We start from the raw sequence: 133,050 nt of genomic DNA on the forward strand, positions 1-133,050 counted from the left end.
ACTAGGGGAGCACACGGTGCCAGAAGAGAAAAAGCCAAGGAGTCTGGAATACAGCAGTCTGGGGAGCTTGTGCACTGCAGACACAGAGAAGGAAAGCAGAGCCAGCCACTGCAAAGCCCAAAGGAAGCAGAGAGACCACTGGGGAAGCAGCATTCTGCAGAAAAGCAGATCCAGCAGGCTCAAAAAGGAAGTGACAGAAAAGTCTAATGAGTGGCTATGGGTGAAGTTTGTACGGGCACCTCGACATTTTCAGTCTAACTCTCGATTAACATCATTCTCTTTCTTTAGAGGAAGGAAAATGAGTATCAGAAATATGGAGTGACTGCTAGAGACATCAACAGAAAAAGCATTGTGTAGCTCTTGGTCCCAACTCCTAAGTACTAGCTATAGATCTGGCAAACGGAGACAGCAGTGAATCATTGTATCTTCAAGGTAAAGCAATTTTAAGGCTCAATCTCATCACCTGGAAGCAAGGCAGAAACCCTGGGAAATAAATCTCATGAAACTTCTTATGATGCTGTGAAACTGAATTGATCTCAGCATCTTTAGTTTTTCAGTTACCAAAATGAACCAGACCACATTCCAGGAGAGGCATGAAAGAAGCAATGGAGCAGTAGAACATGTGTATGGTTGGTTATATGCAGCTCTGTGTAAGCTTTTGGAATGAATTGCCAGTCACTCTTCAGTCTATGGGAGCTTGGCCAGGATTTTTATAAGGCCAAAACATGTAATGGGTCTGAAGTCTTTCTGCTCACACAACAGTCTCTCAGCAAGGCTTCAGAGAGCTCCCAGGACTAGCCTCAAACAAAACACCAAGCAAGTGGCAAATAGCAGGAGTCTGACAAGGAGACCTGAAGCTTTTCCCTCCACAACTAAGTCTCCTTTGGCACTGGAATAAAAGTAGAGGAAACAAGCATTTTTCTGCTTGTGAACCCTTCCATTCTTCTGTAAGGACCTGAAGAAGGTGTAACTCTAAGGACTGAAAGCCACATCGTTTGAGAAAAGTACAGCAAGGGAAGTTGGGCTGCATCACGAAGTTACGGCAAGATAGTTGTGAGCAGGAAACCATAGGGTGAGCCTGTGTATTCACTACCCTTATGTCACAGAAATGTGCATTTGCGTTTTCTCTGTTACCTTTTCTCTCATTTGAATACAGTTCCTTCCTCTTTCAGCGTAATTCGGAGTTTCTGGCTAGTTTTATTCAAATAGCTGTGTCATGAGTTCTGGCGTCGTCATAGATTTTCCTTGCTACCTGACCTTGTATCACAGGGTCACACAGAAAGGACAGAGTTTGTCACCACTGTGTGAGATAACAGCATGTTTCTGGCTTTCCTGCTGCCACTTGCAGGCATGACATTAGCACTGAGCTGGCATCAGGAGAGCCAAACAGATGATCATTTATTTTCTGCTCCCCACAAAAGGCCTGATGCAAAACTCAACGGAATTGGTGGAAATATAAGGGGCTTTGGCTCAGGCCCAGAAAGACCAGCCAGGAATAATGCTGAAAATGTATCTGGAGCTGAGACGGTACAAAGGGACTAATCTTAGTCACCTTCCTCCAGCAGCAGGCTCGGTTTGATTTGAATTGGCTAGCTTCTGCTGTGAATTAAGCTCAAAGCCCCAAAGGCAACTTGATTCTAGTCATCTAGCCTTGCAGCCTCCTCCAAACTCAATCCAGAGGGAAAAGTGACTAATCCTATTCAGTTTCTACAGTGAGCTAACGCCATAGATTAAAAAAGCTTGGGGCACAGGGAAAGCGAATAATCTGGGTCAGTTTTTCTCTGCAAGTCCTTCACACAACTTGGTTAAAAAAAAAAAAAAAAAAAAAAAAAAAAAAAAAAGTAAGGAGACAGTGGGAGGAAGCACTGATAAGAAGGAACGCTTGCCTGATAAAGTGTGTACACTTCACAGGAAAGAAACAGAAACAGACGAGTGAGGCTGTTTCAAAATTCCCAAGGTGGAAAGAGATGTGATTAGAGGAGCTGGTTCACCTATTTGCTGGAAAAGGGATCATATTCTGCCCTCTTTCCCAGGTCTTCAGTGTCTATGCAGGAGACTGAGAGAATAATCATGTGTGGGAGCAAGACAAGCTGCAAAAATATCTCTGGGCACAAAAGTTGGCTCCTTGACTCCCTTTCTCTCCATGGCTCTGGGTATGGCATGGCTAGCACAGGAGAGGTGAGTCATAACATGGGAGTTGCCACTGTAACAGCCGCACAAGTGAGGACATTAGTAAGTGCTTTCAGAGAATGTGTTTTTGGTTAGACTTCAAAGTAAATAACCACTAGTGCTGGTTATCATGCTACTTTGAACAGGGTTACCAAGGATCATCTGGTGCAGAAAAGGTTGGTCTGCTGTGTGTGAGATTTTGTAACAACCTTTCCATTTTCCTTACACCCTATTCGAGAAGTGGAGGGCTTTCATTATTAATATCAGTTGTCTCACTTGACTTTGGTGCAGGTTTCCTGTGATGACAGGAAAGGGCTGGAGGTTTTAGTGAAAGTGAAAAGTTTTTGTTTTTAAAAAGCTGTTCCATAAGCAGTGATATTTGTGAAGCCTGGTCAACTGATTTGTGTCCTCTCGTCTCCCACACTTGTCACCCAGTGTGTACCACCATACCACCAGCAGCATCCTCCAAAGACCCCAGACTAGTTAGGAGGATGCTGACACCTTGAAGTGTTGTTAAGTATATAGGAGCTGAATTTGGCCCCCCTTCGTCAACAAGGGGCACTAAGTGATCCAGATCATCCTCATTTATCACAGTGCCAGTTTTCTTTTTTTTTTTTTTAATTCTTTTGAGGCCTTGGTTGAGGGCAGACATGTCAAAGCTCTACATTTAGTGGAGGAAAGGATGACCATGGCTTCACAAGTGTCATTCCCATACGTGAAACTAGATAGGTTGGCTCTGCTAGCAAGCTGCTTTTGGAGGACAATTCACCATGTCCTAATATGTGATACCAGAGGTAAGAAAGACTGAAGACAGTTAGGAAACAGACAAACAAACAAACAAAATAACCACAACAGTAAGTGTGAAACTGCAGTGGAATTACTTCTTTTATCAGCATGACTCTTACAATGTCATTGGGGTGTGTGCCCTGCACTGTTCAACCACATGAGAGACTGGGCAGCAAGTTTGTGGGGAGTATCAATAGTTTTGGGATTAACTACTAGAAATGTAGGGAAGGGTGGCCAAAGGAAAGGCTGTGCCCACTTGGGCAGTCCCTCCAGCATCTCTGGCTCGAGGATTACTGGGTGGAAATGGTAAAAGCCCAGTGCCACAACCAGACCCCTGTGGTTAGTCACAAAAACGTGAAGCTACAGCCTCTTGGAGGAAAGGTTCAGCATCCCCTTGAGCTGGCCCAAACACCCCTTTCCTTTAGGTCCCAAGTGTCCCCCAAAGAAGTAACAGGCATTCATCACCCAACCCAGACTTTAGGCTTTTCTCCCCACTCAAAGCCTTTGCCTCAGGCCTTGCTGGGCCTTCATGGCACCCCATGGACATCGTGGTGTGTGGGGCCACCAGCAGCTCCAGGTGACGGGCCCCATGGTGTCACCCGTGGGCTGACAGCCTGGGCTTCACACCTCAGCACCACCACCAGCACCACCAGCACCACCAGCACCACCACCATCCCTGTCCCACCCGCCACGATGCCATGAGGCCAGGCACCCCTTTGCCCCCCCATTTTGTCATGTAGTCCTTTGGCCCTGCTCGGCTCCTGCAGCCCGCTCCGGGGTCCTCCAGCAGGAGGAACGACGGAAACACACAGTCCTTTTAATTATTATGATGCTTGGCAGTGACAGCCATTGTATTTTTGGCTGCTGAACCTTGCCGGGCAATTCGATACGGGATCCCTCGACAGGCGGTGGAAAGCGGCGGCACCAAGCCAAGCTCACCCCGGGGGCAGCCGGTGGGCGGCCAGCTCCCCTGGCCCGCTCAGCAGCAGCTCGGGCAACCCCGGGACGAGCTGTGGTAGCCCACTGGGCCGGCACCGCCATCCCAGGGGCAGAGAGCGGGGGATGGACGGCCAACATTTTGGGGGAGAAGAGTAAAAAGCCTCGGAAATACAATACAACAGCACCCCAGCCGGCTGAACGCCGCTGCGCCTTCCGCACAGACAGGCTCCCCACTAGGGGACTCGGGGAAAAATATATATATAAATATATATATATATATATATATCCCTAATACTTTTACCTTTTGGCAAAGTGAGGGGGCTTTTTCTCGCTGTCGCTGCCAAGCCCCGAGCCCAGGATTTTGCTTCCTCTCCCAGCATGCGTTGATGACATCACGAAGTGCCCCTTCTTTGTGTGTCAGTGATGTCAGCGGGCGCAGCGTGGGGGACAATGGAATCCTGAACTCCGGGCGAGGGCGAGAGGGAACTGCTGCTGCTGCTGCTGCTGCTGCTGCTGCTGCTGCTGCTACCGGGGGGGCCGAGCCGGGGAGGGAAGGGGAGACACAGCTGCTGCTTTGGGGCTGGAACAGGTGAGAGACGGGAGAGCCGCCGGGGGATCCTTTTGGCTGGCTGGTGGCGGTGGTGGTGGTGGGGTTTGGGCTGGGCTGTCTTTTTTTTTTTTGGTTGGTTGGTTGGGGTTTGGTGGTTTTTGTTGTTTTTTTTCTTTTCTTATTGCTTTCCAACTGAGACAGGTGAGAAGTTACTGGTGCTGCTGGAGGGACAAAGCAGGTGAGGCAGGGGAGAAGCCTCGGGGCTGAAACAGTTCTGAGGACAGGGGGGAAAGCCCAAAGCCCCCCCACGAGCCTAACAGCCCCCTCTCCGCCTTAAAAAAAAAAAAGCAGCCCTGGGAGGCTTCCCCACTCCCAGCCACCTGCCTCGACCTCGTCCCTTTGGGGCACTCAGCATGGAAGCGCAAACCGGAGCGGGGGAGGGCGATTATCCCCCACCCCCCCCCAGGACTTGACACCTTCGCAGATGACTTTCCAGAGGGGGTCCCCATTAACAGCTCAGCCCCCTCCGATCGCCTCCCTTCCTCCCCCAGCCCCCCCGGAGGCAGGGGGGTGCCGTGTCCGCCGGGCTCCCCCCGCAGCCCCGCAGCCGGGGCTCCCCCCGACCTCCCCCCGGGACCCCCTTGGGCTGGAGGCCCCGCAGGCTGTCGCCCCGTGCCCGCCGCCCCCCCGGCCCGGCTCGGCGGTGGGGGAGGCAGGCAGGGAAGCCATTGCCTGTTTAATAGTTGCTGTTGCAGCACTTCCGCTTCTCTCCCAGCGAGAGAGACACGAGTGGCCAGGCCCAGCCGCACCGAGGAGGAGCAGCCAGACACAAAGGCAGAGGTACGGGGACGGGGCGCCCCCCGCCGCCCTCCCCGCCGGCCCCGGGGGCAGGGGCGAGGGGCAGGGCCGGCCGCGGACCGCCGATGGGGCGGCAGGCGGCGGGGCAGGGGGGGCGCGCCGGGGGCTGGCAGGTACCGCTGCCCCCCCGGCCCCCCGCTGCAGGGGGAGCACGGACGAGCCCCCCCCGCTACCCATACCCCGGGGGGGCTCCCCGGGGGCTCCCCGGGGCGCCGGGGGCAGCGGGAGGGGGGCGGCCCTGCGCCGGCCCCCGATCCTCCCCGCGCCCCCTCCGCAGCCCCCCAGCCCCGCCGGGCTGTGCCCCCCCGTGTCCCGTGCCCCCCCCGTGTCCCCCCCGTGTCCCCCGTGTCCGCTTCTCGCCCCCCGGGGCCGGGCGCTGCCTCCAGCCCCGCGCCCCCCCGGTGCCCGCACGGAGCCGGGGTGCCCCCCCCCCCGGCACCCCGCTGCTCCCCGAGCCCTTGTTTCGCACCCTGCTAGGCCATGGCCCTTTTTCTCCCCTCCTGCCCATTGCCCCACAGCGTGGTGGGCCTCATGGGGCCCCCCGGGGTCCCCAAACCCTCCCGTGTGCTGCCCCCTTTGCCCCCCTCCCCATACCTTTCCACCCAGTGGGTGCGGGTTTCCCCCCGCCGCAGCTCAGGGACCCCCCGTCGGGGTCTCCCCCTGTTGCCAGTGATGCCCCACTTCCATTAGGGCGCTGGCAATGGTCACCCCCCGGCCCGTCCCTCCCCACCGGCCTCCAGGGAGCCCAAGCGGTGCCATTTTTATCCCCTGCACCCCTAGGCTGGGTGGCGATGGCTCCTCTCGCTCGTGCGGTTTGGGGGAGATTACAAGAAACTGCTGCGAGAGCTTCCCTGATCCTTGCAGTCGTCCTTGTTCCAGTCCCTTCTCTCATTTCGCACTTGCTTTCCGAGAGGAAGCTTTAAAAGTCCCTTTCTCCCTTCCCCATGGCATTAGTAGCGCAGGGGGGGCTGCTGCTCCTCCCGCCTGGCTGTAGGGCCTAAGAGGAGGAGAGGGAGACACGGGGACCCTTTAAAGGGAGCATGACCCAAACACAGAGCGAGATTGTCAGCTGCCTTTCTCTGTGTGTGTTTGTGTTCACTGTTTGTTCCCCGTGCCCCGTGGTGTCTCCTCTCCAGGTTGGGGTGTGTGGTGGGGGGGTCGCTATGTCGGATGACGATTCGAGGGCCAGCACCAGCTCCTCCTCATCTTCATCCTCCAACCAACAGACAGAGAAAGAGACAAGCACACCTAAGAAGAAGGAAAGCAAAGTCAGCATGAGTAAAAACTCTAAGCTGCTATCTACCAGTGCCAAGAGGTGAGGCTGCAGTCGGTTTTCTGACCAATTCACTGCATCCTCTCTCCTTCCTCGTTTCATTTTGCTCTATTCCCTTGCTGATCTCTTGTTGCTCCCATTCCTCCTCTCTCGCTTACTCACAGCCTTCCCGTGCGAAGCTGCCATTGTCTCACTTTTCCAGTGCCTCTGTGCAGTGGTGTGTGCCCAACTTCACTGCTCTCTGGTCTCTCTTCCTGCTTCTCCCTCCATTCTATCCCACATATTTTCCTGTCTCTTCTTCCTCCGGGCTGTTTTTCTGCCCCTCAATTATTTCTGCTGTCTCTTCCCTTCTCCTTATTAGCATCAGCTATAGGGATGTGGGATTGGTATGTAGGGCCTTCATTCCTTCTCTGCCACTGGAAACTATGTGGTCCTGGGTAAAGCATTAAATTTCAACGTCAATTTCCCTCTCTGTGTATTGGGATGGATGTATAATGGCTTTTTTCTTTCCAGCGCTGCTTTGAGGATTAATTAATGTTTGTGAGGAGTTTTGAGTTTGCCTGATGAAAGGAAGATTTGGGGCCGTATTACACCACTCACACCGAGGTGTGAGTGGTGTAATATAACTCAAACCTTTCCCACCATACATATTACTGCTTTTCTGTTTCTTCATCACTTATATTGAATTTTCTGTGTATGGCTCGACATTGACTAAAAGAAATAATCCACCGTGGATCCACTTGTGGATGTTCTACTCTAAAATAGTTTTTGCTTACAGGACAGAGTGGGTTTTTTCTTTGGTCGGTTGTTGTTTTTTTCTTTGAGAATGAAATCGTTTTTATTCCAGAATAATATCTATATGGGAGAGAGATGCCTGCATAGAGTAGTAATTCCAGAACAGCTACGTCAGTCAATTTTCTTCATCTGGACAGACTCTTGGAGCCATTTGGTTTAAAAAAAGAAAAAAAAAAAAAAAAAAAAAAAGCTGTTGCCCTTTCTTATTTATTCTCTCTTTCACCTGAATTCAGCACTGTCCTGCACCAGAGAGCTCAGCCAACAAATGGAAGTTTGCGAGCTAACTTAGAGCACTTCAGTAAGAATAATAAACCAGCTCTCTGAAATGCCTTGCCAAGCAGCACAGAGAGGTTATGTCTCTAGGTGTCAAAAGTGGCTGGGGTTTTATGCAAATGCCCTGTCGTCACAGCTAAGTTCTCTGTGGCTTTGTGGAGTTAAGGCAGTGCGGTTATTCCAGATCCCCGCTCAGCATGTTTCCATGGCAAGCTCAGAGATAGTAGCAAGCGGTGTTTACGTGTCGTGCCCTTAACTATTTTAAAAAAATAAGAGAGTTTTACAAGCCTGCTGACTGTAAACTGCCTGGTATGAAAAGGTTGTGGTTCGCGTGTATGACAAGTGGAAGAGAGGCCGAAGATGCTGGCTGAGTTTAAAGGAGGGGAGAGGGTGGGGAGATCTGGAGGGGAAGCTTGAGTGACAGTAATGGGACCCCAGGGAAAGGGATGATAGCTGGTTGGGCATCTTGTGGCAAAAGCAGCGTGCTGCTGTGTGAGCCCGGAATAGTCTGGGCAGGGAGGGCAGGGTGTTGTCTGAGCCTGGCGATGAGAGGGAGCGCCTGGAGTCCTGAGGGGAGGGACTCGGGGATGTGGTGTGGAAGAGGGAGAACTGAAGGTGGCAGGAATGTGCAGGAGCCTTGGAAGTGGATGTTCCCTTTCCTTTAGGCGTCCTTGGGAATGGCGCAGCTACTCACTCCCGTGGGGCTGCTGTTTGTTCTCGGGGGTGGCGGGGAGCCGGGGGAAGCCAACTTGGCGATGACTGCTGCTTGCAATCCAGCAAGACAAATTTCCTTCTCAGACTACGGTTTCCTCATAGCACTTGGTGCGCCACATTTGCAGAGGGTCCCCTTCACTTTCAAGCTGGCCAGCAGAGTAAAGGGGAGAGTCTTTGTGGAAAAGCCCTGTGTGGCTGGCATCTCCGTGCGAGTGTGCAGCAGTGCTCCTGTCTGGGCTCAGCACACGATGCCTGCCTGCTTTCCTGTCCCTGCACCAGGCTGTCTGTCCTGCTTGGTGTGAGTGGGCCAGTGGGAGGCTATAACCGAGCACCTCTCTCGTACGTGGTGTTGCAAACGTACTGCGGCGGTATGTCTGTAAGGCGTATGTGTTAACTGCTGCCCCGCACAGCGACTTACCTTTGTTCCTTCTCGCTTTTATTGCCACAGGATTCAGAAGGAATTGGCTGACATCACCTTAGATCCACCTCCCAACTGCAGGTTGGTGCCGATGCCGTCCCCGGGGAGGGCGGGGGAAGGAGAGGGGCTGAAGTGTGCTTGTGCTTGTTGTAGTTGTCCTTGGAGGTTCTGGATCGAGCAGAGGAACGGCTGCATAGCTGACGGTGCTTTTGTGAATGCTTGGATGATATTAAATAGTTTCCAGGTGGGGGGGTGACACCTCCAGAGATTGTTATGCGTGTGTTGATACGTGTTTTCTGTCTGCTTGGGGGTTGTTTGGGTTTTGTTTTCTAACAATTGCATTTTTATCTGTCAGACTGCTTTGTGTGTATGTTTCTGAAACTGGCTTATAAAGAAGAGTGTAAAAACTCTCTTCTTGATTTTTTTTTTTTCCTGGTTTCTAAGTCTAATGCCTGACTGCACTGATCTGATATAAATTAAAGTCCTGCTAAGGAAGCAGAAAATAGTAAAATGCTACGAGCTTTTTAGCTCAGAGTTGTGATTTAACCAGTAACTTACGGTGAAAGAGAAGCGTGAATTTGTCACTCGGTGGGTGCCCTACAGAAGCATACATGTTAGCTGATGAAATAACAAGTGGGGTTGTTCGGCTGCCCTTTATAGAGCAGCTCTTTTTTAAGGATGTTTTAGAAACGTGTACCTTTTGTTTAAAGCTTCTAGCAGGTTGATTCAGTGGCCCGAGCCTCATAGCGTTCGGGGAGGAGACAGTAGTAGTGTAACATCCTTGGTTGTGCTTGTTCATTCAAGAGGAAAGTTGCTTTCAGACTGGTTTGTGTTCGCTGCTGTTGCCAAAGCACAACTCTGTTCCTATCTCCGTGCTGTGCCTGAACTGGGTTTGAGGCCTTTTGATGTTGGTAATAGCAGCAATCAAAGGAAATTCAGTGTATAAATAACTATTTAAGTTGGCCTCTTTAGTACTGAGTTGTCACCCACAAACACACGTGAAGCTTTTTATTGAAGCTTTCTGCTGCTGTTAGTCTGCGGGGCAGCACTGGCACAAGAGTTAGCCTCTGTCAGTACCAGGCCCGAGGATCATAATTAGTTCAAGCTGGGATGGGATGGAGCATGTGGGTACAGGAGAAGTCTAGGCTGATATTAATTTTTTTATGCTGTTTGGAAGATAACTGATGGGTTCTGAAATCTCTTGCCATGACAATATTGTTTCAGTGACATTAATGACTGCCTGAGTATTAAAAGAGCTTCCAGCTGGTGGGTTGGAAGCGTCTGTCCTGTCTGCATCCTGACTCTGTGTCAGGATGAAGTCCGCATGCTTCCCCCTCCTCCTCCCACCATATCCTGATGTTCGTGGGAAAGAAACCCAGAAGCATGGCTCAGAAAGGCACGGAGCCTGCCTCGCTGTGTCGATAAGTGAGCCTGGATGATCAAGGGGCCAGGACTGCAGTCTGAATTTAGTGAATCTGCCCAAAAGCTGTGATTATGTACAAGTATGTCAGACTGCAGGCTTCATCTGAAGGTTTGTGTAAATAATATTAGCACCCTGATTTGTCCCTGTTTCAGCTGGCACCATTCATAGGTAAAGAGGAGCTAGCAAACTACCTGTCAAAATAGAATATGGTTGTGAATTTTGTTATTAATCACATTGACAACTGAGGATAATGCACTTCAAGGCCTGCATAGTAAGTTTGTCTTGTTTCAGTCTTTATAAATATTTGTAATCGTAATGATTAGTTCGTAGTGCAGGTAGTGATGATTAATTCTCACCCCTAATGTAGTTGTAAGTATCCTGCATTCCTTCCAGTGAGTGACAGTGAAGGTGGCAACTGTTACAGATAACGCATGAAACTGGCGTAACTGGTGTAATTGTTACTGTATCTTAATATGTTGATAGGTAGGAAAACATGAATGGAGAGGTTTTTGTCTGCGTGTGACCAAAGGAGTTTTGGTATTGCTCATCTTGGGGTGGAAGCCATCCTACTTCAATAAAGACAGTGCTGAGAGCAAAGAACAGCTCTGCTCATGGTTAACGAGGTTCGAGTTGCGCACTCAGGCACAGGGAGTTTGCTTCTGCAGCAGCTGTTTTGTGAAAGGGTAAGCAGGTGCCAATTGCCACAACAGTGAGATGAGTTTCGGCTGTCGCAGTTACAGGGAAAGTTCACCTCTTGTGGAAAAAGAAATAGAAATAGTCAGTTTGTGAGTGTGAGAACGTCGAGCAAGTGAGAGAATCTAGTCGCTGCACGATGTCTGAGGTTGCCAGAATTTGCTCTGGGGATGCCTGCTAACAGCATCGCTGCTCCCCCTCACACTTCATATCAACTACTAGCATGCTGTGAGTGAGGAATTAAATACATAGTTTTGTACCTTACTTTCAATTTCCCTCCTTCCTAACCTCACCTTTACTTTGACCTCAAGCCCCTCATCCCTCTGCTGCATTTGTGCTTCTACACATTTTTTCAGGTGTCGCTGGAGAGAGGGTGATGGTCTTTTCCTTTTGGTTATCTTACTCTCTTCTGCAAGATTAACCTCAAAACTTAAATATTGAGGGCGCTGCATATGCTACAAGGTACTACCTGTATGCTATCCGTTATAGGGGTGCCAAAGTCTCAGATGTCACCTTCGAAAATGTGTGTCTGAAACTGTATCCTGTGTTATTTTTTTTTTTTTATTTTTTTTTAACCGGCCATTTGGTCTTACAGCCCTGGCCATCTTTCTATTCTCCCCGTGTTCTGTGCAGTGCCTTGTGTTTGATAGCAGTTTGTGGTTGGCCATGCTTTAATTTTTGGCCTCGCTGCAAAATGCTGTTCTTCTTGCAGTCTTATTGCAGTAATGGGAGTTCAAGATATTTAACGCATCCCAGAGCAACTCTGCATATTGAGAGAAAAAGCTTTAGGTTGTAAATGATTTTTAGTAAGAACTGTTTTCTTTTTCTTCTTATAAAACACCACATATAAGATGCAATTACGAATAATGAAAGCCATTTGATATTTCAAGCAAAATAGCTTAAAAACAAATGAGTTTCATTTTTATTTTTGTAGCTTGCAGTGACCGTATTTTCATGTGTGTAACCCACAGATCAACTGTTTAAAAAAAAAAAAAAAAGAACACACTCAACACCCTGTGATTGAGCAGCTGTGTGGGTTTTACACACATGTGGGTAATATGAGGGGAAGTTTATCCCAGAACTTCCTCTCCCCTCAATAGTTTCCTCGCTTCTGGTTTTCCATAGCTTGCCCCTGTCCCCCAAATGCTTACCTGGTGCTGTTTCAAAATAAGTTTCAGACTTGGAGATATTTTCTAAAAAAAGATTTATTTAATATACTTTGCAATGTTGTTGTCAGTGTTCCTGATGGGGTTAATGCTGTTCCCATCAGTGAGCTGGCGTAGTGTGTGTACAGCATTTGGCTGATTCTGAATGGCTCTTAATTCTTTTTTTATTTTTTTCCCCAGTAGATTAGCATTCTAGAGATCCTTAATTTTCTGTTGTCTGCAAGGTGACTTGACTTCTGATATTAATACTAAGTTATGAAAGTTAAATGTGGCTTTCAAATCCAACAGTGGTTAGTGGTTTAGATGAAGTGGAGAATAACTGGTTGGACTTAAGACATCTTAAATCCTTCAAGAGGGTACCTGGTGATTTCTTCTCCTACTTTGTGCTATATCAGAAAGTTACAACTCTTGTTTTAGAGCTCAAGGTACCCAGAGACACTGAACCTCTGGTCTTATGTGTGTGTTGGTGATAGCAGTGCGGCGTGTCTTTGCGTTGGGTCGTGGAAGTCTGTGCCAGCACCTGTCTGCAGGCATCAGGATGCATTTCCACCTCGCTGTGTAGGCAGACCTTATCTCTGTGTGTAGGTAGCACTTGTGAGTATTGTGCCAAAGCCTTGGTTCTGTCCTTGTGATGAGGTTTCCAAAGCTTTAACAGAAATTAATTAAAGTTTAAACACTGCTTATACTCTTTATGTCATTTATTTGACCTCCGTATCAAAGCATTTCCTGAAAGTAAATCTGCTAATTGCTGTGAGGTTATGAAATAAATGTTTTTCCCCATTTTACAGAAGGGCTCACAAAACCGAGCGACTTGTCCAAGGTCACACAGGAAGTCTGTGGCAAAGTGGAGAAATGAATGTAAATCTCCTTTGTTTCGAGCTAACTTGCAGCAGAGCTGTTCTGCTCGAACTGTGAGCATCGGTTGTGTTATGAGCAGGGCTTTGAATTTGTGCTTTATTGGGTGTCTGGTATTGACTGTATGTAAGCATGGTAATTTAATGTTATTTTTTCCATCTGTGTAGAGGGACCAAAATGGATATTAACTAGAATTAATGTTTTTAATCTTTCTTACCCAAACTGAAACAAGTTTGTCTCCACATGGCTCATTTAAGTCCACATAGGCAAGACCAGCTGTTACTTAAACAAAAATAATTTTCAAATCTTTACTGAAGGAGACATTTGCCTGCAAGGCTTACCCTCGCTTTGGAGTGAAATGCTATCACGGATTCATTATTTAAATAATAATAAAATGCAGTTGTGTTTCCTGGCTCCTTCAGCCCAGTTTCTGTAAATTCACAGAATAAGGTCCAGATCTCCCTGAGAGTCTTGTGAAAGTTAACTGTCAGCACTTAATAAATATATGTCTCGGTATAGATGGTGGGGAGAAGTGCTCTCCGCTATAATATTCATAGTTTTCAGGACTTCGCAATGTGGAATTAGGATCTCTTGGCTAGAGAGAGGTCTGCAGAAAACGTGTGGCTCAAAGGCTGTTTTGAACTCAGTTATATCTTATTCTAATTAATATATTTCGTCTACATACTGTGAAAGCCTAGCATTTGTTTTGATCACATTTGTTTTTACAGTGCTTGTAATTTTTTACAAATGTACTTTGTCAATGCATCCAGTGACAATAATGCTTTAAGAGCTTTTGCTTTCAACTTCAGCATATTATCGAAGGATGGATCGTCACTGTTAAATTACAATATTGGGCTTTTAAAATTGTTTTCATGCTTGGAATAGTCCGTCCTGTGCATAGCCACGTTCTAGCTTAAACTTTAGGGTCTCACATTTTGTAATTAAAAATTGCAAAATAATTTCATTAAAATAGGTTTGTTTTGTTTTTAATACACAAATTCTTAGAGTAAGAATGACAAAAATGCTGCTTTTTCTTCCTTGAAGAAAAAAAAAAAGACAAAATAAATGAATAAAAAAAAACAAAATGCAGATCATTTTTAATGACAATTCTCAGCTTGAAAAAGCGATTTGATCACTCTTTATTTTTAATTCTTGCCCCCTCCTCATTGTTTCTGTGAAATGCAAGTATTTTCAGTGAGAACTTTCCAGCCACAGGGTAGGAAGGACCTTCGTAATTAGAGCTCGGTGTAGCTGAAAAATACCTTTTGTCACACAAACTACCAGTGGTTCACCATTCCCTCCCCCCTTTGTTTGGCGCACGATCCCTGGAGAAATAACTCTTCCTTTTGAAGCGGTGCATTAACTAATTTAGAGATCCTCCGCAGCTGCGTATGGGCTGCCTTGCAAAGCAGAAAAATAACAGCATTTAGATACGTGGTGAATTCCGAGCCTACGGGGGTAGCAGCTCCTGCAGGCGAAGTCCTCTGCTTGGTGTGCTCAGACAATAGCAGCGCGGGGGCAGCTCCTTTGCTGCGGATTGATTAGTTAATATTGCAGGAATTCACGTTTCCGAAGATGTTCCTGGTTTCATTGGCTCCCTTTAAAAAAAAAAAAAAAAAAAAGAAAGAAACAGGCACGTTTTAACAGCAAGGCTGCTGGGTCCCGTGGCAGGAGGTGGCTGATTGTGTGGTAGGTTTTGTTTGGCACATCCCGGCTCAGCAATTCCCCGGCGAGCTGCGCGCTGTGCTCCTGCATGCCAAGTATCGGGCCGGTGAATCTTGAGAGCGGCTGTGAAATCGTAGCACTGCTAAGAACAAAGAGGGTTGAAATCCCTCCTGTGCACACTCTCTTGTATCCCACTTAATTTTATTATTTGACTTTCAGCTTTGCTGCCCTTGGAGGGCACTGTGCAACTGTACTTATTACGCTGCAGATACATTTTATCTGACAAATTCTGCGTTTTGTCTTGGCTACGCAGTCTTTAATTTGGTTTTGTTTCAGTTGTATTCCAGATCTGCACGTCTGGGTCCTGTGTTGGATACGTGTGTGTAGCAGCGGGTGATATGTCTGGTTTTGTTTTAAGAAATATTCCTGATATGTGTATGGCACTTCATAGACATAAATGGGAAACGTGGTGCGGGGGGTATTTACGCTCAAAGGGCTCCAATCTCTCCTGTCTTTTACATAAAGACAAAATTATCCACAGAGGGAGAACTGACGGGTCTGGGGCGTTGATGAAGTGCTAGGGGATGTTTCTGCATTTGAGGGTTTCACCAGGGGCAGACTGCTGGTGGCCGAGAGCGCTGTGGTTTCTGCCAAGGTGCAGGCTGCCAGGACACCAACTTTGGCCCCGCTGTGGAAGGGGGCTGTTCTGGGAATGAGATGGAGAGAGCCTGCACTCAAACCAGTCACAGGAATAAGGTTACTGGGGAGCTCGTGCATAGTGCAGCCTCTGCCTGTGCTCTTCTATAACTCTGCATGAAAGCCCAGTCCTCCATACAGCACCCCTCTGCAAGTATTTAACGTACCAAACAAAAAGGATCCCTCTTTTCATGTGAACAGGTTAAGAGATTATTGCACATCTGTGGAGACTTGCACACCACGTATGAAGTTAAGGGCTGTGCTTTCTCCACCAAAGAAAGTACTTTGAGCTAAATTAATGATGTAATTTAGTCATTACAGTAGAATCTTGCCAATCTGTACATTTATTTGAATGAAATAAGTTTATGCTCATTTTCCCCTCTGAGGCTTAACAGTGGAGGTCTAAACGCTAGCTTCATTATTTTACAAGATGAACTGGAGAACATGTATTGTCAAGTACTATAAATAAACTGAAACTGTCAAAATAAACACTGTACACTTTGGAATTCAGAGGGGTTTTCTTGTTTCTCTTGCCAATTTGCAAATTTCAGCAACACGCAGTTGGTCTTTCCAAGGCATTTGTGGAAAGCGTAATGGTTACTACAGTGCATTTAATACATATTTTCCGTGCGTGAGGGGCTAATTGACATCACCAGGAGAATATATCACCAACCTGTATGCTTAACTGCACCATCCAGCATGCAGCATTGTTTTCTTTATCAACCTGCACTCCCTGCGATGGGAGGTGGGAGAAAAAAGGAGAACGGGGCATGCAGATTGTAGCTCGTAGCAGATGCAGTGCTTGATTTTTTTTTTTTTTTTTTTTTTTACATCTCTTCCCCATTTCCTCCCCGACTTCACAGCTGAAAATATAGATCAGGTAAGATTAAGTTGAGCTGTTTTGAGAGCTGGGCCCTGGCCAAGTTTTGGCAGTTCATTTGTTTAAGAGAAAATACGAAGTAATTGGATTAAAGAGGCTGTACGATTAATGGCGTAGAGACCTGTTAAATTTCTTTGCCTCTGTATTTCTGTGAATCAGCACGGAATTGAGGGCTCGATTCTTCCAAGGGCTTCAACTTTTAGAGCCAAGAGCGTAAACCAAATCAGCGCATTAATATTTTTCCCTTCCTTTGTATTAGTGCAAGTAACTATTTGAGATGAGAGGACCATGCTTACCTTGCCTCTGGAGCTGCTGGCCTTGCTGGAAACTAGAGAATCTCGACCTGGTGCTGAGAATTGTAAAGGCAGTAGCAAATGCTCTTGGCTAGAGCAGAGGTACTTCCTGTGGCAGGTGGGCTGCTAATATTTCATGCTCTTTCTGCTGTGGATGTCTCAGCAATAGATTCTTGCCAGTGAAGCTAATTCCAGCATCTATTAAGGAGAGATCAGGGGAAGGGTCTTTGTTGTTGTTGTTGTTCTTTCTTTCTTTCAGTGCCTAGTACCCTACAGAGAGCAGCACACAGGAGTGAAAAGACCCACAAGCATTAAAAATTAATTCTGAAGTTAAAGGTGGCTTTTCAAAATAGATGAATTGATGAGAAGAAGGAAAATACTTCTTGTATGGCCTCAGAATCCTGTCAGATTTTTAGGAAACAGCAAAGCTTCAGGATTTTTATACATGGAAGCCTACCAGCATAACTGTACAAAATGTTTCACATGCAGCTCGAGTATCTCCACTGAAATTTGAAGGTGCTAATTCAGGTGATCACTGTTATGGGTATGCCATATGTTTGAAATTTTGAAGTGGACGACTTCTTGAAAGTTTCAGCGTATTACTTGGCATTCTGAACAAGTATAGGCTGCCCTGAGAAGTGCACTGTAAATGGTGGAGAAAGTGCAGTATATTTAATTAAAGCAGGGTTTAACTCTTGCAGATGGTTTTGAAGGATCACTAAAAAGCGCAGTTGTAATAACACAGTTCTAAAGCAATTATATCAATAGGGTAGTATACCACAGAAGGTCATTTCATCAGAAGTTTCTGATCAATCAAACTGATTGTTGTAATACCCAATTTGCACATTATTTCCTGCATGTCTTGGTAACCTTTTTAAAGGAGATACATCAGGCAGTGCGTGCAAGCATTTATAGCTGGTGTCCTCCGTAAGCTCCTAGTACATTGTTTATCAATAAGAATTGTCTAATTTTGTTTTTGTTGAGGTAATCCTTAGTTTGGGAATCTCAACATGTTTTGTAGTGCTCTGGCTTCTAATAAAAGTATTTATGTTTGGGGGACAATGGGAGAGAGGGGGAAGACAGTGCTTTAAATGGCTGTGCCAACGGAAATCTCAAAATGTCATGAATCTGACTCGAGATCTCAATTGATTTAAAGCAGTGTCTTCACTTTCCTTCCTACTTCAAATCATATAGCATGCTCATGAGCTCAGAAATCAGTCAAGAAGATGTGTGCTAGCTACAAGAATGACCTAGGAGATCTCTGACTAGGAAAGTAACTGGTGTCAGGCCTTCGGCTTATTCTTCAGCTGCTTGTCTTTTAGTTACATCCCAGGATTTACGTCCCTAGTGAAATTTTAATGCTTTCTTTAGAATAGCATTTTTCCAATTTGTTCTATCCACTCTTTCTCCTTATGAGGTTAATTAGGTTGGAGGCGTTGGTGAGACCGAGAGGATAAATGAATTGTAGGTGAGGAAAGGAAAAGGACGTAAAACCACTCAAGGCAGAAGGGCATTACATTACATTCCTGTGGACAGCCAGACTGTGCCAGACCTTAAAGGTGCTTGTGAGAGCCCATCAGGACAGCTGAGGCAATTTTGCACTGGATGCTGAAAGAAACAGTTGTGGCAAAGGTGGAAGTCCTCCTCTTGAATGAATGGGGAGAGCCATCCGTGGGTCAGCCTCTTCTAGAGCATCAGTGACTTTCAAAAGCAGGTGAGCATATAAACCACAACAGTTTTAGCTGTGCTGCTTGTCGTAGGCCCCTACCTGGGAGGTAAAACATTCTTAGAGCAATAAAGTCAATGCGTTTATACAGCCTTACAGTGCTTACACTGTTCTGTAAATCAAGGAGGCACAACCTGCCGTACCTTGAAGAATGCAGGGCGTGTAACAGGTGCCCAGCTGCATCTTTGCAGGCCTCCTGAAACTGCTGCATGAGCTGCATGCGGCTCTTGAGCCATGGATTGTCCTCCTGTGCATGTGTAAGAGCACGGGGGAGATGTGAAACAAACAACCGTGAGGAGGGGGAGAAGTAAATTAGGGGAGGGTTAGGAAGAAGGGAGCAGAGATAGAGGGAGATAAAGGCAGAAGTAGAAATGGAGGGAGGGAGGCAGAAGGGGAAGAGCAAAACTAGTAAGCAAGCAAGAGGGGTAAGAAAGTTCAAAAATTACTTGAAACTCAGTAGCAATCAAGTAGACTAATGTTAAAGTTAGTAAGTTACAGGTTTATTTGTTGAAGGCCCTGTGAACCTTCATTTCCCCAAGGAGCACACCCTCCTTTTGTACCTACGGGCAGAGAAGCATGGTCAGAGCTGCTGTTTGCTGAATCCTGTAGTGCTAGAATCAGGGATATTCACTGAAATTGCTAAGAGATCATTTCAAAACAGATGACCAGTCCTTCTGCACCATGGAGCTATGGAATCTGTTGCTGCAGGAGGTTGCAGAGGCAGGTTGTATCAGCACACTCAAAACTGGGCTCAACAAATTCATGGCCAACAGGTTTGTAAGCAGCCATAGAGAAGTCGGGGAGCACCTTCAGCACCCAGTGCAGGGGCTGTGGATGCTGTGGGAGTACAAGGGGAGGGGACTGGAGGCAGCGGCCACAATTGCATACATGTATTTTCAGTATGCTTTTACCACTCTAGGATGCTGAAGTAGGTGACCACCAAATAGTCTTTTTACTTTCTATGTGGAGCAGCCATAAAATCCTCAGTTTCAGTTCTCCTGCCCTCCTTCCCACATCCCAGTATCCCTCATCCCAGTCTGCTAACTTTAGCCACATAAAACGTGTAACTCCTGCCCTTTCTGGAAAGGTCCCTGCCTCTCTTCTTTTTACACTTTGCCTTTTAAAGCGAGCCCTCATTTCCTGTCACTCAGGCACTTCTCCTTGCTTTTGTGAAGGGTTAACCGTCATGCGTTAGTCTTGCTGAATTTAGACTGTAAAATTTTCAGGTCAAAGGACTTCTTTTATTTTTGACAGTGTTTGCAAAGTGGTATGTAAATTTCCGGCTACATTTGGATGTTCTTTAATAATAAAATAGGTCTAGTCCTTGGGCTTGTAGCTGTCTCCCTGGTCCCTCTTCCTCTCCAAATTAAGTTCTGCTTACGTTGTGACGTTGCTTTTTTTTTTTTCTTTCCTTTCTTTTCTTATCTGATTGAGGCAAATAAGCGAGTTGTTTTATTCAGCAGCTATTGTATTATCTTGAATATGTGATTTGGTTATTTTCCGGTTTTATGCACATCCAGGTTAACGCAGCTGTTACGTTGTGATACGGCTACGTTGTGGCGAGATGATGGGTTTTGAGATACATCAGTGCTGTGTTTTGGTTTGGTTTTCCTGTTTTGGTTTGTTGTTGTTTTTCCTGGATAGTAGCAGAAATAATGAAAGTGCCCAACAGCTTCCTTTGCTGTCTTTGTGCTCCTACCTCACCTTCTACCTCAATAACTGGAAAGACTGTAACTATTTGTTAGGGAAATATTAGTTAAATTGCAGAGCTATTAAGTGTGCTGAGACATTCCAATCCCAAGCACTTAGTATTCAGTGTGTGTACTTAACTTCTAATGACTATAAATACTCTGTTACATTTGAGGTTTTGTAATGTATCAGGTATGTCTTGTAGATAATTTTTTTTTCCACAGCAAATGCAGATTTTCTAGCCCATAGACAGTGCAAGCTGGGCTTTGTACATTGCTTTATGAGGAATTTTTGCTCTGCTTTTCACAGCAGAGTCTTCTTTATGAGGCGATGCAAAGTTCAGACAAATAATTTAGCGTTGAGATTGCTCAGGTGCATGTTTCATTGCAGTGGTAATTGTCAGAGACCTGGCAGTCTAGGGCATCTCTAATAACTGGTACTGGGTTTTGTCAGGGAAGTCTGAAAAATGGGGTTTGGGTGGTGGAGCCTTTGGCTGGTAACGCTTTGCAGTGGGGATGCAGTACGCTGGCAGGGTCTAGATAGAAGCTGGAATAAAGGGCTAAGGGCAAGCGAGGACGTGCTGTGTCTCTCATGGCCAGCTGAACAGCTGGATGGGATTTGTTAGTGGTTCACAGCTTGGCTCAAAGAGAGATAAGGAAGCAGCGCTGGTCGGGGTCTGGATCTGGGAAGGAGAATCGTATGTTAGCTAGTGAAGCCTCTTCATTTGCAGCAATCTTTATTGACTTAGAATGAATGGGAAAGGGAAGAACAGAGCTGGAGCTGGTGGCTGAACTACGACACACAAGGGGAGACTGAAAATATGGGATGGGGTTAGATGTGGCCCTTAGGAGCAGAGAGCAAAAGGGAGAAATTGCATTTTGCCAGGTCCCTTTCCAGTAGTAAACCTGCCAGTCTCTTGCACAGATTCTCAGCTCCCTCTGTGCTCATCTCCTGGGCTATGTCTTCCTTGCAATCTAATGTGCACCAAGTCACTGCAATGGCCTGAGTTCTGCAGAAGAAAGCTGGTGTGCCTGTTCTGCACTGTAGAGCTTCCCCTCTTTCTTCACACCACCACAGGTTTGTAAGGAGCTGTGCTGGTGTCTTCCTGCCTCTTTGCTCTGCCGAGCTGAGCAGGCTCTGGACCGTTCTTCCTGTGGTCACACCGATCCTTCTGCAGTAAGCTGTGGTGTCTGACAAACTCTGCAGCCCATGTCTGCAGGGAAACAAAGAGGCAAGGTTCTGCTGTTGGCAGAAATAAAATGTTTATGAGGAATTAAAAAAATAAAATAAAATAAAATAAAATAAAATGACAAAACCTTTCTTGTATTATTAGTTTACTTGCAAATGAAGTTGCACTGATCATCTGAACTACTGGATGTGTACATAGATATTTTTTTTTTTTCAAATGTTTCAGTATTCACATCATACATCAAAGGGAAGGAGGAATGTGTTTTTAAAGTACTTGGGGTCATCCCAATTGACAATTTCAGTGCAAGGTATGCATAAGAATTGGCATTTATCATTTTTCTTTATGTGGTACTCGTTGGTCATTGGAAAAGTGTATTTTATTATCTTAAAGGGTTGTAGTCAAAGGGATGCTTTGAGCTTCTTCACTCTGAGGTTGTGAGGGCATCTGAAAAGCACAGTAGGTGAGCCTGTATGTACACACAGTTGTGTACACCAAGCAAATGCAGTGTTCTTTGGTCACTATTTTTATCAATCATTCACTCATGTACACATTAAGTGTCATATCTAGGAAGTCATCTATTTACAGTTTTAGTAAATGCTTTATTTTCCGAGAGAGAATCTCATTTTCTGAACGTTAAAATAGTAGTGAAACTGTGATGTTTGCTTAGATTGGTTTTCCTGAAAGATAAAGTGTCATATCCTACTGACAGCCTAGGTCAAGGGCTAAATTTCAGCCCTTGCTGAAGCTAGCAAATGAACTGTGTCCAGAAACAAGTGCCTTTGTGTGTCTCTGTGTTCATGTTAATAGAGTTCAAGGTCACCAGAAGAGCTGTGGGTTTTAATTTAAGTCTTATTTACTCATTCTTTCTTAAAGTGTCGAACTCTTCACTGAACTGCTTGAGTACCTGACTGTTTCATGTACATCCAGTGATGTCCTTTTTCTCAGGTGTTTATGTGCAAGTAGGGTAATCATTATTTATTTAATTAATAATTCTTCGTTTCTTAATTATGCTGATGCAGCTGGGTGGAGGAGTGCACCTTGCTTTTGGCTTCTGGAGGACAGATTTCTTTTTTGTTTAATGTGCTGTTATTACCTGGGTTTATTCTCTGTTAGGGATTATATGGTGTGATTATGCAGTGATTCTGACTTCGGAGGGGTCACATATGTGATCTCTGGTCAGTAGAGAAAAGCTCACACTTTTGACCTTTACATCTCTTTGGGCCCATTAGCTCTTGGACATAGTGGTGCTTCTAAAATTGCTTAATTGTTCCAAAGAGATCATTTGTGCTTACTCTGTTATTGCCATTTGATGCTCTCTCTATACACCCTGCCAAAAAACACGGTATATTACATTTTTATTGTTATGTAAAGCAGCCGTAAAACAAACCATGTGCTTGTGCAAGTATATTTGAAATCTTTGCTATTGGCTACTTCATTTTTTCCCCTTTATGTCTCTAACTTTCACATTTATAGTTTTGCCACCACAGGGAGCTAACAAAAAGCAAACATATAGGCTGTTTGTTTAAAAATAATAAAAATAATGCCATGTTCAAATTCATGTGGCTTGCTTACTCGTATTTATTACCCTGTTCCACAGTGTCAGAAAAGCTGGGGCATGCTGTGCTGTTTTGGGGTATGAGGGAAGGGTGAGGGCAGGGATTGTTTTTTGTCTCTGTGCATTAGTTTGACTCTTATGGTCTTCTGATTTTTAGGAAACTTTAGTAATTGTAGGGTGAATGAGCACATAGCAAACAAAGGAAAAAGATAAACGCATGTGTAGTAAAACATTGATCTAGAAGAGGGAAGGTCTGTTTTTTTCCTAATACTTGCATGCCTGTAGGGGATCAGTCCTGTGTGCATCCTTAGCACCCTCGCTGGATTATGAAAGGTAATTTATTTTGTGTGTTCAGGTTTCTCTTTGCAACTTAGTACTGAAGAAAACAAGGGTTTAATTTACCTTATTTGATTTTTTATTTTTATTTATTTATTACTCTTTCTGTACCTCCTCTGGTGGTGGTAGTAGTAGAACCACATGTCTCGGGAGTGAAATTATTAAATGCATATATTTATTAAGGGTCTGACTTTCAACATTAGCTGTTTACAGTAAGAGTACTTGTGGAGATGATGAGTCTCTTGATCATTCTTAGCCCTAATGGGAGAAGTGTTTAAAAACAGCACATCGGCCACTGGGCAGCTTCTCCTACAACTCTTCATCTACATCAGTCACAACTGCTGAGATATTTTTAGTAGATAGGTTTTCTTAGTTTAGGGTATTCTGCTTTAATTGGAGGTTGCATAGCTTAGATGCTGCTTTCCACTCTTCAGAAACATACCTGAACTCGGTTGCCTTCTTCCTATAGTATGTGCACTGGGGACGCATGCAGACTTGTTGGGGGTGGGCTCTGCTTGGATTTAAGGAACAGAAACAGACTGTAAAGATGAAAAGATGCTTAGGAGAGGGAGTGTGTGTTTGGATTTTGCCCACAGTTAAAGAGGAAACCTTAACAGTAACAAAGGCTCTAAATAGTGCCTTGCTCTGCCTCAGTTTGTGTTTTGCAGTAGGTGAATTGTGCAAGAAGAATGAGAATATATTGTAGATGCCAGACTTTAACTTTGAAATAATTGAAGTAGCTTTTAACTTGTTTTTGCTTTGCCCACCATTTAATTTTGTTTTGCAGATTACAAGGTAATGAATAGTAGTTTACACATTTTAAAACTTTTAGATTATTATCTCTTTAGCAGCTCTGAGAGAACAGTGTTGCATCTGATTTGCTAGTGGTGTGTTTATAGTGTGCCTGTGTGTACAAACACCCCTTTCACACTCACTTGCCAGAAGGCAGTTGTATTTCTGAGCAAGTAAGGGGCTGTTTTCTGTTTACGTTTGCCATCTCTCTTTTTCCCACAACTGTACAAATGTAGCTGTATGGAAAATACTTATTCTAAGATCAACTTTCCTTTTCTTCAGCATTTAACTTGACTTGCAAAAGTTGTCAGAATTCATATTTTCCAAACTCTAAATGTTGCATTGCCCAGGAGAAGTGCATGTGGGAAAGTTTCTTACATGCAGGCAAAACAGACCCCAAGGATCATACTGATTTGCGACCACTAATCCCAGGGATACAAATGGCAAGGCCAATCTTCTTGTCATGACTGAGACCAGAAGGTATTAGCTGTGATCAGTGCTGCATTATTTTGTAGCAAAAATAATTTGCCAAAGTGATGACAGAATTCTAGATGTGCTGTTATGAAAGACTGCTTAGGAGCATGTGTGAATCTAAGCAAAGTGGCAGAAGTGGACTAATTCTCTTTTATCAGTCCTAAGTGGCTTGTACTTTCACAGTGCTGTAACTGTAGCAGTCGCTGTTCACTTCGGTTGACATTGAACTGGGTTAGTACACCTATGGAGATGTACAGATTTTGTGTATAAATATGCAAATGTGTACACATGCACACATATACACCCCTATTTTATATATGAAATATGATGTGTGTATGATAGAAACTGTACCTTTGTCACTCAAGATTGTTTGAAGATGTATGACACTTTCAGAAAACTCGATTTTAGCGTCATCACACTTGATTAGAATGCCTCATTTTGTATTTCAGTCACTTGGGTTTGCTTTTTCCATCCAATACTCCTGTCAGCAAGTAGGAACTAATTGAGCTCTTGTGCTCTTGACTAATCAGAGCAGGCCAGTGGCTTTCCCTCAATCTTTGCAGGGTTTTGACTTGGAAAAGTGAACTTCTGAACTGTGTAAGGTCACTTTGTTTCATGAACTGTTTCATTGTCAAAAGTATACCCTTAAAAAAATAAGTAAAATCCCAATGATGTGTACTGTCAACAAGAGTTCCTCTGTTCCAGAAATTTGTTTTCAGGTCCTGAAAACTGGTGACGTATAGCTAATGCCTTCTCACCAGTAACTAATGTGTATTAATGATGCTAGTGTAAAGATCAAGGATCGCTTGATACTGTAAAATGAAGCACTGTGATGTAAACGTCTTTTTTTTTTTTTTTCCCCCAAGTAGCATATTATTTCCCTAAACATAAGATAAAACTAGATTATTCAAAATGAAGAGTTTGTAGTCCTCAGTTAAGTAGCATGACTTAAAAGGACTGGTGGTCTAAGATACGTTGGTTTTGTATTTGTCCTCCTGAATTACTGTTGTGGTTTTCAGTACCTCACGTGAGAGCGTTTCAGCCAAAATAGTGCAAATATGCATAGCACTTGCTTGAATGATCCTTGAGAGGTGGGTAGTATTTCCTACAGAAACTGCCAGACGTCTCAAGTAATTTTTTCCTGCATTCTGTGGATTTACTTGGATGGTTTGGTGCTGGTTTGTTTGCAGCAGTGTCTCAGTCGTTGGAAGGTGAGGGAAGTCGGAATGCTGCCCAGTCAGCCACGCTGCAGGCTGGCACTGGCTCGAAGGGTGGGTAACCTTATATTAAGGGATCTGTCCTCTAGCCTAGGGAATGGAGAGCTCTGGAGCTTCTCTGAGTTGTCCTTTTCCGTCCTGCAATAACTAAATCAAGCAGGATTTCCGCAGAAATTATAATCAACATCATCAGACTGTAAACCTGTGATGTCCCTCTGAAGTCTCCTTCCATTGCTTTTGTAAAGTGAATGTCTGCAGAGATCCCTGCTTTATGAGACATTTTGGCTGAAGCCATGCTTGTGTTTGGTGCAGTTTTCACCCTGATAATAGCAGTTCTATGCAAATATAGAAGTTTCCAGAAATGTCTCCACAGACTTTGGCATTGATCCCTTTTAAACCATTCATCCGTGACGCTGATGATGGCATCTGAGAACTTGCTTGTGCTCACAGAGTAAGCAGGAACTGTTGGCTGCAGCTGTTTCTACAATGAAGTTTAAAATAGCGTGCTGAATATACGTGATATCAGAGGTTCGGGTGACATTACGTGATAGGTGCTCTTTCTTTGTTATTGTCCCTTTCCCTCCTGGCATCTTCAGGACACATGCTGTATTTCGTTTGGTTAAAGTCTGCAAATTTTATTCTTCAAATATAGGTGTACTAGCGTTGACCAGGGAACCATTTTTTTAATGCTTGTAGCTGTTTTCTGATGCTCTCTCATAAACCTCTTGCTCAAAATTCATAAAGTTTGAGCTTCTTTACATCCTTCACTTGTTCATCTTTCTCTGATTCTGCTAGTAGACAGCCAAGCTTACTTCGTCTGGAAGAACGTAGGCAGGATGAAATACTTCAGTCCTTTATTCAACTGGTAACTTCATGCTGCACTGAATACTCGTGTCGAGAAGAAAATAAATTGGAAACATCTGTTTTATTTTTCTCATAACATAAGTACGAAGAGATATATTCTATTGAAATCAAAGGTGGCAAATACAAGAGTAATAAAAGGAAGATATTATATGGATTTTATATTTCTAATTAGACTATGGAAGTTACTGTCACGGGAAATTATTGAGGCAAACCACGTAACTGGATTTGAAAAAAGAATTGGGCAGGCATGTGGCGGTCATGAATAGTCAAAGTAATTCTTATTAGTTAGGATGATTCTGAAGCAATATTAAACCCATGCGAGTTAGTCTTGAGGTGTATAGGAAAGGCATGTTTTTCTTGTGTTCCTTTGGATTAGGCTTGCTTGCCTACGGATTAAAATGTACTTGAATTCTGCACCTTGCACAGAAATCATTTTGTCTAGTCCCAGCTTTTACATAAGCAAGCATTTTTCTCCCTCCCTTCTTCCGCATACACACGTACATACGTGTCTTGCATCTCTTCAGCTATTTTCTTTGTCCCTTTCCGTATCCCTTTTCCACGTCCCTTTCCATATCCACTCACCCGAGAAATGACCACTTTGCACCAGGTCTGATCAGGTTGCAAGGGAATGCCTATGGAAATGACGTATAAAACAATGATCAGAATCCAAACACTTATGAATGATTAATACCTGCACAGAGCAAGAGCCACAAAGTTGATTAAACTTAAATATGCTGTGATGAGTGATATTATACTCATATTATATTACTATATTTTTGTAAAGGAAGCAACGATGGTAGCAGGCTTTTTACCATGTCTTGGCTTTTTTTATAAGTGGCACTTTAAATTATGGTATTAATTCCATAGAGTGGAAAAATATCAGGAATGGAGTAATAAATATGTTAAAAGGTTTGACTATTGTAGTTGACATTTATGCCTGCAAATCTCAGCAGGGCTTTAAACCATACAGTTCCTACACATTGGGGCTAGGAAGGAGAAAGATCTGCTTGATATACAGAAGGCTTTTTTTTTTTCTTTAGCATTGGTAGTATCAGAAGGAAGAGGACAAAAAAAGTAGTTGTACAGAAAAGTAGTAGGAACAACAACTAAAAATTCCTGGGCATTAGCCAAAATATTCAGATTCTCTTTTTGGGAGTTTAAGAAAGGCAATTTGAATAAATCACCTACCTTTAAAGCAGAAAGAACCTTAAAATGTCTCCTGTAGAGGCGTTCAGCTCTTTTCACAGAGCCTGTATGTGTTCCTTTGTAAGATTCTGCTGTTCCATAATTACCTAAAAACCACAGTCAGATTAATGACAGAAGGAAAGCTTGTTGTTTGTATCAAAAATGCTCAGCATCAGTTGGTAACAAACTTTTGGAGTTTTTCCTTCCATGAAAAATACAATACTCTGTCTCTTTACAGAATGCAGGAACAGCAAAGATGCTTCCAAAAGTGTTCTTTGACAGTAAACGTGAGGAAGAGGAATGGCATAATGCATAACTGGGCTAAGTGTGATGAAGCAGGCCTGCGATCAAAGTGCTCTGCAGCAACCTGCCCTTTGCAGTCACTTGTTTTTTCCAGTTTCCCAAAAGTGATTCTTTTGTCCTGCACTGCATATGAATTAGTTCTGCTGAATTTGATGGGAGTTCTGCCATTGACTTCATCTAGCCCAGACTTCTGTAAAAGCTCTGGCTTCTGGAAAGGGGCAATACAAATGTATTTGCAGACAAGGACAGATATTTAACAACACGTGCTCTGCAGCAGGCTTCTTACTTTGGAAGCAGGGAAGAAACTTATTCTTTACTGACGTGGTGCTCATTAAGGGTACACCTACGGTGGAAAGTGTTCCCATTTTGGAAAAAGAAAAGGGCAATAAGTATTTCTGGCATGTGAATGAGAAAAAATCTTAATATAGATGTGTACAAAGTAACGTTGGACAGCGTTAAACAAAATTTGATGGACAAGGAATATCTCAAAAGGAATATTGGAGAAATATGTGCCTTTTAGAGAGGAGGCAGAAGAGTTATGTGAAGGTACAGGGAGTGTTTACTTCAGAAAGTAGAGCAAATATTTATTTTCCTTATTTTTATTCTCTAGAGAAAATAGATAGGAAACTCATTTTCCTCTATCTTCTGATACAAGAACAAAGGCATATGGAATGAGGTTAAAAGATAGATAAATCTAATTTAGAAATCAGAACAGAATTAGACACATGGCTTCCATGCCGTATTGCACTGCTGAAGCCAGGAATTTAGCAAGCTTCAAAAAGACTCGTCGTTTTCTAGGGAGGTTGGAACCAGACACAATTACCCAGCTTGTTCATAGTATTTCAGAAGGGAACCACAGCTGCTTGTGTTTGAGCTTCGACCCGTTACCGATGAGCGTGCTGCTAAGGCAGGGAAAGCAGATGAGCTGGAAGAAGACATCGGATGCTCATCTCTGCCCCGTTTGACACTGGAAACCAGTGAGAGACAGACTGTGGGAACAGGTGGGCTTCAGTCCTCATCCAGCCTGGTGATTCCTATGTTCCTTTTGATGAGCTAGTAGAAGAATAAGATTCTGTGACACAATTAGCATTTGACCTGTGATCAAAGCCTTTTCAGTAATGCAGCTTTTATTATACTAATGGGGGGACCAAGCTTTATTTTAGTATTGTTTAGAAGCTTACCAGGAAAAACTGTTTACGAACAGTTTCTTTGTAAATCATGTTACAAAATGTTTCTGCACTATGAAACATATATATATATATATATATACACGTATATATAATGTGACACATATGTGAGGAGTGCGTGTGTGTGTGACAAAAGCACCTTTAAGAGTAATTTCCTGTGCTGATTTTGTCCAATTAATATCCATATCAAAGAAATGAGTTTTAAAGCTGACAACCAGTGCATACATACTTTGGTGCCTTACTCCAGTATTTAATCTTTAGGTTGACTTTCCCTGATCAGATTGCGTGTTTGTCATATAATCAACTCGTGGGTTGCAACTAGCATGTGTGAAATGTAGTTTTATATATTTATACAGAGTGAATTAAAAAAAACTAATATTAGTATTGGTTAGCTTGCTGTTCTCTTAATGATGCTGCCGTTTGGGTGTTTAACATTTACTAATGATTGTGTGTTTGTGTGATCTGTTCCACATTTCTGAGACAAGCTCAGAAGTGAATTATTGTCAGCTATATAGTCTGCCATAATTGCAAAGAGTTGTCTCATCGTAACTTTTAACTACGTTTCATTAAAAGCCCAATATAAAAATTTATTAAAGATCTCTGTTAATGATGGGAGTGTCGGCTGCCTTTGGAATTTGTCCATTCTTGCTTCTTTATTAAGAAGACTTTATTAAGACTTTCTGAACTGAGATCTTGACGTAGAAACTTAAATGAAGAGATGTTTCTTCCTTGTTTACCTTGAAAGTTTGGATGGGATTACCTAAACTAGGTAAGGAATTTTCCAGTGTAATGTAAATACTATAAATATATGTACATTATAAACGTATTGCAGGTGGAACATCTTTATTTCACTAAAAGGAATAAAATGCCTTTTAGTGAGAAAATCAAAGTGAATGAAGCTGCAGCAACTGAAAACATTGTTTTCCTTTGTTCTTGCACTGCATTTCCCTACCTTCTTACTAAAAGCCAAACAAACAACAAAAGCAAAACAAAAAAAAAAAATGTGATTTGTAGCAAATGATAGATTTATTTCTGTTCTGTTGATATGTATGTAAAATTACATCAAGCATGGGTATTAAGGCTGTCAGTTCTTCCAGGTGCTTTGCCATACTACTGTATATTATTATGCCTGTGTCATACTTTTGCCTAATTGTAAGTAATGCACTCCGTTTTTCTTTACAAAACAAATAGTGCTCAATTAGGTGCAAATGATACTTACACCTCGGTGTCAGTTCTGAGTTCTGTAGGTGTGCCTCTGCATTTCTCTTGCCTTTGGTGTCTGTGGAAATAGTTACAGCCCAATAACACTGACACACAACTCTTAGAAAGTACAGAGAATTCTTTTCTGATCTTTTCACTACTGCTTTAAGGTGTTAGTTGTAACAGCAGTCAGGTTAAAAGGTTGGAAAACATAAACTGCTTTCTCTGAAGAGCTTTATGTGAACGTGAGGGTTGCGTTTCTTCTTGGGCCTGTATGACATGTGACAGTCCCTCATCAGAATTACTTCAAATTGTTAATACTATCCAATGAAGAAATGTGATTTTTCACCAAATGTCACTTAATATCTTTGTCTGAACTTTTTAGGTCGTTTAGGAAGTTCACGAGAACATACCCCTGCAGCACTATTTAACACCAGCGTTTTCAGTGTGAGGTTAGCATGACCTTTTTTCATGGTAGCGAAAGGTTAAAAACTTAAACTACGAATGTGAGCTCTCAGCTGCTGGATCCCGAGCCGTGTGGGCCCAGCAGCAGCGAGGAGGAGAACTCTTGAGCCTCTTGTGCTGCCTGGCACGTCCCGTCCCTATTACCTGCCTGCTGGGCATCTCTGCCAGCACAGCACCCTGCCATCCCGGGGCCGTTCCAGCTTCTGAGGGTGCTGCTAGGGCTCCTCTCCTTTGTAGAAGCTGGGGAGTTGCAGACACCCGTGCTGGCTTTGGTGGGTGTGGACGTGGTGTGCTTTTACAGAAGGTGTAAGTGATGTAATATAAGTGGAAACTCTCATTGCCTGGCACTTCGTTGCCTTCAGTGTTTCCTTACTTTCATGAGATAGTTCCAGTCAAAAATGTGACAAAGTGAAGGCCTTGTGAGGATCAAAAGCCAAATGTGAGAATTCGTCATGGCTGGCATTTTTGCTTTGGGGGCAAGTTACTTAACATAATGCCAAGCAGGGTTCTGGGGAAAGAGGTGGAGGACTTGAGCTGCCTCTGCAAGTTAAGGCCTGAAAGTTGGTCCCAACGCTGTATTCACTATTTAAAAGCACTGCTTAGTCCTCTTGTGGCACCCAGTGTAGATTAAGCTGAATGTTCCTAATACTTTGAAAACAAAAAAATAAATAAAACTTTGGAAGGCCACCACAAATGCCTATTCAGGCTACCTTTATGCATGTGAAAATGCTATCCAAAAAAAAAAAATCAAAAGCCTGGTTTTGTTTTTAAATCCCTTGAAATATACCTTTTATTTCAGGCTTTTGCCCTCAAAGGCAGCTTCAAAATAATATTTACACACGTTACTGCTACAATAAATGCTGATTAGCTGCGGTGACCTGGTGTGTGTTTGGAACTGTTAACAAGACCGACCTGCAGTGGTATATAAACAATTTTTGGTGCCTGCTCTGTAATTGACTGGCAGCTGTGCTATATTAAAGTGTAGGTAAACCTGTTTTACTTAAAAAATAGTAAGCTCACGTCTCGGATCTCTCAATTTCTAGTCTGTGCACGTTAATTTAAACTTGAAGGCAAAGCTGTCATGACTTCTGCTAAGCAACTTTGTTAGTAGTTTACAGCTGTAAAAATCAAATAAACGGTTTGGGTAGTGCAGTGTAATTGATAGTATTTTGTTGTGGCTTTGAGAAAGCGTAAGCAAATATTTTTCTTATACTTTTTCCATTGTATTGGGTGGTTGATTCAATTTCGCTGTTGCCACCTGCAGTGAAGTAGGCTAATCCAAATGCAGTGATCTCAATTTGTTCAGCGAATGAAATGAACTGAAGTGAATGCCAGGAGTTTTGTGTAGATAAAGGAGAAAGGCAAGACATCCAGGTGAGATTTTTCTTCCTGGGTTTCATGTATCACTAAAATGCATCCTTCAAAACATATTTCAATTAGCACCATAACGTTATCAGTATCAGCATTGGCATGCTGACTGGAAGCAATATATTGATGTGAAGCCAAGATCACGCGATGACCTGGTTCTCGACTTAAGTAACATTGACTCTACCTACCCCTCATCTAATGGGGAAGGGATTGTGTTGCTGTTGATAGATTTTTTTTTAATTTGTAGCGTGTTTTTAGGGCAAGTGTCTTATCATAGGGGTAGGACAGATAGATCAGTTGTGGAGTATGTGAGAAATGGGTAGACTTTTTTTTTTTTTTTTCTCCTTAGCTGATGTTCTCTAGATAACCTAAACCTGCATATAAACTAGCAATGTCAAGGCATTGCATTCTCTGTTCTGAGTGAAGATTTCAACAGGATTGCTGTATTTTGGTACAGGAGAGATGGTAGTGTATCTCTAATCTGACAATGCATTGTTTGGCCGCTGTCAAATAACTCATTTCCTCTCCATGGAAATATGAAAGCTAGCTCGAGGAGACAGTTGGGTGAAGCCACAGGAACCGTGTCCTTATTAGCCTGAGGAAGTTAGAGAGTTTTGTCTGCTTTCAATTTTCAGCATAGCAGGGGCTTCTTGCCAAGCGTTACACGTCATCTCTAACTTTCTGGGGCCGGTTTTTCCAAGCTGGTTTGTAGCTGCCGTTACCCTCTCAATCTAAGCTATTTAGCATGTGTTTCTTGATCGACAGAATTACGAGTTATAATGAAATCTATTGTGCAAACTGATGATGATAAACTCCACGGTAACCAGTCTACCATGTTATCTCAATGCTGGCTAGGCAGACTTAGGAAATAGGTGGAATCCTTTTTTTTTTTTTTTCTTTTCTTTTCTTTAAAAGTCAAGTAACTTCTTAAGAGAGCAAAGCCTCCAGACTGTGTTGGTCCAAACAAAGTCATTAACTTCGCAGTTTTTCAACTGGTGTACTACAGGATGCCTAAATATTTATGCTGTGCTGTTTTGTGTGTGTTTGTTTGTTTTTTGTTTTATTTAATCTGTTCCCACACTGATACAGATAGGCCAGGAGATGGGTGTGGAGGACAGAGACACGGGTTTAGGTTCCAACTCAATTCTGGCACAGCAGGTTGATTGTGGTGAGTTTCCACTGCTGTAGCAGATAAAGCATGGCATTTAGGGGAGAGTCCTGTGATCATCTTAACCCGGCACAGTTCAGGCTGCTTCTGGAGGGAGGGAATGGGGATGTGCACACACCCTTGAACTGTTCTGTTTTCAGAAAGAGTGGTTTCTTCTCCATTTCTCTAAGAACCTGCTAAGTCCCAATAAGTACCAGGAAGAAGCAGAGCATTTGTTTCATCGCTTGAGGGGTACACCACATTTGAGTTTAGCGACACAAGAACCTTGGTATTTACTCATAATAATGATTTTCTTTTATTGTCTTTAAATACAGAACTGTCAATCTGATGCTGGGCAACCGCTTTAAGAGTATGTTTGCTTTACCAAATAGGTTTGCTAGTTATATTTCTATATCAACTACTAAAAACGTGTTGGAACGTGAGGAGGCCCCAAGTAAGTGGTGTACTTGTAAAAATGCTGCATTTCTGAAACTGCCTACTTTTGCTTACCAATTGTAAATTACGCATCTGTTCCATAAATACTAAATTTGGAAATGAGGTCTGATGATATGGAGGAATTTCTGTCCCCATCTTGGCAGCTAATAGACTAGTTGACAAATGGCAGGAAGGAAACTGTTGTAAAAATAACACAAGGTTAAGCTGGCAGAGCACAGTTTCTACCATCACATCTTCTTGTCATTTTAAATAAGCTATTGCTAATTGTTAGGCGAGTCAGATTCTCTTCTACTCTTTCCCAATTTGTTTTATGTTTTCTTGTGCAGGGCTTTATCTAATGGGAGATACAAGGTCAAATGCAAGCCAGTACATTTTAATTTTGTTTTTCTTTTTTTTCTTTTTTTTTTTTTTTTGGTCAAGGTGCCAATGTATACCTATGAGGAGAAAAGGAAAACAGCTTTTCATTCAATGAAAATTATAAAATTATCTCATTGACTTTTAGCAGTTTGGTATTTTCCCTATTTGCATACCGTACACAGTAATGCTGCAGACTTACAAAAGCAGTCAGCCTCTCTGTAGTCATGTTGGACACTCTGGAAATATTCCTGTGTGTAGTGGGACAAACTTCCAGTGCTTTGAGACAGAGAAGCTAGCAAGAGGCCAGTGCAAAGGAAAAAGGAAGCCCTTGAGAACTGAGTAGGCTGGATTTATTTTCAATTTTGGAACCAATGCTAAATGGATTAATTTCGCTTGAACATTTTTATGAGGACTTGCTTCTAAATTGAAGTGATTATTGTTAAACTAAATAGAGCTGCAGCACACTCCTGAGAATATCCTAAGTCTCCTTCTGACCTCCCTGTTAACTGCGATTTTATTTTAGATCTTTGAAGCCTGGTTTAAAAATCAAACTTTGCAGAAACATTATTCGATTATTCAATTATTTTCATGAAGAAGTTTAGTGACTTTTTAACAATAATATTTTGCAGAGACTGAAATATTTCAGGTGAAGCTCCTGAGGTTGCAAGTATTCCTGGGCATTTCTCTTCCTGCTGTAACTGAAAAGAGGGAGATCTTGGCAGGGATCAGTCTGCCTTTGTTGTTGTGTGATCTTGTTGCCAAGTTTGTTTTTGTTTTGTATTTAATATAAACAGGAAAACCTACTCTTTTTTTTTTTTTCTCCAAATAAATCCCCTTGAAACAGTTTTCCTTGAAGTCTCATAGATCCCTGCCTAACACCTTATCAGCTCCGTTATCAGAGCTATTTAGTTATTTAGTTCCGTTTTTAACCTCATAAGAGTGTAATTCGCTGCACAGTTTATCCTCCAATTTAAGCTTTGTGCAAATTATGTGCAATTTTTCAACCCCCCTTCCCCAGCTTTACATTAGCCTGATACTTAAGGGAAAAGCTTTCCCAGATGCTAAAACAGCAATGTTGTGCATGCTCTTTTCTGTTGGAAATGTGCTGGGATTTGTAAGGCACTTACTTGTGTGCAATAATATTGTGACTGCCATTTTAAATTCAAGACAGGGAATACAGTAACTTCAATGAATTACAGCAAAAATAATATTATTTACTGCTTTGTAGTTGAAAAACATGCCCTTGAACATGCCTTAGAAGGAGAATTAAGTTTTGTAGGTTGGATCGCTGTTGCCACAGAATGTTCCACCTTTGCTCATTTACCTCTCCTTTCCCTCTTTCGCTGCCTTCTTGTGTTTTAATTGCAACCAGCCACAACTTTTTCCCCCAACTCCTTTTTCTCCATGCCTCTCATTGAGCTCATAGGCATTTCACCTATGGTCAATCCATCATTTTCAGCTGATCTTAATAGAGAGGAGCAGCTTGGCTGTGTGTAGTAACAGTGGGCAAAAATAGAAATATCACTGTGATTCACGCAGTCACGTGGTAATTTGGTATGTTACCATTCACTCTCCATGGTTGCCCAGGAAGAGTTCTGTTGTGCTATTTTTTCCCCTCTTCCTTTTGTTTCATTTCTTTGGCTAAAAATGGAGGCAGAAGAATTGTATCCCAGTTTGAAATATGGCAATTATTGCCATATTGCCAAAAAATGGCAATTAAATGGATGGCCCGGGCTACCATTTTAACTACTTCTGTCTTGTTTAGTCAGTTTTCTTCCTAATAGCTTTGTGATGCTTTAATGTTGATTTTATAATTGAAAAACCTCAGTAAGTTGCGTACAAGTGTCTGGATTTTGCATTGCAGCATGCTTAGCATAGTGGGGTCCTTTCTGTGAATGGAGTGTCTCCATGCTGTAGTAATAAAAACAATAATGATAATACATTTTAGTAGATAAAGAATGCGTAAGAAGTGACAATTTATTATTAAAATTACATCTGCATTAATGCAAAGTTTTTGTAGTACCATTGTGGCCAAAGGATTAGCTCTTTACTTGTTCGTTTGTTTTTAATGTTGTTCTTTGTCATTCCCAATTTCAACACAGATTGGTTAAGGATACATAGAGCAAAATTTATTTGAATAAGAGATTTTGTAAATGTTTGTTTTTCACTGGCCACACTAGACTAGCTGCCCTGCTTCCTTCTGGAACCCTGAGTGTGCCTCCCCTGGTGATCCAAGGCTTCTGCAATCCCTGCACCAGTTTTTGCGTAGCGATGTAGATTAGCAATCCCAGCATGGACCCTTGTGGTGGACTTCCAGGAAGGGCAATTTTTCAGTGAGGGTAGGAATGTGGTGCATTAGGAGGAAAAAGCACCAGAACTTCATGTAAGAATGTCATGCTTCCCTCCCACATGCAACCTAGCCAAAATCTTTAATATGTTTTGGGCTTGCATCTTCAAGGAGAAGGGAAAAAAGAAAAAGACCTTCCAACAGTCAACTAAATATTTCCTAAAGCTGTTCAGTAAGGTGATGAACTTGTGACCATTGAGATGCACTTCCATGTTCAGTTATTTGCTGCTGCTTAGCTACAAAATAAAACAGCCAAAACCAAACAAAATGTTGCTTTTGGTTAGTGCTGGAGCAGCTTTATGTTGGGGATCACTGTGCTCTCTGCCCTATGTGCTGTTAGTATATTTTTTGTTTTCTCATTTGAGCTAAGTCCATTGGAAAAGGTCATGCTGACAGGGTTTTTGGAAATTATATTTATTTTCCACAAGTGTGCAACTTCAAAACGGCTTAGTTACTTGCATCAGACTCTTCCTGTTCAGGGCAAAATAACTTCAAAAATGGAATCTAGGGATACAGAGTAGCTGGAGCATGAGTTCATGGGTCTGTTGCTTGTGGTTTTTACTGAAACGTAGTTTTTCATTAGCTGGTATTTACCTCAGCATACCATGAAATTGCACTTCTCATCATCCTGATGAAAGGCCATCCCTGGCATTTAGAATTACTTGGTTAAATTTGTTTCCTTAGAAAAGGAGCATACCCTTCTTTGGTACATTGGGGTATTAGCCTAGTGTGTCTGTAGCATTGCCTGATTTTGATTCACTGCCTGATGCTATCACTACAGTGATCTGCTATTGTGTGCCTTCTGTGTTTCAAGGAAGAGGAACTGGAGTATTCACTGGAGTACATTTTTGCTAGAGGAAAAGGCTATGTTATCGTTTGGTCAGCTCCTAGAAAGGACTAGGTAGTTTCCAAAAATTGATGTAAACAGTAGGCTCTTTCTGAGTCACTTCTTCCTGGGACTTTCCAGGAGAATGTCAGCAGTGTGTTCCCAGGGATTTTCATACATTAGCAATATGTGGTGAGCACCAGAAAATCCTGCTTTCCCTCCGTGCCATAGGCATGCTTGGGGTGGTTGCCCAGGGACGCCTGAGCAGAGGAGGTAAGAGTTTGTGTGCACAACATATCCTGTAACAAGGGCTAGAGGTGGAATTTTTTGCAAGACCAACTTAACACACACACACACAAAAAAATCAGAGGCTGGCTGTTCTTGCAGACTACCTTATCTGTCACTTCAGCCCTTTCAATACATGAAAAGTAGACATGCATGTCTTCTTGGATGCTGAATCTCTGAGGCGGAGTCCTCTGTTTGCAATTGCTGTTCTCCCTCTCTAGCACAAGGCATCCAAGTATAGAGCCGCCTTACCTATCTTCTGCTTCCTAGCCTCTGCTGCAGGCATTTCTAATTTACCTGCTTGTTTTTTACATGGAGAGAGGGCATGGCACCTGCCAGCAAAGGGAGGCAGAGCACGATGAGGTTTTACCGAAGTGACATGAGGTTTGTTGGGACTTTGCCCAGGCAGGACTTTGGATTTGGTCTCGTGTGTGCCTAGAGTTTCTCTGCCTGTGCTGACAGGCAGTGCTTAGTTAGACTGCTGCTTCTGGACTTGGAAAGTTAGTCCTTGACCAAACGCTACCTTTGCACTGGCTGGTTTCTTATGGGCGTTAATGTTGTAACATCGCCAGAGGACAAGCTAGCAGCAACTTGGGAATGATCAGGAACGGAGAGTGCAGTGCCACTTCACCGTATTTATCACTGTTTTTCTGGGGAAGACAGATGTCCACTTGCACTCTGTAACACATGCCACAAGATAATATAATGATGGGTTGGTGACATTGTCTTTTTTTTTTCCAAGTTTTCTTTTGCATGCCATTATTTGGTCTGCATTACCAGACTTCATTTCTTTCATTTCTTTCCTTGAAAGTGAAGAGGTTGTGGGCTGTTGAGTTCAATACAGAGAGCTGTTGCTTTCATACTCTTGCCTTGCAATGGAAACAATTTCTATGTAATTGGTTAAAATTATCTTCCCGGTGGTCATGCATTGGACAGCTTCAAAATGTTGCATTAGCAGATCTAGACACTTAATTTGAACAGCAGTAACACACATCAGGGAACGTGGCAGCTGTGTCTGCGAGCGCTGTATCTATGCATCAGTGGATTTCTTTTTGAAGCAGATAATTGCAAGGATTTTAAACAAAGAATGTAATCTTTAACCTTTGACAGTTTTTGTATCTCCACAAAAAGTTAATGCTGCTGCACTTAGGCTATAGTCCAGTATCATCGCATTTCTATTAAGACTAGGTCGTCTTGAGCTGCTTGATATTACCTAATCCCAATTTAAACTCAAGCAATAGCACACTCGGAAGCTGACTTGCATCTTCCTCTTTCAGTCTTTCCTTTATAAGAAATCAATGTTAAAGGAAAAATTGGACATCTACAGCTATTTCACTGTGTTAATTGAATTATGAAAAGCTTAAAAGGTAAGTTTAGTACATCACTGTTAAAGCCTACTGATGTCTTACAAAGATGTTGCTCTCTTTTAATAGGGAGGTCTAGCAGTATATTACTTGCATGCAGTGATAGCTCTAATTGGAAACCTAATAGGATAGAAGAGATTTCTAAGACTATTATAAATAATAATATATAATTATTTTTTTTACATCTGTGGGATTTCTTTTATTGACAGTCCTTTGGGTTGAAGCTGGGAATAAAACGCAAAAACTGTTGAAATATTTCTTATTGGTTCAGAGGGCTGTATTCAGTGCTAATCACACATCACATTTCTTGAATGCTGAAGTGCTCCCAGTTGGCAGCTTTTGTGATATAAATTCCAGCAGCAAATTGGTGCTAACAAAGCTCAAGTACCTGCTCGGTTCAGTAGCTCCATCTTTAGGGAGGGAGGGGAGGATGATCGCTGGTGCAACTTGGAGCAATGACAGCATGTCAGCAGGTTGCTAATACATACATAAAGAGGTGATTCCTCGGAGTGGAGGCTAAGGGTGCCCCAGGGAGTCCTTTTCAGTAAGTTTTCACAGTTAAGCTGGTGTCTTTCAAGAGGTAGAGCTTCCTGTTGGAAAATGGTGCTATTCCAGCCTATTGCACAAGTGGTAGCTGGAGAGCACTGAGCGCCCAAATATATAGACCTGCACAGGACGGGGACAAGTCATTAAGGTGGAGCAGGATGTCAGGAGTGTTCAGGATGGAATGGCTTTTACTTTAATTTAGTACGGATCTTGAGCTGTGCGAGGTTTTGCGCTCCAGTGAGAGAAATCTTTCCTCAGTGGATGGCACATCACTTTGCAGAGATCCCGTCTACCTTTACTGCATTCCTTATGTGCTTTCCCTCTACTGGAAGCACACTTTCAGTCACAAATTCATTATTGTTGAAGCAATTAGCATCAAAATGCTGTTAACTTTGTATTTGTTTAATCTGGAAATAAAATTGTAGAGGTTTGATAATAGAACTAACTTCCTTTCTCTCCCCTGATCTGTCAAGAATGTGTTCACCAGTTCTGCAAAAAGCGAGAAAAAAAGCATCTCTCTGATCCCTGTCGTTATGCTGAGAATTTGTTTTTGTAATCATATGTCTATTTGTAACACTGCTACTAGCACCTAGCAATTACTCTGGTTCCTTTCACATTAATCAAATGCATATCATCGTGTATATATTCAATTTATTGGATTGCCTTCCTTCTTAAGCAGTGTTGCTCCATGATTGTTATGATATGAAAGGAGCCTTTTTCTTTTTTTTAATCATTCTGTCTTTTATTAGCCTTGTTAAAAGAACAAGGAGAGAAAAGCAAGGCTGATTTTGTTGTACTAGGGATGTAAAATCCGTGCCCTTACAGAAAAAGGAGAGGAGAGATTTCTGAAGTCATAGTGCATCCACAATGGAAAAAGCTGTGTCAGCACCTCCCTTTATGCAAAGGGAGTTTTCAGCTCTAGCATCTACCATAAAATACTACCACAGCAGCACAGGAAGAAAGAGGTAGCAATGGAGTCCTAAACCATTAATGGCTTTATAGGTTGAGCTGTACTTAGAAATACTCAGTGACATATGGCACGCTACAGAATACAGGTGTCTGAGGACTTCAGTAAAACTAATTTCTCAACACGCAGACGTTCATGTTCTGCAACACCTTTTGTACTGCTCTTTGTGAGCCGCTGATAGGTTAGGGAGAACCTAGAATTAGACAAAACTGATTTGGGAAAGCAGTGTTTAAATTTGACATGGTGATTTTAATGCCCCCTCAGAAAAGGAGGATGTAATGCAATGTTGAAGGGGCGAGTTCAGGTGGTTTCGTTTTAGAAGTCAGTGTAGCAAAACGATACAAGTGTAGAAAATTCTGACATGTAAGAGTATCATCATATATTTGGCTTCAATAATTATACAGTGAGCCATGGTTTCAGAATAATACAGGAAGATATTTTAATCTTGAAGAACACACATGTTTAATAGAATCAACATAAGTCCCTCATTTATTTAGTATGGTCTTTGATGTGGTGCAGTTTTATCAAGGCTGAGCTGGAGCAGTCATTTCTGAAATACAGTGGAATTTGTTCTTTGAAACTTAGGTTTTCTGTTGCATTGAGACTGTGTAGCTTTCTCAGGGGGAGTTCTGGGCAGTGCTGGTTTATAAATGTCAAGTGAGAGAAGATGAAAAACCCCACCTCTAATTTCTGAGCTTTGCTAAGAAGCCTGAAACACTGATGAGTCCAGATAAGATTTCTGAGGTTCTGGAAGCATTCAATCTACTTTTAATCACTGTCTTTACTCCAGGTGGTGTATGAAGTGTGGCATTGAAAACATTTTTCCATATCATACTTTGTGAGTGCAAGAGGTCATATTTATTTGAACAGTGGTAATATTCTTAAAACATCTGTGTTTTGTTTTGTTTTTTGTTTTATTTCTTAGCGCTGGCCCCAAAGGTGATAACATCTATGAATGGAGATCAACCATCCTAGGACCTCCAGGCTCTGTCTACGAGGGAGGGGTTTTCTTCCTTGATATCACCTTTACACCAGAATATCCTTTCAAGCCTCCAAAGGTAAGAGACCTGTAATTGATATCTTACGTTATGAATGCTCAAAAAAGCGTCCAGTAACAGGCAGTGTTAATGGCATGCAGCCCATTTGAAAGCCAGTCTTCTTTAAGACCAAACTTAAGCTCACTTCAGATAGTACACTGGTTTCTGTTAGCTAATGTTAGTGGCTTTTCCAATCCACTTGGTCGCTACTTTAGACCTTGTTTTCTTTTTCCCTGTTTCTGTTTATAAGAGATCCTAAGCAATTAGCATCAGCATCAGGACAGGCCTGAGGAACTGAAAAATAAATAAACTTGGGGAGAGGGAAAAGAATACAAATACTTGTTTCTCAAAGCACTCAGTTACCATTGGCATTATGGGTTTGTGTGTTTTGGCCACTAAACTAGTATTTGACTTTTTCTGTTTTGTTGTGTGCTTGTGTTGCTCACTTACTTGTACAATAACAAACTTTTGCTGTAGGTGTGTTATATTTGTGAAGCTCTTAGGTGCCAGCACTGTTGTGTTCTAATGCTACAAGGCAAATACCAGTGCAAGTGAATGTTATCTTGTGGTTCACATACTTGGCCAGAGGAAGAGTGTTGGATTACAAGAAGAGGTGGTTGTATATACACTTTGTGTTTGCCTAGTATCTGAAAGCATTTATGTGCATGTTTAACTTTCTACTTAAAAGTAGTTGCAGCGAAAAGGTAAACACCAATGACTGCCACATCTTCAAAGACTTCAGTCTGTTGTGCTGTAGGAAGGACTTGCTGCCATACTTCAGGCCATCGGTCCATCTCAGTGGAGACCGTGCTGCTTGGTCATACAGGCAAAATTAACGCAAGCTTCCCAAATGAAGGGAACAAAATGTTTGTCTGTTCTTGGTGGCATAACTACAGGGTTTCTAGTAGTATCAACAGGACCTTAAATCCCACCCCTAAGTTAAGTCTTTGATTCACAAACAGCGTGGTCTACCTTGGGGCATCACTAGTGATTTTTCTTCTGGACACCTGTCCGTCCTTCTTTGGAGACTCTTTGACAGCACAGATACTTCTCTTGTGTCTTGTGTTAAAGTTGAGCTCAGTTCAGAATAATTTTTTTACTATTTTAGTTTTAATTAGTTTGCATTGTATAACTTAGTCCAGCTGACTATGTGCCGTATCTCTTGTCATGAGCCCAGTAAGCGTTCGAAGAGGGAGCTTTTACCTTCCCATGTACACTTTGCAATATCTTTGCTTCCTGCACTACAAGTCAAAAGCCTGATGCTTTAACAGACCTTACAGTAACTACCAATAGTATTGAGAAAGCCCTAAGTGTGAAGTTCTCTGACGCAAAACTGAAGTTACAGTTCTGTCATCCCAGCTCAGCCCTGCTTTCTGCTCTGGGCCTCTGATGGGGATCTCTTTGTCTTTATTAAAGATTAAAAACAAAACAAAATAAATAAATACATTTTTTTTTGTGGGATTAAAACAAAACAAAGCAACAAAAAAAAAAAAAGGTGTTGCTTATTGAGTCCTTAAAAGACTAGTTTAATGGAGATTCATTATATTGTAGCAGAGTTGCATTTAAATGGAGTCTTTCATCTATCAGGGTCCAAACTGGTTTACAAACCACATGTATGTATGCAAATAAAATACACGTCGCTTCAGCCACATTGAGATGTGATGTAGCAGAAAGCATAGCAGTAGTCTAAGAATGTACTTGTGCTACTTGAGTATTTCAAATTTAAAGAAAAAAACTTTTCTTTACTGGATTCTTACAGCGTCTCCTGTGTTATTTAACACTAGCATGGGTGTTAATGATGATGTGGAAAATATAATCATCATATTGCTCCTGCATCCTTCCTACTAATTTGTTGATTTCGCATTGCCCAGCTGATTGCTGTAATTGATAAATACTGCTTGTGGGTCATTTGGAAGTGGTAGGACTAAGGTGATTACCACAGGCTTCCTATATTTTTGTCTTTTAGGATGAGAGGTGAAGAAATAGTTGAAACAAAACACAGTATATCATTTTGATGACAGAACACTAGTAGAGTAGTAAAATTGTCAAAGGCTGCTTCAAAAGACTTAGCTTCATCTTTTTTCAGAGGTCATCTAGAGTGAAAGAACTAGTTCACTTTGAATCTTCTTTCCTCAGTAAGCCTTGAAAGAGAGGTGGAAGAAAACCTCTACTGCCTCATTGAGTGCTCTGTAATTCTCAGAAGGACAGTCCCTTCTGTGGGCAGCCCATAGCAGAATGCATTTTATAACTTGAAAATGAAGTCTCAGCAAAGGATTTACCTTTTCAAAAAAAGTAAGAAGAAACTGGTCATCCTGACAAGCTGCCAATCCCATAGGAATAGGAGTAAGAGAAGGTCCTGAGGCATAGCTGGTATTGACAAACGTCACGTGCTTGACAAGCATCCTAGAGATGTGTGTTGAAGGGTATGTAGGTGCAGCCTTTGCGGGCTGAGTGCAGCTCCAACTGAGGGTTTGATTTAGTATGCTAGAGAATCTGTTGGAGCAAACTTATTTGGAAGGATGCTGCCACAGGAAAGACAGAGAGCCCATGCCAGAAATGATAGAGACACATTCTGGGAAGGATAAAGAGAACTGCACTACTGTACTTGAGGCTGGAGAAATTAAAGGTCTTAAAATTTGACTTGGAAATGCATTATACAGCAGAAGGAACTTCAGTGGGAGAAGTCCCGAGACAAGGACGAATATTCTCTCCCTTGTCCTAACAGTGTATAATGGAGTTCGTTTACATTTATTAAGCATTCCATACAACACTTTGAAGATGTTAGCATTAATCTCTTCTCTGCTTTTATGTTTTTTGCATTTTATGTGGTATTCTGGTTTTGCCTTTATGGTTCAGATAGCAATTGAGTTGGGCACATGTTGAGTGGGCCTGGCTTCAGGAGAATCCAATAAACAAAAATAATTAGAATTTAAGAGTTCAGTATCTAGTCCTCAAGCTGACTGCTATTCTTTTGTACTATTATACTGCATGTTTTCCCAAGAGTTGCATTATAGTTTGGTTAGATTTTATTTATTGAGGTGAAAACAGTAGCTTGTGTTGACCTGGTGTGCACTTTGATCATTTGTATTAATAACCTCTAACCACTTCCTTCCCCCCACCCCCATTTTACCACTTGTGTAAATTAACCTCTGCTATCTCTTCAGGGTAAGGTTGAGATTGGCTTCTTTGTCTTTTCAAATACTGAGCTTAATTCTGTAGTTACTGCATTAATGTAATCTCAGGTGGGACATTTCCAAAAGATTGTTCCGTTACTCTGTGTTTTTGTGCTCTTCCACATGCTGCTCTCTTGACCCTGAATACATTACAGTACCTTCTAAGTAACTCAGTTTCTCCCAGTTTTGATCTGAATCTGCTAGTTACATGAGGTTTTTCTGTTATTGTTTGTGGTAGTGGGTTTTTTCTTTTTTCTTTTTTCCTCTTTAAGGTGTAATTAACATTTACTTTAAGCATTATTTTGTTTCATTTTTAAGCAGGTCTGCAATTCCTCCCCCCTCTTCTGGCTCCACTTGGGTTCCCTGCATGGCTGGCTTTTGTACCATCAGCAAAAATTGCAAATGGCAAACAGCTGGACTACATGTGTCTAACACCATCCCAGTTCTGACTTGCTGCTTAAGTGAAAACAAATTTCGATTTTTCCCACAGTGCTTTGGTTAGGCACAGCTCAGAGGAGAGATCTGGAGAAAACCAATTTTGGTGCCATGAGTATAATCCTTAAGAATTATATCTTATGCTTCCTTTAGGAATCAGGCTGTTCTGCAAATATGTGGGAGTTTTCTTTCTTTCTCTCTTTCTTCTCCTTCCCAACTACTAATAAAATAAATTTTAAAAGCAAGTCTAATTCCTAGAGGCAAATGTGATTTGTAATTTTTTTAATACATATCAGTTTTTAGTTAACTGGACTGAGAGACTGTCTAAAGAGAGAGCCTTCTGCAATATCGAATATTTGGCTTTTGTGCTCAGAATCAGGATTAACAACTTTCTGTCTTTACGAAGTAGAACGCTTGACCTCCCTGTTAATTTGGTCCGTATTGTATCAACTTGGAAATACTCCATGCTTCCCGTCCTGGAAGTGTTTAATCTGTTAAAATTATTACCTCACCTACATTTAGAAGCCTTCTTGGAGGGGGACCAAAGCTGCAGATCAAATAGCGAGCAAGTAGTGGGCTGGGCTGAGAGATGGGAAGTAAAGGCAGAGCCGTTGCCAGCAACTGCAGATGCCACAAACTTCACTTTTGCCTTAAAGTAAAGGGCAGGTGTCACAGAGTCATGGCTGCCCTCTGTTTGAGCTGATGTGTATTGACTTCTACACGAATGTAGGGAGTCATTGCTGCTCTTCCAACAAGGATTAGATGATCTCAGAAACAAACATTGCTTTGGCATCTCACCTGCTGTACCTCGGAGGTTCCCTGTATACACAGCAGCAGGGCTTCTTGGGTTTGGAGCTGCAGCTTGTTGCAGAAGGTGTGGGAGGCAAACATCTCCCTGCTCTCTTACAGACATTTTGCTATTCCCACCCATAATGTGCAAAAGTGTAGGGATTTGGGAGTTTGTGTGTGTGTGTAGTACTTTTTTTTTTTTTTTTTTTTTTGCTTTCTTCCCTGTTTTCCAAGCAACTTGCAAGGAGCAAAGCAGAAAGTCCCGAAGTGTGCAGTGTGGGTGTCTCCTGTGTGACAAGTAACTGCAGTTGCGAGTCTGAGACCAAAAATAGCTGGAGCGCTCCGTGCGTCGGGAGCATGCCTGCAAACGGCGCACAGATGCAGGACAAAAAGAGGGGCACTGGAGTGTTGTAGCTGTGTAACCCCAGCCCACGCCTGCCCCCGGAGCCTGGGAGAAGGAGGGTCATGAGCCAAATTTTTGCATCAGAAAGACTGTAGAAAAAAAAAAAAATAAATGAGGGTTGACTGGCAACTTTTATGTGTGGGCTGGTCTGATCTCCAGGGAAAGTACCAGTGTGGTGTTCTTGTTGTACCACACACTTACCAAATGTGTTTCGCAAATACCCTTGTGACCTATAAACAGACAGTAAAATTTGTGGGTGTGGATAGCTGACAAATTCTGAGGATTTAGGGCATGAACCCGACAACCTTTATTCACGCAGATAATCCTGATTCATGCAAGTGCCACCAAATTTGTTGTCGGTGTTCATCCAGCGAGTCGGAATGAGGCCTTTCTGCAGGTCGCATTGTGTTCCCCTGGAATGTCGTGCGGTGCTTTTGTTTCCCTTTCAGATAACTTCTGTGGCACGCTGCCCGGTTCATTCACGTCTCCCATATTTGAAAATAATAAAACCCAAATGACGGGGCTGAACGGGGCGAGCTCTGAGAAGCAACAAGGAGCCACGGCTCCACAGCACCCTGCCCTAACTGGAGGTTTTTACAAGTGTTTGGGAGCCTACGGGGAAAAATTTGTTGGTGTTAAAGCACCAGGGCCCTCTGCTGCTGTGAGCAGAAAGATAGAAGACAGTAATAATTAAAGGGGAAAATAAAAGCTGGGTTTCACAGTGACCGAAAGCACACAAGGTAGAGATCGTGGTCATTGCTTTGCAGGGGCGTTGTAGATGTGTTATCGTTTCTGAGTCTTTGCTCAGACATGCCGAGACAGCCCCGTGTGTCCTGAGGGCCCCGGTAAGTCACTCAGAGGGAAGGAAACTGAACTCCAGAACTCGTCAGGGAAAGCCGTGAGGGGAGCAGAGGCAGCAGAGGCCACTCGGGAAGGGACGAGGACAGGGAAGGGAAGAGCAGGGCCGGTGCCCTCCTCGGGGTAGGCCCGACCCCGGCTGTGATCTCGCCCATGGCCGCCAGAGGGCGCCGGCGGCACGGGGACCCGGCCCGGCGCGCTGGGGGCAAGGCCCGTGCTCGGCGGCCGGGCACTGTTGTTGGGTTTTTTATTTGATTTTTCCTCTCCATATCAGTTTTTGCTGGCGGTCAAATCAGAATTACGGCCGGTGTCGCTTATTGCCACATGGCACGTGTCAGCAGGTCACACTAGCACCCTGTCTAATCGCCGTTTCTTGCAGGTAACGTTCCGGACAAGGATCTATCACTGTAACATCAACAGCCAAGGCGTCATCTGCCTGGACATTTTAAAAGACAACTGGAGCCCAGCATTAACCATTTCTAAAGTCCTCCTCTCCATCTGCTCCCTCCTCACAGACTGCAACCCGGGTAAGCCCCACGTGCTGCCTTGCAGCCCGCCCTCCATCAAAGTAACTCGTCCCTCATCACATCTTGGTGGCTTCTGCCCGGGTAGTGAGGAGAGGGGCTGCAGGTGGTCACCGGCTCTCCTCCTGGAGGCGACAGCTCCTTCCCCTGCTAAACCACCTCTGGTTTTGGGCGAGGGTTAAAGACGCTTTGCTGCTCTGTAGAAGTGCAGTAATTTGGTAACAGCTATAAAAGTCACAAGCACAGGTCTGAAAACCAGTAGGTTAGCCTTTTACTTGCTAGCATCTATTTAAAACCAGCAACCAGCAATGCCAAAGGTAGTCCTCAGCTTCTCCAACCCCACCCGTTATCTACAGCAGTTAAAAGAAATAGGCCGTGCCTTACAAAGTCAATTCTAGGGGTTATATTTCTATTTACATCTATAAAAGATGAGTAAAGCACCATAGTTCATGCTATATTATGTATAATAAAAATAATCTCTTTGGAAAAAATAAAACCTCTCCCTGTGATCTGATCTTTCCTAGAAGCCAGATTTGTATTGATACAAGAGCAGTTAGCAATGACTATCTCCTGGGCACTTTTAGAAAAGGTAAAATAAACCTGAAATATATAGATCAGTGAAAGATTTCAGTAATGCAAAATAACTATTAGATTGTTGTCTTTTAAACTCTTTAAAACTTTAATTGGCATTTCCTACTTTACTAAGTAATAGATCGATATGTCACCATAAATAAACGTAAATTGATGAAGATACAGACCAACAGTTCAGTATATTTAGATTATTGTAATGTAGTCTACTTGAGTGATTCCCTTGTATTAAATTTATACTTTACCTGTCTGAAATAAGTTCTTTTTTTTTTTTTTTTCTTTTCAGCTGACCCCCTGGTTGGAAGTATTGCCACCCAGTATATGACTAACAGAGCAGAGCATGACAGAATGGCCAGACAATGGACCAAAAGATACGCTACATAAATGGGATTTTTGTCAAACTTACATTATTTGTCTGTGATGGAAAGAGCTGCTTATGATTTTGAAGGGGTGGGGGGAGGGAGGGTGCTGGTAAAGAGTAGGGTATTTCTATAACAGATTTTATTCAGTCTTTTATTTCCTAAGATTTTGTTGTTGTAACTTAAGGTATCTTGCTACAGTAGACAGCTAGAATTGGGAATAGTGTATTTTAAGACTGTAATTAGTTCAGCAATATTAGCTCACATATAGTACCGAGAAGAATGTAAACTTCTTAGGCATCTTTGGTTTTCAGTTTGCTTGCAATATGCAAAAGATTAAAACAGCTTAATTTTGTACAGGTACATATGTTGGCGTTTATGTAAAAGTCCTTTCAAGACTCTACACACTGTTTTTTGCTTTTTGTTTTGTTTTTGGTTTGGGGGGTTTATTTTGTTCTGGGTTGGGTTGGGGTTTTGTTTGTTTTGTTTTGTTTTTGTAAAAAGATGTCAGGATTGTTTTCCCCTATGGAGGGCACATTGGTATTTAACAAATACTTTTTAAAGACTGTCATCTCATGATCTGTGATACGGAGAGGTGGATATATAGCCTCATATATGAAATGAGAAGTAGTTAATGTATTATTTTATAAGCCAATCTATCTTTGTGAAAAGAATAAAGGTTTTAATCAGGACTTACGGCAACCTGTAGTGAAATACCTTAAGCTGTTTAACTGTAAGGCGTGGAATAGGAGTCACTCAGTGGATTGGTTGTATGTTGTGGGCTACTTAAGTCTGCATTTGTTACTGTGCTAATAAAAAGATGTTTAAAAACAAAAAAAAAGGTAAGAAGAAGAGACTTCTGCTTAGTACCTTGGTTTATCACTTTGCCAGAACAGTCTCTCCCAGTACGCTTCAAGGATTACAATCTGGATGAACACAAGGGAGCTGAGCAGGTGAGAGCACTGCCTGCCTCTGTTTTGGGAAGACACTTCTGGACAAGTATATGATGAATGACAACTCTTTCATCTGCTGACTGTGTAGGTGTTATTGAGGCTGGCACGGCCCATGAAGAGGTGACCTGCTGCAGAATCCATGCTAGTTACTTTTTAGCTCCAGTTTTCACAGCATTGGCTTTTCAGGAGTGGTGTATTATTTGGAAGTACGGCTGCAAGAGTGTAAGAGATTTGGAAGGGAAATGAGCGGGAGGTAAGAGGAAGAGAATGTCTTCATGGTTTTCTAATGGAGTGGTCAATTCCCACAAGAAAGAGGAGAAAGAATAGTGTCCGGGGAAGCCAGCAGAAGACACCTTCCTTAAAGGAGTGTAAAGGAAGCATAATGTGTAGATCCTTTAGCTACAAAGATTATCTCCTAGAGACATAGTGTTTACACTGAAGTGTGTGGCAATAGGGTAGTTAGTTGTGAATACAGCATTTTTGACCGCTCCCTTAAGGTAAAGGCCGGAAGTACAGATTCATTTTCACATGGCAAGTACTTCACGTTGCGACATTCTTCCAAGTGCTATGTGTCCGGCTGTTCTCTCAGATATATGTTTGTACTTCAAACTGTGTGTATATTTGCTTTATATACTTCTCTTCCTACCTATAGAAGAGATCAGATCTAGTTTGCTCCCAAGTGATTTAAGTACAGATCCCCTTCCTTGGTCAGGTGGTTGTGGGTACTAGTATGTTAACCTCAGCTGCTGGACAGCCTTCGGTTGTCACAGCCCTGCTTCAGTGTATGAGCTCCCTCAGCTGTCTGGCACAGCCTAGGAAAATCGGTGGTGTGTGGTGATGTACTCCTGGTACATCACACCAGGAGTATCTCTGGGAAGGGACTTACATCCTCACACAGTAGAGGGGAGAAGGAAATGAATTTAAGAGTAAGTGGCCCCATCTCAGTAGGTTTTCGTCTGCTCCTTGCTTTGTGCTACCAGTGCTTGCCAAATTAGATCTTGAAGCTGGCAGGGGAGTTGGAGCTGATTTGGGGTTGACTGGTCAGAGCACTGTGTGTTCAGCAGGACAAAAGTGTAAGAGAAACAGAGAAAGGAGATTCAATTTACTGATTTATTTATTTTTCTTTTTATAATTATTTTTCTCTATCATCTTGTGAAGGGACAGCCTAGCTTTACAGCAGGTAAATGACCCGAGTGACTTAGGACGCATTCAGTCAGTGGAACAACAAAGAGCAAAATACACATGCTGCCCATGCACTACTACTGCATACCCTGTACGGCTGTATTTTACTTATTGACACTAGGTAAAACTGCACTACAATGAGTTTCATTTTGACTCAGTACCAGCCACTGCGTGCAGATGGTTTGCAGAGGAGAAACGACCATTTCCATCACAGGTATGGCGTGGTATTTAGAGCAGGCAATTGATTTGAGTGAGTGCTTAAAAAGCATCGGAGTAAGCCCGTGAAATAAAATGATGGGTGGTGGTTGTTTATGTGGATGTCCAAAATAATCTAGAAACGAGTTTAACCAAATCAAAGATAACATGTCTGACTTTACATAACCCATTTGGAAACACAGTCTTAGTCACTCAGAAGATCCCTTTTCCTTTTGCCTTTCTTGAAATGTTGTCAAGTCCTGAGTTGTCCGGGGGGGGAGAGAGCAAGCTGATCTCACATGGCATGGCCCCAGCAGCCTGCGGTGACATCGGTCTCAGCAGCGGCACTGGCAGCGAGTCTGCGGGGCGCAGAATTGGGCAGGAACCAGTCAGTCGTCTCTGTGCCTTCCATCTCCACACGTCGTAGGTTAATTCTGACTGGCTTTGCTTGTCAACACTCCCTTGGCTCAACAGCCAGCCCCGGTGACAACGTGCAGCTAGCAGAGGTCTCTGGTGTTTCGTTTGCTGTGCAGCTGAATCAGGTCCCCTCTCGAAGAAGGGTTCTGTGGAGCTGAAGGGGAGGAACGTCGCCAATTCCTCGGTGAAAGGTTGCAGCAAACAGCTGAGCTGCTGCTGCTCTGAAGCCAGCCCACTTCCCAAGCACGCAGGCAGGTTGAGGAGTCCTCTGGGTGGGGAGAAGCCTCGAGTACACGTGTGTTTGGTAGGAAATGAGTGAGAAGGGAGTGTTGTTCTGCAGCATCGCTGGGGACAATGACTATTACTAGCCAGGTTGGGGGAGGTCGTGCTACAGTGCTTACTCAGCTGCTGTGTTGCAATGGGAACAATTGTATGTTTCCAGCAGGGCATTACAGCTGCTTGCTCATTTGTAATTGCTCTCTTATCTGGCTTGATGGCCACAGCAATCCAAACTACATTGAGCAAAGCACATAAACAGTTTCGTCTGCCTTCATTATAAATGTAGGAATACTTGCTTAATTTTTAGTGGATTGTACAGTTGCTCTGACATTAGTAATGCCGGCAGTTCATTTGCTAGTATTCAGGAAGAGCAGTGCTGTAAGCACACGGCCTAATTTTGATCATTAAGCACACTTGCTGTTTAGCAGCTATGATATGACAATGCAAATGTTGCTTGTGGTTTTGCTGACTCACAATGAAATTCTCTATATTTGTTCAAAACAACATTAATTTTGTGGAAAATTAGGGAACTGAGTACTTCGGTTCACTCCCTTGCCCCACTCCTGCCCTCTAATACAAAGAAAAGCTGGTCTCAGTGTATTAAAGTGGTTAGAGGCCAAAAGCTGGTCCCTTTCTGGGAACAGTCGCTCTGCCCCTTTACAGTCAATTTTGCGTAGCGTGCAGACAGACTGAGCTAGGATGGCAGATTTCTGCAGCACAAGTTTACCTACGCAGAGCTCCGAATGCAGCACGTAAAGCTTTTGTAGGTAGCCCCTTCTCACAAAGCAGTGCAGTGCTTCGTACCAGCTGTTCTCTCACCTGTAGCTTTGTCCTGGCCGTGGGTTGCTGCGGCTGGGCAGGAATATTGCACAACCCGCCACGCAGAGCCCGGTGAGGTACCTCCTGCTTACAGAGTTGTTCCATATAATTTCTGAGTAAAATTATCACCTGTGTGAATGTGACTGATTTGCACTGGACATGCTAGGACAAAACCACGTTACAGCTATGCTGTCCTTCAGGTCGTAGTTAAATTAATGAGTGCTGTGAGAGCTTTTCTGGTTTGTACAAATAAATTCCTGAAGCTACTTGCCAGACTTCACTGACAAGCTTCACATTAGGGTTGATCTGCTCTACGATCTCCTGCAAGATTTCTTTTTACTTTTTTTTTTTTTTTTCCTTTCTTGTTTATTTTACAGACACTGCCAGAACTTCAGCAGCTAAATTTGCTGGTATTTCTTCCTCTTGCCCTAGCACTCCTGCAACAACACCCTGACCTGAGCCTCCTGCAGCATCAAAAACCTCTGTAGCCAGGGTGCTTCCTGTTTAAGGTCAAGGTAAAAGGCCTGTTGCCGTGTCAAATATACCCTCTCTCCAAATTTAAAGCTTCATTGCAGCTAGTACTACTTGTGACAAGAGGCTACGGATCTGCAGGAGGAGTGTTCCTCACTATGGCCGTATCAAGGGACAGTCAAAGCCCCTGCTGAAGGGATGACCACCTGCCTCTCTTGCCCTCCCTGCTCCCCCCTGCTCGCCCTTGTTGGAAGGTGACTCCTAGCCCTAAGTGCTTTTCAAGGCTTTTGCCATCAGTGACTTTTTCAAGGATACCTCTCAGCCATAAGCTTGCTGATTTTATTGCTGAATGAGATTATTGCTTTAAGTGAAATCATGTGCAGCTAAAGGCAGAGATAGGATTTAGGCTGTCACCTGGCAGCAGCAGACAGCATTAAAGGTAGCTTAGTTATCACAGTTATTCCCTTTGCTCTTCCTTCCAGGCAAGGGGAACGTTGATTTGTTCTGGGACTGGGAGAGCTTGCTGGCTAGGTAGGTGAAGGGCTCAAGCAGCGTTTTCCGGTCTGTCACGGTCACTTCCCACAGTCTCACTTTCTCAGCCCTTGCCCATTGCTGCGCCGCTTCTGTTTCCACTTGTCTTTGCTCCAGCAGGTCGGTTTTGTTTCCCAAGACGATAACTGTTACCTACAAACAGAAGGGTGAGCTTTACACAAACAGTATCCACCATTGGCAGTGCCTTTAAACAGCAGGCAAGTAGCAACACAGCTCAGACCTGTCCCTTAACTTACTGCTGGCTCAAGGTAAGCTGAACATAATGGGGAAGTGTAAGGTCTGGGATTCACACTGGCCTCGTCTACCTGTGGCCTGGGAGCTGCCTTTAATCATAGGACGTGCAGGACTCTCCCAGCCCAGGGGGCTTCCCCTGCCTGCAGGTGAGCTGAGCCACCAGAGGGACCTACGTGGACAGCCTTCAGTCCTGACGGGGTGGGAGCAGCACCCGTGCCAGCCTGCCAGAAGCAGTCTCAGGAGCTGCTGGTTAGCTAACCAGGGCAGCCCTTCAGGTAGTTCTCCGTGGCTTCTCTATCACCAAGACGCTGTAGTGGAGCTGAGCTCGGTGGCTTGCCCTCTGCTTCTCTTCTGAGAAGTGCTGCATGGAGAGCTGGCCACTTCGAGTTACGGTTCCTGCTTATTTTAACTTAACCACTTTCTAAAAACGTTCTAACAGCATCAGCTGATAGGGGAAGCCGTGCCTATATTTATAGTTCAAGGCCCTTAGTCAAGCTGCAGCCTCCTCTCTACACTCTGTTGTGGTTTGGCAATGACCAAGTGATAAAGTCCTCTCCTGCTGAGCATTTTTTTTCTTTGCTGTGACCACACCTGCTTGCTTTTTCCTCTTCATCAGGCTGACTACAGCGTGGCTCCTGTTTCTTTCCATCTAGAGATGTTTCTCCTGTTCTTGTGCGGTCTGAGGCACCCTTTCTTTTCTATAGCAGCCCATGATGTACGGATAGATATTTTTCCCCTTGCAAAGCCTCTGAATGAAGCTACAATCTTCATATACATTTACCACACACTCCAGCTGAATTTTGCCCATGGTTGAGCTCCATCAGTACAAGAGAACACAACCTTTATTTAGTATAAAATTTGGCCAGACTTTAAGGTGTGTGCTGAAGAAGCCCCACAGCCATCAGAGCTTGCTGTCAGCTGCTGCATGGCAGAGGATTCTGCTGCTCCACAAGGCGAAGTCCTGCTGGCTCAGGGGCACTTCTGTATGTGGAGATGCCCCCTGAATTTGGTTAAGGCTGTGTTCCAGCACAGCCCAGAGTTTAAGGCTGCTGGGGCTATCTTAAGGACCCCTGATTTGACCTTCTACTTGCTTCAAAGAGTATTTCGTATGGAATAGAAATCACAGGAATGAAACATTTACCCAGCCTACAGCAGGCACTGCTATTTCAGCTATGTCACCCCCAGTCAGGACCACAGCTTTTCAACTCTCCCGAGGGACAGACAAACTGCCTGCTTTCTGAAACACCTGCGTGCAACGAGAGAGAAGACTTCTGGGCAGATCCCCGGGCAGACATCCTGCCGGGGCTGCGACTCCCTGTCTGCGTTACAACGTGCCATAAAGCAATAAATCAGGGTCCTCGCACAGCACACTGCCTGGCAAAAATTTCCTGCTCATCCGCCTTTCCTCGCCCTGCGGGGTAGTCACGACTGGCTGCCGTACCCCTGACATACGTGACAGCCTGCAGCTCGCACCAGCCCCACCACCTAACATACCTCTCCTCTGACTGCATTTTCGGCTGGCTGCTGTCAGACTTGGAGCCTGCCTCCCTCCACCACCCCGTGTGCTGCGAGTGCTGCACAAGTTACGCTTTGGAAAGCCTCTCCCCACCATTATCCGATTAATTCTTTATGCACCTCTTTTTTTTTTAACAGCATAAAACAGACATTTGGAGAGCCGTAGGCTCAAAACATTTAGCAGGGAAAACTACTAGAGAATGCAAAGATACTGTAAGAAAAGCCGTAATGCTAATGCCACGTGCACGTTATATTTGTTTAGCTAAGCTGGAACACTGTCAGCTGAAAACACTAGCTGCTTTCTAAGGGAAAATAGAGCAGTCATTTCACACAATTGAATTGATTCAATATGGTTGTTAAGATACATTAAAGCCGTTTTGCCAATTGACTAATGTCTGGGAGACCCGCTGTCAATTACACCAGTTTGTAAGCCATCGAGTACGTGAATACAAAACAAACAAAGATAATGCCCTTTGTGATATTATTCTGTGCACTTGACTTCCCGTGTACAATACCTTAAAAAAAAGTAAGAACTGCACTGCTGCAGACCATATGTTTTATTAGTCGTAAGTGTACTGACGGGTGCATTCAGCTAACTGGATTTTAGTTGCAGTAGAAGCAGAAAGGGGAAAAAAAAAAAGAAAAAAAAAAGCTTTTTTTTTTTTTTTTTTTTTTTCATGAGCTGCATGGCATGTGAATTAGGCTTCCCCAGCATGAGAAAGCTCCCTTTTGCTGGATCGCCCAAGGCTGTAGGTACGTTTGTTTTCCTTACTATGCAAGTTTTACAGGAACAAAATCCGTGCTTTGCAACTTTGCTTCCTATCGCTGATATGCCAATAAGCCACGCAGTTACGGCAACCACGCGTTTACCTCCTTTTTATCTCTAGAGACATCGATCTCTTTTTTGAGCAGTTCAACTCTTTGGAAGGCTTCGAGGCTGGTCACGGCATACACGAGAACGAAGCCATCTGCGACGGAGAAGTAGTGCTTTGGCAGCTCGACGCCCTCCTGCAGACCCCTGGTGTCATAAAGCCGTAACTGTTCCTTCACACCCCGGTCTGTCTCCACGGACGCCAGGTACACGTCTTCCATCGTGGCACCCTCTTCTAAACCTGTTGTAAATCAAGCAGGAAAGGTCATGCTGGCATAAGCACAGCAGCGCTGTACTGATTGCTCGCAGTGCGGCGGAACTTTACCCTGCAATAGGTTTCAGTGCCTATTTTTCCAGGGTGATTTGGCCTGGATGCGACCTTGATTGTCGTGCCCATGAAGGGCTGTATCCGCAGATCGCCACGCCAGCTATTTACAGTAGTGCCACTGTGTAAATACAATCATCTAGTATACGAGCACATGATTACGCCTGTAAAATTAATCTATACAACATGTAAATGCAGGATGGGATAAGATAAATGGCTCTTCCCTCAGGTTTCCCAACCTCCCGCCGCCCATCGCACATGCTGCAAAGGGGCCTGCCCAAACATAGCCTTTGGGAAGAATGGCCAAGGAACACCAAACAGGCAAGTACTAACACCTTGAGCCTCATACTGAGCAGGATTATACTGCAGAAGAATAAGCCAAAAGAGTAGTTCTGGCAATTAACGTGCATTGGTGGTACAACTAACCAACGAGTGAAATCAAGCCAGAATGGGAAGAGGATGTTTGCATGCAAGCAAAGTTGCACGATGTATTTACCCAAATACACAGTGAGCTTTTTCCATCCCTTAGGGATTTAACATGACTCAGATTTGCTAATAGGAGCAAGCTCATTTACTTCAGGGCAAGAGCACACACAAGGTAACAAGCTTTCATGTATACCACCTGCTCCATGGTAACTATCTGCATACTGGCTCTCCTTCCTTCCTTTCCCCATGGTAAACGTGAGGTACTATAAGGTACCTTACTCTGAGCTAATTAAAACTATATTTTCCACGCCAAGCCTGGAAACACGTGGATCTCCTTAGCTTCATGGTCACCTTGGATGCAGGCCCATAAGGTTACAACAGGTCCCAACAAACTATGCATAGTATGGTTGGGTTACTGTCAGAGGCAGTGTTAAATATTCATATCAACCCTCTTTTTGTCTGCCCTGCATTCCTGTATACACGGACTGCTTGCTGGTGCAGGGCTACAGCCGTGAGTACTGCATTATTCTCTTTGTCTGCCAAAAAGGGACTACATTAGCGCATTGTTTATGAAAACACAAGGGATTATCTGGCCTGCGAAAATAAGGATTTTGCTATATTCAGTGACACAGTATTCAAAATACTTTGCCTTGACAAACAAGCTAAAGAATTCCACCCACGCGCATCGCTCCCTGTGATGTATGCAGCATTCCTGTGCAGGAAAGTGGCACAAGCTGTTCTTTTTGCCCCTCTTTGTGCAGCCTTCATAGATCAAGCTCTTACTAGGTTTGCCACAAATTAATTTATTTTGCCTCCAAATATAGCCCTGCTAACGTGCAAGAGCAAAACTAAGAGCAGAACAAAACAAGAGAAAGGGTGAACACTCACTGTGGGCTGCAGAATGTGTCAGAAGGGCATTTTTAGAGACTGAAGTAGGTCTTCTGGATATAGCCCTGTGTTTTTTCTTGCTCTGCTTCATTTCATTGTGCAGACAGGTCAAGGAAGTATCCAACATCAGTAAATATTACTTTGGCAAGAAGGAATGAACTACAAGTACCTAAGTTTTCTGTTTAGGACTCCATGAATAATGCTGGGCAGGTTTTTATCATCTAAATGCTGCACTGTAATTCAGTGGTCTTTAACATATCCACATTCTTCCGTGACAGTCTCTTCCTAATGGCAATAAAAGTAGCAGTGAAAATTATGTCTTTTAACATCCCTCTTGAAAATGGAGAGGAAAAATTAAGACCTGCGAGGCAAGTCAGCAGAACAGAGCGACAAATTTTGACATTAAATGGCAGAGGGGAAGACCTGGAAGTCGTGCACCAGTACCAGTTTCCAGAGGTGAAAGTTCACCTATATACACTGAGGGAGGAAGCACAATATTTACGTTCCTGCTTAGCACCATCCCATACCAACACTTTCCTGATCTCCATTCAAAGGTGAGCTGGGCAAGTGGTACGAGCAGCAGAAGTGACCAGGAAAGCCCAGTGTCCGTCACCACCCCGTCCTTCCCATCACTGGCATCTCCAGGCCACCTTGGCTACCAGGATGGGCGAGGGCAGCTTCTGCTGGCAAGTTCTGCCCTGCCAACTTGAGTAGGTTTTTCCTGGTGGAGAGCACTGCCATGGGGCTTTGCTCTCTCTCTCCTGCCACCAGTTTTTCTAGGTTTAGAGAAACATATTTTGAAATATCTCCTCTTGTGGCACAGAGGAACAGCCAGGTGGAACCAGCTTGCAGGTCCAGAAGTTGTGAGGGAAAAGGGGAGCTAACAGGGCAGCAAACAATCTCCTGGTTTCTTTGGTAAGTAGAATAAAGATGTTGAGGAGAGAAGGGAGGAGTAGACAGGAGACAGATGCCATTTTCCAGCACCTTTTTAGCTGGTGCAAGCCCTGGGAAAGGCAAAAAGGTCTTCATCTAGGTTACCAACTGCTGCCACAGAGGAACTGCAAGGGGAAGCCTCAGTCATAAATTGAGTGGTGTTTCAGCCCCTGGTGGTTTCCTGATGAGGACAAGAAAAGGCTCGATATACTAATGAACACTGCAAAGCCAAGCTAGGCAAAGCAAAGGTATTGCAAATACTACATAGAGCAAAAGTTTGAGACATGGAGTTTCAGAAGATCCCAAGGGACTGTTTTCACTACATAAATGTAGTGAAAACCTTGTGTGTTCCTGAGTGCATTTGAAGATCTCAGTCTCCCATAACCTTTCCCTCCCTCTTCCCTGCAAAGAGCTCCTAAAACCTGCCATTCCTTGCATTTTTACAACTCCAGCATGACAGACTTTGCTTACTTAGATCTCAGATGACTGCGTATCAGAGGATCCATGACTCATAGAAGAGTTGGAGAAGCCTTTGGAGCTGGACAACAGGAGCTGATCTATTTAGATTTAGCTGCTACTTCAAGTATTGGTGCCACCAGCCAGCAGCCACGGTTGTGACCCTCAGTTACATACATTCAGCTCCATCTTCACACATTTCTAAACTTCAAAGCTGCCTGCAGCTCTGTCAGGAGATAGTTTGGATTTGAGAAACGAAGGTCTAGGAATGCGTAATGTGGAAGTCTTCCATCCAAAACCCCAAATCCCTCAAGCTGAGACCAAGTGAGGCAAATTCTCTCTCAGTATGGGTTCTGATCACAATAGCATGTAGTGCTTTTACTCCCAGGTAGTTAGACGATCTGAAGTAGCTGCTCATGAACACAGCCATACCAGCTATTTATGCAGTCAGGAGGCAGCGATAAGGGAAATAGCATTTTCTACTGGAAGAGTTCTCATCTCCTCTTTAGCTGATAAGCTCTGCCATGGGTTGAGGCACCAGAGGCATTTCAAAGGCAGAAGGAAGACCCCCTTATGAGCCATCACTGAACAGCAGCACTGTTCAAGGAAAAATACCTACAGCCTAGCACAAAGCCAAACACTGTACATCGTTGCTCGCATGCTACAGGGATGTGGATATTCCCTCTTCAGTGCTATTCCTCCCTCCCTAGTATTTTTTTCCCTTTGAGTTCAAGCAATCTTTGTGCCTTTGCAAGAGTGCTGGCTGCTGGCCATGTAGGGACTTCATCCATGACAAGCCAGGGAGAGCTGAAGGTGTGATTTTTTTTAGGAAAACCGCCGCAGTACCACTGGGTGTACAGCACCACCACCAAGCACACAGCCCAGGGCATGGGCTCAGAGCCAAGGGCTTTATATAGCAGCATGAAACCTCCGAGGACACAAATCCCGACCCTGATGGCAGCTGTACCACCGCTCTCTTTTGAAGGAAAGTCAGCAGGAGGCACATCAGCACCGACGGAGGCTCATGCCTGACCAAGCACCAGGAGGAGACCCCGCCATCGGTGCCTTGGACACCTCGGCGGATGACGCCAGGCCTTGAGCTCCAAGCCTGCAACCAAATTTAAGCACACCCCTTGAATCACAGCGAGGAGGCCATGGATGCTGGCATGTGTGTCAGCCCTGCCCTTGGAGCAGCACCAGAGCTGCAGGAGTCAGGAAGCAGTTTTTTGATACAGGTTTTGGTACAGCTCGTGCCCGTGTCGCCGTGCCACCTGGCTCCAAACGGGCGGGCCTTCAGCGCCCGCGGGGCCTTCTCGCCTCCTGCCCGATGGGCCAGCAGCCAGGAGGTGTTTGTCTGCTTTCGGAAACCTGGGTTGAGACCTAGTAATAGTGTTTTAAACGCAGAGGGGCCATCCCTGCACTAGGATGGCTCCCAGGGGCAGCTCTGCCAGAAGCACGGAGGCGCAGCAAGCCAGCCCCAGAGCACCTGATGGCGCAGGCGGCTGAAAATCCTCCCTGCTGCGGCCGCTGATCAGAGCACGGGGCAGGAAGCAACAAAAGGCAACATGATTTAGGCAGCGTGGCCTTGCTCACACTGCTTGAGAGCCCTAGAGCACCGCCTGGCCCGGGGATGACGAAAATCAGGGCAGCAGCAGAGGGAAAAGCCCGCAGCCCACAGGTTTTGCAGTGTCGGTGCCGAGAGCTCCGCAGGGCTATGCGCACGGGTCTTGGTAAGGTGCTGGAAGCAGATGTTGCTGCAACGTTAGAGGAAATCCTCCTCTTAAACGACAGCATTAGCGCACAGTTCTGTGTCAGGCTGTGCCAGCAAATTCCTCCCGTCCACACATTTTAAAGGCACAGTGCCTGCCAAGCACCCTGCTCCAAACCCCAATATTTATCCAGAGGCTCATCCCAATGTTTAATTTAATTCACTGGCCCAAGGAAAAGCTACTAGTCCCTTGGCTAGGCATCCTCTGTCAAGCCCCTGTGATTCACCCCTGGCAGAACAATTCACCAGCCCAGTGACCGCTGCCCTCCCTCTAACACCCAGGCCAGGCAGGAACAGAGGGAAGCGAGCCAGCTTTGCCCTCAGCCCCCTTCGTTTGTGCACAGCGGGGCTCTGACATCCCGTGCCCCTGTCCCAGGTCTGTTTTCCACAGGAGGATTTATCTGAGAGCTGGGAAGCTCAGCCTTTGAAGTCCAGAGCAAACCACAAGATCTAAAGCAGAGCTGTTTTTCTTTCCAGCTCTCTGATTAAGTATTAGCCAAAACCAAGCCAAATAAAGTTTTGAGAAGGTGGGACAGAAGTTTAAACAATCTGTGTGAATCACATGATATTATTTATTATTCTGGCATTGAGAGCATCCTTCGGGGAACAAGGTATTTCTTATGTAAATGGGCAGCAAGCGCATCGTCTGCTTTTCTCTTTGGTTCTTGTCGCACACTCCTGGTTTTTTGGCATGGGCAACATCAGGGCAAGGGCTCTTCCCACGACCAATTTAAAACTCGGTAAGGGACTACGAGCCTCAGGAACTGCCCAGAGATGAACCCAGACCACGCTCATTTCCTCCATCACCTCCGCGCAGCTCGTGGCCCTGGCTTACCGCTCCGCGGGGCCCGCACAGAGCAAGACTCTGGAAAAGGAAACAACCCAAAAAAAAAAAAAAAGAGGTAAAAATATCTCACCCACGGTGTGCTTTCCGTAGAGGAGCTGCTCCAAAATTGCGGTTTTTCCCACCGACGCCATGCCGCACACCACCACCTTGTAGCCCTTCCCCATCTCTCCCAGGACAGCAGGGCCAGCGGAGGGGTGCTGCTGAGCACGGGGACCCACAGCAGAGCCCCAAAAGGCAGCGGGAGCCACCGAGGCGCAGCTCCCTCCCCAGCGATGGTATTTTTAGGACTTGGGCTTCCTCCCACGCCACTTGTAGGGTTTCAGGCTGCTGCCGTCGGTGCCCGGCTCAGGCGCACAGAGCTGAAGGTTTCACGGCGCAGGGGCTGGAAGGAAAGCGTTAGGGTCACGGGCACGGGAACGGGAAGGCCGGAGAGGGGTTTGGGGTCTGGTGTCAGCCAGCCTTGGTGGGGATGGGGCTGCCCTACAGGAGCAGGGGGATGAGCGGGGCACCCCACAGCTGGGGGGGGCTTGGTGGGACCAGGTACAACTGTGTGAGCCTGGTGCTCTGCAATGGGAGGGAAAGGGGAAGGGGAAAAGGGGAAAAAAGGGGGAAAAAAAAGGGAAAAGGGGTCACCATGCAGCTGGGACAAAGCCCCCCTGGCACCAGGCCCCTTCCCTGCTCCCACACCCCGCTCCCTGCAGTGCCGGGCACGGGGTCAGGAGGGACACGAGCGCCTGGGGGTGGGGGCTGACAGCAGCAGCAGGGCTTCCCCTTAGGATTTACCGTTTCATTCATTTTTATTATTATTATTATTTATTATTTTTCACATGTAGGAACCCCAAAGCGCTCCTTTTTGGGGGATGGCTTCCTCAGGACGTGTTCATGCCAACCCCTTGCCCCAACCCCTTCCCCCAACCCACCCAGGGGCTGCTCCAGAGGCCGCCCCCCCCCCATTCCCGCCCAGCCCCCGGCCCCCGCCGTGCCCGCGCCGCGCGCGCCCCCGGCCCCGCGCGCCCCCGCCCCCAGCGCGCGCGCGCACCTGGGCTCAGCTTCCCCCGCCGCCCCCATTAGCGCCGCGCCGCGCCGGGCCCCGCCCCCTCGCTCCCATTGGCTGGCACCGGGGCAGGGGGGGCGGGGCCGGGTTGGCTGCCGCGGAGCAAGGCCCTCTGAGGACTACATTACCCATCAGGCGCCGCGCCCGCCCGCCGGAAGCGCGGTGCCGCCGCAGGGGGGTGTGGGAGGCGGGCCTCTTCCTTTCCGGCGTGGGGCGCCATCGGGTGCGGGGTACGTCTGCGCTCGGCCCGGGCCGCCATCCGCCGCCATCCGCTGCCATCGGGCCCCATCCGCAACCATCCGGCCGCCCGCGGGGCTCGGCGGGGCTGCCCGGCGGCCGGGATGCGGGCCTCAGGCCGGCGGAGGGCCCCCGGGCTGCGGGAGGGCGGGGGGTGGGGGTAGGCCGCGGGGCGCTCGGTGGGTGCGGGGCGCCGGAGGTGGGGAGGGCCGCAGGGGGCCCGGAATGGAGGCTGGGGGTGGGGAGGGGAGGGCTGGGGCACATCAAAAGGTGCAGCGAGCTCTGGTTTTGGATGGTGAATTGGGTGGTGATCTGATGGACTTGGGTTTGTCTCTGCGTGCTGCTGGGGTCTGGGTGCTCAGCGTTTAGGGATACTTAAACCACGTTATGAATTAACATCAGGGCCCTCACAGTCATGCATCTCGTCAAAGAGCGGCATTCACGGCTTGGTTCAGGTGGTGGCTGTCAGTGTTGGTGACATTTCAAGCACGTGAGGCATCAGCTCCTTAACTGTGCAGTTCGATGCTAAAGAACACGTGAAGTGGAAGAAAATTCCTCAGAACTGCTGTGTGTTCTACTGCAGACTGGGAAATGGGAGCCAGCGTGTTACCAAGTGTGCCAACAATTACAAAACAGCACCCAAGCATACTGTGTGCCAGCAGTGTTACGTGCACAGCCTCATACTGCACCATTTTATGGGAAGACATGCAAATTCAATATGTTAATTACTGCCCTCTTTTAATTGATCTCTCGATCTCAGCAGGTAGCCAGCCATGGGTGCCTACAAGTACATCCAGGAGCTATGGAGGAAAAAGCAGTCGGACGTGATGCGGTTCCTCCTCCGCGTGCGCTGCTGGCAGTACCGCCAGCTCTCTGCCCTGCACCGCGCTCCCCGGCCGACCAGGCCAGACAAGGCTCGCAGGCTGGGATATAAGGCCAAGCAAGGTAATGAGATGGAGCTACCACGTTCCTGTCAGCCTGCTTCCTTCCTTAACTGATAGCAGAATGCCAAACTCAGAAGCTGGAACGCCGCTTGAAGTCTCCTGGATGAAATATTGTTATAAATGTATTAAATCAACAGCAGTGCCTACATCCCAAACCTTATTTCATGTCATTCTAAGTTCATGCCCCCTGTGGTCAATTAGGCAGATGAAGATCAAGTGGATCTTGACTTCAGTTCTTGCTCTTGCGCTGTTATTGCTGCAACGTTGACCAGTGCTTTTAGCACAGTAGATTTGTGGGTGTGGGGGTTCCTTTCTCTGGCCAGATTTTGTCACCAGTCTCAACAAGTTAGCTGCCTTATAGCTGCCTGGGCTTGCCAAGGTTAAATCAGTTTCTATCATCATTAGGAAAGTGAGGGAGCATTAGGGAGTGAAACAAACTCAGGGAAAGTGGGCATCCATCTGTAACTTGAGCAGATCTTCAAAGAAGGATGCTTGTTCACCATGATAATAAAAAAGTAAAGAATCTAAGCCTCTGTTATGTTTGTGAGGTTTCCTTTCCTCCTTTTTCAGTGGTCAGGTTTCTGCAGGGTTTATGGATGGCTTGTGCTTCAGTGCCTTATCAGTGCTGCTGTCGCAGTGTAGCGTTTCTAAGGTGACTGCTTTGTTGCTTTCTTGGGATGAGGAGAGTTTAGGATGTTTTTTTTGTGCGTGTTATCATATAGCTACAGCTGTTCTTAGTTCATATCAAAGCGCACAGTGGAAAGGTGCCTTAAACTCTGGTTTGGAACTAGAAAGTAGTCACAACGATACATCATTTACGTTATTCAGTCACAATGGAAATAACAAAAACACCCTACGCTAGTCACCGAGAGTTGTAGGTTTTAGCAGCTATTGGTACAGTGACCTACTTTTTTGCAGCATTTCCTGTGAAATGTTATGGGTTGGAAACGCAGTATGGGCATTAAGTTGCCTCACCGTAGTTTGCACTGCCTGCACTGACAGTCACCGTTTCTTTCAGGGTATGTTATCTACCGTGTCCGCGTTCGCCGTGGTGGCCGCAAGCGCCCTGTCCCAAAAGGTGCAACCTACGGCAAACCCGTGCATCACGGTGTGAACCAGCTGAAGTTTGCCCGGAGCCTCCAGTCCGTAGCAGAGGTGAGTATTCTGGTTACTGCTCAGAAAACAGGGGTTACGAAGGTCATGCCTAGTCTGTAAAAATGGAAAATACTCCGAGACAAAAATAGTGACTGTTTTCTGTTAGGTAGAAATCTTGAATGCTGATAGCAGGAGAGCACCTGGATGTTTTGAAAAGCGGTACTGAGGCAAATGCTAAAAACTGTTCCAACTTTACAGGTAGCAGGTGGCAGAAGTACTGCTGAGGTGGTTTCTTGAAGTGTGTTCCTCTTCCTGAAGTATGGCACAGTGTGTGCAGGGAAAGACGTGCTACTAGCATAAACTCCTGTAAAACCAGGGGTTAGGCATGAGGATTCAAAATGCAAATACAACAAAGAGCCTGACTTGGGTCATTGGTAAATCCTGCCGTTACGTTCCCTACCATGATGTATGCATCGCCAGCTCTCGGCAAAGGTCCTTCAATGAAGTACGAGCAAGTTCCTCTCTTAAAGCCTGCAGCACCTGTTTACGTAGTAAGAGTGCTGTGCAGTGTACTGAGCTGTGTCGTAGGATCTGAAAACAGCATGCCAGCAACAGTCTAATTTAAAAAATCAAAACAAAATACTGAAAATGGAAGCTTTCATTCAGGGCAATCTTCGTTAAATTTCGCAGTGACACAGCAAGAGTAGTGATGAAGGGCTGTAGCTCTCACCTATGGATAAAACTCCATGGCTTAGAACAGCACGAGTCTGCGCTCTGAAAAAGAGGCATTGAAAAAGAATGAAGACTGCTCCTTGTCTTTCCATCATTAAGCAGAGCATTAACTCTATTTTAAAACAGAGGTGATGAGTTAAAACACAGAACTGTATTTTTAAATAGAGCGTTCACGGTGTGCTCTTCATATATGCCATTCCCAGATGTCTGATGGCTAATCACATGCTCGGTTGTGATGACAGCTCGTGCAAGAGGTTACTGACCCTCTGTTTTAGTCCAAAAGCTGGCTTGCTTTCTCCTGGAAGTCTTCTATTCTTCGGATAAAACTATTCTAGAAATGCCAAACCGTGACTGTAGCTGTCATCCCCAAATAGAAGCTGGTTGAGGGCGGGAGGTATTTTAATGTTCGGTATGTGTCACTGCCGTGTGCTGGAGTAAAACAAGGACTTGAAGAAAATAAACTTCGTATTCAGGAAACAGTCAACTAAGGTTTGGGGGAAGACGGTACTAATAGGTTGGGATCACATTGGGATAGAAGATGAATGGGATCTGTTGGTTCGTACTTTCCCACGATGATGATAAAATCCTGGGATTAAACACACTGATAGTGTTAAGTAAAATAAGGAGTTTTCTTGACAGAAGAGGCAGATTGAGTTTCAGAACTTGCATTTTCTGCTTAGTTTCCTAAACTCTAAGACTGTTTTCTTTCCAACCACAACCGAGGATAGGAATAGTGGAACTTGCTACATCAGCTGTTCATATTTGTTCATATTTGTCAGCATGTGCTTAGGTCCTGCAGAAATGTCTTCCTCTCCTGTAACTTCGGATCAGTCTTTCGTAACTTTCCACAAAAGATTGTTCCATGGCCCCAAGTCTACCTTGTGGTCTTCATCTCCACCCTGAAGTTGTTTTTCACTCTGTGTATTTACTCATTGGGTGCTTCTGTGTACAAAGCAGTTCTTCTCTTTGTCAACCAAACGCCTTCCTCATTACATTCTGTAAAACCTGTATCACTAAGGTATTCAGCATTTTTTTGAATACAAATTTCTTTGGCCAGTACTTTTTTCTGGTGTTTTTGCAGCCAGAGGTTGTACAGTTTGGGGGTAAGAGGAGGGGAAGGTTCACTTGGGGCAAATTGAAAATTCTAACACCTACAAAATTTTAGGTTTGAGTTACTCATCTCCTTCTGCATGTTATGCAAGTCCTTCTCCTAAGTTGTATCCCTGCCTCCTTGTTTTTATAGCCTTTCACGTAGATTTTTTCTTCCAGGAGCGTGCTGGCCGTCACTGCGGGGCTCTGAGAGTGCTGAACTCCTACTGGGTGGGAGAGGATTCCACGTACAAGTTTTTCGAAGTGATCCTGATCGACCCCTTCCACAAGGCCATCAGGCGCAACCCCGACACGCAGTGGATCACCAAGCCCGTCCACAAGCACAGGGAGATGCGTGGCCTGACGTCCGCTGGGCGGAAGAGCCGTGGTCTGGGCAAGGGCCACAAATTCCACCACACCATCGGTGGCTCGCGCCGCGCTGCCTGGAAGCGACGCAACACCCTGCAGCTGCACCGCTACCGCTAGTTCTTGTAAACACAGCGATCTAATAAAGCTGAGCGGGTTCTTGAATTTAACTCAACAGTGCTTCTGCTGCTTCTTGTCTTACGCGGAGAAGTGTAGAGCTCTCCGGGAGTTCAGTTGTTCCCATATTTTGAAAGTTCTTTTGAAAATGTCATTTGGTATTTGTGAAAATTCTAGCCCCCGAGCCTAGGAGCCTTACGATGAGCTTCACTTTGGATAAGGCTGTGCAGTGTGAGTTGAATGCTCTATGGCTTGTCCACGTTCTTTTCTTTTGCTGATGTGAGTATATTTCTTCACTGCCCGTAGGTGGGAGTCACTTTCCTGTGTTTAGACCGAAGGCCTGCTTTGATCTTGTGCAATGAGATGTAAACTGAAATTGCTAGTTTATTTTTTACAGGTGATTAAATACTAATGACAATTTTATTTTATTAGTTCTGTTTTTTTGTATGTCTTCAGTGCGAAAGCAGCTCTTGAGCCTGCGTATCAGCACACATAGGCGAAACCACCTAAGCACAGGATGGAAAGGTGCAGCTTGCTCTGTTCGTTGAGGTGTGCAGTGTTTTAATATTTACTGTAGTGTAGGTGTTACGCAGTTTGTACGGTATTCCAGGCCACTCATTTTGTATTGGAGACAGTATCTTAGATCTGCCTTTTGATACCAGAGAACACTTCTGCGGTGTTGAAGAGCAGCATTTTGATTTACTCAGCACGCTCGGGTGTTGAAACAATCACATTCAGATGACAGACTGCTATACATGAGTGTTACAGGCTGTGTTTTGAGAACTTAGTATGACCTTTCAGCATGAAGTTAACTTGTACATACACACCGAGAGGAAAATAACTGCAATTTCTGGTAAATTCACCTGTGCGGCTGTTTTAGCTTTCACAAATTTCATACCACTTCCATTGGGTAGTGATAGGAGAAGGGATTGTTAGAAGGCCTAAGAAGTAGCTTGTTTTTTCCCAGACATTCAACTTGGGTTGCGTGGAAAGGACTTAAAAAAAAAAAAAAAAAAAAAAAGTTTTGGGACTGAAGTGTCCAAGATTTCAACTGAGAAATTGAAGAACCTAACTCATTTGCTCTGATGGGTCTGTTTTTCAGGAGTATGATCTGAAGAAGAGGCTTCTTGGCAGTGTGTTCTAGTCAGGAAGAGCTCAAGAGACAAATCCTTTCTTTGATGCCACATTTTGTTTGGCTCAAACAAGAAAAAAATCAAAGGATTCTTCTGTAGCTATGTTAAAAAGTGCTATCTGCTCCTTGAAAGAAGGGTGGTTTTTTTTTTTGTTTTTTTTAACCTTTTGTGTGTGGGGAGGACCGAAGAGCAAATTCAGTGAATGAGACCTCCCTTGAACGTGGAGGGGAGCTGGTGCTTCCCTGTATTTTAAGGCTTAAGGGCTTAAAAAAAACCACCGGTGTGCGTGGTGCAGGGAGAATCCTCAGTTAACCTCGCGTGAGCTTTCCCCTCACATTCCTTCAGCATCTTGAACTCTAAAATAAAGGGCGGAAAAACCCATCCCCTTCAAAGGGTTCGTTCAAGTCTTGTGATGAAGATGCATGTGAGGGCATGGTATGTACCGGGCAGGCGAAGTAACCTGAAGCAGGGGGTATTATTTTCAAGGGAAGCTCAGAGTACGTACAGCTCATCTCGGGTCTCCAGGAGATCAGGTTGCCCTAGCATCTCCTCACCCTGGGTGTTGTGCTTGGGGTTGGAAGGAGGGGGAATTACAGCACAATTTTTGTGTGAAGACAAAAGGCAAATGATCCCCTCTTATTAAAATCTGAGAAATTAAAACCCAGAACACCGAGGACATTTTTTTGGGGGGTTGTCAGCTAGGGAAACCAGGCGTAGAGGGGTTATGTGATCCCTGCCTTTCATAACTGATGATTTTTGAGCCTGTTGTGCAAGTTCAACAGAGACTGCCAATCTCTGTTCCTTACGGGTTTGGTGAAAATCAGTGAAGTGAGACTTCACAGTTGTCCTGGGGAGAGGAGTTCAGCCCTACTTGTACTCGAGTTATACTCACTGCTGAAATTTATGAGACACCAAGGAATTTGGTAAATCGTTTCCAAGCCATCTGCCTCACTCTGCTTGCAGGACTGCTTATTTCCCTCTCCGAGCAGACATCTACTCTTTTACCTACTCGCCCTCCGAATGGCAACACCACCTTTTAGCCCTCTTTCCCTTTGTAGCACTGGTTCGGAGGGTACCGAGCCCAAACACCCGGAGTGCTGGAAGCGCTGCTTCAGCCACGCAGAGGCAACCTGGAGCCCAACTGGTCTCCGTCCCGGGGCTCTGAGCAAATAACCAACGTGTTGATCCAATTCTCCTCAGATAATTGCCTGCAACGTGTGGCTGTGCAGAAGGATGGAGAGCCCGTGGGCTGCTCTTATCTTCGTGTGTCAAGCTTCTGAATCAGCCCCGATTTAGCAATTACACGCGGGTTGCGAAGTCTCGCTCCCTGAAGTTAGGAAGTGCCGGGCTGTGCTGCTTATGCAACCTTCAATTCGGTGGCTCTCGTGCTCTGAGCTAACGTGCCAGGAGAGGCCTCAGGCAAAGCCAGGACGGGCACCCAGTCCGGCTGGGCCCCTTCTCACTGCCTGAGATTTGAAAGAGCCTTCTTTTCTTCAGTATCAAGTGATATTCAGCAATAACGTGCATAATTAAAGGCTCTCCTGTAATGAAGATGCCATTTAATGCCATTTAATCTCATTCTGTCAACTCTCCACCACTCAGCGAATGGCCGTGGCCGTGCTGGGGGCACGCAGCGTGCTGAAGCAGCAGCAAATCGTGCCGGACCCAGGCTCCCCCAGCACGGAAGCAGCTCGGTGTGTCTGCGGTGCCCGCCTGCAGCCCTTGTGCGTGTCATGAAAATGAGTCGCCATCGCCGAGAGCTCACGCGCCACGTGTAGGAAGTAGCTTATTACTCCGGCGTTCACTCATTCATCTATTCATGCATTTTTCTTCCAGCATTTCTTTCCGGTGACTAACGAGCAATTATCCGAAGCCTTTCCTCGTGTGAGAACCACGGCCGTTCAACTCATCCGCCGTACCAACCCACCTGGCTCCTCCGCGGGGCTCGTTGTGAGTCAGATGGGTTCGGAGAGGGGGGAGGCAACCTCCACCAACCCATCGGAGAGGAGTCCTGAGCTCGGTGTTCCAGCTCCTTCGGAGCTAGACATAAAAGCGGTGCCGTACAAGTTGCTGTGTCGTTTGCAACAATTTGCATAGCAGCTCTGTCAGTGTGTGGTTAAACAAAGTCACCGGAAAGCTTTTAAGTAGAGTAGAAAATCCCATCTTATTTTCACTTTGTTTACATCTTATTGCTGCAGTTGTCGATGGAGAACATCTGCTTACGATCTCGTGAGAGAAGACACGAGGTTTGCTTGCACTGCAAGAACTAAGGACAGAGATAAACCAACAGATATTCATAAGCTTAGGAAAAGAGCTGGAAATAAATGCAACTTTCTTCATTTTTTTACATATATACATTCATTATTTATTCAATTTATATGATTCAATTGATTCTATTTATCTAGTTCCCAATCTCAATGTAGATGGTTTTATTTCTGGCAGGTGCCTGCCTGTCCATTCTTAATAGAGACAAAATAAATAAATACATAAATAAAGCACAAACTGATAATGAGATAGCAAGTTCATCGTGTTAAGGCCAATGACTTGTACTGGGAAGATGGTATCTGCCCTTTATGAACAACGCATATTTTAGATTACACTTGATGTTTGGGTTTTGTACCCAGTTGTACCCAAACAGCAATGTTAAAGCAGTGGTTACACCTTACCCGTAGGAAACAAAAAGTGAATGAATTACTATGATGGGTTACACTGCAAACCCAGTTCTTAGCTTTATGGTACTTCTGTTGCTGAGAAGAAAAAAGGGATGAAATAAAGCAACCCACTGTGAACAACTGAATCACTGTTCAGACTCCTGAAACTAAATGAAAACTTGGCTATGGCTACTATTTTCATTGGCTGGTTTAATAAAAATGCAAGTATCATAAAACTATGTAAAATATCGGGAATAGAGGACTTCTATTTTCTCTGTTGATGGTCCGTTACACTTAGGGCTGAAAACTGTTAAATACCACTCTGTTAAACAGTCTTGCCTTGTAGCGGGTACAATTCAGGAAACACTCTTCATTTATTTTAAGAAAAATAATTAAAAAAATGAGGAAATAAGAGTTTTGAGTCTGAATTAATATTTTAGCCATTTTATGATCGAACCATTAAAATTAATATTTTAGCCAAATTATGATTATTAATTATGATTATGAATGTGAGAACTGGAATGTTATCCAAACCATAATGAACACTCAAACTTGATGGTTTTGCAATTTTTGTCCTAAAATCGTATAAATTTTATTACAGTTAAGTGTTGCCTGGTATGATCCTTTTGTAGGAGTTTTGTGATGACGGGAAAGATTGAAGAAACTGCATTGTACACTGGGGGAAGAAGAATCAGGAGAGGGGTTACTTTCCACCTTTCCCCCCGTTGCCCCTTGAAGTGATAACACCAGCCTAGCTCTCTCAGCACCTACCAGCCAGCCTAACCCAACCAGTCTTGTTTTTCCCAGTTTTATTACAGCCCTGCTTGCTGCTGACTCAGTTATTTTTTTTTTTTCTTTTTTCTTTTGGTCGTGGTGTTCAGTACGAGTGAGATGGCCATAGTTGAGATCGGTCAGTTTTGTGAAAAATGAGCTCCTCAGCTTTGCTGGTAGCGCAGATAGCTCTATCTGTCTGTCAGGCACCAACCTGGAGGCAGGAGATCTCCTCATCCAAAGGTAGACCCTGTGCACTGCACCCTGCTGGGATCTGCGACCCGTGGCTGGATTATGACTTGGCTTTGCCTTGAGGGAACAAAAGAAGAGTGAGCGAGCTAACCGAGCCCCCATGCTGGTGACGGTAGCAGGGACACGGTGCTTGATGGCATCCGTCCTCCCAGCGGCAGGTCACAGCGGAGGGCTGACAGCAGGGTGAGGATCTCCTGGCCCCGCGGATGCCCTGGGTTGTGCTGCTCGATGCCCGCAGGCGAGTCACCAGCAGCGAGCCGTGAGCCCCAGCGCTTGCTGGCAACTCCCACGGGGCAGCCGGCACGGGCCGTGTCCGTGTGCGGGATGACACAGAGGGCACCTCCTGTAATCTGAAATGGGAAGTGGAAATCCAACCTGTCGGGACGGGTCTGCTCCTGGAAGCTCACGGAGCCGGAGACTTTCCAGATGACTCAGAGCAAGGCGATTGCTCGCTGGGAAGTGCTGCATCAATGGTTTGGAGGGATTATATAATGAGCAGCTGTCCTCCGCCGCCAATCACGTGCCGGCTCTGCAGGATTTATGCTCACAATTGACTGTTTTTGAGGAGTTGCGATAAAACAGGAGGGCAAGGGTCTGGAGGCACTTCGGGATGTGGCTGAGCTCCTGCCTGGACAGACGTATTGGCTTGTGCTGGCTAGGGTGTTGGTGAAAAACTGCCAGTGCTGCTCACTGGAGGTGAACGAGATTCCTTCTCTCCTCAAAATAATAATAATAATAATAATAAAGTGTTTACATTCTCCCAGCTCTGAAAACAAAACAAAGCAGAACAGGAATGCTTCCTTGTGTTAACATCTGATATGTTGTTCAACATTGCCTTTGGAGATGATAACTGATTGTGGCGGGGAATTCCAGGAGTGTTCAGTCCCTGGAGTTGTCTTTTAGACCCCAGCTGGGAATTGCAGGCGTTCGCCGATGTTCATGTAACAATAGATGAAGCGACCCTGATGATTTGATTAAAATTGTACATGCCTCACCAGGAGGTTTTTGCTCATCATCGCTGGAATGAAAGAGAGATTTTGCTTCATTCATTCTTTTTTTTGGTAATTGTTTAGGCCATTTCAAATGGCCTCTGACTTTCAGCAGAGATCCAGTTCTGCCCCACGTGAAGCTGGTGGCTGACTGATGAAACACATCTGACTCTACCCACCAAGCTGATCGTATCCAGCTCTGTTTCCACCCTCGCTACGTCAGAAGCGATCTGGGCAAGCTGCTGAGGCATAGCACGGACAGCCCCAAGATGCAGGGCAGCCGGAGAGCTCAGCATTTCCTCTGTTTGTTCAAGCACCAAAATTACTGGTGTAGGTTAGCCTGGATCCATAGCAACGTTTGTATCCAGACATATCCCACAAGCATATTTCTATGACCATAGGAACACAATTTTGATCTGACTGGTGTTATGGGATTATAACCCTTTTCCTTCCAACAGAGCTTTTCCAGATTTAACCAGAATCTGAGTTATTTTACAAAGGGCTGTGTATTTTCAAAATAGTTTGGATACCTCTGGTTTGTTTCTAGCAAGTTTTCCCTCTAACCACCAATGCCTCGCATAGAATTTTATGAGAAACTACATTTGTTTTAGTGGTTAAATTTTTATAGCTGGAAGCAATTTTCTTTACTGTAACATTTCAGAAGCCCTTTATGGCTAGCGATATCTCATTGTAAGCCTGAAGATTGAGAGCGACTGCATGACTTTATCATGTATAAAGCTTATTATCTGACATAATTTGGTGCATAGCAGGCTTATTTATTTAAAAGGTCACACAATCGTATTTCACCACTGGTAATGGCATTTTTATCCATTTAATAGGTTTATCCTAAAGCATATTTATTCCTAATGCATTTTATTCTGAAGCCAGTTAATAACTTTAACTCTTCGGGCTCTTGGCAGAACAGGGAAGACAGCATTTAGGAACTGAAGTTTCATCAGCTGGGCCTGATCCAGGAGGATACAAGGTCTGATGGGGTATTTCACGCTTCACCTCCTGAGGCAACCCAGCACCACGAAGCATCAGACCTTAACTCATCTAATGACCTCCAAGTTAGCCACACTGAGACAACAACAACAGTCAGGAAAAAACTCTGCTCTACGCAGAGCTGATAAAAGCATGAAGCTGTCCCGGCTCTTAAATTGCCAGCTATCCTGTGGGTAGTTGCGTGTGATCATTCTCTGGGCAGGAATATGCTTTGGTTTGTCCCCCAGAGAAATTTCTCTGATTTCAGTGTAGTAGCTTTTGTTCTGTCAGGATGTAAAAAGGCAACCCTCTTCCTCTGGACCAATGCATCAGAACCAATGGTCCCTGTAACATAGGGTTGGGATGCTGTGGCACCAAGTATTGGTGTTTCGGTGAAAGTAAGGGGCAGTTTTTGTGCATCCTTAACACAATCTGCTCTGCTCATCTCCCCAGAATTGTGATCAGCCCAATCAAGCAATAAATACTCTCATCTTTGTTTCATTAGCTGATGATTTCCTTGCTGGATAAGCAGCTGATGTAGCGGCAGATGAAGTAATTTATAGCACAGAAAGGAAAAGGTGGGCAGCGATATTACTGCCATTAAAAAAAAAAAAAGAACAGGCTTTATTAATGCAAAATAATGTTTTGTCTTTCTGGAATAAAGGTCCAAGTCCTCACTGTCCATGAAAAACTGCAGGGGCAGCTGAGGCTAGGTGTAACATGCCACTTCTACAAGAGGTTATTTCCTGTACTTTTAATTCTATTATCACTTGTATTACCAGTTTCTGTGTATAAAAAGCACATCTGCAGTAACACTTGGTTAAGACAGAAAAGCTTAAGTGTTACATGCTTCAGGCCATAACCCGGCTGCTAAAGAGCTGAATCAGGAAGAAAGTTACCCTATGGGCAAATTAGCATTTAACTGGCTATTATGAGCTTTTATATCTTCCTCCAAGCCTCTGATACTTGGCACGGAGAGACAGGATGTGTGAGCGGGTGAACAATTTGCGAGCCAGTTCCTCTGTTTCGGTTATACTTAGCTCCATGACTACACTGCTCCTGGTACCTAAGCAAGTTGCATTCGTGTCATGTAGGCATGCCCTTAATGGGTAGGCTTTAAACCGGTCTATATTTAGCTTTTGCTTCTTCCTAAAGCGTTCTGCACACATTCGGTCCGCAAAGGGATGCGATGACAAGCTGAAGACCCCTGGGACCTCCTTATCAGGATTTTGCTTCAACATGGAGAAAAACAAAGTGCAGCCAGCTGAACAGTTAGACGTGTATGGGAAACAGAAACAGAGAATAAGTAGGGCAAGGGGTCAGGAAACACTGTGTAGGGCTTGACCCACTACAGTCAATAGAAAAATTTCCACTGGCTTCCAGAGGCTGAGATTAGTTAGGCGAGTTATTGCTATTTATATCATTAATGTAGGTAAGAAGTCGTGGCTATAGCTATCATCATAGCGACTTTTAGAGGGCAGTGTTTAAGCTAGTGACAGAAGATAATAGGTAAATCTTTGCTGTAAAGAAGCTGGAAACGTGGGTATAGGGTTTGGTATCAGCTGCCTCACCTAAGAGAAGCGTGCTTGTATGAACTGGTTCCACCTGCAGCTGTGGAGCACAAAATCGATCAGGACAGATTACTGCGTGTTTCAGAAGGACCTCGGGAAGCAAACTGAGCAGACAGAAAAGCAGTGACAAAGTATTTCATGTGGGGCAGAAATAACCTTCATTATTTGTAAACCATCGTTAGCTGTGAATTAGCAGGGAAGAGACCTTGGAGTCACTGTAGATCTGTGAAAATGCCAGCGTAGTTGTGAGCATCAGTCAACGAGAGAAAGAATAGGTTATAGGATTTTTTTCCTGGAGTAATCGGAACAAAGAAGCAGAAAACACCGGGAGGTGTTGAGGCTTGAAAAGATGCTGCTCCTTGGCAGGCTTTGCGTAAACATATTTTTCCTCTTTGCAAAGTGGGTGTTTGGGGATCAAATGAATCCCGCCGTACGTGTTCCAGGCACTGGAGAAACCCAACCCTTCCAAAAGCAGGCACATCCCTGCTGACAGAAACTGGTGGGTCCCTGGCTGGCGTGGGGTGGGTTAGGAGGGCCTCTCCGCACGGACCGGCCTCCTGTCCTGACCTCAGCAACCACCAGGCCTGAGGAAAGAGGAGTCATCGGATGCCGCATACCTCTGGTGAGGTGGCCAAGGCGCATCCTGTCCCACCGTCCAGCTATCAGCTGCAGCTGGCAGCCCAGCCGGCCCTCGTTGCGGCAATGCTGCTGTGCGGTCTCCCACCCAGGGGCAGGGGAGTGTTTAGCACAGGCGGGGAGTTGCTCGGCTATCTCAGGAATTTAAAGATGCAGCTTGGGCTGCTCCACGGGCATGGGGTGAAGGGGGAAGAGGGGAAATTCTTGTGTTTCTTCCTGGGGGTGAGAAGGGAGGGTAGAAGCTGCAGGTGGAAGCCTCCTGTCTCGCTTTCTCTGCTTTTGCCCATTTTCTGCTCCTTGGCGTGTTGATACCCTGCTTCGGTCTCTTCTCAGCACCGCAAGCCTTCCGCAGGGAACAGCACATAGAGTCACAGAGTCATTAGGGTTGGAAGGGACCTCCAAGGTCATCTTGCCCAACCACCCCCTACCACCAATGTCACCGCTAACCCATGTCCCCAAGCACCACGTCCAACCTCTCCTTGAACACCCCCAGGGACAGTGACTCCACCATTCCCTGGGCAACCCGTCCCAGTGCCTGACTGCTCTCTCTGAGCAGAAATGTCTCCTCATTGCCAGCCTGAACCTCCCCTGGCGCAACTTGAGGCCATTCCCTCTAGTCTTATTGCTGGTTATTTGAGAGAAAGGGCTGACCCCCAGCTCCCCACACCTTCCTTTCAGGTGGTTGTGGAGAGCAACGAGGTCTCCCTCAGCAAATGGAGGCTGAAGCACCAAAGGCATGGACTCTAGGCATCTCTCTAGGTGGTCACCAGCAGCCTCCCTGATTTTTGTGTGGGGAGGAGAGGCCACAGGAGCACAAACGCTGTCAGGAGAGGCGCCACACGAGCACAAACGCTGCCTCTCCGTGACAGGATTTGTTCTGCCCTGCGTGGAGGGGCACACACAGAGGGAACCGTGTCCCTCGGGGGATTGGGGGGTGCTTTTTGAGGGACACACTGGCGCTGTATGAGGGCTGGCCCCGAGGAGCAGCCCAGGCATCGGAGCTGCGGTGCCTCAGGCGGCTCCCCCAGCCCCCGCCGCCATATTGCCAACCCCCCCCCAACCCTCAGCACCGCACGCGCCCGCCGCACGTGAGCGCGCGCGGCGCGGAAAACTGTGTCACTGGGTGAGGGGGCGTGGCCTCGGCGGGGGGCGGGGCGTGGCTCGGGGAGGAGGGGGCGTGGCCTCTCCGCGGGGGCGGGGCGGGGCGGGGCGGGGCGGGCGGCGGTGCCGCACTGTGCGCGGCCGCCGCTGGCTTTTGTTGTGGAGGGGCGGGCGGGCGGCAGAGCGGGCGCCGCGCTGACAGCAGCCGGCACCGCTCCGGGCAGCTGGGCGCGGAGACACGGCCGGGAGGGGAAGCAGGGCAGGACAGAGCGGGGCGCCGCCATGGAAGTCAGCGCGGGTAAGCGGCGCAGCGCGGTGTGGTGCGGCGGGTGCGCGGTGGGTGCACGGTGCACGGTGCAGCGCGCGCCCCCCCCCCCCCCCCCCTTTTCGTTTTCGCCTTTCCCCTTCCCCTGTGCGCGCCCCCGCGGCGCCGGGCGGGCGGCTCACATGTCCGGCGCGGCGGGGCCATGTGCGCGCTGTGTTTACGTTCCGCGCGGCGCGCCCGCTGATTGGCCGCGCCGCGCCGTGACGCGCAGCCTTGCATAATCGGCGGCGGCGGCGCGGGGCGGCGGCGCGGGGCGGCGGGCGGCGGGGACACGTGAGGGCGGCCGCGCGGCTCTGCCCTGACCTACATATAGGGGGGGGGGGGGGGGGAGGGAGGGGAGGGAGGTGACCGTTGGCGCGGAGGGCGGCGGCCGTTGGGGAACGGGAGGGAGGGGAGGGAGGGGGGGGGCGCACGCGCGCGGCCGTGTGCGCGCGCCCCTCACGTGGCCCGGCCCGGTGCCGGTTGGGGAGGGGGGGGCAGGAGGAGGAGGAGGAGGAGGAGGAGGAGGAGGAGGAGGAGGAGGAGGGGGGGGGGGGGGGGGGGGGGGGGGGGGGGGGCGTTGTGTAACGGGGCCGGGCAGGGCCAGCACCGGCCCCGCGCCGCGCCGCTGGTTGGGTCGGTGGAAAGCCAGCGTTTTTGATGGAATAAATAAAAATAATGTGCTCTTTATGATTTTTTTAAAAAACGGGGGGTGATGAGCGAGGAGCGGGGGGGCCCCCTCAGGTGCTGCTGTCAGGCGGCCCCTCAGGGAACGGCCGAGTAACGGCTGGCCGCGCTAAGCCGTTGGGTTTTTTATTTGGGGACACACAAATCAAGGTTCCGAAATCCCCCAAATATTGCAGACCCGCCCGGAGCAGGGTGGCGCCTGCCGGCAGCACGGCACGGCGGACTCTGAGCTTCGCCCCGGCGGCTGGCAGCCGAGCTTTTTCCTTAGGAATGGGGATAAAAAACCCCACGGAGGGGTGAGGGCGGTGGGGCGAGGAGCAGCCGAGCACACGGGCGTGTGCCGGGGCTGACCTCTGCCGTGGGGTTTCCCCGGTGATACAGACCACAAGGCCGGGAGAGCTGGTGCAGAAATGCTGGGAGCACCACTGCGGGTGATTCAAACTCCAAAATTTGTCGCAGAACTCAACATTTCTGCCCGCAGGAGCAGGTTGTGTGGCACCCACAGGGCCCCTCAGCCTTTGGCTGTGAGGGGGCAATGCCGGAGCGGCCACACGAGGTGGATGCTCGGTGAGGGCTCCGCTGGCACAAATGCCGCTGACCCGTGAAGGAAGCCAGCCCGTGGCTGCCCCCACGGCCCGTAATGCCTGCTGGCCTGGGGAATCCCGGTGTGACGAGGCTGCTGTCGGACCCCTGCCTGCGAAATGTCGAGGGCTTTCCTACTGGCTTTGGAAATAGCGAGTCGCAGGGACGGGCTCGAAATGAAGTGAGAGCAATTCCTCTCGCTTATAAAGCAAGGAAAAGGGGGCTGCGAAAAGCCGCGGCTGCTCCCGTGTCTGCCCGAGGACAAAAAGCTGTTTCATCTGAAGGATCCTTGAGTGTGTCAGATTGCAAGCGGTCTCTGCCCTGCCGTGTCTTGCAAATAGCAGCCTGGCCGTCGGAGCTTGGCTGCTGCTAGAAGTGCTACAAAGGCTTGCCACAGGACAAATGGCATTTAATAGGCTAACCATGCTGCAGCGCTACTTCTTTCCCTAGCTTGCTTCCCTTCTGCATCGGGAGCACCTCCCAGCCCTTCCTTTCCGTGCCTGCAGCTTGTAGCCTGCGTGGAGCCTTGTGCTCTGCCCTATTTCTGTCCCTCACCTGTCCTGACCTCGCAGCGCTGAGGTCCTGTCTCTTCCCTGGCCTTTGCCTGTGCTCTGACAAGGTCTGCTCAGGGGGCTGCCGGGGAAGCCCTCCCTGCACTGTGCCTTTCTGCTCTGTTTTCGGGTGCCGTGGCTGCGTGCGGTCGCGGCGCCGACTGAAGGCAGCTGATAAGGGGAGAGAGGCGGCTGGGGCAGGCGGGGAGGTCACCCGCTGCAGGCTGATGGGGAGACACGAGCGCGAGGGAGGGCAGGGAAGGAGAGCATCCAGGAACACGTGAGAGCCGGGTCTGGCGGTGCTGGGTCATGGCGTGGCTCACATGGCCGTGGTGCATGCCTGCTCGTTATGTCACTACATGCCGCCTTTTTTTTCTTGCCTTAGGGGGTGTGATAGCTTACATCAGCTCTTCAAGCTCGGCATCTAGCCCAGCCTCATGTCACAGCGAGAGCTCAGACAGCGGTTTCCAGTCATCCTCCTCGCCTGTACCATCTTCTCCGAACAGCTCCTCCTCAGAAAGCAGCTGCAATGGCCGGAGCAGCGAGGGCTCTGACGGGGCACCAAAGAGCGACCGGCTGGAGGAGACTGTTAAACCAAGCCAGTCGGGTGTTGCTGGCTTGACAAAAGGCCATAACGGAGTCACAAGTATGTTTAGTGCCTCTTGGTGAAACTGCCAGTTTCCCCTTCACATCCCGATAGTCTGGAGCTATGTGTGTGTTACAAGCAGGTTCTCCCTGTGCCTTCCTTTGCTGGCGTGTAGCAAAGCCTAGTTGTTTTTTTATTTTTGTGTTACATTGCTGACAACACATATGGTATGATACTACCATACAGATGCTCGTAGATGGGGGTCTCGTTGCTGCTAGCTTCAAACAGTCCAGAAATACGGTCCTGCTATATCTCAGGTCTTCACTAATGAAAACCGAATAAGAATCAAACCCTCAGTTACAAAGATGTGATGAATTAGTCTTCTATAATCTTGAAGTGCTTTGAATAATGCAGTGATAATAGTGATCAGAAACTGCCTTAAGGAGTATTTATGGAACTGGTTTGCAAATCTAGCTTGTCTGGTTTTTTTTTTTTTTTTTTTTTTTTTTTTAATACTCCCTCCTTTGCCCACTTACCTTCCTTCTCCCCTTCCCCCCAGATTTCTTGAGGAACAAAATAAATTACCGAAATGTTAAGTTATGCCTACGTAGCTGCAGCTTGGACCTATGTGTGTACGTGTGTGTGTATGTGTGTAGATATATATATATACACACATATATATATACATACATATATATATATATATCATATATATATGTGTGTGTGTATGATCCTAGGTCTTAAACTGTGGATGTTAAAGCAAAGTAATCATAAGTTGGGACTAAAGCATAGCCTTTTAAAATGTGTTTAACAATTAGCTCCTGCTATATTTGCTTCATGCTTTTTCTGATACTCACAGAAGACCACAATAAGGAAATACATTTGAAGAGTTTTAGAAGGGCAGGCATCATGCTAAGTTCTGGAATGAGTATTTCAACAATCAGCTGGTTTTTTGAAGGCTGGATTCTTTTAATTGGCAGAATTGTTTTATCACTTTGAATTGTTACGAAACAAGAATTACTATCTAACAGTTCTACCATAAAAATCTGTCAAAATTATCTTTTTTTTTTCTCTTCAAAGTGTTACTACTCTAATTCCTTAGTAAGAAACTTTACTTGCTCTTAAATTTGCTAGCAGCTAGGTTTATGGTATTGACAGAGGAGGTTTCTGAAGACAAAACCTGCTGTAGACTGTAGAGGTGTGTGGATAGATAACATTTTAGCTCAATACAAGTTCTGTAAAATATGGAAATTTTGTGGTTTGGTTCTCTTTCAAAACTTTAAAAAAAAAAAAAAAAACCCTTTACAAATGAAACCCAAATGTCAAAGAAATTTGCTCTTCTGGTAGAACATGGTTCTGCTGGAGTAATTCCAGCTGTGTCTGTTACTCAGTGCTAAGGTAACTTTGTGGTTTCTGAAGTCATTGGTAAAATTCCCATTTGCTTAGTAAAACCAGCGTTAGGCCAGTGCCGAGGATTTGCAGGAGTTCTTTATTGATAAACTGAAATAAAACTGGGCAGGAAGAAACTTCAAAAACCTAAGCTATGAGCGTATTTACAGAGCTGAGGAGGTATTTTCAAGCTGAAGTGTGTAAGAAAAGATGTCTGTTTTCAGTTGAGGAAACTGCAGCCATTATGTGGGCTTCCTTGTCCTGATGCAAAGACAGATTGAGCTGAAACTTTGGTGGCCTAGTTACCTAAATGATCCTTTTAAAAATGCGTAAATGTAAGCAGGCTCGTTTTCTACAAATGAGTACAGTGCTACTGTGATTGAAAGTCCAATGAATACATGTTTTCTCCTTATTCTGTTGAGTGCTTCGTTTTTTTTTTTTTCCTCCCCTCCTATTCACTGGTACCTTCTGAACTGTTCAAGGTTTTTGTACACCCTTGTTTTCTGTCCCCTTGCTGTACTTTTTTGTATGTTGGACTGACCTGACATATTTTGTTTTTAGACTAGGTTTTAAAAAGCTGGAACCGTGTTCCCGCAGTTGTTACTGATTTTCTACATCCTTGACTTTTTTTGTTGTTGTTCTGATTCTAGAATTCAATGGAATGGTTCTTCTCTGCAAAGTCTGCGGCGATGTCGCTTCAGGATTTCATTATGGTGTTCACGCCTGCGAGGGCTGCAAGGTGAGGTATATTTCTGCTCACCTTCCTGCTGGTGAAATGCCCTAGTTCTTTCTTTGAGGGAAAAATGGTGATACTGCTGACAAAAATATGTATATACTCGCATATATATATTGGTATGATTCTCTGTTAAAAATCTGAGAATTTTCAGACAGAGTACAAGCTGTAGGAAAAGGCAAACTAGTTAATGATATGCAGCATTTTCCAAAGTGTAGTACTTTCTGTCCTTTCCCTTTTTCCAATCCTGTCTGACCTGGAGTGCATGGCAGGGAGCAGAAACTGGAGACAGAGGTGGTAAGGACCACGGTGCGCAAGATATGCAAATGTTTTCTGCATTAGGAGGTGGTGGGTGTGAGTTGTAACCTGGGATGGGGCACAGAACAAAACAGCTTTGGAAGAGCAATTCTTCACCATGGCGGGAAAAAAAAAAAAGGATGCATGTATGTTCATGCATCAGTAGATGTGTATTTTCAGATACTGTAGCACTGCAGATACTATGTTCTGTGAAGGAGTTTGTCAATTCACGGGTTGTGTGGAAGATCCACCTTCGAAAGTCATATGGTGCAAGAGGATGGTTTTGTTGCCAAACTATGGAGGTTGAAGTCAAAATATCCGATTTTGGCTTTCACCTTTGCAGCTAATGTTGTTAGGAGGCTGAGGGCATATCTCACAAACTGTCAGTACAGCGATGAAAATAATACAGGAGATACCGTGCTCTTAGGTGCTGACTATGCAGGGAGGAACTTAGCATCTTCTGTAGTTAGAAGTTGTAACTAGGTTGCTTTATATGCAGATCACAGGCTGAGGGGAAGTAAGTCACAAGGAGCAGCAAGTTCTTTAAAATCACTCCAGGCTGTTGGCCTGAAGCAGACAGTGAGATGAGGTGAAATTCTCCGTCCTTTCAGAGGGGTGAATCTTGACAGGAGGATTTGATATGTGCTGTAATAATAGTTGCGGGGGTTTTGTTGTTTGTTTACAGGGTTTTTTCAGAAGAAGCATTCAGCAAAACATCCAGTATAAGAAGTGCTTGAAGAATAACAACTGCTCTATAATGAGAATGAATAGGAACCGGTGCCAGCAGTGTCGTTTCAAAAAATGTCTGTCTGTTGGAATGTCAAGAGATGGTATGTTCCTGCGCAGCGATCCTCTGCGAGTGAATCTGCTGCCCACCACAAAACCCATTGCTGAGGGTCTTAATGACAGAAAACACAGCTGACCCTGTTGTCAGGGCCAGATTCCCCGTCAGAGTGCGTTTAGATCAGCTTGCCACCTTGCCCTGTGACTGTCCCGAACTGGTACCATAATGCTGGCCAAGGAACCGTCCTCCCTTGCCTGGAGGTTGATAGGGTGTGGTGCACTGCAGTGGTCTGTTAGGGGCATAGATGGAACAGGAGTCTTGATCTTGTTTTACTCAGTTAATATTTAAAGTGGTTCCTTCCTGAATCCAGACAAGATTCTTTGTTGCTGTTGTTTTTTCAATAAAAGGGAATTCTGCCTGGGCTGTTTCTTGTTGAATTGAACAGAACAGCTTTTTAATATGAGTTGGATCAGGCTCACTGGATTTTATGCAGTTGGGATAGCCTTAGACTAACCATTATGGAGCCAAATGGGTTAGTTTTGGGTGCACGGAGCATGTGTATATCATCATGTGTGTTTTTTTTTTTTTTTTTTTGTATTTTTGTTGTTGTTTTTTTGTTTTCTTGAGGGAGCAGGGAGGAAGGGAATAATGCTGAGCTGAGTGGTCACGTTGCTGACTATCTAATCCTTGTGACTTTTTAAATGTAGCGCTGAAAGTGTAGCTTTTAGTCTGCTACAACTTACTGTCACAAAACAGAACTCTTCCTTCTGTTTCACTTTTTAATTTTCTCTGGGTTTTTATTTCACAAGAACTAGGAATCTTGGGCTGCTAATAATTCTGTGGGTGGGGTGTTAAAACTTATTTTAAATAATTGTTCTGAGTTCTTGTCGTGCATAGGAGTTATTTCATCCCCTAGGCGCTTGTTTGCGCACGAGGTTGCACCTGCTTTAATGAAAGAGATTTAGTTACATTAATGATGGACTACTGCATGAACATAATTACATCAGTCGAAACTGGTTGCAAGCCCTTGTAAGGCTGTGGTTGGACGGGGTGGTAGAGGCAGGTGCAGATTCCCCAGGACAGGGTCAAAAGTGCTGCAGCCACAATGATGCCCATCCCTTTGCCAGCAGAAAATGTCTTTGTCAAGGCAAAGTTATCAGGAAAGTTTGCCAAGGTAAGCCTCATTCCGCATTGATTCTCTCCACTGTTTTGGCAAGTTACATAATTGGTCCATGAGGAGCTGTCTTGCAGAACTTGTGTACAAATATGATATGAACTGTGTTTAAATAGAGCTAATTGTCAGCACACAAAGTTGTGCTGATTTAATTGATCCAACCTCAAAGCCTGCCACTTAATTAACTGACTCAACTGTGTGTATAGTCCATAGCTAAATTTGTAGAAGAAGGGGGAAGGACTTCAGTGTTTATGTGCTTTATAGCTGCCTTTTCTTTGTATGTAAACGGCATCATATAGGTCATATCTCATGCCTATCCTGTGCCCAGGAAACTCTTTGACTTCAGTGGTAATACCCCTGCAGCAGCGCTGCTGAAAGCACTAAAAGCCCTCAAGCAAGGTTATTGGTCGGGATGTGTATTTTGTGCATGTTCACGCTGTTTTTTTGTTCTGGTTTGATGTCTGTGCCTGCTCTAATGCTTCCAGGATTGACTTTAACTTTTTATTTCTCCTCCTTGGTAGCTGTTCGATTTGGCCGCATTCCTAAACGTGAGAAGCAGAGGATGCTGATTGAGATGCAGAGTGCCATGAAAACCATGATGAACAGTCAGTTCAGCGGCCACTTACCCAATGAAGCATTAGCAGAACATCAAGATCAAGCACCTCAAGAAGAGCTTTCCTCTAAACCCAAGCAAGAGCGGGAAACCCTCAAAAGCCCCTCTCCCCCTCCTAGCTCTGACATGGCTAAGGAAGAAGTGATTGGTATGGTCACTAGGGCCCACAAAGATACTTTCATGTACAACCAGGAGCAGTCCCAAAACCCAGCAGAGATGATGCAGACCCAGGGTGGGGAGAGAGTGTCAAAGAACGCCGAACAATATATGATGAGCAGTGAGCACTGTGTTAGTGGGCTCAGCGGCCCTCAGTACCCTGAAAGTGAGCAGCACCTTGGCGGACAGTACAAAGGGAGAAGCACGATGCATTACCCAAGTGGGCACGCCGTATGTTTCACAAATGGCCACTGTATGAACTTCAGCAACGGTTACACTCAGCGGCTGTGTGATAGGATCCCAGAAGATGTCTTTTCTCCAAACAGGAATACCACTTACTCTTGCAGCACTGGAGGAAGAATGCATCTGGTATATTGATATCAATTGTTTGATTGGGTGAAAGGCTTAGCCAGAGGTGTGGGCTTTTTTTGGGTTGGTTTTTTAAACCTTTAATACCTAAGAATGGATTGAGCTGTGCACCTTCAGATGGCGAAGCTCCATACAATTGGCACAGCTGCTGAAACTTAACATAGTAGTACAAGTTTGACAGCACAAGTTGTGATGAGGGCGAGTAATGGCTTGAGTTGTGTGTAGGATCTGAAATCATACAGGCGATGGAGCTTCTTGGATCAGTTTCTAGCCAATTATAAAATAGACTAATCTCAAAGGGCATTGATTGAAGAAAGCTCCGTTTCTTTTCTTGATTTAGAAATGAAAAGGGATGTTATGAGTTTACAAATTCCCGTCTTCACTGAATCCTTTTGAAGACTTCATTTTAAAATAATCTACACAGTCAGGTGTGCTATATTTTCCTTAAAAGATATTCAAAACAAATTCCTGGAGTGAAAGCTCAGGGCTAGGATTTGAAGTCAATCCAGTTGGATGCCTTGCTAATGTGTTCTCAAATCTCTCTTCTTGTGTAGGCTGTATTTTACTTATTCATAACGGGTGTAGGTTTATTTTGTTACAGGCCGTGTAAAATAGAGGTTCGATGGGGGACCCATTGAACTTGGCTAAGCATCCTTCTCATGTAGAACATCTTCAAATCTGAACAGAGACAGAAGGAAAATGCACTGCTAAACCAGTTGAGAGAAGTTCAAGGTCTTTTCTATAGTGCTTGCACAAGTGAGGGTCTGAAGACACTTCTAGGTATCCTAGACAACTTAGCCAGACCATTTTTTCACTGCATTAACAGAGATGCTTCCTAGTTTCTTGCATATTTTTTTCTTCCTCTTTCCTTAACAAAGGTCCCTCCCCTTTGCCTTGCACCTGCTGTTTCCCTGCCATTCAGGCAGGCAGTTCTGTAAGCCCCTTAAAATAGATTGTCCTTCTTTTTATCATTGGGACTGCCTGGGATGAGGGAACATAACATCCTTGTCCTCATCCTGTCTTACTGTCGAGAAGTGCAAGCCCCTGACCTTTCTGAAGGGGTTGAGCTCCCCGTGTTTTTCGTCTTCCTAGTTTATAAAGGTTCCTCAGAGGTTCTTGCAGGCCTCTGAAAGATCTCCACGTCCTGAAGGTTGTTTGTTTTGAGGCGGGATTTCAGTGTTTCTCGGACTGTGGCATATGTGGGCCATGCCATCCCTAGCAGGCTCTGACCTCTAATTGCAGACTCAGGGCACTCCAGCGTGGCAAATAGTAATCATTCCCAACCTTTCTTCCTTGCAGGGAAAGTATGTGGAGTCATTGTGACAGCATTCTTGGCACTCCTGAGAAGCAGAGGTTAAACCTGTCAGCATGGGCGGGCAGGGAGTGGCTGTGCCTGCAGAGACCCAACCAGTCAGTTTGACCTGCCTGTAGCAGCTGCAGGGAGCTTTAACGTAGCCGGCAATGAGGAAACAAAACCAAATCAAACAGAGAACTGCAGGCCCCCGCTGCAGCCCTGACATTAAGGAGAGTTTTGCCAGAGAATTCACGGCGAGCAGGATCTGACCAAAAGGAGTCGGGGAGTGTAACTAGACTCTGAACCAGTGCAGAGGCAGATGTTCAGGGGGTTGGCGATTTTTATTTTGGTTGGTTCGTTTTTTGCTCAATGACACCCGGACATGCACACCTAGAAATGTACTGCTTGCAGTCGTTCCTGAAACAGGTTCCCCGAAGAGAGCCAAAAACTTCCATAGGAACAACTCCTGGGCAGAGATCTCTCAAGAGAATGTGGACATAGCACACGGTGGGGGGAAAAGCGTCAGCTTCCCCTCAGGACCATTTGCCATGAGGGTTAGGATGAACAGCCATAGGAGGAGAAGCTGAGGTGTTTTTTGTGTCAGGTCCACAGTGGGATGCTGAACCAGAGATTCCTTATTTTTAGAGTACTGTGTTTTTAACAATTCCTGCATGAACCTCGGCAGTGGTGCCTAGACCTTTCCTTCTGTCAGAAATATTGCCAAATGAAAAGCATTTTGTTTTGATTTGGAACGATTTTAAGCTTAAGGAAAAGGTCCTCTTCCAGTCCAGAGGTAATGATTTGGTTTTGGGGGTTGTCCTCGGAAACACAAAATACCGTTCTGATTCACAAGTGAACCAAAAAATCTGCAGTTCTCTTGATTCTTAAAAGATGAGAGCTTTCTGCATGTTGAATGCCCACTTAATAGCTGATACGTGGTGGGGGGAAAACACAGAAATACCTGATTATGTTGTTTTCCCTCTCTGCTACCAAATACACACACATACCCACATTGAGTATGCTCTTGTAGTGGATCTCAGGACATTAGAAGCAAAAAATTGCTAGATCGTTAACAGATTCAAGATGCCCTGCAAAAGCAGTATAGCTCTGTGGAATTATTAATTTATTTAATTGCTTTTTGTTTGCTTTACTGACATTACGTAGGTTTTCGTAGACCATTTAATATACTTTTTGAAGAGTGCTTGAAGGAATTATTGTCCTCGATGACAGGTGAAATAAACATTAAAATGGTTAAATTTCATTAAAAGATGTAAGTTTTATGAAGCAGAACGGAAAGTCTCTCAGAACACGTGGCTGAGTTTTATGCAGGGAATTTCCTGGCAGTCAGCCTTGACGAATGTGTCTTGATCTCATTAAATGGATTCAGACTTCCTTATGAAAAGTTTCTGTAAGTTTGCTTAAAAGAGAGAACATTTTATCTTTCTGTGATTGAGCAAAACTGGAATACGAGTTCCTGGGTCCTACCTTGGTGATAGGAGTAAAAGCAAACATTTAGGATAGGAAGACTCGTCAGTAATAAGGGTGTAAGCCTGTGACTCAGTAAACCAAGGCTCAGTTCCTTGCTCTGGTGTTGACATCTTTGTCACCTTGGCTGAATTACTTAAGGTGCGTGCAAAGCAAGAAGGATCTATGAGAATACATGTAGTAGTGATTGTGAGATTACAATCGATTTTGAAATCATGATTAATGGTGAGATTACAGTGATAATGCGAGTAAGAGAAATCCAGGTGTCAGGAATGTGAGAGGTCAGGGAAGAATAACATGTATTCTCTCAAGTCTTTCGCCATGAACAGTGTTTAGAAACAGACTGCTAATGGACATTTTTTGATTGCTTTCCTTTTTTTAAAGGGAGGTGGAGGGAAAAATCTGGTTGTTTAGGGGGCTGACTGAGAAATACTATGTTTTTTTTTCTCCTCTGTGCGCTGTTGCAAAACTTTGTTGAAGAACAGACCTGCTTCTTTCAACTGTTTGTCAATATTTGGAATTATATCTTTGAGTTGTTTTCTGTGTATGTTTTGTAAATATTAGGTCTGCCCGATGAGTAAGACTCCCCACGTGGACCCAAACAAGTCTGGCCATGAAGTCTGGGAAGAGTTTTCCCTGAGTTTTACCCCTGCAGTGAAGGAAGTGGTGGAGTTCGCCAAGCGCATCCCGGGTTTCCGAGATCTCTCCCAACATGACCAGGTTAATCTTCTGAAGGCTGGGACCTTCGAGGTGAGACCACTGTGTGTGTATTGCCGACTTGACAAGCTGTATGTCAGTTTGACCCCCCTGAGAACAAAAATCAATAGAGCTGGGTTGGGTAGCACCAGTTTGTTCACGGATGCCAGCTCTGAGCTTTCCTTAAGCTGGTGGTGTCCAGTGCTGCTTGGTCAGGTATTGGTGAGCTGTCTCTTTTCCAACTAGACAAAAAGTACTCAGCCCTCCTACTGTTCCTGCTTCCCTGGCCATTAATAAATGACTAACGAGGAGCTTCTTGGTTTTATATAGCAGCAGTTATTCTGGTAGCTACCTTTGCTTAGCCTGGAGAGAAGCAGACTGCATCTGGAAGGGTGGATAGCTTAGAAAGCTATCCATTGACTTCACAAATTTTTAGAGGAATGCATTTATCACTCTGGATGTCCTCCCTTCTTCCACGATGTTCTATATGCTTGCTGGAGCACCCATCCTGCGGTGGCAGCTGGGGATCACTAAAGCCCCCATCGTTCTCCAAGGCAGTAACACTGATAGCTAACTGCTGCTGCAGCTCTCTAAATCCCATGTACCAGCTGCAGCCTGGTTTACAGTAGACATTAATCCCACCAGGTCCTCACGGTTGGTTTCACCCACTAGTGGTCATGACATAAACGTGCACTAGTGGTGGTAAATTGGAAATGATGCCAGAGGGCTCGGTGCTGCTTTGTAATTAGTGACCTTTGTGAGGGGACCTTTACTTAAGGTTCTAATTGTTCTTCCAGACTCTTGTGTATATTTATAGGTATCGTGCACATTTTATAGGTATACAAGTGTGAAATGTAAGCATAGAGATGAGATGGAGCCCAAAGTATTCAGTGTTACTGTGCTTTTCTGGGGAGGGCAGGGTTGCTGATGCTTTTGCTCTTGTTTACCTGACTTGCTCTTTCAAAGAGGAATGCTTTTGTATTTTGTATTTACCTGATCTGAAGACATTTCTCTTGTAATGTGTTGGGTCTTTTAAGCAGCCCAGTTCTAAAATGGATAATAGTTAGGATGGAAGGTACAAGTTATACTGGAAGACTTGGTGGCTGGGGTGTGTCAGTTTCTCTCTGTATTTCCATTTAGTTCTCATGTATTTTTTCCGGTTATTCTTGACCTTTTAATCTAGAACTCTTCTGTAGTTAAGGGCAATATTTTTACTCCTTGAGTCTCAGCCTCTTACATTGCTGTAAACATTACACAAAAATGTTGCTTCCTCCTCTGCAAAGCCGAATAGTGTCCTGTGTCCTCAGAGCAGGTGGAGGGTGGAAAATCAGGCTCTAACTGGTCATATAAGTTAAAGCCAAACCCTCATGTTTTGCAAGTAAAATGTTTTGTCTTGGCATTTCTTCACCTCCAGCTTTTCTAAACCTTCATTCATGTGCCTGTTTGCCAGTTACAAGCACTGCTGATAAAAAGGTTTCTATGTTCAGGGGAATTACTAATGTCTGGCTGCACGCTTATCCCTATTCACCCATTTAGAAGAAACACTAATACTGATTTCTGTTAGTGGACTGGTACCTGTAGTTAGAGGCCTGTGTGGCATTTTAGCAACAGAGAAAACATCAAAAAGATAATGTTGCAGAGCAATGAATAAAACCTACAGGATTAATGAAACCATTTCAGTAGAAGCAAAAGCATCTTCAAAGCCTGGTGTCTACAAGGTCATTTCTGTCTTCTGGGTAACTAAACTAGGATACCCCAGCATCTGCATGTTAATAGAAAAGCCTGAGAAAACTCCTGCCTCTGACCCTGTTTTGTCTCCCTCGGGCACTGGCGTGTAGCTGTCTTGGCACTGTGCTTAACAGCAGCTTGTACTCAAGGAGTGCTTGTTCATTTGAAGATGAGAAGATGCATGGACTCGGTGTGGGTGCAGAAGCAACATAGCTATATATATATTCACACGTGTGAGCTACAAATCCGCCTTAGAACGGGGAGTACTGTGGAGCTCAGTATATTGTAGTTGCATTTGCATGGCTTTGTGTGGGAGCCAGCTCAGGAGGGCAACAATGAGCCTAAAGTAAGATCCTCAGCTGGCCTTGAGCTGGTCCTCCCCCACCCCAAATGTAATTAACAGTAGAGCTAACAAGCTCCTTAGATCCACGGGGCTAGTGGCTCAATTTACGTGCAGACTCACTTGGTAATTTGGCTGCAGGTGGTGGGGAAGTGAGCAAACACTTGACTGTGGGGTTTTATGTTCTTGTGTTGCTATGGTCAGGTGGTAGGGTTGATCAGGTATGTCCTCAGCATGCACAAGTACGAGTCTGGCTTGAGGTGAAACAGGAAAAATTAATCACGTGCTATACCATAGTCTAAACTGTGCTTCCCTGGGTTAGAATTGTGATGCTGAAATCCCTAAGAGAGGTCTTTGCCGTATAATAAATCATCACAGCTTTGTGGGCTTCAGTTTTGAAGATCAGCATTTATGCTGGTTGGCCATTATCCGAAGTTAGTGATTTGTGCTTCTAAAGCCCGTTCCAGTAAGGGGAGTAGTGTTTTGAATGGGAAAGTTGAGTATAAAGTGGTGGGTCCCTGCTAATGCACGAGTTCAGCTTTGTCTGCACTTCCAGTCTCCTTTTGTTGCATTTTTGAGGGTTTCTGTAGAGCCTAGGTTTATTCTCCCTGTAGTAAGTGTCATCCAAAGACATACAGCTTAGGTGACAAAGGTGAATAATATATAGTGTTCATGCGTCCATCAAGATTGCTGCATGTCATGTGGCTGTTTAAATGTAGCATCAGGTCACGTAATGTGCATGAATGGTGTTTGAATTCTCAAACCTTTTCTTTTTTCCCTGAACCCTCCTGTTTTTTAAGCTTGTCAAAGGCACTAGTCTTTTCTGAAAACCCAGTTCTTCGTTCATCTGTAGTAAACATCATTTAAATTAATGCAGTTATGTAGCGTAAGTGAGAAGAGATGACTCATGCCAAGAAGGTACAGCAAGTCTGAAGTTTTAACCAGTGCCAGTTGGTTCACTTTCTCCAAATAAGAAGGCTGTTGTGTGCAACTTAAACCTTGAAAATGTAAATGAGGTTGTTGAACATGAGCAAATGAAACTTTACAAGCCATTCCACAGGGAAACATTTCACAATACGGCTGAGAAACCACAAGAGAAATTTCAGCCCAGAGGGGTAAGTTCAGCACATGTCAACTGCTCCAGCCCAGGTGCTTGTACCAAAGGGGTATTCCCAGCTGCAGCTACAGACCAGGTGCCGTTTCAAGCCCCGCTTCTGTAGCCTTTTGAAGGCTGTATGTGTGGCTCTTTTCTACCAGAGCTCATTAACATTCCTGTGGAAACAGTGATGCAGCATGGTACTTTCCCAAAGAATGCCTAGTGGGCCAGATCACCAGGTGGTGTAAATCAGCATTGTTCCGATGGAGCTGCTTCACTTTACACCAAATGAGAATCTGGTTCAATACCTTTACTTTGCTGCTCCTAAGTGTGGCCAAGAAAACAGTTCTTCTAATGCTCTATATGCCTTTGGCTGTTCAGTGGCTTAAGCAAGTTGTCCTCCTTGCATAGTTATGAATGGCAATGTGCTCATGGCTCAGGCTGTCTGAGGCTTAAATTTTAATTTTCCTCCCTTTCGTGTTCCATAGCCCCTTTCCTGCATCCACTCCCTAAGTTTTTTGCTTGTTTCTCTAATACTACTGTGGCAGAGCTTGCACTGTTTCCTACAACTCAACAGCATGCTGGGAGTTTCTATACAGAATGCTTGTACGGTAGTCAATAAGAATGAGGCAGTTTTGAATGATGTTAAATAGCTTAATTATTATTTTTTTTTTTTTTGAGAAATCCACCTTTGTTTCTCTGCTTTTTGTTTTTGTCTCTTCCTCCACCAGGTTTTGATGGTACGGTTTGCATCTTTGTTTGATGCAAAGGAGCGTACCGTCACCTTCCTCAGTGGAAAGAAGTACAGTGTGGACGACTTGCATTCGATGGGAGCCGGTGATCTGCTCAACTCCATGTTTGAATTCAGTGAGAAACTAAATGCCCTGCAACTTAGTGATGAGGAGATGAGTTTATTTACAGCGGTTGTCCTGGTATCTGCTGGTAAGGAGAGAAGAGTAATTTACATCTTGGCTAAATTTTGAATATGGTTTCTCTACTAAAAGATCTCTTTAAACAATGTATCTTGTTATTTCAAGCCTAAGCCCCATTTAGTAGGTTTCACGCTACTAGCAGCCTATAATTTGCTTTTTTCCTTATCCGTTATGTCTAACATGGTCTTTTGGAAAAATGTGTCAAGGGGCTTATGTTTTCCTTCTGCTTTCTGTAGAATTCAAAAATACATTGCATAGTTACCCAATGGCTATTCAGGAGCTGTCTGACTCTTCCCTGACTCATCTAAGTTTCACAGGACAGCATCAATGAAATTGCTCCTGACTTGAACAGCCTAAGTCTTGGGATAAGGTGGTATTTTTACTTCTGAGTATGGTCATCGAAGCCTTCTGCGTATCTTACTTAAATCTAAATCCAACGGTTTGATCTCTGCCCATGTCAGCAAGAAAGCCCTATTTGTGTGCATCGTGACTTCTTATAGCTGAAGGTCTGCCAATCCACTAACATCTCCACCAGCCTCGTATCTTGTTTCAGTCCCTGGATATACAGAACACCCTGGCCCGGATTCAAAGAAGGATTAAGCACCTACTTCTGTAGTATTATCTAAAGCCTCACATTAGGCACATTAGCTCTGCATATAATGCCTGGAATACAAGACACAGAATCCCTGCTTGGTGGATAAGGGGCTCTCTAGAGGTAGCTAGGAGGAATGCTGGCAGTGCCCATTATACAACAAGCCAGTGTCTGGGAGCTGTTCACCTCTTGGCCAAGAGGTTTTCAGTGCGAGTGGTGTAGGCCCGTGTCTGTTATCAGGGAGGAACACTGCAGGCATGGTGCTGTAGGCACATGAAGCCTCTGTAAACAAGGTGGGACAGTTCAGTCTAGCAGCATTGTGCATGGCCTGACTGAAATGTGGCAGCAGAGGATGCAGCAGCTGTAGCCCCTTCAGTTTGTAAACGGTGGTGATGAGTGGTGGGTGGTGGGGAGTTTGCAAGCTTCAAAGCTGGAAGGAAAGGCAGCGTGAAAGAAGTGTGGTACCATAGTCTTTTAGTGAAAATGTTCAGGTAGTGGGCAGAAATCTGTGGGTTTGGTTGCTTTTCCAGATTCTGCTTTACATGTATCGTTCCAAAAATAAATTGACAAGAACTGAAGACAACCTTCAAAGTGAGGACTGAGAACTGGGCCTCCTCCCTCCTTGTGCAATGTCATAACTAGGCCACAGCCGTTCTCATTGCTCAGCTGCAGGGCCCTAGAATATCACGGTGTCTGTATTGCCTGTTTTGAGTGTAAGTGCTCTCTGCTCTGTTAGGTGTCCTAGCACAGAGCCTCTCTCCCTCCCCCCAGCCATTTAAGCACTGCTCCGTGCTGTTGCTGGTTCTCAGTACAATTTAGCCAAGGAATGGTATCTAGCTTGAACACTTCTAGGCAGGTATACAACCACAGTGTCAGAGCCACAGAACAGGACATAAAGATGAAGTGTTCGGCATTTAGGCTTCTTGTTGCAGCTGAGGTTTCTTCACATTACGGTTTTGGACATTTGTGCTGCCTGTCTTAGCTTCCTTGGGACCCAGTCTGGAGTCTGATCACCACTTCACTGGAGTTCTTCACAAAATGTTTATTGAGTTTTACAAAACACAACTTCATTGGTCTTTAATGTTTGGGCCCAGGCTTGAGTTTGTGCCATGTATTCAGGCTCAGTGGTAACGTTGGCTGTCACTGGGAGTTCAGAACATGCAAGGAATACAACAATGCAAGGAAACAACTTTACGTTGTCGCTTGCAATAGAACCAAAATGCCACAGTCATGACATCCACAAGTAATCGAGCAATCTTCATAATTGAGTGTGTGCCTGAGAAGTGCTCCCTGACAGAGCTTGGGGAAAAAGAAGAACCTTCTGGTATTCCTGAGGAAGATGCTTGCAGTGTGGGGCTTGCCAGAAGTAGAAGGGACCTGTAGGACTGTGCACTTGCTGATGAAGCGGATCTCTAAAGGCAGGTCCTCTGCACCCTACCCCTCGGGGAGAAGCATGACCCAGGGAGTCATTTGTCATGAGGTGGAGGAAGAGCTCAGTTAAAGGAGGAAGAAGAGTTTGAGGGTACGGCATTAGAGAAAACAACACGGAGATGCAAACAAAGGAAGAAGATGCTGTAGCTGGAAGACGAACTGAAGGTAGAAGAGTAAGGCTATTAAGATGTCTATTTCATCTATGCCTACTTCATCTCAGAATGAAAGGTAGAAAGAGAAGATAAAAAAAGGATGATAGTCAAGATTCACATCACTTCCAGAAACAGACAGGAATGTGTGATTGTTGAATGCTCATTAAGTAAACCGGACTAAAATTCTGTGCTGTGCTCTTTAAAAATCCTCTAAAAAGACTTTAACTTGCTTAAACTGTGTCTATGAAATTGTCAGTGGAGGGAAAAAAAGGAACATTCATAAGCCTCTAAATAATGCTGGTAGGGAGAACATTTGTCTGAAGCGTCTCTGCATGAGGCTGGTTGAATAACCACTCTTACGAGGGACGTTTGGAATAAGCAGGGTGAAGAAGCATGGTAGTAGCAAGGAGTGTAACTGCATATAACCCTTGTTCTGGTGTCAGATGGCAAGGAAAGAACAACCAGGGTCTTCTGAGGCCATGGAAGTGCTTCTGGTGGTGTTGAGGAATTACACTGGTTCCATTCCAAAACGAAATGAATGCTTGACCTCTGGCTTCAGTTAGCTGGGATTGTTGAAGATGGAGGAGAAGTGGCAGGACAGATCACTGGCACTGAAGAAGGAGGAAGTGCGATGGAAGCAAAGCTGAAAGAATGCGGTTCGTGCAGGTCTAGAGACCAGATAATCTCTTTAACTTAGGGTGATGCTTTGTGGTAGAATATAAAATACACACCCTCTATTATTCTCTTATTTGGATGCACTAAGGAAACCTTCAGCTGGCCATTGGGAGCAACCAGAAATAGACTGAGAGGGCGAAGAAATACTTAGATTTATTGAGCTGAGGAGGTTACAGCAACTCAACCAAGGCAACCAGGAAAGTCTGGACTGCCTTTGCTGAGGTGAGGAAGCACTAATGTCATTGTACAGATTTCTTGAGGAAAAGTCAACCTGGCAAACTTGATGCAAATGTCATCATCCCTGCTCAGGGCAGAGCAAAGCTGGAGGGTTTGCAGAGGTGGGGCAAGAGGAATAGTTTGCTTAACAAAGGCAGAGAGGTTTCTTTTTGCTTACATTCTCATACACTCTCTCTTGAAGAGCAGCTATCAAACCTAATAGACAATTTGTACAGAAGAGTGGAATGAATGCTAATTATCGTGTCTTGACATTAATCGAGGTTCCTAACTGTTAGAGTAAAAGGTTCTGGAACCATCTTCCTACAGGAACAAGGAAAAAAAAAAAAAAAAAGGATAACTGCTTTAAGATGGATCCTTAAGTGGATTATATAGTACTTCTTCCCATAATGGTAGGGAGCTGCACCGAAAATAGTCCAGGAGGACTCTGTGCACTCTCTTCACCTGAGAACTCTGATCAGATTGGTGCTGACAGCGTAAGGCAGGGGATTCCCACTCTGACTGTGTGATCTGACTCAGTGCTACATCAGGAAGCTGCTGTAATGCTGTGTCCCAGTGGTTAAGTACACGTACGCATCGAAGTGCATTTATGTTCGTGTCTGTCACTCGTGTGTGCCCTGCTGAATTTCCATGGAGTTTAGGAACAGCTGGCTACAGCCTGGAAAAAACAGCTACTGTGCATGATTAGTAGGTGAGGTATCCTGCTTAAAATTTATCATTTTAAGCTACTGCTTTCACCCAAGGAAAACAGGCATGTACTTAAATACAGCTTTCTTGAAAGAGAAGCTTCAGAAGCAAGGTGAGTGCAGTATGTGAAGATGTATTATTTTTCTTGATGTTGAAATTTTTTCCTTTTGTTGGGGATTTTTGGATGCATTGTGTTTCATTTAGTCATTGCTTGCAGAACACACTCAGAGATAGTGCCCACTCATGTCAAGGCTTGTACTCCCTTTGCCACTGGGGATCCCATTGTGCAAAAACAAGCAGGACTTGTCCTAAGTGGGATTTCCGTAACCGAAGGTAAATCACAAGTTTAGGGTTCTGTGGCCTGCCTTGAGAATTAATTGAAAAGTCTACTTCAAAGTGCCTTGGCTCTTCTTTGTGTTGAAAGTTATGATTCAGCAAAACATTTAAGCGCATGCTTCTGTCCTTTTCTGGAAAGGTGGGTAAGTGATTACAGGAAAGGTGACTGAATGCCACCAGTTCAGCATGGTGAACTTAATACTTTACAGAGCTGTTGCTAAATAGTGTTTGAAAAGGTGTTTGGTATCTGTGTTTTAATTGTTCATTTGCTAATGGATTAATTCTTACAGTGGCTTTATGTTGCAAACTACATCTGTTCAGTTCTCTCTTTTTTTTTTTTTTTTTCTCCTCTCTTCTCCCCCCTCTTTTCTTTTCTTTAGATCGCTCTGGAATAGAAAATGTCAATTCTGTGGAGGCACTTCAGGAAACACTAATCCGTGCATTAAGGACCTTAATCATGAAAAATCACCCCAATGAAGCCTCTATTTTCACAAAACTTCTTCTGAAGTTACCCGACTTGCGTTCCTTAAACAACATGCACTCTGAAGAACTCTTGGCCTTTAAAGTTCACCCATAGGCCTTTAGGTTTCATTCGTACCCGGACTTGCCTCGTGTTAAACTGTTTTGTGCTAAAATATGTATTTATACAGTTGTACCACTTGTTGGAGAGGGAGTTCACAGACTGTGAGCAATTGATAGCTGTTCCATAACCATGCAATAACGCTTCAGCAGGTGCTTTCAGCTAACAACAGCGCGGCATTCGGAGTCCTCCAGGATGGCCAGACCCAGCTGTGCTGCACTTCTGCAGAAGAGGTTGCAATGAGCCTGAGTAAATATGGACTGTTCTTTCACTTGGAAGAAGAACCACCACTGCCCTCTCATGTAAACTGAATGCAGAATAGCTGTGTGTGAGCATATGGAAGGTGGGAATGGGGGGAACAATCCTGTGTTAATAGGAAAAATGGAAGAGCTGATTTAATTGGTCTTTCCCTTATCTAATATATGTGTGTCTGTGTCTCTTGATAACTCACTCATGGTTTCACTGTTGTTGTTCCATTAAACCTGATGGAATGATTTCAGCCTGCACCAACTCTTCACAGAGCGTGTGTTCATGCCATGTGTATATACTATAAATAGCTAAGTAATGGGTGTTTATGACTATATAAAGTACAGAGTTGTGTGTATATACGTGTATGTATATAAATAGTTCTATACATAAAGTATACATATAATTTCTTCACAATATTTTAAACTGTGAAGGAATTTAAACTTACGAAAGAAGGCGATCTATGGAAAGAACCAAATAGATGCACTTTGCATATTGCTGAACTAATAATCTGAGCATTTCTAATTTTTAGGAAAAAAAATCAAATTTGCATTAATACGCTGTGTTTGTTAATTTAAAAAAAAAAAAAAAAAAAGAGTGGCACCAAAGGGGCAGAGTCAGATTCAACTTCTAGAAAGGCTTTGTAGAGAATCTCAAGTGGAGGTGGTTGTTCGTGGCACTAATGAGGTTGATTGTCCATGGCCACTGAGGTTCGTACACTCTGATAATGGTTAAAGAAGCACCAGATGCTCTTCAAAAACTTCAGCACAGCCAGAAAGAAACTATCAGATGAATAACAGCTTTTGAGGAAAAAAATGTTAAAAACCTACCCATGGTTGCATTTGAGTGTATGTGTGTTCTGTGATCATTTATTTCTTACCACGTGTCATTTTGCTGCTTCATTGCTAAATGAGAATTTAATATAGAAATGAGAGATTGCCCATGTCTCTTCACAGTTTGAGCTTTGTGGTTCCCATGCCTGTTCTTCTGGAGCTCTCCATCAGTGTGTGTGTGTGCGTGTGTGTATGTGCAGAGAAGGTGCACTGGATGGTCTGGATTTTTTTCTTAAAAAAACAAACAAAAAACACAAACAAATGGGACTCATTTTGTTTATGCCAGTAGCAAATTACAAAGCAGATCCTTAAGGTTTAAGATTCTGCTGCTTTCCCACCCAGGAAGGCGGTTGTCTGTGGGTTTTCTCCATTTGTAGCAGGACCCAATGCCACAAAAGAGATTAAAAAAAGTCAAAGCAATTGTGTTAGCTGATGACGTTTGTTTTGCTAATGTGAGAAGGTGATGTTCTGCTACCCTTGTGTTTAGCTAGCTTACCCGAGAGGTTAAGCCCTCTGGGTCTTTCATGTTTGGTAACACTACTCCATGGAGAGGCATCTCCTGTTCGTTCGTTCCTGCATTCAGACGTGCGCAGCAGCTGCGGCCACAGCCGGGCAGCCTCCTGGCTGCGGGGCTCCTCAGCAGCAGCGAGTCGAGGGAGCCCTCAGCCCCGCAGCAGGAGCAGACGCAGCCCTTCCCCTGCCCACCAGCACCAGGAGCCAAGGGTCTCGGGTCGCCCCAGGTCTGCAGGATTGCCCTCGGAAGCTGGTAAGCCGTCCTGCCCGAGGGTGGAGAGCAGGCAGGGGCAGGTGGCCCACCAGAAGGGAGCTGGGGACAGCCCAGCTTCAGCCCTGGCTGAAGCAGAGGAGCGTGCCCTTTCCCCTCCTCTGCACCGCGGGGAGGGTTGTCCTGCTTCAAGCTGCTTTAACCACTGGATCCTAGCCCCCGAACACCCATAGTTTTGCTATCCAAATATGCCGTCAGGGCATATTGTCCTAATTTCTGTTAACAGTCTGCATCCTACCAGTATTATTTGTATGAGAGCTTCACTGAATTACGCATTGAACCATTCAGACTTTAGAAAGGACACAGTCACATGTTTCGCATTATCTAGGAGCTGAAATGACTTCTTTGTAGACCCCATTTCAAATGCAGAAAGTAAAAACACTCGGTTGTTTTCAGAGGGAAGGAGGCTTCTTACAGAGGTTGCCACCCTACAACTGTGTTCTGTTTTGTTTTCTTTTCTTTTAAAACTGTATTATTAAGCCTTTAGGAATGTATAACCAGGACTGAGTAATTACCGCTTATTAAATTTTTAGTTAGATTGACCATGTATGCCTATAGATAGATATTCTGACGTGCAATTTCATTTGAAATAAATCTTCCTGTACATAATGGAAAAACTCTTGTAACAGAGAAAAGCCCCAAACAGATTGACTGAACCAAAAAAGTGGATTAAAGTACTGTTTCGAAGTGACCCGTGTATCACAAACCCTCGCTGGACTCGTAGAAGAAAATCTAAACTCATCGTATTAGCCATGTCTTGTGAGCTCTTCTTTTACTGTGTCACTGGTTATACACTTGTTAAACGCTGAGATAATAGACTTCATGCCAGGCATTCGAGTACTGTAGATTGGGTCATTGCTGAAAGATTAATGTACTGTATGACTTAAATGAAATTTTTATTCTTGATTTTATTCTTGATTTTGTTCTTGTTTTAAAAGATTAAATATGGGCATTATGTCAGCAAGCTAAACCGTGTCTCTGTGTTCTGTGCATCTCTCTGTACAAAATGGGGAGGGGAGGACAAGGCGCAGAGTTGAACAGAGCAGCTGCTCTAAGGTCACAGGGCCGTGCTGGAGCGTGGTGGCTGGGGGACCGTGCCTTGGTCTCCTCTGGTATGGGTCTGTGCAGGTGACTGAGTGGGGTTTACTGCACTGCATCACACACACTGTGTTTACGGGCTTTTTGGGGTTGCTTCGTTAAAATAGCAATTTAAACACCTTCACAGCATTTCAAGAACATGGTAATTGGTAAAAAAAAGACACATGGCTTAGTTTTAGGTAAAGGCAGTCTTAAAGATGGGTTGTGAGAGAACTGGGTGGAAAATAGCATACGAAGCTGAAGGTCTGCTTGGTGGTTTTTTTTTTGTTTTTGTTTTTTTTTTTTTGTTTTTTTTTTTTTTTTTTTTTTTTTTGTTTTTGTTTTTGTTTTTTTTTTGTTTTCTTTTCCCAGTGTGATTTCCTAACTTGATGTGTTTACTGTTTTAGGAGATAAGCTTTTCCAGAAAGCGTTGTATCTATCAGTGTTTTAAAAGAAAACAACAAACCAAAATCAAAACAGAAACAAAACTGCAGCTACCAACACTGGAAAAAAATAATACAAAAAAAAATTTTTTTTTGGTTTCTCCCTTGCATGCTCTCTGTGGAGGCTTTTTTGTGTGGCTCCCCTTGGAGCTGCCATGTCCTCCTATTCCCACCTAGCAGGGCCGTGAGCTGTGTGAGGTCCCAGGGCCTGGGAGGCCCTAGGGCAGGGCTTGTCAGCTTCAGGTGAGACATTGCTGGAAGCTCAAAAGTAATTTTTCTCTTAACACAGCACATGTTGGGGGTTGGAAGAAGATTCCCAGTAAAAATCCCGTTCCTGCATCTTCCATCAGATGAGGTTCCCAGTTTGGCAGGATGCTCTGGGACCTGGGTATTCACTATTTGTTCGTATGGAGCTTGGAGGTGGCAGTGCTGCTGTGAACTTGCCCCTGCCCCACTCCCCGGGCTCTGTGCATGCTCTACAAGGAAATGGTGAATTTTGCAGGGAAACAAAGGTATTAATGCGGTGCTGTGAAAGTATGAAGAGAGCAGGGCGTGGGCAGTTGCCTCATCCTGGAGTTTGTGAGCGACTGCTTGTACATGGGGTGGGAGGGAATAAACGTTAATCAAAGCTCTCTTCAGTTCAGTTACAGAAACAGTTTGTACCAGGAAATAATTGGCACTTCCTTCTCTTTGATGAGTGCAGCAGGCAGCTGCATGATCCCTAATCACTGAATAACTTTTTTTTTTTTTTTTTTTTGGTATTTTTTGTTTTATGGTTGAAGTGGGGAGGAAGGGGGAGAGGAACATGCAGGCAGCTCAAAAGCCTGGAGATGCCCACCCCTGGCAGTGGGCAGCTTGGGAAACCCTGCTGGGGCTGTCTTTGCCAGGCAGGAGGGCTGGTGAAGGACACGGCAGTGTCACCAGCAAGAGAAAGAGGAGCCGAGCAGACATCGGCGGAGCCCACAAGGCTGTGGATGCTTGGTTATCAGGAGCAAATGGATCAGTCCTCTCTGACAAAGTCTGTGCAAATGCTGCGCTGCCATACCAGGGCCCTTCGCAGAGCAGTTGCTACCTGCTGCAAGCGTACACAAGCCCGAGCACTTCTGCTTTTAATGCAGAGCTTGCGACAGCACAGGGCTGAACCTCCGCTGCTCTGCATTTCGTTTGCCTATAGCTATGGAAATAACTGCGTCTGGCTGCCCTGAATCCCAGAGCAGGCTCTGTGGTTACGGTACAAACTGCACTGCTCTCCCAGAGGGCCTCTGCTTCTGCCTGGAGGAGGAACTTTGGGTGGTTTCTGCCAAAGCAACTGCTGTCTTGTGTTGCATTTACCTGAATGGAGATACTGAAGGCTGTGAGGTGTGGGAAGTGGTGATGGTTTATAAAATGAGGCTGGCACTAATTCCCCCCGTTATGCCTCTGTGTAGTTTCACCTGCTGATGCACAGCTGAAGGTTGCCTCTGACTTAGGCTGGAGGCTGACTCGGTCCCTGTGTAGTCCACAACAGGGAGAATCTGGAGAAGAAACTCAGGTACCCTTCAGTGTCCCCTTCTCCCTCCTCCTGTGGCCCAAATGCTGGTGCAGAAGCCCCAGGGCCATGCATGGCTATAGCATCCTGGTAGCCAACTGCACGATATTATGGGAGGGGGAAAACACATGGATGAATGGCCAAGTAACACATGCACCAGGGCCCCTGGAGACAGATGACATGAGTTATTTAATAACACCGCATCTCCACAAGGTCTGAACTGGGACCTCTTTGCCTGGCTTGGAGCAGGGAGCCCTTAGTCCCCTTGGAGTAGCACACATAAAACATCCAGGTTAACACAACCATAACCAAACACTGGTCTTGTGTTTGGCCAGGGGAATTTAGTCATCATCACTTGTAGCCACCCGGTGCGTGCCCAGCTGTGCTAAACCCAAACCAGGGCTTCTTGGGAAGCCCGGTGCTGTCAGTCAGTGGTCACTTTTTGTCATTCCCCTTCTTTCAGGGAGCCTTGCGTGGCCACGGTCAGGCAGCATGACAGCAGTGGTGCACATCGCCCTGGGGAGGGCCTACCTGGCACCTGCAGCCAGAAAAGTCCTCGGTATAAGCGAGCAGGCGGCAGGGAGCGGTGCAGGCTCTGTCTGGTTCCTGCACTGCACCCAGCACACGTCCAGCCCCAGAAAGCCTTGAACCGGGACAAGAAATCTTCCCTTCCTGTATTCCGTGGCTGCCACAGGGCAGCCGGGTGCCTCCAGCAGTGGGACCTGCACACAGGGTTGCTGTCCTCCAGAGACCACCACCAGGTCTGAGAGAGAGCAAGGCTCCCAGGGCTCAACACACCAAGACTTCAATACGGTCTAAAATGAGCACCTCAAAGGAAAATGGCGCTTCTCATGTATGAATACAGGTTAATCACGGTAACAACAAAGGGTTGCATAATTTTTCTAACTCACCTAAAGCCTAGTGTTATGCTTACGAAGGAACTGTATGGGGCCATACCTCCCTCAAATGGGCAGCCAGCTTCCTTCATACTTCCCCTGGTACAGGTACAACCACAGCCTCCCCTGAGCCGAGAGCAGCGGCAGCATGAAGGGCTGGCCTGCTGCCCCTGGTCTGCCTTTCAGGGGGCAGAAGTTGCCAAACCAAGCTTTAGAAAGTGCTGCACACATGTGGCTGCTGGGGTGAATTCACACAACCCACAGCTCGAGATCTTGGTCACTTTGGTGGTACAGAAACCAAACTATTCATGAGGACTTTGCTTCAGAGTATGCTGACAGGGCGAACGCTGGCAAACTGACAAGCCTGCAGGTTACAAGAGCATCATTCAGGAGAGCTTTGTAGTCCTGTCACCATCCCACATCTCCACCAGCAGCAGGCTGTGCCCTACGGATGCCATAAAGTCCGGAAACATGGCCAGACCCCATCTCCTCAGCCCCTTTAGCCCGAGCTGCCAGCTGCTGTTGGGCAGCGCCTGAAGTTGTAACCCTGCAGCAAAACTTGGTGCTGGGCACAGCCCAGCGTCCCGTCCAGAAGCTCAGCGTGAAATAAGTTATTGCAAAGGGAAAAAAATAAAATAAATAAATATATATATGTATATAAATACAATAAAATTAAATACAAATGAATACAATTTAAAATAAAAAATAATAAAAAAGAAAAAGAATAATAATAATAATAATAAAGAAAATAAATAATAAAATGAAATTTAAAATTAAATTAAATTAAAAATATATATATAAAACCTGAACCTGCGCAGCGCGGCGGCAGGGGGCACTCTGTCCCCAGGCTGGGCGGCCCGGGGCTGGTTTGCAGCCGGCTTTGAGGAAGGAGGCGCTGGAAGAGGCTGAGCTGCAGCTCCAGGGACAAGGATAATGTGGCAGGGAATTTATTGAAATGTCAGGGCAAATGGGAATGACATAACCGAATAATCAGGGAAAGAAAGTAACAGAGATGATAACAAATTAAAATGGCAAAGCCAGCACGACGAGGAGCAATTACCCCGGGCTGGGAGGAAGGAAGACGCACGGCACGGGGATGCACCGACGGCAGCAGCAGTAGCAGTGCGAAATGAAAACAATAAAACACAAACATAATTAAGAACGATTCGAGCCACGCGGATGCGCAGATAGTTCAGCTCCGGTGCCAGGCCCGGTTAATAACCGCTCCCAGCTGCTCAGCCCTGCGTGGCCATTCCTCACCCTGCCAGGCCAGGCCCTGGAGGAGGCCAGGGTCAGAAAGGGGCCCAAGTGGTGCTGAGCACAGCCGTGGGGGCAAGGACACAGCCTCAGCAGCCAAAGCCCTCGTGGGGTGGTGGCCGGGGGCACCGTGGTGTGCCGAGCCCTGCTGCCTGCCCCATGGTGCCCTTGTGTTCAGCTTCTTCCAGACAGAAGAGGCCCTAAGAGCAAGCCTCTGGGCTCCTTCCCAACTTGGGAACAGATAATAATAATACCAGGTACCTGCACCAGCACCAGGGACATGATGGAGACCATCATCCATTGGAGTCCAGGCATGGACCTGCAGCATAAGCCTCTCTTAGGCTTCCCCAGGGGATGATCTTTGATGACAAACAGTTCCAGGAGCATCACACGACTCTCATATCTGCTGGGAGACAGGGCATGAGAGTGAGGACAAAGCAGACGGAGAAGAGGCAAGAGGGGAGGTGAATAACATTTTTTTCCCTCTCCATCCTCTTTCTGAACTAGCAGAAAGTGTATTAGGGTGAGATGAATAGTAGTAGCAGACCTGTTCTGCAGATACCCCATGACTCCAACATTGTCCCTTGGGTCTGATCTGAAGTTAAAAAATGTCATTATACCATGTGCAAGGGTGAGCAAGATCACATCTACAGAAAAAAGTAATGAGTCTGGGAAAGAACTTGCTAAGATTTAAAGAACCTGTCAATGGTGTGTTGTTGGGCTCAGGGATGTAATGATACAGAAGGGAACCTCCATGGAGAGCTTTGCCCGTCAGACCTGTCTCTGCTGAGGTGGGCTTCCATATGCTGCACTGGTGTCTACTCTGAATTGAATAAGTCTCATTGTCTCTTGGAGCATGGCACACTGCTGCTGTGTGGCTGGGAGAGCAGCATCCCATAATGAACAGCAGGAGCTGCTATCCGAGGTTAGAAATAGGGCCATTTAAATTCGTAGTCATCGGATGATTGCAGATGAGTATGAGAAGCCACCAAAGGTTTAGCAGGTATGGGCTCTCCGGCCGTGCTGCGGTGATTCATAGCTTTGTATCCTCATTCCGTGCCTGACAGAGATTTTACGTCAACAGGAAGGGGTTTTTCCTCCATCATCCCAGAGCCATTGTGGACTACCTCAGACATTTCAACGCCCTCAGAGCTATATGGCCAAGTCAAGGAGACGGTGCTCAGCTCTTTAGCAATATGTGGATGTGGCAATGTGGTTGTACAAGGCTAAGGATTTCTGTCATACAGTTTTCATCAGTGTAATACAAAGAAATATCAACTCGATCAAATCTAATAATGATTATGCCTCTAATTTTTTTTTCAGCCGAAACAACGCCAAGGACAAGTTTTTCAAGAGCCCTTGATGATGGCAAAGAAGTGCTAGCTCTGTTTTTTGGCTGCTGCTGTCATTAATTAACATGATTTTTGCTTCCGTTGTGATGAGAAGCACTTCAGAAAGATGCCAAATATAAACATGAAAATTAACAGCAAAGTGAGGTGAAGCCAGACGACTGGATGGGGGAGACACAGCTAAACTTTCCCACACCATCACTTTATCATATTCCTTTCCTTATCTGTCCCTTCCCTTCAGAGATCATAAATCCCCCAGCGAAGAGAAACCTTTACGGTTGAGGCTGCTAATGTGAATAAAGATTGCTGAAGGCCCTGGCCTTCTCACCTACCTGCAGAACATCTAGAGCCCTTGGAGAGCAAGGGCAAATGAAGAAAAGGCATACACCTGACAGGTCGGTTTTAAAGCTCTTCAAAGGTAAACTGTTTTCCCTGAACCTTCTGAAACCACAGAACTGCACAGAAATAATATTTAGATAAAGTTCAAAAGCATCCAAATCCCTTTTCAGACTCCAAAGTCTACCACTTGAATGCCACACATCAGTGAAAACCACTACAAAGCCACCAGGGCCCAGTGAGCACGTGCCCCTGAGCATCCCCTCCAGCCAACAGTGTGAACCTTGGGAGGCGGAGTTCATCCCAAAGCCCTCTTCTTCCAAACCTCCCTGGCAGCCCTTGTAACACCGGGGTGTGGCATCCTGAAGTAGTGCAAACAGCTCACATCATCCTTATCGAGAGAACATAAACAACAAATTCATCACTGGGCCTGAAGTCCTAAAATAACTCGTTAGCCTCCTTTTCCTCTTCTTGCTCTCTTTCCCCTCCAGAAGTTTATACCTCCATCTTCTCATCCAACAGCCTCAGAACTAAAGTATGGGCATTTAATCTGACTTTATTAATTCCTGTGAAACAGTATACTTCATTTTTGGTAATAAAAATATACCATGGGCTGCAAAAAATGTTGAGGGTGGTGATAGTAGTCAGCTGTGGCTTCATGTAATTTTAACCGGAGCATTTCTGCAACCTGGGTGTTCGTTTGCTCTCTCACTTTTCTCCCCTCCCACTTGGAAGGAAGCCTTTCTGTTGAATAAGCACTGTGTGCCTCTTACACCATTGCAAGGGGAACATGGCCTCTCCTTTGTCTTGAGTCCTCATGACAGGCACTCTTGAGACCTCTGTTTCTCTAGAAAACACCATGAATCAAAAGGTGATGGGAGGGAAGGGTAAAATTGACAGAGGTATGCGAAAGCAGAGAGAGAGAGAGAGAGAGATGCACACAGTGCATGATTGCGGGCACCTTTAGAAGCTGGAATAAAAAATAATATAGTAAAATAAAATATTATTTTATTTTTAATAATAAAAAATACCTGTATATTTAATTTCCTGTGTGTTTCATTTCCCTTATTAATTTCTTCATGATGCTTATGCTTCCACCACCTTCCTGCTACTTGCAGGACAGAATTCAGTTTGCTGCCCTCTGGCAGAGGTCAGAGAACTGCTGATCACACCTTTGGTGCCCACCAACACCCAACCCACAGTGTGTTGATGTCCTCTAACTCCCCATGTTATGCCTCACATCCAGCACAGAGATACCAGTCTCCTGAGGCGGCTGGTCCTTTCCTGAGCTGAAACCAGTGACAGCAATTTGCCCAAGCTCCCGAATGGCAGAGTAATGAACTCACTCTGAGATTGATCTCAAGACCTTATCTTGCTGGTACTGTCAGCCATCAATTAGCATAATGGGAAGCACATCCGGAACCTCAAACTTGTGTGCTATGAGCACTTCTTCCTCAGCATTTATGCACACCCGCTAATGCCACAGCCCAAGAAATCACAGGGGAAATATTGGTGGAATTTAAGTTACCTGACCTTTGAAAGCAAAGCACCAAATGTAGCAGAGGCAGAAGCAAACTTTCTGCTCCTTGTGGCTCATTCCTGGCAAGAAGACCTGCCATTAACACGGGACCATCCTGAGATGGGAGGTGCTTTTGTCTGCTGAGGACATGGCAAGGTGGCTTGGGCATGTGGACCAAATCACTGTCTTCTGGGGCAGCAGCAGCCTTCTTCACTTCACTGCTTCTGTTTCTGTGTCAGAACAGCACGCCTCACGTGCAAAATGCCTGCACTTGCCAGAAGGAAAGGTCTTGTCCTCTCTAAGACTCTTAATTCTTAATTGAACTCTGTTCAATTAATTTTATTAGCACCCTGTAGACTCAGACCTCGAGTCTTCAGATGACAATGGCTCATCTTGACAATTGTTTCCTAATAGGAGCCATGCAAAATGTAGTAATACTGCCTGTGCTGCTATTAATTGCTGTTTTAAATCCACCATCCAGAGAAATTCATTCAGAGAAGCAAACCTGATTCTAAGGGCTGCAGGGAGTTTTGCTGACAATGTTATACTCAAGGGGTGATATTCAATGTAACATGTATAGGAGAGACCAGTCTGTCCCTCACTGCTCTTACAGGTGTAAATATGTCTCTCGTTGTGCTATTGCTATATCATCGGTGCTCCAGGAAGGCAGGGATATGTTGCTTCCATCTGGCAGGCAGGTAAGTGAAAGACACGTGCCCAAGATCCCACAAAGAAACCTTGGATAAGGCAGGAATTTACTTTGGACCTCCTGAATTCCAGTCCTATCATCATCATCATCATCATCCCTTTCCTATCTCAGCCTCAAATAATGCTGAACAAGCTCTGCACCCAAATTGCAACCATGGTGTGTCACGTAAGCCAGGTCAGAAGTCAGAGGGCAACAAGGGACAACTGGGGAAGCCGTGGTGCAGGCATCACCTCCTGGTGGGCCTCAGATCTGCAGGCAGAGACACTGCCCATAGGTGCCCTGGGAGCAGATACACTTGGGATGGTCATGGCCCAGGGGAGGAAGGAGAAATACATGAAAAAACCCCTAGGAAGGAATCCCTCACTGACCCACACTCCTGGGTTCCCATTTACAGACAATATATCTGAGGCAGGACGGTCCTCTGAAGCTCATTTTGTGGCAAATTGGCAAACATCAGCTCTCCAGACACAGGGCTCTGTGAGGAGAGGGCATGATCCAGGGTGCAGCAATGGACAGGTACCAAGCACAGGAAACACTGTACGACTGGAGTGCTCAGCTGAGGGCACACAGCTTCGTGGTGCAGGACTTGGAATTTCTTTTTAGCTCTCTGGTACATTTTCCTACTGGACTGGGCAAAACTTCTCTCTTTAAAATAGCAGAACTTGTGATGTCAAATGACTTCTGAGAAGTAACAGAAGGGTAACACTGTGCAGGCAATTTCTAAATCCAGTTCATGGTACAGTCTGGCAATCTCCTTGTCCTGGGGTTTGTGGTAGTGTAGATTAGCTGGAGTCACAAATGTTGATCCAAAGAGTGATCCATGTTGATCCATAACAACTATCCAAGCTTCTCAGTGCTCTTCTGTGTCAACACTCCTCACAGGGATACCTGCATCCCACAACTTACAGGTCCTCTCTGGAGGCTGTGATCATTCTCCTCATTATTTCTTGGCTGAAAACCAAAAAACCTTCCAAGGTGAGTCAGTAAAATACGCACAGCGTTTCAAAGCAGGGCAATCAACCTGTTATGAAGTGTGTTAACTAACACTCACATCGTGAATGCTGGTAGGCTGATGCTAGACTGATAGGGAGATGATGCCATCAGGCCTCAAACAGATACTGAGGTGGTGATGCTGGGATGCTCGATTTGTCCATCCCGGGTGTTCTTCTGCTGGCATGGGAATGCACCCCAGGCCTCCTAGCTGTGGAAACAAGTCAGACGTGTGGGATGATCAGAACAACAGGTTTGCCTTATTGGCCTGCTCCAGGCTGTAGGGATAAAGAACAGGTACCACAGACAGCTGGGATTACATCATTTACATCTATTACCTCTTTTCCCATGTCTTGATCCTCCTTTTCTCCACATCGAATAAACAAGTTGTTCATAATTGATTTTCCCCCTCCCCTCAATCCAAATTTGATTACATCCATACCGAAATTCTGTATTTCTGATAATGAAATGTAGAAACTCTTGACTTAATGTGATATGACTGATATGGTTACATAGGCACTATGGACCTTGCATGACCCCACTCCTCAGAAGGTCCCTAACACCCCCTTACAGTTGTCTTTGAAGTTTGGTTATTCTTTTGGTTATTCACTTTTAACCATCTGTGAAATCCAACCATTTCTTATACATCACTTTTGTCGGCTTTTCACGTTGGTAGCTGTCGTGTCTGGCAATCGCTTAAATCATGTCTAGTGGCTTCTTATGTAACGTTCAGTTAGCCCAAAGGCAGGTCAGGATATAGTCATCTACTTATGCCATTAAAAATACTACAGGATCTTCAGGCAGCCCATGATGTCCACCTCAGCTGTGTGCTGCAGGAACGATGGAGTGGTCCACAAAAATCTGTGCAGATTCAGCCTAAAATCCCCCTGGATCTCTGACATGAACCCAGGTACATCAGCCAGGCTGTATTTCTCAGTAAGGAGAATTTGGATCATAAACAGTTCCCCACACCTGTTTGTTGGTATGTCTGTCACAAAAGCTGCTTTATGTTACATAGGTGTACGGCCAACATTCACACCACAACGAACCAACCACTCCATGTCAGGAGAACGTTTTGAACAGCTGCAGTGCCAGCTTTGCCCCACAGCTGCCACGGTCTGACCAAACACCCAGCTTCCTAGTCACAAATCAGAAGTTTAGGTCAAGGGCAAAGGCAGGATTCAGTAACATCCATCCCTGTACTTTCTCTGGCTTTTTGCAAAAGCAACAGACACGTTCTGCTTTCTGACAAAGTGATTTTTTTGTGAGTGCAGTACTTTTAGAGTGCAGGTGGCTTTCATTCTCCAGAGAGGACTGGCGTACACCCAGAACAGTGCACTCTCTTACAAAACCTTGGCACTTGACCTCTGACCAGGACCATCCCTTCGCTAAGAAGGAAATTGCCCAGGAGTCAGGGCATGCAGGTGTACGAGACACAGGAAAGAAGACTAAATGATCAGTGCAGAAAAGCATCTCCTCTATAGGTAAATCCCTACATAACATTCACATAGAGCAGGAGGAAAGTGTTTCCTCTACAACAGACACCACTAAAAGGGATTTCTCCCTTCTCAAATCTGGCTGTTACACACCTCAAGAACCTAGAGCGGCTCACCAGTGGAAGTTAAATATCTTCTAAGATTGTTCTGAATCCCAGAAAAGGGGAAAAAATCTTCTTTACTTCCTTAATAATATCAGGGGAATTGCACATATTCCTGGGATTGGCTTGCTGCAACAATTGAGTAGATGTGCAGCACTGCAGCTACTGGCTCATCAAAGCAATTCTGAAACCTGATTTATTTGCCCCAACTCTTGTCTTGTCCTAGACACCTGTCTTGTCTTGATACCTACGGATTGAAGCCTTTATAACCACCCCTTTTTTGCCACGAAGAGAAGAGAAGAGGAGAGAAGAGGAGAGGAGAGGAGAGGAGAGGAGAGGAGAGGAGAGGAGAGGAGAGGAGAGGAGAGGAGAGGAGAGGAGAGGAGAGGAGAGGAGAGGAGAGGAGAGGAGAGGAGAGGAGAGGAGAGGAGAGGAGAGGAGAGGAGAGGAGAGGAGAGGAGAGGAGAGGAGAGGAGAGGAGAGGAGAGGAGAGGAGAGGAGAGGAGAGGAGAGGATTATGTTGCTGGCTTAGTTCAGAAGCTGAAAACACTGTCATCATCTCCAGTTCGGGAAAAAACACATGCGTGGGAATAATGGCATGTGTAGGTGCGCTCAACTGTCTGAAGCCAAGGCTAGAGGCAAATCAGATCAGATCAGATCAGCACGGTGAGAAATGTGACAAGGTGTAATTAACACTGGATGACTACTTAATTTCACTATTGATTCTTTTAATGGATCTTTAAACACAAATGCGATTGAGAGGAATCCCATGCCAGTGGCCCCAGTGGTCTCAGTGTGCCCTTTGTGCTCTTTCTGCTGCAAGCCCAGCTCAGCAGCCAAACTCCTGTGCCCTGCTGCAGGGCACCTCTAAAGGCCCCCGGATCTCCAGCTGCTGCTCAGGGCACATGTTGACTTCATGTGGTGACTTCACGTGTGTGTTTCCAGCCTGGGGTTCGCTTGCTCTCGCTCCAGGGCAGCCCAGGACTCAGGGAGGTCCTCGGCACCTGAAAAGAGCACCCAGCCCCTGGCATCACACAGTGCAACAGTCATTAGTTGCCCACTGCCCTCTCTTTGGCCAAGCCTGGGTCTCACCTCATGCCTTCACCTACAGCTCGGACTTCAGAGTGCACAAGATCTGCCCTCTGACACCCAGCAATCTTTCCCCACCTTTTGCTTTAAGGAGCCTAACCAGGAACTTGGCACTCTTCACCCTGCACAAGCGAGGGTCCTGGCCTGGAGGATGCTCACCTGTAATGAAGTGGCACAACCCAGGAGGGGAGGTTGGCCCCTTCAGCCTATCTCCCTCCCTTCCCAGCAGTTTTGGCACCGCTGCTCACCACAGGCCCCTGGCTAACATGGCCCTGACGCACCGCATGCTCACAGCCATGCTCACTGACAGAGTGCAGAGCCTGTCACCTGCGCTTGTCACAGCTGCTCTCTTGCACCTTACTGATCCGAGGGACAAGCCTAGCTCACCTTGCCCTTTGTGTTTACCAAATTCTGCAGATACAGAGTGATAGCCTACAGCCAGCACACGTGTTTCCATCCTGAGCAAATGGGTTGCCTGGACCACGTGAAGTCCCTGTGTTGAATTGCTCACCCCTGGGCACGCATTTTGTCTGATCTTTGTGTTCTCCTATTAGTGCTGTTTCCTCTTCCTTTCTTTCATCAGTCTCCATTTTTTCAGATCTTTATCTTCTTGCCAGGACTTGTCACAGCCTCAGATATTGCTGTATTGGTGTAGTTTATCCAGATCTTGAGCTCCTTTTTTCATTTTATTTTCCTGTTCTTCTGCTCCTTAGAGTGGAGAGTATGTCTCTGTGATTTCACTTCAGACATGTTTTCAGCTTTAGACATTTTTTTTTTTTTTTAAATATATACCTTGAGGTCACTCAAAGCTCCAGTAAGTTTTTTCTCTATGCTCAAAGTAGTTTTTTGTCTTCAAACCTGTACAGCATTTTTAGATAGACATCCAGGTATGCACCAGCTCTCATTTCCATTTTAAATTTTAGATCAGGCAGTGAATATTCCTACTTCTATAAGGCGAGCAGAGAGATGCAAAGACTGATCTCTCTTCTTGGAAACTATGCAGCATCCCTCTGAACTGAAATGCTTTAAGCTATGTGTTTTTCCATATCCACTCATACTGCCTTTTGGAAATTCACATTCTTCTGGCATTTGGGAAATGACTCATTTGTGGTTTTGCTTTTGATTTGCCTAGGTCCTTTCCTATGTTTTTTTAACTGTGCTTTCCAAACATAATCTACTATAGGTTTTCCCATGTTAAAGGCCACCCTCATCCTGCAGAGCAGGTAGTGAACTGGTATCACTTTTCCAAGTTTGAGATTTTCCCAAGGTCATGAAGACACCGCAGGGTCAGGTTGGTCCCAGTAACATGCACCATAATGGATGTTGCTTTTTAATTCAATAAATAATAAAATAAATAAAATAAAATAAAATAAAATAAAATAAAATAAAATAAAATAAAATAAAATAAAATAAAATAAAATAAAATAAAAACAGTTATTAATATACACGCTAGACTGTAGAGCTAGTCTGGTATGATTTTGGCAGCGACCTGTTGCCCTGCGATGCAGCCCAGTGCAAGATGGGGGAGTGGAGAAGGGTGGTGACCACTGGGATTCTTCTGAGCCTTTGGACAGTCAGGTTTACCCACAGAGATGACCAGAGACACGGGTCACCTCTCAAACCATATAGTCCATATATTCTTGGTCACTTTAAACCAGCTTGTTCTCTCCTCTCTGGTGCCATCTGCTGAGCTAAAAGCAACCAGCTAGTCCCTGGTGCTACAAAAGGCAGCTCACAAGGCTGAGAACATGCTTGTTTTGGCAGTACCCAAAGCACAGCCTTCCCCAGCAGTACAAGCAGCAAAGCCTGAGAAGATCACAGCCAGCACACTGAGGTCTATGACAGCAGAGTTATCTCCTCACCTCCAGCAAACAAGTTTAAAAAGGGATTTGATTTAAGGGAGAGCAGCATGGATACGTTGCCTTCCCCCATCTATGTGAGGAAATCTTCTCCATCAGGTAGTTGACGATGAAACACAATGTTTAGCAATACAAGATGTTTGTTTGGACTTGAGCTTCCTTGTAGTGCTATTACTCCGTCCTTCTGTAAATGAATGATTGAAAATGTATTTTTCATATTTAAATATTTCCCCCTCCAAGTTGCATTTAAAGATAGTTTGAGGTATTTGATTTATACCTTAATTTCATTAAGATAGCTGCCTTTCAACACTCACCCTTTTAGAGGTAGTAAGGTCACAACTTGCCTGCACTTTGGAGCTGATAGCTCTTCATTTTCTGGGACAATTGAGCTCATTCACAGTGATGTGGTGACGAAGCAGCTTTGACAACACCAACACCAGACAACACCAGAGGAGCTCAGAAGGTGCTCCTCTTCAAAACTGCAAGGCATGCTTTATCATACGCTTTGTATGATTCAGGCAAATGTGGGCCTTAAAAGACAGTATCAATGAAAGTGCCAGACATGAACTCCTAGCTATATGTGTTAGAGACAATACTAAAGTAATATTAAATAATGACTTACACTGATACTCTTAAGATATCTCAGGCTCTTCTTTCAATTGTTACACCCTGGATATATTTTGGAAAAGTACTGGAATTATATTTCCTACAGTACACTTCTCTAGACTTTCCAGTTCAATTTTCTTCCACTAAGAAAATTCTCTTGTTTAATTGTGTGTCTCTGGATGGTCCAAATTACATCTATAACCTACATCCTGAGTTCTTATCTCTGAATAGTAGTGCCCAGTGGATGTACTTTTTGGTAAGATATTATCAATTGGCCTCTACTCTTGACTTGAAAAAACATCTTCCAGCTCTGACATGGCATTGTCCAGGTGGAAAATCTGATGCATGCCTCTATAAATGAAAAGAAAAACAGAACAAAACAACAACAACAAAAAAAAACACACACACAAAAAAATTAAGCAACCAGAATAGACTTTGTTTAACAAGTCCTTCAGAAAGAAACTTTTAAATGGACTTTTGATCGAGAATTCTTCTAAACAACAGCAGTTTGGGAATTTTAGCTGCAGGCCACATCTGTTTTCTTGAATAGGTCTTCTAAATCTTTTGCTTTGTAACAGCTGTTGACTACATAAGCACTAATTGCACCACTGAACAATAGTTGTCTCTATTGAACTGCTTGGTAGATAATGAAAATAGACTGCAGAGATAAGAAAATGCATCTTCAACTTCTTCTATTCTGCTAGGCATCTCCATTCAAAAGGTTTATCCTTTCCTGACATTAATGTATACTTTTGATGATAATAAGTGAAAATTACTTCACAATTACTTCAAAAGCAGTAATTATGTTTTAGAAACAATGCCTAGCTTCTACTTAGATTTGTTTACCTTTGTCTGGAGTCATTTTCATTAAGGAAATGGCATTGTCAGACTGCTGGCAGACCTCTGAAATACAATGAGAAGGCTCATTTCTATTATTACCAACCTCCATTTCACTTCCAAGTACTTCACCGTCTCCAGCAGCATATTGTGGAAGTCCTTCAAGGAAAAACAAAACAAACAAACAAAAAAAAAAAACCACTAGAATTTAATGAACAGCAGTATTTTTTAGGAGAGCAATCAATTGCTACTGCATTGAATTCTTTTACTTTTCCAGTCAGAAAAATAAGTGTGCTGTATAGAATTTTCAAATGTAAATACAAGTCTCTGAAATTACTTAGTTGGTTCATAATTATATTAGACTAAGCTTTCTAGTTTTTCTAGCCAAACAGCAGCTGGCCTAAGCAAAATAATAGTTCTTCCCAATAAACTTTGCCTTAGTTATGGCTAACACATTTTGCATTTGGTCAACTAGCAATTAGTGGTTTCTAGCAATGCTGATAAGGTCATTTAGCCATTACTCATCCATGTGCTTCACACGAATATACTATGATTAAATGGACTGTGTTTGATTGCTTTCCTCTTTGCCATCCAAAAGCCAGTCCTAGTAACTTGCTCTCTTTTTTCTCCCAAGTATGCTTAACAAGATAAAATAACTTCTCATCACTTTTTTCTTACTACTGTTTTTAGTGGTACTGACAAAGGTAGTTGCAGCTCTCAGACACACTTTGAGCTTTGTTTCTAAATTTCTTGGTTTTATATTCTGATAATCTCCTCTTTGTTTTAACTGTTACCAAACTGGGCTTATTTCTACATTACTCATATCTTAAAACATTTGCATTTCTTTGTTACTGTATTAGCTTATCTGCAAGCTACCTCCTTTGTATTATCTGGTACTATTTATAATGTCTCTTGCCTCTTTCTAGCTTGATTGACTCTACTGCAAGCAAAATAAAGTTTCTCTCTATGAAGGCTGATCTTACATTATGTCTGGAATAGTTTATCACGAGTAGGCGTAATCATGTGGCAGAAAGTTGTTACAGTAATGGGAGGATTAAAAGATGCAACCTCAGCTCAGGTTTGATTTCACCTCACCAAGGCACATGGGCAGAGTTGCATCATATAGTTACGTTACATCAGGAGAATCAGAGCTGTGGTGCTGGGAGCATTCAAGGCATTCCTCACTGGAATTCGAGTCCGAGTGTGGTGTTACATACTGTTGTCCAACACATGGTGCTAGAGGGCCAACTAAAGGGCTTTCAAGTCAGAAAAAAAATGTTTTTCCCATCTAAGCAAGCAGTTGGATCTGAAGTATCCTATGTAATACTAATTGGTTGCTTTAGTGAGGCTTTAGTAAGTCTCAAAATAAGTGGATTCATAACATTTTTATTAATGTGTGTAAAAGAAATCAAAAATCCAGCCCTTGGTAGAACATAGTTTAAAAATTCACACTGACTTCGAACAAGGGAGCAACTTAAATCACTTCATGAAGTCAAAGGGTTAAACTCACTGTATTTGGCTGTGTGAACTCACTTTCAGTGATGTCCATTGGTCATGTAGGGAATGACCAGAGCAGAAGGACAGCCATGCTCTGGGGTCCCACTGCAAGTGTTTGTTGAAGGGGTATTTTCATGTTTTCTACCCTTGGATAGAAGGAGAGGCTGGTTAGTGAATGGCACACAAGGTTGCTGTGCTTTCAGATGCCTTTGTAATTATGGAATATTATTTTAGTTCGTACTGTTATATTTTTAATGAATTTCTTTAAACAATTTATGTTTTTTTTTTTCTTTCTATCTAAAGCTTCTGAATATTTATAATTGAATCTGCACATACAAAATAAAAGCAAACAAGCATGAGCTAGCTGAAGATGGGCCAACATATGTCTTTTTAAGATAAAATGCATATGCTCTAAATTATCATAGCTGCATTAATTATATCAATGTCTTCCTGATGTACAGATTTGTTCTGAAACATTTTTAGTTATTCACCCGTTTAGAGTAAATAAGTAGATAAATTATGAATAAACATTTTGATCTACTTATGGAAGAAATTCCAGAGAAGAAAATATATTCAAGGGTTATCAGATACAGTTGTCTCTTCCACTAGACATAATTTATTATTAATACTTTGACACACACTCATCTAAGTTGCCACAGAAACTGTCATTTCAGATTCAGATAAAATCTAGAATCCCAGGAGGATACCCTAATCCCATGGCACTGTTACAAAAATACATATGCCAATTAATAACACTGGTATTGTTAGTAATAGAATGGTAACATGTATGTTACTATATATAATGAGCAAAGGGGGAAACAGAAGTCAATAAAATGTATAATAGCACTTTTTCTGGATTTTTTCACTGGGGGCATGTCATTAAATCACCCACCAGTTGACTAGACTCCCAGCTATCTCCATCACACGGCAGTAACAAGCATGCAGTCAGAAGCCAGCAAAAACAAATTTCCCAATACCTCCAGCTCAAAGCACACCGCAAACACCATCACACCCACATACACACATGCTGCCCTTGATGACTGAAACAAGACTTTTCTCAGTTTCTAGGTGGTTTTAAGTAAATGGCTTAAGGACTTGTTGTCTGATCTTTCTGTGGTCCCTCTGACTTTCTTCCCCCTTCTGCTTGCAGAGTCGTTCTGCCTTCTCTTTCACCTCATGCAGTCTTTTCAAAGGACTGTGAAACAGAGCACAGAAAGCTGCATCATCTGTGTTAGCATCCATATGTGCCCATGTTCTCCACTGTAGCTATGGACCACAACAGACTGTAATACCCAAGACATTAAATGCATCTATAATAGCTTATACATCTCTCCAGCATATTATATGTGAGTTCATGTGTGCACCTGTGAGTATCTGTATGTTTGAGTTTACAACAGTTAATTTCCTGGTTAGCCTGCATACATTTGGTTAGTGCTACCAATTTGTTTCATTTGTCTCTCTGACAGTAATTGACTGAAGGACTACTCTGACCTACAGAGTAGGGACTTGCTTCCTCTCTTCTGTACCTTTTCTCACCCAAAATGACAAAAATGCAAATAATAACAATGGTAAAGGAAATCCTACTGTCTGTGGTAAAATTTAATTGACTAGGAAACAAGTGATGCCAAAACAGCATCAAATGCCAACATCTATCAAAACAGTTTCAGATCACAGCATATATACTTTTCCCCACACTTTTATACTTGTAAAAGATTACGTGTGGGATTCGAGTGAGTTCATAAAGTTGGCTTCCAAAGCAATCTGTTTCACTGTCCTGTGCATAATTTATCCCTGCCTTTCAGCCACTTCACTCCTGTCCTTCAGCATACCTTTTCTTTCAAATATGGTTATGCAGAACAGATAAGAGAACATCCTGCCTTATGGCTGCATGACAGTAAGCTTCTCCACTTTGTCTGAGACTTCCAATGCATGCTTTTTCAGACCTTTGTATGATGAAGACTGTATAGGATGGTCAATTCTACACTCCTCTCATGTTCCCATCACTTTCCTAGAGGTATGTATCTTGCCCATCATCTGGAAGGCTCTGAAATTAATTTGTGGGAAACAGTCTGTTTTTCTTCAGCCCCACTGTGATTTGTTCCACGGGTATTACTGTTGCAGTAACAACAAATTTATCACTTTCGTAAAACAGTTTTCAGTATTATCCAACAGGCATGGTGAAAATAAGTACTTTTCAGCATCCTAGCATCTTCATTTATCACCTAAACCACGGCAAAACAATCTAAGGGGCATGAATTATTGGAGCTAAAAGCTCTCCAGTGAAATACCAATGTTACTGGCTTGTTGCTGTGTATAGTGCCAGACTCATATCATCTTAGCTTCAGGTGTAGACTAGCAGTAACAGCAATTGTCACTTGATGGAGCCAGATTACTCTGCAACTGGAATGTGCCTTACAAATGGCTTGCAAAAATGGTCTCAAAGTCAGGATTTATAAATAATCCATTGGAGAAAGAAAGTCGGGAATCTGTGGTCTTAAATATTTTGAGAAATGAAAATATTTTACGATTTTGCTTATAATTATGCTGGCATTAGAAAAGTTAGGTTTTTGTAAGCTGAGGGAATGGCTATTACCTTTTGGTGGAACAGAATAGAAATGCAGTACAGATGCATTTGGTAATTTATGTGCAAACATGTGAGAAGCAACCAAAAGCTGTCAATTTCTGGTTTTCTACAGTTTAAAGCAGTTCAGATGGTTGATGTTAAACTGTGCAAGCTTTTTACAGATTATATGTTTTTAAAAAACCTCTACCATTTGTTTCTGTCTCTCTCTTAAATTCTCTTAATGAGAGAGAAAGAACCTAATTTATTTACACAGAGCATCCTAAGAGGAAAAAATGAGAGGGTGCCAAACTATAAACACCTTCTCTATACTCTGCTGAGATTAGAAATGCTTTCCTCACGGTATGTTCTTTCCTTTCCTGTCTGTGTGTATATACTTTAATTAAAGGGGTGTTAATAGTAAAAGCTCTTCTGATTCTGATCTGGCTTCTGATTCTGTGTTATATTTACTGTAACTGTTGTAACAGAGCTCTGGCAACTCGCATCCCTTGATGTTCAATGAACAGGAGTTATTACTGAGAGTACATATGATCTCTGGCATTTCTGTATTTTCTCATTACAGTGTTTTTCTTTGCACTGGATTGCTCCAAACCAGAGAGGTAATGCTAGAAGGCAGGTCTGCATCTGAGGACATGTACTGACTGGCACATAGACAAAGTCTTACCACTTCTTTCCTTATACATTTTTAGACCCATCAGATCTCACACATTAGGAACAGACTGCTAGATGACTCCAGACTAATATTTTTCTTCATAGCATGACTAATTATTTTCTTCATATATTGAAAGTGAGGAGAAGAGAGCTCTTTTTTGGTCAGTGACCCCCACAAGCCAGAAAAGGTTGTTTGGCTTTTTCTGATGCCAGCAACAAAATGCCCAGCAACATATCGGCATCCCAGCCCCACTCTTTGGATAAGCTCACAGCTCTCATGCCCAGCTGGAAGTGCATCTCCTTCCATGGCACCTCCGTGATCTGATGGCAGTTGAGATTTTCCTGTTCTCCGTTACTGGCAAGCCTGGCACTCAGGCTAGTTTTAACAGGTCCTGTCCTATTATACAAAGAGGTGAGAAAAAACAGGAAATTCTTGTGTTACAGCGTTGCAGTTTTTAAGCACAAATGCGTATTAAGGACATTATTAAATTCTACCTAAGATTTCCTAGATAGTTAATTTACTCAATTATTTCTACATAAATCCCTCTCTTTCTAGGTGAATGAAAACATCATCATAAAAGCAAACTGTACATGATGAACAATTTAATGTATTACTACAGGCAGCAACAGGACTTCAATGCAGAATTAAAAGCTACTGCATTACATCTGTTGAGGAAAGTAAATAGAAGAAGTGAAAGTTATACCTGCATGTAAGGCACACATCACATTTTAGGGAAAAGTGGAATTAAGTTAATGATAAAAATCAACAAAGATCAAACAGAATAAATGGAACTAAGGGACATAAAGAAGTGACTTTCCCATGACCATAAGGGCAGCAGGAGCTCTGCCAATTCTGTACGATGGAGTAGGAGCAGGATGAAAATGGAGCATTGGTGCTGCATATACACGTGAGCTGGAAAAAACCTCTATGATGGCAAAGACCAGGTGGGAATTAGCGTTCTCAGCTTGAAAGTTTGTGGTTTGTTCCCTCTGATGTGCGGCTTGGGCTGAGGACAGGGCTGGGATCTGGGCCTGGGGTGGGAAGCGCAGCCCCACAGTTGGCTCTGGAGACCAGGGGGGCCCAGGGGAGCTGCAGTTAAGGCTGAAATGTCTCTTTCTTGTCCCAGGCCAGTTTGGGATCCCACATTTTTGGGGAAGGTGGTTGTGTCTTGGTGTCCTTTTCAGATTTAAGTTTGGTAAAAGAAGAAGTGACAAGATATGTTCCTGTATGATCCCATGCAGTGGCCTTGGCAGGATGTGGTGTAGGAACTCCAGACCTGGTGGTACAGGAGCTCCAGACCACCTCAGTCTCATGAGGCCTGTTTGGTACTTGAAGAAAGTAAATGGACATTTTCTGGCCTTTATGGCACAGCTTTGCAATCCCTTTTCAAATTTTAGAGGTTTCATGAAGCCTAGTATTTAATGGAGCTCCTCAGTCTGTGAAGTTTTAAACCCTTACATATGCCAGGCTTTTTGCATAGTCATGGGATTTCAGGTTTCCCCTAATGCAGGACAAATCATGCTTCTTAGCTGGATTGCCTTACTCTTCATTTAGAAAAAATAAAATAAAATAAATAAAACATAATTTATTTTCTGAACATTTATTATTTTTATAACCCTCAAGTCAATATTTAGCATTTTCCAATGGGTGAATCCTCTTTAAACTGAGCATTCAGGATTCCTGTGGTGTAAGTTTCCTGTTTTTCACTTTAAGGGGTTTTCAGCTCTCCAGCGCTTTTTGCTACCGGTTTGGGCAAAGCTCCTCTATGTAAATGACAGCGTTCCTTGCAAAATTTGTGAAATCAAATGACTGTGGGCAGGAGGCAGAAGGGTAAGTCTGAGTAGATAATTTCTAAACCTTGTTCATCACATAGTCTGGCAAGCTCCTTTTCCTAGGGTTTTCTGTAGCTGATTTCTGATTAGCTGGATTTTTCCTCTTTCTGTGACTTTTGTAGCTTTGGCAAAGTACTTTGGTGAGGAAGGTAGCTGAAGGAAAAGCTTTAAATTCCCCTTCCTCCTACGGTTCTCTATCAGAAATGTCAGAGAGGCTTTCTGGCAGCAAGTGGGGTGGGTGCTGTGTCCCCATCCTCCTGCACCGGCTGGGCTCATCAGCCTCGAGCTCTTTCTGCAGTCTCTGGCATTGCGCAAAGAGGACAGATGGGAAGGGATGAGAGAGGGAGTCTGGCCAGGGGATGATCATCAATGAACTTCATAAGATCCTATGGCTGTTTTTCCAAATACAGTTTTTGGGTTGTTCCAGCTGAAAGTGTGTTTTCTAGTGTTGATGCCCATGCTCCCATCCCAGGACAAACTGCAGTGTTTTATCTGAAGAAGAATCAGAGTCACAGAATGGTTGAGGTTGGAAGGGACCTCTGAAGGTCCAACCCCCTTGCCATGCAGAATGCCTGAGTAGAATTGATAAAGTTACTGGAAAGAATGGCCATATTTTTACAAAACATCTATTTTGATTGGGAAGGCACATTTTTTTAATTTTTTTTTTTTTCCACATCTTTCTACAAATCATCTAATTTGGTTGGAAGGGCAGCTTTCTACATAACCCAGTTTGAAACACTGTGTCCCACACAGCCCAGTGTGCAGTCACAAATGAAAATCCAAAGGGAAACAATGACCTGAGCTTCTTAGTGCCTACACTGCTCAAAGGGGCAAGGCTCAGCCCACTTTCCAACCGTGTATCTCACATCTGCATTGGATGTGATTTCTGAGCAGCAAAACTTCCTGCCTCCCTCACCCATGCCCACCTCAGCTGTGTGTTGCAGGAAATTTTGAATGGTGAAAAAAATTTAGGCAGGATCAGACTAAAATCACTGTGGACCTTGTGGAAGCTCTGACAGGAACACAGGAGCACCAGGACCCAAGAACAGGCTGCATTTCTCAATAGAGAAATGATGGGTAATAAATGTTCCTCTGTATCTATTTATCTGTATGTCACAAAAGCTACCACTTAAACTACCGAGGTGCAAAACCAATAACCACAGAACAATGCATTTTCCTTTCCATGTGGGAAGAGTCCTGGCGTTTCAAACATCTGAGCTGCAGACCCTCTGTCCTGCTTTACATCCAGCATGGTCTGACCATACCTGTTGTCATGGGTTGCTCTCACAGCATCAGCACTCAGTGGCATCCACACTTTTGCTTCTTTTGGGCTCTGGCCCAGAGGCCGGAGCAGAGCAGCAAGGTGAAACACAAGCCTGTACGTGCTGCCTGCATGGCGCAGACCTGGACTCACACAGGCACACACACCCCATTCAGCTGGCCCAGCTTTGCAAATCCCTCCTGCCGTGGGTGAGCCCAACTCCTGGGCATAGGCTGTGCGGGGCCAGGCTATTGAACCTTTGCCTGTCCTTGCACAACCAGCAAAAAAGGCCAGACTTTGTGCATTGACTAATATGTCAATACTTTTAAGACCACTTCAGGAAAAAGAGATGATGTTTCACTCAGAAAGATGAAATAAGTTGGGGGAATGGCTGACTCTTACAGGCAAGTAAGCTATTTTTCCACAGCCACCTGATTTCTGAACAGCTTTTAGGACAGAGACAACCCCATCAGCAGCAGGTAGGTCATCTCTTGTCATGTCTAGGTCATGTCTTCAAACCGCAAGAAACTTCAGCCATCACTTACCTCTGTGTTTACTTGTTGAAGGCTGTAGTTTTCATCAGATAGTTATCATAATTATACTTAAAAAATTAAAAATGCAGATTCTCCAATGCAGAAGCAGAAGGATATTGTATGAGGCATTTTGCACATATACATACACAGAGGAGGGAAATGGACATATTTTTTTTTCAACTTCTCCTTTCAAGAAGGGGAATTATGAAAACAGTTTCAAGTCTTGGTTCTTGTTATTAGTCATCAGTTACTTTGCATTATACAAAAATTACTCCTGGCACCCTACCTCCAGTGGGCCTGAAATGACAGGTGAAAAAATGGGAAAATTCAGTAGAAACCACTCAGTACCCATTTCAGGGACATGAAGGAAGCTCAGAGGGAAAGTGACAAGCAGATTGCTCAATACAATAACATGACATCAACTTCTAAAATTAGGGCCACACAAATTAAATTGCAGAATATGCTCTTGCATTCAGTGCTAGACTACTTCAAAACTGGTCCAAGAATAATGCAGTCCTGAGCCATCCCACAGCCTGCGACAGCAGAGAAGAGCAAGGTTTTCCTAACTGGTTGTTAACTTTCGCAATAGGAAAAATTTCACCATGCTCTCTCTCACCAAGAATATATGTTTTGTTTTGTTTTGTTTTGTTTTGTTTTGTTTTTCTCTTCAGCGTAGTACTTTTAGAGTGAAGACATCCTGTAGAAAGCTCTAGCATACACCCAGAAGAACCCTTGCTCTTAAATATCTTGGCACCTGACTTTGATCCATGGGCAGGAGTTACTGCTGCTTGCTAAAAAAGAAAATGCCCAGGAGCCAGGGTGTGCATATGTAAAAGATGTCAGGGTGATGGCCAAGTGGTTGGTACAGACAAGCGTTCCCTGTAACTGAGCAACCTCCGTGCTTAAAATGTACACCAAGCAGGAGAGGGCTTCATCTGCAGTAGGCACACCACAACATCCAGCAGAGGAGAGGGGCTCCCCAGTGGAAGTCAAACATCTTCTGAGTCTCTTCTGAAGTCCAGAGAAAGAAAAAATAATAATAAGTAAAAAGAAATCATTACTTGATTGATAAAAATGAAAATATTACTGGGGAGGGGTAAAAGTGCAGCCTTGCAGCTTGTGGAAGTGACTCTGAAACTTGGCTGATTTGTCCAGCTGCTTGCCCTGTCCTAGAAACCAGTCCTGTCTTGGTGTTTCTTGAGATCCTCATGACTGCCTTCTTTCCCACCATTAAGGAAAAAAAAAAAAAAAAAAAAAAAAAAAAAAAAAGAGAGAGAGAGAGAGAAAGAGATTGTTAACTTTGTTTTGGAGTTGAAACATTGACTGTCATCAGCCCCAGTTCAGGAAAAAACATGTGTGGGAAAAATGGAGTGTGTAGGTGCGTTCAACTGTCTGAAGCCAAGGCTAGAGGCAAATCAGATCAGCAAAGCTAGAAATGTGACAAGGTATAATTAATGTTGGATGATGACTTAATTTCCTTTTTAAAACTTTAAATACAAATGTGATTGAGAAGAATCCCACACCAGTAGCCCCAGTGGTCTCTGTGTGCCCTTTCTGCTCCAAGCCCAGCTCAGCAGCCAAACTCCTGTGCCCTGCCGAAGGGCACCTCTAAAGGCCCCCAGATCGCCAGCTGTTGCCCAGGGCATGGGGTGACTTCTTGTGGTGACTTCACGTGGACATTACCAGCCCAGGATTTGCTTGCTTTCATTGCAGGTCAGCCCAGGACCCAGAGAGGTCTTTGGCACCTGAAAAGAGCAGCCAGCCCCAGAACTTATATTCAGAAGTCAATAGAAGAATCCTCAACTAACCTGCAGCATAGGCTTTTGCGGTGATGGATCAGTCCCATTTGAGTTTTAAGCCCTGTGCTCAATGCAAAGCTGTTGTGCACAGAGTCTGCAGGCAGCTCAGAGACCTCAACCTCTGCCAGAACAGCTTCTTCCTTTAGACTTCAACATTCCCTCTGAGGGCCTTGGAAACAATACTGCCACCTTGCAAACTCTGGTGACACGATACTTCTGAGGAGCACAGACAAGTGGATGCAGGCTTTTTTATAACAACCTGACACCCATTTTAGTACTGCAGACTGCTGACAAAAAATACTTTGCACCTCAACTTTAGGCACAGGATTCCAAGGCAGCAGATGTGTCTCTGTCATCACCACCCATCTCCTGCAGGCAGATGTTTATGGTTGTCGCTGCCTCAGATATCTAGCAAGAGGGTGTACATATATTTTCTGTCATCCTTAGATACCCCTTGGAGCTGGTGGCTGTCCCCGTTCCCTCTTTCTGTGCCTCCAGCAAGGACAGCTGGGACACCTCTGTTGAGCTCCTCCTTCCGTAGCCTGGGATTTCAGCCCTCACGCCTGGCTGGGAGTGAGGAGCCAGCACAGCTTCTTGGCAAGGAGCAGCACAACACTCATTAGCTGCCCGCTGTGTCCCTCTGCTCTCTGTTTGGCCAAGCAGCTTGTGGTTGGCATTTCCTTCCCACAGCAGGGCATGCCCTGGCTTTTCTTAGACCCACAGCAAAGCCACGAACAAGCCAGAGCCTTGGTTAGCCTGAGTCAGCACTGCCCTGCTGGGGCCGTGCTAGTTCAGAGCCACTCTCCATCTGCCAGGAGAAGGTAAAAGCTTCTGGGCATTGTGGCAGCTTCACTGGCATCCAGAAATCCCCTCCAAGGGGCTCAGCCTCTGCTGTGTGCCTCACATCCCCCGCTCCTCAAGGAATATGTGGAGCAAATGGCCCCTTCCTTACCCATCAGCACAGCACAGCCAAACCGTGCTCGAGGCAGGCCCAGCCTGGCCACTTACGTGCTGCTGGTCCTCCCTTGCTACAGGCAGTGCCTGTGCTGACTTTGGGAGTAACCACAGCTTTCACCAGGGCCCCAGCTGCTGCGCCAGGTACCAGCTGTGCCCTGGGGTCAGGCTGTGTCTCTGTGGGCACCAGCAGGAGAGTGATGGTGCTTTTGGAGCCTTGGAGATCTCAGCAGTGTGTTAGCGATGCATAGCCTCCTGGCCAGAAGGTGTTTGGTGAGGGAGATGTGGTAAACATGGAGGAAGTGCCCAGACGTGCGGAAAAAAAATAACACACCAGGCTTCAGCTGGGGCTACCAAAGTCATTCTGAGTGTGGTGAAAGATTTAACACTTTGCAGTGAAGTGATGGCACCAGCCTCCCCATGCCTTTGGATCTGACCATGGCGAGATTGCTCACAAACACCTTCTGGGGACCACGGGCGTCTTCCCACTTGCCTCAAATGCCACTACAGAGCAGTGATTGGCACTTCCACTGCCAACTTTTACATTTAGGAGACAACTTGGGCACAATGGAGACAAGAAAATGACACTTGGCAGTCACAGCAGGAGCCTGCAGCACACCATCAGCCACTGCGGTGCCTGAAACCAGGCTCCTGGAACTCAGCCAGGGCAGTTCATTCCCTCGTGGTTAGCAGAGGTCCCTCTTGCTGTGTGTGACTAGGACAGGGCTGTTTAACCCTGATATGTACAACTCAAATGCCAGCTGAAATCATGTTGCTTCACTTCTTGCCCACCAGGAAGTGACAGATGAGACAAATCCCCCTCTGCTCTGCAGGCTGCCTTTTCTGTCATGGTCTTTCTTGTCTGAAGGGGTTGTTGAGGTTCAGGTCCTGCACAGTCCTGCTCAGGTTGATGTTAGCACCCAGGAGACTTGGTCTGAGAGCCAGCCTCATGGCTGCGCACAGGGCAGGGCTCACCCAAGGGGTAGGCCAGCTGGCCCAGGCCAGCACTAGGCCAGCCAGGACCTCCACCTGGAGCCATCTCTCCTGCAAATGGATATCAAAAGGAAAGTGTGGAGAAAGCAGCAGGTTGTGGTTTGTGGTCAGCAGGAATGGGTCAGAGGACAGAGCCCCACTGAGAGACAGAGAGACATAGCAAACCCTCCAGCATTAGTGGCTGCCTCATGAATCCCTCATCCTAAGTTAGAGGGGACCAAGGGGATGGGGGAGGAGAGTGCCAAGCCAAAGCCTTTCCCTGCTGTTGGCAAGGGGTGAGGAAGGAAGGGGGAGACACTGGCAGAGGGTGTCTGTCAGCCTCCTCAAGGTCTCTGAAAGGGTGGTTATTCCCATTACCAGCCAGGCCAGAAGTAAAGGGAACCCCTGGCAACACAAACATTTTAGGGCTTGGCCAAAACGTGCTGCTTTCCAGCGATGGAACACGTTTCTGCATCACAGCCACAGAAGACTTTCTTCTGCAGTTAGTGCAAGTGGCAGGATCAGTGATCTCTCCTGCATACCACAGGAACAAGGAACAACTTCACCATGACCACAGCCTGGGTCTCACCTCATGCCTTCAGCTATAGCTCAGACTTCAGGGTGCACAAGATCTGCCCGCTGACACCCAGCAATCTTTCCCCACCTTTTGCTCTAAGGAGCCTACCCAGGAACTTGGCACTCTTCACCCTGCACAAGTGAGGGTCCTGGCCTGGAGGATGCTCACCTGTAATGAAGTGGCACAACCCAGGAGGGGAGGTTGGCCCCTTCAGCCTATCTCCCTCCCTTCCCAGCAGTTTTGGCACCACTGCTCACCACAGGTCCCCTGATGCAACACGTGCTTGCAGACAATCACTGACAGAGTGCAGAGCCTGTCACCTGCGCTTGTCACAGCTGCTCTCTTGCACCTTACTGATCCGAGGGACAAGCCTAGCTTACCTTGCCCTTTGTGTTTCCCAAATTCTGCAGAGACAGAGTGATAGCCTACAGCCAGCACACGTGTTTCCATCTTGAGCAAATGGGTTGCTCAGACCACGTGAGTTCCCTGTGTGTGTTGAATTGTTCACCCCTGGGCACGCATTTTGTCTGATCTTTGTGTTCTCCTATTAGTGTCGTTTCCTCTTCCTTTCTTTCATCAGTCTCCATTTTTTTTCAGATCTTTATCTTCTTGCCAGGACTTGTCACAGCCTCAGATATTGCTGTATTGGTGTAGTTTATCCAGATCTTGGGCTCCTTTTTTCATTTTATTTTCCTGTTCTCCTGCGCCTTAGAGTGGAGAGTTTGTCTCTCAGATTTCATTTGGAATGTATTTTCAGCCTTAGACAACTCCTTCTGCAACTTTAGACACACATTTATGTATGCACAATTTCTCATTTCCATGTTAACACTGCATCAGTCAGTGAAGCTTTTTGCCTGCATAGTTATTCCAGCAAAGACAACTTCTCCCCCTTTTTGCTGCTACCTCTGAGCAGGGAGATATCAAAGAACTTGCAGCTACGTGGATCATACATACCTTTTTTCCCTTTATACACTGCTTTTCTGTGGATTTTGCAAAACTGATCTTTACTTCTTGCAAATAGAAATTTCTGCACAGAATGACACCGCTCTAAGCTATGTGTTCTGCCACATCCACTCACACTGCCTCTTGCAAATTCAAATTCCACTGGCATTTGGGAAATGACTCATTTGTGGCTTTTGCTTAAGTCCCTTTCTGTTTTTTAAACTGCATTTTCCAAACAAAACACACTATATGCTGTCTCAATTTCCCTGTAAAAGGCCATCCTGGTTCTGTACAGCAGGTGCTGAACTTGTATCACCTTTACAGGTCTGTGATTTTCCAAAGAACCCCAAGATCAGGGTTATCCACGAGCCCCTTGTTTCCCTGTGGGACCTCTGAGTCAGGCATCCCATGAGTCTTTCAGCATTGCTTGACCTCAGAAGTCTCAAAGCTCTCATAGATGATTCAAAGAGGCTCCTTCTTTCGTTTTTTTTTTTTTTTTTTTTTTTTTTTTTTCTTTTCTTTTTTTTGAATTCCTGAAATCTGCTCCTTGACACAGGAAATTGGTAATCTGTTTTCTGGCACATCTTTCTTTGTGCCTTTCTCAGTACCTGCAGGGCTACTGCTTCCCCCAGGAATAGACATGAGAGAGGAGACAAAGATGCTCTGTGATCCAGTATGGAAAGGAGTCTTGACCTGGTAAACAGTAAAGAAGTGGTGCAATAGGATAAATACAGTAGAGGGACTTTTGTACTTATCCTTTACTTATTTCAAAGGTGCTGTCTCTTACTATGAACATTCTTATTTCAAAATCATTAATGTTATTAGGAATACCACAGTACGAGTGTAATACACGGGTGTTTAATGTTAGACTTGTATGGCCACACTAGGAAAATCCTCAAGATGTGGCTCAGTTTTTAGGGGGAGAACACCCTCACCCAGTGCTGCCATGAGGAAGAACAAGGTGCAGCTGTGCATCGAGCAAGAGGCTCAGGATGCACAGGGCGGCTCACATCAGCCTCCTCCGGCCACACTCATTCTGGTAGTGCCCAGTGCTCGGGTGTGAGAAGTGACCATTTTTTGTTGCCTCCTCTGCAGTGATGTATGTATACCAAAGCAAATACACACAGCTGATGGGCTTCTGCTCCTCTCCACAGATCTCACACAACTTTTGGAAAAGCATAGCCTTCCCCAGCAGTACGAACAGCGAAGGCTGAGAAGATCACAGCCAGCACACTGAGGTCTGTGGGAGCACAGTTATCTCTTCACCTCAAGCTGTCACACAGCAAACCAGTCCTTCACGCCAGAGCTGGGCCCACAGCTGCCACAGGGGCCAATTCCAGCACAGCCCGGCCTGGGGCTTTGGCACCACTTCCATGCTCAGCTGCCTGAAGCGAAGTGCTTTGAGGGATGTAATTTAAGGGAGAGCAGCATGGATTCGTTGCCTTCCCCCACGTTCTTCGGATGGAGCCTCTGCCTTTGTAGCCAGGTCCCGCTCCCATGGGCAGCATGGGAAGAAGCCCTCGGGGACACGAAGCCTGGCACAGGGGAAGGGCAGGGAGCTTGGCACCATGCTTGGAAGGACACCATGAGCATGAACAGGCAGCCAGTCCACAAAGTCACGGTGAAGCAGTTGCGTTTGGGACAAGCCAAGAAACCACCTGGGCCTGGGCCTAGGTCTTGCTCCTCTTGCCAAGGGGGGCAAGAAGGGGAGGAGAAATCAACACTGTAAAGGAGTATGAGGGAAGACAGGACATCTGAACGAGGAGGTCTTCTCCACAGGTAGCGGCTGACTGAGGTACGGAAGGCGTGAGGAGTCAGGGAGCCTACCACTCATGTCACAGAAGCCCTGTCTAGACTGGGAACATGGACAGAAAGGACGTTCCCTTAGCATCTGTAATTGGTGAGACATAAATCAAGAGTCAGTTCTCCACAGGGAGTTACGTTTGGCTGATGTAAAGAGCAGGGAAGTGAAAGTCATCGGCTGGGTGCCCAAGGGAGGAGATAAGAGAGCAGATAAGTGATGAAAGGGATGCAGAAGGAGAGAAACGTGAACGGATTAGTGACAACACCACACTTTGCTCTGTGCCCTACTCCTCCCATGCCAGCAGCTTGGAAGTGTGTGACAACTGACTAACAGCCTGGGACAAAGAGAAAGAGAGACCAGGACCACCGTTCGGTTATAAGCTTTTTCTTTTTTAGAATTCAAGCTTACACAGTTATCTATGCCCACTATATTCATAATTACATTTTAATATCTGCATACAAAAGCTATGTAAAAATTATTTTCTTCCCCCAAATATACAAATTTTCTCTTTAGATAGTTTAAAACATTTGTGATCACAGATTTTTTTTTTAATATATTTTAGGCTGAAAAAATATTACCAATCTAGCATAACTCTTAACACTGTTTGCAAAAAAATACATCATCCAAGGTATTTTGTTTTTTACTGTACTGTGTAATGTTTGCCTTACCCTCAGGGCACGAAACTGATATAAAAAAAATAAACCAAATAAGCAAAACCCACAAACCTCGTAGACAAAGTAAGAAATCCTCCCAACTAACTTTATAAAAACAAATAAACAACCCAAACCACCCTTCTCTTCAAAAAAAAAAAAAAAAAAAAAAAAAAAGATGAATGACTAATTTGATGTATTTATGAGCAAACTAAAACTGAAGAGTGCTAAGGAAGTAGGAAAAGAGAAAAAGAAATTACAGTATGTCAGCTAGTTCATGCCCTGATACTATCTTTACCAACATTAAATGTGTAATTAAATAAAGTGTCTTTTAATGTTTTACATTGTGCTCAGTAATTTACATAAATTTAATCTACACCTGGGTGCTGATGTAGATTTACATTTGATTGTCTTGTGCATAAACAAGGTTAGCTTTTAAAGAAGGTAAACTGTGCAATGGACAGTCACAAACAACTTATTACCTGCACAATATTGCTTTTCGAAGGCGACATCAGTCAATGTGGATACACACAAATAATGCATACTCTTTGCATTTGCTAACATCTATACGACACACTAAAACTTTGTGATAAGGCCAAACCTTTTTTTTTTTGTTGTTTTTAATTTTAAAGCAAAAATATACCATAGTAAAAAAATGTGCTCACACTGTTTTGAATCTTTAAGTGGAAAATAAATCTCTATCACACTAGAATAAAGTTTCTCTCTATAAAATTTAAATACGGATCACTTCATTGCTATATCAAAAGGAAACGTCTGGCAATCATTTCCAGATGATCACAATAACAAGACACATTAAGAGGTCCTGTTGCCTCTTCCTTTGTGAAAAGATAAATGTTGAACACTTTCAATTGCTCTCACAGTGAGAGGAATATATTCCTTGGTTGTGGATTTCGATTCTGTCAATGAAAAAGGTTTAGCCTTAGGAATGCTGGCTACATCTCAAAACTGTAAGACTGATTTTTATAATTTATGATTCATGCAGCAAAAAGTCAATATGACATATACAGGTTAGAGTTCCATAGCATAAAAATACATCACTAGCGATGACATGCTCTGCTTGTGATCAACAGCCCTGTCTTGGCAGATTTCGGACACAAATGGTCTTTCTGGACAATTTTTTTTTCTCTTTCTGATGCCTGCCTCTGAAGAAGCAAGCACTTTTCTCAAGGATGGTTTTGGGCCTCAGAGGTCTAACTCTAACACCTACATTTTGGCAGAATGTAAACA

General features: G+C 44.8%; 4 protein-coding genes across 6 annotated transcripts; 3 read left to right on the top strand and 1 right to left on the bottom strand.

The window, feature by feature from the left end:
- The first annotated feature begins 5,205 nt into the window (after window positions 1-5,205).
- Window positions 5,206-48,893, top strand: LOC311207282 (ubiquitin-conjugating enzyme E2 E1). The gene is made up of 6 exons (XM_084283261.1): window positions 5,206-5,284; window positions 6,439-6,617; window positions 8,806-8,856; window positions 41,217-41,349; window positions 47,366-47,513; window positions 48,385-48,893. The coding sequence occupies exons 2-6, from the start codon at window positions 6,466-6,468 to the stop codon at window positions 48,480-48,482; spliced, it is 582 nt and encodes a 193-aa protein (XP_084139387.1). The 5' UTR covers window positions 5,206-5,284; window positions 6,439-6,465; the 3' UTR covers window positions 48,483-48,893.
- A 1,680-nt stretch (window positions 48,894-50,573) lies between these two features.
- NKIRAS1 (NFKB inhibitor interacting Ras like 1) lies at window positions 50,574-62,661 on the bottom strand. The gene is made up of 4 exons (XM_084282802.1): window positions 62,628-62,661; window positions 61,659-61,970; window positions 55,945-56,186; window positions 50,574-53,457 (listed from the first exon to the last, which is right to left on the bottom strand). Exons 2-4 carry the CDS (start codon window positions 61,750-61,752, stop codon window positions 53,218-53,220), a joined length of 576 nt encoding a protein of 191 aa, XP_084138928.1. The 5' UTR covers window positions 61,753-61,970; window positions 62,628-62,661; the 3' UTR covers window positions 50,574-53,217.
- Window positions 62,662-62,783: 122 nt separating this feature from the next.
- On the top strand, window positions 62,784-67,275 carry RPL15 (ribosomal protein L15). 2 transcript variants are annotated; one of them, XM_084306783.1, is made up of 4 exons: window positions 62,784-62,872; window positions 63,643-63,824; window positions 64,842-64,978; window positions 66,920-67,275. In XM_084306783.1, the coding sequence occupies exons 2-4, from the start codon at window positions 63,653-63,655 to the stop codon at window positions 67,223-67,225; spliced, it is 615 nt and encodes a 204-aa protein (XP_084162909.1). In that variant the 5' UTR covers window positions 62,784-62,872; window positions 63,643-63,652; the 3' UTR covers window positions 67,226-67,275. The 2 variants fall into 2 exon arrangements, with proteins under 2 accessions (XP_084162909.1, XP_084162910.1); XM_084306784.1 differs by having other exon boundaries at window positions 62,801-62,872; window positions 63,640-63,824.
- A 10,178-nt stretch (window positions 67,276-77,453) lies between these two features.
- Window positions 77,454-100,620, top strand: NR1D2 (nuclear receptor subfamily 1 group D member 2). 2 transcript variants are annotated; one of them, XM_084281829.1, is made up of 8 exons: window positions 77,454-77,608; window positions 79,820-80,080; window positions 82,060-82,148; window positions 83,125-83,269; window positions 84,919-85,535; window positions 88,879-89,064; window positions 92,906-93,116; window positions 97,594-100,620. In XM_084281829.1, the coding sequence occupies exons 1-8, from the start codon at window positions 77,593-77,595 to the stop codon at window positions 97,788-97,790; spliced, it is 1,722 nt and encodes a 573-aa protein (XP_084137955.1). In that variant the 5' UTR covers window positions 77,454-77,592; the 3' UTR covers window positions 97,791-100,620. The 2 variants fall into 2 exon arrangements, 1 of the variants encoding a protein (XP_084137955.1); XR_014618198.1 differs by lacking the exon at window positions 97,594-100,620 and having other exon boundaries at window positions 88,879-92,193; window positions 92,906-93,040.
- The last annotated feature ends 32,430 nt before the right edge of the window (window positions 100,621-133,050 follow it).

Source organism: Netta rufina, assembly GCF_964035555.1.
Source record: "Netta rufina genome assembly, chromosome: 2".
Classification (NCBI taxonomy): Eukaryota; Metazoa; Chordata; class Aves; order Anseriformes; family Anatidae; genus Netta; species Netta rufina.

What these genes read in the sequence shown, in the direction of transcription:
- RPL15 (XM_084306783.1), top strand. Translation starts at nt 63,653, where the DNA reads ATGGGTGCCTACAAGTACATCCAGGAGCTATGGAGGAAAAAGCAGTCG. An exon ending in GGGATATAAGGCCAAGCAAG is followed by an intron (nt 63,825 to 64,841) that starts GTAATGAGATGG and finishes CGTTTCTTTCAG; the next exon opens with GGTATGTTATCTACCGTGTC. An exon ending in GCCTCCAGTCCGTAGCAGAG is followed by an intron (nt 64,979 to 66,919) that starts GTGAGTATTCTG and finishes TTTTTCTTCCAG; the next exon opens with GAGCGTGCTGGCCGTCACTG.
- LOC311207282 (XM_084283261.1), top strand. Translation starts at nt 6,466, where the DNA reads ATGTCGGATGACGATTCGAGGGCCAGCACCAGCTCCTCCTCATCTTCA. An exon ending in CTATCTACCAGTGCCAAGAG is followed by an intron (nt 6,618 to 8,805) that starts GTGAGGCTGCAG and finishes TTATTGCCACAG; the next exon opens with GATTCAGAAGGAATTGGCTG. An exon ending in GATCCACCTCCCAACTGCAG is followed by an intron (nt 8,857 to 41,216) that starts GTTGGTGCCGAT and finishes TTTATTTCTTAG; the next exon opens with CGCTGGCCCCAAAGGTGATA.
- NKIRAS1 (XM_084282802.1), bottom strand. Translation starts at nt 61,752, where the DNA reads ATGGGGAAGGGCTACAAGGTGGTGGTGTGCGGCATGGCGTCGGTGGGA. An exon ending in CTACGGAAAGCACACCGTGG is followed by an intron (nt 56,187 to 61,658) that starts GTGAGATATTTT and finishes GATTTACAACAG; the next exon opens with GTTTAGAAGAGGGTGCCACG. An exon ending in TCTCTAGAGATAAAAAGGAG is followed by an intron (nt 53,458 to 55,944) that starts GTAAACGCGTGG and finishes TTCTGTTTGTAG; the next exon opens with GTAACAGTTATCGTCTTGGG.
- NR1D2 (XM_084281829.1), top strand. An exon ending in AGGCCATAACGGAGTCACAA is followed by an intron (nt 80,081 to 82,059) that starts GTATGTTTAGTG and finishes TTCTGATTCTAG; the next exon opens with AATTCAATGGAATGGTTCTT. An exon ending in CTGGAGGAAGAATGCATCTG is followed by an intron (nt 85,536 to 88,878) that starts GTATATTGATAT and finishes TGTAAATATTAG; the next exon opens with GTCTGCCCGATGAGTAAGAC.